Source organism: Malaclemys terrapin, chromosome 14 (genome assembly GCF_027887155.1).
Source record: "Malaclemys terrapin pileata isolate rMalTer1 chromosome 14, rMalTer1.hap1, whole genome shotgun sequence".
NCBI classification, from domain to species: Eukaryota; Metazoa; Chordata; order Testudines; family Emydidae; genus Malaclemys; species Malaclemys terrapin.
In genome coordinates this window covers 8,031,005-8,165,238 of record NC_071518.1, presented here as the reverse complement: position 1 = coordinate 8,165,238, position 134,234 = coordinate 8,031,005, and the positions used below count along the sequence as shown (strand labels likewise).

At 43.8% G+C, this 134,234-nt stretch overlaps 2 protein-coding genes and 1 long non-coding RNA gene across 6 annotated transcripts; 2 read left to right on the top strand and 1 right to left on the bottom strand.

Moving 5' to 3' along the window:
- The first annotated feature begins 30,191 nt into the window (after positions 1-30,191).
- Positions 30,192-79,415, top strand: LOC128849074 (hepatocyte nuclear factor 4-beta-like). Of its 2 annotated transcripts, none has more exons than XM_054049449.1 (10): positions 30,192-30,494; positions 38,990-39,161; positions 42,529-42,623; positions 62,540-62,646; positions 66,808-66,963; positions 67,604-67,691; positions 70,127-70,279; positions 73,785-74,021; positions 74,698-74,811; positions 76,744-79,415. In XM_054049449.1, the coding sequence occupies exons 1-10, from the start codon at positions 30,380-30,382 to the stop codon at positions 76,878-76,880; spliced, it is 1,374 nt and encodes a 457-aa protein (XP_053905424.1). In that variant the 5' UTR covers positions 30,192-30,379; the 3' UTR covers positions 76,881-79,415. The 2 variants fall into 2 exon arrangements, with proteins under 2 accessions (XP_053905424.1, XP_053905423.1); XM_054049448.1 differs by having other exon boundaries at positions 73,785-74,069.
- Positions 79,416-84,774: 5,359 nt separating this feature from the next.
- Positions 84,775-119,066, bottom strand: ZDHHC7 (zinc finger DHHC-type palmitoyltransferase 7). 3 transcript variants are annotated; one of them, XM_054048834.1, is made up of 9 exons: positions 118,867-119,066; positions 108,052-108,133; positions 103,242-103,345; positions 102,691-103,013; positions 98,585-98,709; positions 95,288-95,384; positions 90,024-90,105; positions 89,049-89,179; positions 84,775-87,071 (listed from the first exon to the last, which is right to left on the bottom strand). In XM_054048834.1, exons 4-9 carry the CDS (start codon positions 102,994-102,996, stop codon positions 86,895-86,897), a joined length of 918 nt encoding a protein of 305 aa, XP_053904809.1. In that variant the 5' UTR covers positions 102,997-103,013; positions 103,242-103,345; positions 108,052-108,133; positions 118,867-119,066; the 3' UTR covers positions 84,775-86,894. The 3 variants fall into 3 exon arrangements, with proteins under 3 accessions (XP_053904809.1, XP_053904810.1, XP_053904811.1); XM_054048835.1 differs by lacking the exon at positions 118,867-119,066 and adding an exon at positions 112,354-112,494; XM_054048836.1 differs by lacking the exon at positions 103,242-103,345.
- On the top strand, positions 104,603-118,051 carry LOC128848728 (uncharacterized). The gene is made up of 3 exons (XR_008447103.1): positions 104,603-105,538; positions 113,921-113,971; positions 117,016-118,051. It is a non-coding gene; the product is annotated as an uncharacterized LOC128848728 (long non-coding RNA).
- Positions 119,067-134,234: the final 15,168 nt, after the last annotated feature.

The window sequence follows — 134,234 nt, the reverse complement described above, 5'->3', positions numbered from 1 at the left end:
GGCTGCCACCAAACAGCTGTTTGCATGCTCCGGGAGGGAGGGGGAGGAGTGGGAATGTGGGGCACTCAGGGGAGGAGTCGGGGCCGGGGCGGGGATTTGGGGAAGGGGTTGGAATGGGGGCAGGGAAGAGGTGGGGCAGGGGCAGGGCCTCATGGAAGGGGTGGAGTGGGGGTGGGTCCGGGCGCAGAGCGGGGTCGAGCACCCAGGGAAAAGAGGGGAAGTCGGCGCCTATGGTCAGGAATATGCAGAAACATGTTCCCGCACTGTTGACCTTGCATGCAGAGTATGTGCAAAATCATGCCACATGGAGGATGCCATTTTATACAGAAACATGCCAGGGGCAGGGGTTGTGTTGGCGGGGCAAGGTCATGCCGGCAGGGGCAGAGGACCTGCCCTTAAAAAATCAGGACTGAACCCCTGTATCACTTGCAAGGGGCTACCCTGTCAACAACTTGACTCGCATGAATACATTTTTGCAGGATTAAGGCAAAAATTAGTATAACACTTTTTAAAAAAATATAGAGCATATTTCCACATTCAGCCCTGAAGACCTATCTGTATCATGCTGCCTGTCAGAATCTGCTTCAGTGACGTTGTCACACTGTAGGAGATTTGTTGCCCCCTTTGCCCTACCCGCTGTCTGTTTACTTGGCTGTTTTCGGATTGTGAGTTGCTCAAAGCAATGATTGCTCCTTTCCCCTCTGTTTAGAGAGCGTTTAGCACTTTCTAACAATAATAATTAATAAAAACAATGCATGTATAATATAAAGTTTGCCCTTAGTGACTGAATTTCTATTTATAGTGAAGCAGAATGAAAGGGACTGAGGTCAGATCTACACTATAAACTTACATCAGTATAACTATGTCACGTCACTAACTCTGTCACAGAAGCAGGAAGCAGTGGGGCCACTGGATGATCAAGATCCTAAAGAAGCACTCAAGGACAATAAGGCCATTGTGGAGAAACTAAATGAATTCTTTGCATTGGTCTTCATGGCTGAGAATGTGAGGGAGATTCCCAAGCCTGAGCCATTCCTTTTAGGTGACATATCTGAGGAACTGTCCCAGATTGAGGTGGGCCATTAGAGGAGGTTTTGGAACAAACTGATAAATTAAACAGTAATAAGTCACCAGGACCAGATAGTATTCACCCAAAAGTTTTGAAGGAACTCAAATGTGAAATTGCAGAACTACTAACTGTGGTTTGTAACCTATCATTTAAATCAGCTTCTGTACCAAATTACTGGAGGATAGCTAATCTGATGCCAAATTTTAAAAAGGGCTCCAGAAATCACCCTGGCAATTACTGGCCAGTAAGCCTGTACCAGGCAAACTGGTTGAAACTATAGTAAAGAACAGAATTGTCAGCATAGAGATGAATATAATTTGTTGGGGAAGAGTCAACATGGTTTTTGTAAAGGGAAATCATGCCTCACCAATCTATTAGAATTCTTTGAGGAGGTCAACAAGCATGTGGAGAAGGGGGATCCAGTGGATATAGTGTACTTAGATTTTCAGAAAGCCTTTGACAAGGTCCCTCACCAAAGGCTCTTAAGCAAAGTAGGCTGACATGGGATAAGAGGGAAGGTCCTCTCATGGATTGGTAACTAGTTAAAAGATAGGAAACAAAAAGTAGGAATAAATGGTCAGTTTTCAGAATGGAGAGAGGTAAATCGTGGTGTCTCCCAGGGGTCTGTACTAGGACCAGTACTATTCAACATATTCATAAATGACCTGGAAAAAAGGGGTAAATAGTGAGGTGGCAAAATTTGCAGGTGATACAAAACTACTCAAGATAATTAAGTCCAAAGCAGACCACAAAGAGCTAAAAACAGCTTCAACATAGGAATTGAACACTGCGTGCAGATGTGGTCACCCCATCTCAAAAAAGATATATTGGAATTGGAAAAGGTTCAGAAAAGGGCAACAAAAATGATTAGGGGTATGGAACGGCTTCCATCTGAGGAGAGTGTGACATTATACTCCATATTCTTTATGAAAATGTGCTTGTGGTAGGAATATGACAAAAATAAGATATGTTTTATGCAAGATACCTTACAAAAGTTATCATTGGAAAGGTTATAATTTACTGAATATGATTATCCTGTTTGTATGCATGTATCATTTCTGTATCTGAAATTAAGAATATTGACTATGTCTCTGTATTTCAATTATGCTACTTTGGGTGACATCCACTGCCAACACTTCAGGTACAACAATGGAAAAGCCAGACAGGGCAGATGGCCCATCAGTGAGGACAATGGACTGTGAAAAGTTTGGCCTTCCTGGGGACGCTGTGATCCTACAGAGTCAGGTGGTCTTGTCACCTGATACTAAAACATTACCTGGGACTTCTCGCAACTTTCCACAGTAAGGGAAAGGGGGCCAAACCAGGAAACAAAGGACTCCCGCCTTATGCAAACCCTATTTAAGGGTGGGGACTGAGCAGGGCCGGTGCAACCACTGGGCGAACTAGGGTGGCAAGTGGTTGGGGGCGCCCAGGGCCCTTCTCAGGCATAGGTAGCTGCGTAGGGCACCTGAAAATTCGGGGCACCACTGGGCCTTAGTGTCCACCCAACTGGTTTTCCTATCCCTGTTCTGATCCTTCCTGCCGGCTCTGAGTCTTCCTGGGCAGGGGATCTAGTAGTTAAAAGCGAAACAGTCTCCGGCCTGCCAGACCTATTAGCACAACCCTGAAACTGTTTAAGAGCCATTAAGGGGTAATGAAGACATATAACAGGCATTTGCCAACGCCTAGGGATCTACTGTCAGTTTCTGAATGTACTGACAAAAACAGTTGTGCATGACTGTAATATTTATTCAGAACATGTCAGTCTACAGGACCTTAGTTTAAAATCTGCTTTAAAAATATTTCATTAGTGAATGGGTGAAGATTATAAAATCACATCTCTAAAAAATCCTTGCATAGATTTTTAGATACACAATCATCTTTAGCCTTAAATGCTTGGATCTTCAGACATATGGTTCTTTAAATAAATTCTTCAAAAGACCACCCTTATCTAAAATACACATTTTAATTACTATAGTAAAAATATTACTTCCAAAGTCTTCCTGCCCTTTCTGTCCATGCATTTCTCCCTTCACTCCCCCCTTCCCCACCCATTGAAGGAAGCAACAGCCCTTTTCTTCCAGCAAGCTGGACAAAGAGTTTCCCTTTCTTTACTTCTGACTATCTGATGAACTAGTTTTAAGCAAAATCAGTACCTTAGTAAGATACAAAATCCTTTGTTATGCCTAAAAACTTTGGAAACGTATTTTTTAAAGTTGGTGAAATTTCATAAACATGTGTATTGTTATGAAGATCACACACAGTAAATTAGTGTTCTCTTTTTCTAAAAGCAATGAACATTGTTATGAACACACTAAACTTCTGTGACTGATTAATTTAAAATAATGTCTGTTTCAGTGAGTTAAATGTGTAGTAATCTGGAAGGATTACTTTATGAAGGTTTAAGAGTACATTTAAAATATAAAATCAGCTTAGAAATATTGATTAAGAAAATGCAAAACAGAGAAGAGCTGCATCATGTATTCCATAATATTTAATGTTGTATTCAGCAAGACAGCTGACTCGCCCTTACTACAAAGTTTTTGCAAATAAATGTCTGACAAACTTCAGGGCATATCAAAAAACATGTGACTGACATTTTTTATTCCCAAGTTTAGTGCTTTTAATGAGGTACCTTCTGCATGTCCATTCTGCATGAGGGAGAGGATACGGGGGTCTCTGCGGGGAACTGTGACTCTCCGCCACTGTGAGGCGGGCCGGGCATCTTGTTGTTCTTTCTGCCTTGTCCCTCCACCCTTTCCCCCCGCCGGGCTGCAAGCTCAGGCTGCCATCGGGCAGAGGGGCACCAGTTTAATAATACTGCATAGGGCCCCATAAATCCTAAGGATGGCCCTGGGGGTGCCAAAAAGCGGTGCCCTGGCTTGGCAGGGAGGAGCCGCCTTCCGGACGCACCGGAGAGCCGGAGTGTTGGCTTGCAGGGGTGGTGAGCCCCAGCCATGGAGGAGCCAGTGTGGCGCTGGGGGGGGCAGGAGCCCTGCAAAGGTGGCGGCACTACTAACGGGGAGCAGCCGCGCCCCCCGCCCCTCCTGCCCAGGCTGCAGCCTGGTGCCCCCCGGGGGGGCTCCTGCAAGCTGCAGCAGATGTATACGGGCATAGCCTCCATGCACCCCCAGCTTCTCCCTCACCATGCTCGGGCTCTGCAGCTCCAAGGCATGTGAGCCACCGCCGGGGCGCGGGGCCCTGAGCCTGCTCTGGGAGGGGTAGCGGCGGCGGCTCACACTCCCGGGAGCAGCAGAGCCCAAGCGTGGCAAGGGGGAAGCACGGGGGCCTCTGCCTGCTTGCATCTGCTGCAGAAGTCCCCAGGAGCCCCCAGAAGGCAGCTCCTCCCTGCCGAGCTGCTGCAGCGGCCCAAACCCAGCAAAGCCAGTGAGTAGACTCAGGGCGAGGGCTGCTGGGGTGGAGTGGGGTGGGGAGGGCCCATGGGGGGGCTGTGCACCCTCCAGGGGAGTTCAGGGGGCGGGGAGGGGGGAACCTGGTCTGGGGAGCAGCTCCTGGGCACGGCTGGTCCCGGAGCAGGCTGGCCCCTGGGGTCTGTAAAGGCTCGTTGGGATTTGCCCCTCAATGAACCGATGTGCTGGGGGGTGGGGCCGCAATGTGGAAGTTTCGCCTAGGGTGCAAAATATCCTTGCACCGGCCCTGGGAGTGAGATAATCCAGATTATCAGTTCTCCCCTGCTACTCCACCCAAGAAGACTGCTGGAAACAATTAAGACTGAACGGGGGAAAGAACTGGGCCCAGCCTGGAAGGGCATCTGGCCTGGGAAGAAGATTATTAGAACCACATTTAGGGTGAGAACTCGCATGTAACCAGTTTCTTTAGTGTATTAAGCTTAGTTTGCATGCTCTGTTTTATTTTCATAGTAATCTGCCCTGTTCTGTCTGCTACCACCTTAACTACTTAAAATACACCTGTTACAGTTAATACATTTATTTCTGGTTTATAATACAACGCGGTTTATGTGATTTCTAACTGGAGGGGGAGGGGGGGGCGGAGAAATTGTGCATACCCTCTTCACCATTGAGGAAAGAGGGGACTTCCTGGCTCTCCGAGCTCTGGTCAAGTGAAAAAATTATCTTTGAGTCTGTACTCCAAGGGAGGTGGACATCTGAATGCTGGAGCAAGTCCCTTAGTCTTCCCAGAGCTGAGCTGCAGCTGGGTGTGGCCCTGCCTCTGTGTGTGTGTGTGTGTGTGTGTGTGTGTGTTGGAGGAGGTTTTAAGAGCCTGGCTCAGCAAGACAGGTTGAAGGGGGCCCATGCTGGCAGAACCAGGTAGACTCAGTGGGATCTCAGCACATCAGGTGACTTCCCAGGGGGTCCACCCTGTCACAGAGAGATTAATAAGATTCGGACTTTTCAGCTTGGAAAACGTTCTTTACTCCTCCTCATAACACAAGAACTAGGGGCCACCAAATGAAATTAATAGGCAGCAGGTTTAAAACAAACAAAATGAAGTATTTCTTCACACAATGCAAAATCAACCTGTGGAACTCTTTGCCACAAGATGTTGTGAAGACCAAGACTTATAACAGGGTTCAAAAAAGAACTAGATAAATTCATGGCAGAAGGTCCATTAATGGCTATGGTGTCGCTAGCCTCTGTTTGCCAGAAGCTGGGAATGGGTGACAGGGAATAGATCACATGATGATTACCTGTTGTGTTCATTTCCGCTGGGACACCTGGCACTGGCCACTGTTGGAAGACAGGATACTGGGCTAGATGGAACTTTGGTCTGATCCCGCATGGCCATTCTTATGTTATGTTCATTCCAGCGTATGAAAAATCCACACTCCTGAATGGCACACTTATACTGACCTAACCTCCAGTGTAGACAGCGCTATGTTGGCAGGAGGGCTCCTTCCGTTGACGAAGCTACCCCCTGGTAGAGGTGGATTAACTACACCGATGTGAGAAGCTGTGCCGCTGCAGCTTTTTAAATGTAGCCCTGCCCTGAGGTTTTTTTTTCAATCCATTGCTTAGTGCAGTTTGCTATTCCAGAACTTCCATTGGGAGCCACATTTGGATATTCCTGCATGCAAATAACTCCACTGAACTCGATGGACCAAATTCTCTCAGTGGCAAAACCCCACTGACTTCAGGGAAGTGACATCAGGAAAGAATTTGGCCCAGTGTAACTATTAGTGGAGTAATATGAATAAAGGGCTCAGAATCTGGCCCTTAGATGGTGGAATTCAACCCTAATGCAGGGCTGAAATTGTGCAGAGGCCTAGGTGAAGACTCAGCGCTGAGGTAAAGCACCATAAATGTTCTCAGTGGAGTAAGCCATAAGTAGGTTTCCTGGGATTTCAGTGTATCTCATTGAATGCCGTATGTTCGTTTGAGATAGAAAATCATGCCAATTTGGGTCAAGTGTGCAAAATATCAGGCTGTAGGACACATATAAGGAAAACATGTTTTTCTCCATGTGAATGGCGCCTCCAGCAGCCACAGTTCCCCTCTCCCCCCATTTCACTAGCCTCAAAAATGCATCCATAAATATTATTCATCGTAGTGGTCTGTAAAGATTTATCGAGGATTGTAGTTTGCTGCAAACATCTGAAAGACTAGGAGCCTTGGCTATATACTTGTCACTCAGTAAACAGGCACTTTTATTTACCACATTCAGTACTCCAGGGGGACAGTAGTTATAAGTAACAGAGGCAGAGAGAGAGAGAAAACTGTTCAAAAAGCAGATCACATAGGGGAAAATATAGGGATGTTTACAATAATCTTGCCAACATATCTGGGGGGAAAAAGCATCTTTCATCACTCCACTACATTTGTTTATAATTTTATATGAGAAAATACTCCAGAAAGAAAATTGGTCTGAATTGTGTGTGAAGTACTTAGTCAATCTGGATAATATAGACAGAATCTACTTATGGAGTTACGAAATAATGCTGATATTCCAGGAAAATACACCTGGTTTTCACTCGATAAATCAATCAATTCTTGGCACCTAGAAGTTATTGAACCTCTACATTGTATATGATTTCTTCATTGTTGGTAAAGCGTTTTTTTTTAAAGCTGACATATCTGCTAAAAATAAGGGTAAGAGATAAACCTTCATCAATCTGTGAACTGTAGTTCCTTAAAAATCAACTATATTCAATCTACAGCATGCCACAAATGATTTTTGACGTTATAAACATGCTAACCAATATCATGTGTTCCTTCTAGCACCCAATCCTGCAATCCTCTCAAAGACCACACTCTGATTTTCATTAGTCTGCAGTTTTACAGCCCGTAAGCCCGAGTTCTGCAAGCCAGAGTCAGGAGACACAGGCCAGCCGTGGGAGTTTAATTGCAGTGTAGACATAAGACTGTTGGTGACTTTACCAAATTAAATAATTGCTGACATAATTACTCATCTCTGATTCAGAGGGGTAGCCGTGTTAGTCTGAATCTGTAAAAAGCAACAGAGGGTCCTGTGGCACCTTTAAGACTAACAGAAGTATTGGGAGCATAAGCTTTCGTGGGTAAGAACCTCACTTCTTCAGAGGCAAGAAGTGAGGTTCTTACCCACGAAAGCTTATGCTCCCAATACTTCTGTTAGTCTTAAAGGTGCCACAGGACCCTCTGTTGCTCATCTCTGATTGTTTCATGCAGGGCTGAGATGGCTAAATTCTAAAGACTATTACGGAATGCATGGTTGTGCAGGAGAGGGAGGCAGTGGATCTTAGGGAAAGTTGTATTTTTCCCTCTTTCTGTTTTAAAAGCAGATAAAATAGAAAACATGTTTGTGTTCTATTTTCCTGTAGCTGTGCTTTCTTCTGTTAATGGTTTCCTTATTATTCTTTTGGGCTTTTATCCATTGAAGACAATACTTCATCTCCTAAAATCATGCCATTTTTAACTTTATACAGAAGCAATAGTAATAACGTTAATATTTTCTTAAATGTAATAACGTTTCTGCTTCTTGGATATACTGAAGAAATAGGGAAGAAGTTGTTTTCTAGAGCAGTGGTTCTCAAACTAGGGCTGCCGCTCATTCAGGGAAAACCCCTGACGGGCCAGGCCGGTTTGTTTACCTGCAGCATCTGCAGGTTCGGCCGATCGCGGCTCCCACTGGCCACGGTTCGCTGCTCTATGCCAATGGGGGCTGCAGGAAGGGTGGCCAGCATGTCCCTCGGCCTGTGCCGCTTCCTGCAGCCCTCATTGGCCTGGAGCGGTGAACCGCGGCCAGAGGGAGCCGCGATCGGCTGAAGCTGCGGACGTGGCAGATAAACAAACCGGCCCGGCCCGCCAGGGGCTTTCCCTGGACAAGCGGCGGCCCTAGTTTGAGAACCACTGTTCTAGAGTGCTCCTCGGTTATTACTGCTGGAAAGCAAACGGTTCATTATAAGTTATGAACTAGGACCCATTCCTTCATTCTTTGTGCAACCCAAACTCCCATTGATTTCAGTGAGGATTCAGGATCAGGCCCAAATTGATATCTCTATATAATTATATACATATTGCTCAGAAAAAAACTTCATCTGGTTTTCTTAAAGGCGTATATAGCGTATACTGGAATATTGCATTGCCTTGGAATACTGCGTTCAGTGTTCATCGAAAAGCTAGGCTGCAAAATATTCTACAATTAAACTAAGAACAGGGTGTGCCTATCACAAAATGTATCCAAGATTTGGGGTGAATTTAGAAGCAATTAAAACCAGCCAAATAATCAAAGATTTCCCCCTTCCTTTGGTGTGTTTTTTAAATGAACAATGATGGGACAGGCCGTTCTCTTGGAAAAAGAGAGAGACGGATAATCTGGTTTCTATGTTTAACACTTTGATGTGATTTCCTTGGTACATGCTCTAGAATCCCATCAAGGAAGAACGAATGGCGGCAAATAAAGACACACGCTGTGTTGAGGATGGCGCAGAGCATCTCCCCATCAGAAGGGAGCTGTGGTGAGGCATTGTGCTTCAGTCAAAATGGTGGGTAATTTCCACGTGGGGTTAGAGGGCGGCAACCAGCAGGAGTGCCCTGGCTGGCACGCAGCACTTGTGGGGTCGTACTGACAAGTCTGTGAAGTCTCTGGAGCTCTGCCAGCTACACCAGCTGAATATTTGGTTCATTAACCCGCAGAGTTTATTTTCCCTCATGCAGTGGGAGCAAGGAAGGGCAGGCCTCCATCTGAGTGGGCCAAGAAAACTTGGGGAGGGATTCTCCCTCCTGCAGCAGCCTGTGTACACTGCTACAGCATCAAAAAGCGCCATATGAGCCCTGCAGCTGGACAGGGAAGAACTCCCGCAGCTCTATGCTGCTCTGAGAGGTCCTCTCACTGCAAGCCCTGACATAAAGGTGTGCTGAGGGTGGGGGCCAGAGGTAGCAGAGGGCAGACCTGTGCGCTGTGAGGCATTCTAGGCAGTAGCAACTGTGTAACTTAGGGCATTTCCCCCCCACCCTCCCAACCTCCACACACTTTGCTTAAGTTATACCAGGGGCTGGAAACAATCCAGAACAGGGCTGGCACGAAAGTGGCATCATGCCACCTTTCCTCTTCATCCCCTGGAACTGAGAGTTCTTTCCTGTGCCAGCCAGAGGTACAGCTTAGAACAGGGGTCGGCAATGTTTGGCACGCGGCTCACCAGGGTAAGCATCCTAGCGGGCCGGGCCAGTTTATTTACCTGCTGACGCGGCAGGTTCGGCCGATCGCGGCCCCCACTGGCCGCGGTTCGCCGTCCTGGGCCAATGGGGGCGGTGAGAAGCGGCGCGGGTGAGGGATGTCGGCTTCCCGCCACCCCCATTGGCCCAGGACGACGAACCGCGGCCAGTGGGGGCCACAATCGTCCAAACCTGCCGCGTCAGCAGGTAAATAAACTGGTCCGGCCCGCTAGGGTGCTTACCCTGGTGAGCCGCGTGCCAAACGTTGCCGACCCCTGGCTTAGAATCTCAGCCAGGGTTCTTAAAGGGCCTGATCTTGGTTCCTATTGAATTCAATGGCAAAACTCCTGTAGGCTACAGCAAAAGCAGGCTTGTGTTTTTGTGCCAGACCCCTCACTGTCTTGCCTTTCTAATTCTCCCCCCCACCCCCAAATCAGGAACAGAACTGATCAGGCAGAAATAATGCAGCATTTCAGAAAGTGGAACACATTTTCCCTAGGCCCGTGACCTCTTGAAATCTCCCAATCAGCTTTGATATTTTGCCCCACCCCTAGTAAAGTTACTTTGTTAAATATATAACTGCGTCTGCTGATTAAGACTGACAAGCATTACAAACAAACGCAAGCCAACTTTGAAATCATGTTTATTTAAGTATTTTATAGCTTTCTTTTTGTTCTCAAAACTCCTTTATATTTATTAACTTTGAAGCGACTATTTTGTTGGCCCATGTGCTGTTCCAATAAACTGTATTTTACATATTCAAATATTTGCTTTCAAATTTTTCAGAGGGATTATAAAGAGCCTGGGGAATGTGGCTGGAGCCAGCTTTGGCATGTTTCACAGGATATATCCGTTGGCTCTCAATTTGTCAAAGCCCAAGTGGAAATTTATTTTAATTATTTTGGCATGTGTTGGCCAATGTGTTACTTGACACTGGAAGGCGGATGTACCACCATCAGCTTTGATGGGGCATGGAAAATTGATTTTATGTGGTTATTAAGAGAAAAAAAATAATTTATAGTTCCCCTGGGTAATTTCATGCCGTTCTATTGCTGGGGGAGAAAGGATGGATGTTATTGGCAGGAAACTTTTTAAAGACCAAGAAGTTGATCATGTACTAGATAGCAAGCGCCTGATGCTCTTCTCACACTGGGGAATCCATTGATGATAGTGGAGTTATAGGGTGAAATCCTGGTCCCATTGACGTGAGTGGCGGAACTCCCCTTGACTGCAACATGTTTCATTTAGTGACAATGAAGGGGGGGATATGATAGAGGTCTATAAAATCATGAATGGTGTGGAGAAAGTGACCCTCTTCACATAACACAAGAACCAAGGATCACCCAATGAAATTAATAGACAGCAGGTTTAAAACAAACAAAAGGAAGTACTTTTTCACACAATGCACAGACAACCTGTGGAGCTCATTGGCAGGGGATGAGGCCAAAAGTATAACTGGGTTCAAAAAAAGAATTTAAGCTCACGGAGGATAAGTTCAACAAGGACAATAAGTCAAGGATGCAACCCCCATGCTCTGGGTGTCCCTAAACCTCTGACAGTCAGAAGCTTAGACTGGACGACAGGGGATGGATCATTCAACAACTGCCCTGTTCAATTCATTCCCTCTGAGACGTCTGGCACTGACCACTACCAGAAGACAGGGCTAGATGGACCATTGGTCTGACCCAGAATCACCATTCTTATGTTCTTATATCCGGGTGAGTGAGAGGAGAATAAACTCTCTCTGTGAGAGGACATTCTTCTTTTCTGGGATTTGTCTCTTCAGGGTCGGATCCTGCCTACTTGCACACCTGGATTCATGCATTTTAAGACCAGAAGGGACCATTGTGATCAGCTGGTCCAGCTCATGCAGCGCATAGACCATAGCACTTTACCCAGTAAAAGCTGCATCAAGCCCCAAATTCCTGTTGATTGCTCCAGGAATGCCAGCCAAGTCCCTGTCTCTTCATGATGCTTTAACTTTAACTTTAAAGCCTGTTAAAGCTTATTTTACCAACGTAGATTATTTTAATAATTTGGGGGAGGTGGTGGTTGTTCTAACAAAGAGCAGTGTTTAGCCCAAACTCTTGTGATTTCTTTGATTGTGGATTTCTCCGGGTAAGCTCAGAGGAAGAACTGCTCAGATGGAAAGCAAAAAGGAGGAATGTTAGTAGAAACAGTGTGTCCCATCACCAAAGGGTGAGAGCAGCTATGAATCCATGGGTAAAAGCAAAAATATCAATGATTAGAATATCTACAGATTATTGTTGGTGAATGAGTTAGAGTTTAGCAAATCTGCTAATCTTAATATGGTAATGAGCTTGTGTGTGTTCACCATCTCCTGGATGGAATCAAAACTGCTCAACTGTTTGTCATAGACCAGGGGTTCTCAAATTGGGGGTCGTGAGGTTATTACATGGAGGGTTGCAAGCTGTCAGCCTCCATCCCAAACCCCACTTTGCATCCAGCATTTATAATGGTGTTAAATATATTAAAAAGTGTTTTTAATTTATAAGGGGGGTTGCACTCAGAGGCTTCCTATGTGAAATGGGTCACCAATACAAAAGTTTGAGAACCACTGTCATAGATCCTACACTGCTCACAGCTCATGGAGCATCAATAATAGGTCACAAAATGTGTCTAGGACAGTGGTTTTCAAACTGGGGTACGCGAGCTCTCGTCAGAGGATACACGAGAAAAATCCTGTAATGGCAGATGATGCATTTTATTTAATAAGACTTGGCAATCTAATCATAGGTATATTATGACCCTATCTGAGATGGGGGTATGTGATAAACTATATTATTTGGAAAGGGGTACACAGCCTAAAAAATTTGAAATCCACTGGTCTAGACCATGGTTCTCCTCTCCAGTTGCTAGGGGCAGTGTCACCAGCTAGCCAGTGAAAAAACCCTTTCAGAAGAACATCACAGCACCAGCATTTAGCTGCAGCCTGATTATGGTATTTTCTGCCATTGTCAAGCATGGCTTGGACCTTGACAGTAATTCCCTACTGACATTGCAGTGTGACCGTTCCTTTGCTTTTGATCAGAGTGAATCAGTGAGTCTGTCACTGATTTGCAGCTGCAGTGTATCCCTTCAGTCATTTTCCTGTCTCACTGCATTATAGGAGCCTGTCACTGACTTCACAGTCCTCTTGTATACTGACCGTCACTTCTCTGTCACTTCGTGTTCCTCACAGGGCACCATGCAGACATCTCGTTGACTTCTAAATTATATCCCCACCTATTTCCCTGAAAATCACTTTGCCCTCGCACAGCGTTTTCTGCTGAGAATTCCCCTCCCATCTAGCCGGGAACTAGCCAGGACCCCATTTAGCAGAAGAGGAAGGGCAGGCTGGTTATGAAACCCATGTCAGGAACCCAGACTCAGATTTGGACTATCCTTTTTTTTTTTTTAGCCATTTGTGGCAGATAAGTTGGACTTGATTCTCCACTATGCCTAGTCAGATGGCTCTGAAAGGGAGCTGACTTTGTCTTTTCAATTCTCTCTTCATAGATCACTATTTGTACTATTATTTACCAGTCATCCGATCCTTGATTGTTTAATGAGAAGTTTTATAAACAGGAGGAAGGCTTGAACGAATCACTTTTGGTGGGAACGTACATAAACAGTAGCCCAGGGAAGGAAATGGGTTTCTTGGTTTTGTTTGTTGTTTTTTGAGATATCAAAAATGTTTAGTGTCCCAAACTGGGACAAAAAGTCGCTATCTCAAAAATTTTCACAAACCAAAAATCTGAAAATTTGTTCGGAGCAGGTCAACTCAGATGTTCCATTCCAATAATTTTCAAATGCTTTGTTCTGATTTTGACTTTTCGCTCTCCTTTTAAATCCTTTTCTAGTATGAATTAATTACAATTTCTAAATGAAAAGATCTCTTTTGAAAAGAAAAAAACCCACTTTTTTTTTATTTTTCAAAATGGGTTATTTTTTACCACGTTAAACCTTTTTTTTAATTTTATTTTTTTTAAATTCAAGCCAGAAGCTTCCTCAAAACTGACCTTGTTTCATGAACAGTTTCCATTTTGAATAATCAGCATTTTTTGGTGGAAAAAATGATGAGATGACAACTCCCCAGCCAGCTTCAATTAACAGAAGTATTCATGGTGGTTCTGGTGTGGACATGACACATGGTGGCAAGATAATTTGTGCTACTTCCTCCTGCTGAACTCTTATTCTTACTAACAAAATGTTGTTTATAGAGAGCAAATAAAAGAGCTTGTGAGGAATTGAAGCAAATACCTTGCTTTCATCCAAAGCACCGTCTGGGAATATTTTTTTTCAGAAGTCGCTCAGCTCTCGCTAAAAGGCGACACTCAGCCAAATTTTCTAAAGAGCTAAGAACCCAGGAGCCTCCATATAGGTCCCTAAATAAGAGGCAGGATTTGCAAAAGAGCTCAGGTCCCATTGAGCCACCTAAAAGTAGCAGATATTAGAGGTTTGGTTGGCCTAATTTTTAAGCCCAGTCGGACCCAAGCCCACCCAACCTGACTTAAGCAGGTTGAGTTATTTTTGGACCCAATCTCGATGCTTCTTCCCGAACCTGAGTCCATGCTGCCACCAAGGCTGCCTCTTGCCTGAGTCGTCAGTGTGGGGGCAACTGCATGCCCATTGCCAGCTGGCCACGGCCCCCTGCTGCACTGTGTGTGTACTGCGGAGCCAGAGTTGCTGCAACTCTCCAGCCCACACAGCGCAGCAAGGAGGCGGTGGTCAGCAGGAGCGGGACACACAGCCACCGATGTGCTGACCCTTGGGCAGGAAAAGGTCATCAAAACCGACCTGACCCGAGCAGGTTGGGTTGTTTTCATGCCTGAACTTGACACTTGACGTCAGGTCTCATCAGGTTTGGGTCGGGTGGCAGGGCTTTAGAGGACATATTTTCAAAATATGGGACCCTTTTGAAAATCCTGCCCCGTGTTCTCCTGGGTTCTCAGCATTTTGAAAATCAGACTGTTCCATTTAGATGTCTAAATGGGAGCTGAGCTCTTTTGGAAATCTGGCCCTGAAACAATATATTGTAATTATAGCACCAGAGTCAGGGAAGGTAAGTTAAAAGAACTCACAAAGGGCAAATCTTCAGGTGAACAGCAGGTCACTGAAGGAATGCAGAACATCTTAGTTTCATTCCCAAAATACAATCCATATTGCTCCTCAGCCGAACAATTAGAACAGTGCTGAAATTACTGGGAATTTGAATGCTGAATTCATTAATTTTAAATCTTGGCTGACACCAGCATCCGTGTGGGATCTGCACTTGGCTACATGAAAGTACTAGAATCCATCATTTAAGCCTGATGGCAGAAGCACTCAAAGGCAAAAAGAAGTTAGAAAAATAGTTTTCACACTAATGGAATTTGCTCATCAGCATGACCAGAGCTTGCCTTGCTGTTTCTATTTTCCCCTGGGTGCTAGAATTGAAGCTTCAACTTTGAACTGATTTAAAAGCAAAACAATTAATTCACTGAATCTGTCTGACAGCAACAAAGCAAAAGAGGCTTTTAAAATAGAAAAATGAAGGAAGTGACCTACTAGTCACATATTTTGGTTTTCCTATGTAGCCTCAAAAATTCTGGAGGCTCAGTGTCTGAGGGTGTGTCCTCCCTGCAGACAACTCTCATTGTCTAAATGTGAGCTAGTCTAGGTCCAGTGAGAGCAGCCACACCGTGAAGAAACACTCACACTGTTATGTCCACCCCGGTGCTGGATTCACTCAGTGTGGCCCTAAAACTTCTGTGTCACGGCTCATGGTTCTTTACTCTGCAGTAAATGGAGCTGTTCTAGGATCTGTTTCCCAGTGAATTCTGGAAGGATTTGTCTGTGCTTTCTGGGCTCGGGGAGGAACTGTGGGAAGGCTTGGAAGGACTGGCAGTGAAGTTAGCCTGCATCCACACGACAGAGTAATTGTGTTAACAGCTGAGGAGTTGTGCTCAAGCTAGCAGTAGCCTTTAGCCCCAGTAGGCCAGCCAAATTGATTTGAAAAGACTACCACACTTGAGTTAAGTTTTTTTGTGTTTGTGTGAACAGGATTTGTTAGGGGCAAATTAATTATTACTTGAATTATAACTAAAACTGAGTTAACTTACTATTGCACCCTTACTCATGCTGAGTAATGCCTGACTCTATCAGGAATATTAAATTAATTTGTTGTGAGTTGTTTTATACTCTGTGGTTGGCTGCAAACAGGTCATTCTGGACAAAATTCACCTCAGTGCAGAGGATAATGACTTTACACCATTAATTCCCACTTAAGCGCTATTTAGAGAACGCCTAATCCCTGTGTGTTTCCTCAGCACAGGGGTGAATTTCACCCCAATAATAATCTTTCTGGTACAAACTTCCAAATGTGTTCAGCAAAAGAAATCAGTTAAACCAAAAAAATACCCCCTTGTGATTGACTTAGTGCATCAAAATGACGCAAGCATAGAAATCCGGAACATATTTGCATGCAGTAATAGTGCCCCAATCGTGAGTATTTCAAGCTTTGAAAGATGTTTCACTAGAAAGGAATGTGTTGGCTTAGTCTATTCTGGACACAGATGAGAGGTTCACAAACTCAATATCAGAAGAAGACAAGAAATACGCTTGAGTTATCTTCCTTTGTGAATTGAAGTTTTCTCTGTGAATTTAAATAGCATTCCCAGGTTATTGGGTCTTCCACACCCCCGTAGAACAAATACCATTAAATACACCAACTTCATTGCCCCTTGTCTTTCCAGCAAACAAGGTATCTTCCTATATTGAGAATAGGAGATACTAAGATATAACAATAATTGGGATGTGAAAGAGGGTGCATGTTTAATGCCATCACCACTGTAGGTGCAGTAGGTCCAGAGGAAACCCTTGGTGGCAGTTGTAGCAATGGGATGGCTGGTGTGGTATGTTGTCTGTATCTGACCTTTGTGGGGCCACTTTTTGGTAAGGAATCAACAAGGAGCGCTATTAGACCAAATCCTGAGGTCATTAGATTTTATTTGGCCCCTCACTCAGATTGTGACTCTCTGGTCCGGATTGTGGGCTGTGCTCCAGACACGTTGAGCCCCTGTGAGGAGCCCTATAGCTGGTGGATTTAGACTCTAGAGGGGGATGTTTGGAAAGTGAGGAGCCACTATTTCTGCTCTGAGTTTCTTACGGGAGCTGAAACAAGAGGCAACCCAAAACTCTCACCAAACCAGACCCAAGATTTATTTGAGGTTTGGAAAAAGATTTGGCTAGCTCTTTCTTAGGCCAAGTCTTTAGCCAGTCAAAATGTCCACTGCCTTCAATGTGAATGTTATTATCTTAGGACAAATTCTTGCTGTCCCTTATCCACAGTATGAAGGGCAAATGGGGTACCCCCATTTTAGTAGCCCAACAAACAGAAAAGTGGAATCACAGCCCCTGTGCTTGGGAATAGCGGCTTTTTTCCCTTCTTCCCAGAGGCATCTAGTGCCACAAAGAGGGAAAGGAAAAGAAAGAACATGACTCTGCCATGCCATGCTCCAGCCTGCTAAGCAGATCAGCCATGCCCCACAAAGGAGGCCATTTTCATCCAGCCAGGAGCTCCAACAGGCATTTTAACCTTTTGAGACAGAATGCCTCCCAGGACTCCCTCGGGATATGTGCTGTTCTTTACTCTGAACTGTGCCCAAGTGGCACAATCAACTGGTGAATGGGGACTGAGTAAAAGCTGCTGGATTTTGTCCTCTCTTTGGATGAAATTCTGCAGTCTTCAGTGGAGCAAGCCTCCCATTGAAGTCAATGGGAGTTTTGCTGTATTAGAACCAGAGGATTTAGCCCTTTGTTTGTATGTCCTCTTCATAGGCCGTACTAGTTCTGGCCAGGACAGGAAGCAATGTTACACCTCTACCTCAATATAACGCTACCAGATATAACATGAATTAGGATATAATGCGGTAAAGCAGCACTCCGGGGGGGGCGGGGCTGTGCACTCCGGTGGATCAAAGCAAGTTAAATATAACGCAGTTTCACCTATAACGCGGTAACGTTTTTTGGCTCCCAAGAACAGCGTTCTATCAAGGTAGAGGTGTACTAGGAAACAGCAGGATATGCTCTCTCCTTATTAGCTTATAGGCAATCAGGAAGTGCAGAAAATTTCAGGCCAGGAAATGATCTCACAAGATTTCCAGCTTAGCTTTAATACAAAGGAGGTTCAGAGAAGCGTGGGTATTCATTTAATATTCTGGATAGTTATCCAAACAACTATTTGAGATTCACCCATCATTAGTATCTGCTGACCTTAAAAGCTACATCAGATCAGTGTAGATAATGACTTTACGACTTTGAAAATAATGGATTCTGACTCGGGTACAGTTTACTGCACAATTATTGCCATCATACATATGCTGTCTAAAGATAAGTATTTCATCTTGAATAACTTTCCCTGTCTGTTAAAAAAAAAAGTAACAATAATGATCTGGAATTTTGCACCATGCTTCTGCTATGTCTGGCCTTTTTAATGCCAGTTACAGCAAATCATTGATAACTAGCTGCAGAACAGAGACCTGTTCCCATTGAAATCAATGGGAAATTTGACATTGACTTCAATGAAAGCAGGCTAAAGCCCTGGAGAAAGAAATATCTGCCAAACAGTAACATTTCTGCTCTTAGCCTCATTTCTGACAGTGCTGAAAGAGAGCTGCAGGGTTGAACTTTGGGCTGAGGTTTTCAAAAGCTGCTTATGGGATTTGGATAGAGCTGGGCAAAAAAATTTCATCCAAAACTTTTTTGTGGGTAGGGTGGTGAAAAAAGTCCAGATTTTGTGACATTGAAACATTTTGTGAATTCATGTTTGTTTAAAAAAATCAAAACATCGCAATTAATTTATAAATTAGATTAATTAATGCCTGAGCGGAATGCCTCTGTTATCAGCATATATGGACATAAAATAAATACTGTAGTTTTAAAGTTTCAGCTCATACTCTTCACTTTGAAAGTTTCTCAAATTTACCTCTTTAATACGCTCAGAGGAGTGGGAGCATACGCTGTAGAACAGTTTGCTTCTACAAAAATATCAGTTGTTGATGATGATTTATTCTGTTAGCACTGACTGTATACTCAGCATGATCCAGAAATAAAAAATAAATATAGTCTCTGCCCCAGAGATCTCAGAGGACAGAATGTATGAATCTTCTTTCCCTACATTCAGTAGGGGTTAGCCCAGTAACTTAACTGGTAGGTAGAAAGAAACATATGCCAGGAACTGAGCATGCACCAATAAGAAGTGCAAGACTGCTCACCTTGACTTAATGGTGAAACTGGCTGGGATACAGAATATTATGCAATTGTTACACCATAGATACAGTATATAATAAAGACAAATTCTTCCCCGTCTATTAAAAAAATTAACAATAATGATTTTTGGTGCATATTGCTAATGAAATCTTAAGGATTGCACCATATACATAAGAACATCCGTACCGGGTCAGACCAAAGGTCCATCTAGCCCAGCATCCTGTCTACCGACAGTGGCCAATGCCAGGTGCCCCAGAGGGAGTGGACCTAACAGGTAATGATCAAGTGATCTCTCTCTTGCCATCCATCTCCATCCTCTGACAAACAGAGACTAGGGACACCATTCCTTACCCATCCTGGCTAATAGCCATTAATGGACTTAACCAGCATGAATTTATCCAGTTCTCTTTTAAACGCTGTTATAGTCCTAGCCTTCACAACCTCCTCGAGTAAGGAGTTCCACAAGTTGACTGTGCGCTGCATGAAGAAGAACTTCCTTGTATTTGTTTTAAACCTGCTGCCTATTAAAATATATATGGAGATATACCTATCTCATAGAACTGGAAGAGTCCTTGAAAGGTCATTGAGTCCAGCCCGCTGCTTTCACTAGCAGGACCAAGTACTGTTTTTGCCCTAGATCCCTAAATGGCCCCCTCAAGGATTTAAACTCACAACCCTGGGTTTAGCAGACCAATGCTCAAACCACTGAGCTATCCCTCTCCCCAAATCAAATTCAAATTAAAATAAAAATATGATACGTTATAATACAAATACAATCTTTATACCTTTTAGGATGGCAGAATACTATTAACCATAGGGTTGTTTTAATACTTTTTTGTTATGTTTTAATAATTCTGCCAAATAGAGACAGACAGCATACTTATCAATAGATATCAAAAAAATCAAATGGCCACTTACTATACAATAAATGGCACAGCACTGTTCAAGTGGAATAGCAGCATTTGTAGTCAAGGGAAATAACTTACAAGAGCAACAGAGTTTGGCTGCTAAATACACCCTAGGAATCTATTCAACATTAAATACAACACAAGCAGTAAAAAATTACACTGTAGAAACAAAGGGACTGATTTTATAGCCATCTGGTCTTGGTAAATGTATGTCTGCAGCCATAAAATTATCCACTAATGATTTGATTTCACACTGCTTATTATTTCAGCAGTGCGCTGTTCCTAATTGTACGTTCCCCCAAAATAAATGGTTTGCTGGTTTCTGTGTTTTGGCTATGGCGCTTACCTAGAGACCACCTCTCTAAGTGGGTAATTATATGGCCCCCATCACTTGTAGTGTCTGAGGACTTCATGCACAATAATTTTATCCTCACAAAACGCTTTTTAGGCAGGAAAGATGATTATTCCCACTTCGTGGCTGGAGAGCTGGGGCACGCTGGAACTGACATTTTGGCCAAAATATTCAATCCTACATACCTAAAGTTAGGCTTTTAATTCTATATTTAAGAAACTAAAAAAAGCTATACTTACCGGTAGTTATCTTAATATAGGTTTAGGAGCCTAACTTTATCTATCTGTTTTAGGCGCTTATATAGCCCCTGTCACCACAGAATCTGAGCACCTCACAATCTTGAATGTATTTATCCTCTCAACATCTCTGTGGGGCAGGGCAGTGCTATTACCCTTATTTTACAGATGGGGAGATGAGGCACAGACACTAAGGCCCAGATCTAAGCTACTTAGGCTCCTAACCTCCATTGAAATCAAAATACTTGGTCATGAGGCTTGGTCATGCCACTTAACCTTTCAGAGCCTCAGTTTTCCCATCTGTAAAATGGGGGTAAATCCCCACATTTTTCTGAAGCATGTGGAGATGTAGGGATATAAAATATGATGAAGTATTAGATAATATTATTATTATTAAATAATATTATGGTGATACTGGTGTAACACCAAGGGACCCTGGTTATTGGCGGGAAGGATTAAACCTCTGGAGCTAAATGCATGAGCCTCTACTGCATGAGCTAAATGCCACGTGGCCCTTAGATAAGGCTGTACAGCAGACTCCTTAATCTCTAAGTGGTCTCGGTGCCACTAGATGGGACAGAGCACCACAGCCAGAATGTTTGTTGGTTACACTGGCATATTAGCTGATGAATGGAGGAAAATTTAAGTTGAAGCCTGATTTTGCCCTATCCTTTATACACAGTTCTAGCTCAGGATGGAATTCTGGCTTTATCTTTGAATTTCCTTCATTATCGCATGTTCTTTGATACTATTAAACTCTCTTAAGGGTATATAGATATGCATTGTGGTTTATGAGTGATGGAAAATTTACAGTATCATCTCTATACCAAATTTTAATATTTTTAGCATCATTTTGCTTTTTCCACTAATTACTTAAATGTCTGAATCAATAACCATCTCAGTGTTCTACCTCTGCATACAGTACAGCCTCATTTGTATTTAAAAATAGATCACACTGATCAATATAGAAACACTGAAGTCTGAAAACATCTTCTCCGGCCAGTTGCTTAGCCAAAACAATTTGAGTTTTGCATCAAACTAAGATCTCTCTGAAGTCAGTAACCTGTCTTAATTCATCAAAGATTTATTATCTTTTTTTTGTCCAAAACTATTCTCTTAGTTTCTAGGCATAAGTGTGTCCTCTCATTGAAACCATGTGCTCATCATTGTTCTCATTCTGTGTTCTCTTTAGATATATAAGAAACCAGATTGACCTATTACGAGAGCACTGCTTTGAAAATTCTTGTTTCTCCAACACATTCTCCCCAATTCTTCAATGATGCAAATGGGCAGTATTAAGAAAATAATTCTATTCCGGGCTGCTTTTATTTATGTTTATATTCAAGAGGCCTGACATCAATTTGAAAATTTGTGTGCCTATATTATGCCATTCAATTTGACTTGTGGCTACTGCACAAAGCACCTACATCCATACACTAGCTCAGGGGTTGGCAACGTTTGGCACGCGGCTCGCCAGGATAAGCACCCTGGCGGGCCGGGCCAGTTTATTTACCTGCTGATGCGGCAGGTTCAGCTGATCGCGGCCCCCACTGGCCGCGGTTCACCATCCCGGGCCAATGGGGGCGGTGGGAAGCAGCGCGGGCGAGGAACGTGCTGGCCGCGGCTTCCCGTCACCCCCATTGGCCCAGGACGGCGAACCGCAGCCAGTGGAGGCCGCGATCGGCCGAACCTGCTGCGCCAGCAGGTAAAGAAACTGGCCCGGCCCGCCAGGGTGCTTACCCTGGCAAGCCGCGTGCCAAACGTTGCCGACCCCTGCACTAGCTGCTTAGACACCAAATTCTCTGAGCCCCAAATACGGAACAGGGTGCCATAAACTACACAGCCAGCCCACTCTGAAAACGGGGCAATCCTTATTGAAGAAAATTAAAAGTTTTCCCCATCATATCCAGGGGTAAAAAATAGAGGCATTGCATTAACTGCTGCACCCCTGAGCGGGTACTTTTAATCCTTCATTTCCTCCTCCCTTGTAAGGCAGTTTCTTCATCCTTCCCAGATGGCAGGGAAGGACACAGGTAACACATTTATGTGCTGGGCGAGGCAGAGCACAGCATTCACAGTTCAAATCTCAAGACTCCAGTAGACACACAGTAGTGGTTGCTGGATAAAGCTTAGGCCATCCCAGTTTTTCTTGCACAAATGACATATATACACAATGGAAAAGATTTGCTCTTGTCCCTAGAGGAGATTTTCATGTGTTCAACAGCTGGGCTGCTGCCTTCTCACAACCGCAACAATACGGTGACACAGAAAAGTTTGGATAGAAGTAGATGTTTTTTCCTTTCCCTTTTCTTCTATTGCACAAATGAGCTAGAAGAACAGGGGGAAAAAAAAAAAAAAAAAGATTTAAATGTGATTGCTTGGACAGGATAAAATGACTTCCCCATGACCAGCGCAGATGAGAACTGTCTATAGTATTACCAGACCTATCTACAGATAGCTATTAAAATACTTGCTCTGTCTTTAATCATGTACTGTAGAAAGCTGTAGTTGTCGGAAGGAAGATGGTGCTATAAGAAAGTTTCTATTCTGTAGTTTGCATAAGAGAGCAGATGCAATCCTAGGATGTATAATCACGGTATTACTGAGCACGGGAGGTGTTAGAACCACTGTATATGACATTCTACATTTCTGGTGGCCACACTTTAAAAAAGGATCAAAAAAGAGCTACAAGTATGATTTGTGGTCTGCAAAACCTGCCTTACCATGAAAGGCTAAGGAAGGTCAATCTATTTAGTGCATTCAAGAGAAGATTAAGATGTGACTTGATCACAGTCTATAGGTACCTAGCTGGGGAGCAGATTTCTGATAATAGAGGCTCTTTAAGCTAGCACATAAGGGCATAATATGATCCAATGGCTGGAAGCTGAAGCTAGAAAAATTCAAACTATAAATAAGATTCAAATGTTTAACAATGAGGGTAATTAAGGACTGTAAAAATTTGCTTAAGGGATCTTGTGTATTCTTCATCATTTGAAGTCTTTAAATGAAGATCAGATGTCTTTCTAAAAGCTATGCTGCTGCTCAGCCAGGAGATATGGACCTGATGCAGGAATCACTTTTTGAAATTCTCTGGCCTGCGATATGCAGGAGGTCAGGCTTGACAATCATCCAGTTCACAGCTTACCCAGGGATGGGGTGGGGGGTGGATTCTCCATCACTCAAATCAGGATTGCATGTCTTTCTAAAAAAATATACTCTAGCCCAGCCACAAGATGTGGTGCAGGAAATATTGGGTGAAATTCTATGGTCAAAGTTATGCAAGAAGTCAGATTAGATGATCACAATGATCCCTTTTGGCCAGAAGGACCATTGCAACAATCTAGTCTGACCCCTTGCATGAATCTGCTGAGGCACATTCCCCTATGATGCATGAGATGGAACGATTGACGTCTATAATTAATTATTTCCCCCCCCTCTATATTTAATGGCTCCATTGAACTGATTACACAAAACCCATGCCTGGGTGTTCCCTTCCCACAGCTCATGAGAGAAGGGATGATGCACACTCCACCCCACTGAATTTTCCATGGAAAGATAAATCAGAAATCCGCTAGGAAAATCTTTCACTCCACAGTAAACATGGGAAAGGAAGAACTCAAATGGGTGGACTCTACTGTTTCAGGGAACAATTACAATGAAACAAAAAAAATTAAAGTTGAATTAAGTGTGTTCTCCTCTTTGGACATGCTGCCTCACACCCCAGTATCTCTTAACAATTCAACAAGTAAAGGTTTATGGTATTTACACACCAGCAGGGAGTGATAATATCCACTTGATGCAGCCTGATTTCATGCATCGGTCCACTTGAAACATTTGGTTCCCTTTCTCTGACACTTGACTTTGGCTGGAGCTTAAAGAAACCCAAGAGCCGCCTGCTGCCCTATGTTGGTGACTCATGACACTGGAAATAGTTTTGCTGCAGTACAGTGAAAACATTTTATTCATTCACAGTCTGTTTCAAATCCAGGGCTAAAGAAGCAGCTTGGGGACAACGTCACCAAGGCAGCCAACTCAAGGTAACTGGAGGGGATCTTGTCCTGGCCTTCCACCCCAACGAGAGAGGCTGGAATCGGAGCTCCTGAGATACTGGGCCATGATGTACTCAGCCACAGGTTGTGCAGCTACAGTGTGACAGCCGTGGCAAGAGATGCATTGTCATCATGGAGTCAGTGAGGCCTGCTCTGGTGGGTTATTTCTGTTTCTTAGCTTTTTTTAAGGGTGAAAGTTACCCTGCACAGAGGGCCAATAATGGCCTAGGTACCACTTAAGGCTCACATAAGTCTTTAAAAATAAGGCTTAGGTAGAATTTAAGTGGTGGATAGGCCTTGGGTTAGTCCCCTGCAGAGGGGTAAATTTCACCCTATGGACACTTGAGCCCATTGTGTTTAGGGATTTTAAAACAGCTGGTACAAAAGGGGCCTTCTTTAGAGAAGATCACAATGTATATAGGGGCTGAGCGAGGTGTCAACTGTGCTTTACCCATCTTTGGTCAGTGTACTTCAGAACCATCAGCAGGCCCGGGGTTCTGTTTCTTTTAATGGAAGAGAGATGCTAGCAACACTTTCCCAGATGGTTTATTATAACTCTGTAAGCCTTACAGGCCAGAGTTCAAATCACTGGGCCCACCCTAGAGTTACTTTTTCTGTACATCCTCTGTACACAAAGTCAACTCTCTGAGATAATGGAAGGGAAGAGATCCAAATATTACCCAGCCCTTTCTACTTACAGATTCCTTCCTCACCAGTGTCCCTCAGCATAAACGCCTTGAGATTTCGCCTCTCCCTAGAGTTCATATGGCTATGCTTGTCATGCGGCTGGCTTTTACTACCTGTGGTTTCAACTGATGGCCACCAGGGCAGGTACTTGGGGTATAGAAAGCAGTGGGAGATGCTGGCCATAGTAGGAAGTGAATAGCTTTCAGACTTAGCCACACAGCCTGTCCTTTGCTCTCATTCAAGGGCAAAGGTGTCTAATTGCCATCTAACTCCTGTTCAAAGTAAATGGCAGTTAAATGCCTATTCTGCCCATTAGTGCCTTTATAAATCTCCCTCAGATTTCTGTCCAAGCTTTCTAGTCTGCTTCTTCAGGTGGGATTCTTGAGAAGGTAACTGGGAAAGCAGTTACAGATCCGCCCGGTCTCTACTAGGACAGACTTTTGCTTTACTACTATGGCAGTATTTATTATGTATTATGGTGCCTAAAAGCGAGGCAGACCCCTTCCAGTGCCAATAAGATGACTTGTTGCCCACGCTGAAGAACTTAAAAATCTAATTGCAGCTGTGACGCAACAAGGGGCAGTAGCAGCACAGTAGAGAGGAGGTGGGAAAACAATGACAAATCAGTGGGACGTTTCCAGTGAATAGCTGCTCACCAGCATGGAAAAGGTGTTAACAGATTGGGCCTGAGCCATTGGCTGTTCAGGTCAAGAGTGATGGTGAAAAGTGACAAACTGACCCTGAATCTCTCTTTATGTCACAGAATAGTAAATGTGAGAGCACACCTGCTACTTCCCGTTTCCCCTTGCGAATGAGCCTGAGCCCTGACTTAGGGCTGCCAGGGTCCTCTCCATGCTCGTTCTATCTCCGTCATAACTATCAACAAGAGTGGCGACTCTCATGGTGCTTTTCAGTGGGGTGGAACGCCGGGCAGTAGGAATCAGGCTGACGTCCCTCACTTGTCTCCTGTGGGCTACCAAACAGCCAGTGCACACTAGGAGTTTTCTGCCAGGGTTACTAATTTGAGCCAGTCTTATTTTAAAGACTGCACTCCTATATAAGAAATAAAACAGTGATGTCCTGGGAGGTGGAGGGGGCGGGTGAAGCTTGTTTCTGCTCTGAGAACTTGCATGTCTACAACAAATATTTTCTCATAAAATCATATAAAAAAAGGGGTCATCAACATAACAGCCCCATAGTCCCCTCCCGTATCTATGAGTTTTGCTTTTATGAAGCAAATAAAATGAGATTAGTAAGATCTATTTCCTTCCCTGAATGCTTTTTGGAGCCAGGCTAATCTTCTGTTATTGACCTTCTAATATAGCCTGATCCTGCAAGGTGCTGAGGGGTCCCAGAGAGATGCTGTGTACGCTTGGCTCTCCTTGGAAGGGGTGCTCAGAACCTTGCAGGATTGGGTCCAGCCTGCATCTTACAAAGATGTGCCAGATTAATAGAACTAGTCAAGGCTGGTTTTGAGTAAGATGCAAGAATGACTAATCAGATGCTAATTTAGCTGATGTTGGCATTACTTTGTTCCTTGGGGCACAGTCCAAGGATAAAAAAATAAATCTTATCTAAGCGGGTAGTCATTTGTGTGGGATTAGTTACAACGTATTCTTTAAAAAAAAAAAAAAAAGAGAGAGAGAGAGAGAGAAAGAGAAAGAGTTAGAAATCTAGGAAAATCCCATCTACGGTTAACACTTTGCAAAGTCTACGATACCTCCCTGATACAGGGGAAATCCTTGCTGCCTGAAAGGTAAATTTGATTTGAGTAAATGAGGTCAAAGAGAGCGAATCTAAGATTTTTCAAAATCTGATTTTGGCACCTTTCTTGTCAGTTGTATTACAGGGTTTGCTAGATTACATTGCGCTCCACTAATTATGGGTTCATTCAGAGTTCAGACTATTTGGCAACCTCTAATCTTGGCCATGAGTCTTCCTTTTGGAAAAGCCTCTGCCTGTTCCTCAAGACCCTTCTCTCCTCCAAATTCAACAAGATGTCAAACTGGATCCCGTAGAATGCCTGTGTAGGAAGGAGTCTCTGAAACACAAACAATAATATAATATATTGAGATATACCTATCTCATAGAACTGGAAGGGATCTTGAAAGGTCATTGAGTCCAGCCCCCTGCCTCCACTAGCAGGACCAAGTACTGATTTTTGCCCCAGATTGCCCCCTCAAGGATTGAACTCACAATCCTGGGTTTAGTAGGCCAATGCTCAAACCACTGAGCTCTCCCTCTCCCCCAATGTCCTTGAGGATGGAGTTGTAAAATGAGGGAAGATGTCAAGGTACCTGGCTGGTGATAACTCCTGAGTTCCAAACATATAAAGGTATATACTGCATTAGTAACAGACACCACTGCACGTGAGAGTTTCATTTCCAGTCTTCTTGCTCCCAACTCCTCAATCTTAATAACGAAAAATCTTGAGATTCTATGCAAAACTCTGAAATAAAAAGAAAAGAAAATATGGAGCACTTGGAACTCGACAGGAGAAATTGGAATATTGCCTGACTTCAAAACACAGACTGTTATTGAGAAACAAATGTTTATATTGGCATGATTTTGAACTGTCCATAACCAAACGACAAATGCAATATCAAAAGATTGTGCAGAACACTGGCATGCCGCTTCCAACTATTTTAATAGTTTCAACACTTCACTTTGACTGGTACCTTCTGCCATATGGGCCTTTATCAACAATAACTTAGACCATGGTCTCATGAACACTGAAAGATTGAGCCTGGACAATAGGTGGGAGAAGAACAGAGATGCTGTAGGTAGCAGATGTTGGTGATTCAGGAGATGTAACCGTCTCCCATTGGGTCAGTACTGAACCAATGCCTCCATGTTGTTAGGGGCAATATGATGACAGTAGTATTGGATGAGAATTAAAACTAAGGTCTTGACTATTGTCAATGTTGTTCATTTTTCTATCATGGGTTTCATTTATCGATGCACTTGTGGACATTAATTATGCCCTGGCACAAGACTAGTGATATCAATTCCAGTGTCCTGCCCAAATTCTGAATTGGTTAATTACATCTGCCTACCTTACAAGTCCGCTGTAAAAAGTGACAAAGAGTCCTGTGGCACCTTATAGACTAACAGACCTATTGGAGCATAAGCTTTGTGTCTGACGAAGTGGGTATTCACCCACGAAAGCTTATGCGCCAATAGGTCTGTTAGTCTATAAGGTGCCACAGGACTCTTTGTCGCTTTTTACAGATCCAGACTAACACGGCTACCCCTCTGATACTTGAAGTCCTCTGTAGTTTCAACTGGGAGCAGGGCTCATCTTCACTCCCATTCTAAACTGAGCTGTCTACTGTTAATTAGTTGCCATGGTTACCTCAGAGCTGGCAGCACTTCAGTGGGGGGTCAAGTTCCATATATGCAATTGTACACAACATCTCCTGATCCTGCTCTTTTTATATTGGCAACATTTCTATTACTGATGGCAGGTTTAGGGCTATAATTTGTGGGACAGCATTTGGATGCAAGTTGCAATTAGAAATGGACAAAACGCCTAATATATTCAATGAACTTAGTCCTTTCTTCTGTTTGCAAGTTATCCGTGAACAGACTTAGATTATTATGAATTTGCTCATTGTTCAAATATTGTATATAAACAGCTCTCCCTGTCTTAGGTTTGTTTGCAAACTATTTGCATCCACGACACTTCTTCATGGCTTGCGCTTTGTTATTCCTGGGGTCTGATTGGTCAGCTAAATCTCGCATAGCGTTGTTTGTAATACCTAATTGGATAAATGAAACTTCTATTAAAAAGGAAGGGGGAAATTATGGTGATTTCAAGCTTTCTGTGTGATGACTTCTGGCGTGACTCTTCATGCAAACACATATATGCATGAGTATTTGCAAGACTTCATTTTCTGCAGACATCCTTCCAAACAAGAATAAATCACCTCTATGAATATTCATGAATGGGAAGGAAGGATGGTTCAATGGTTCGGGCACTAGCCTGGGATTGCTGCTGTGGATTTCCTGTGTGAGCTTGGGCAAGTCACATAGGTCCAAATCCTCAAAGGTATTTAGATGTCTAATTTGCATTGAAATCAATGGGAGTTAGGCAACTAATTACCTTTTGAGGATCTGGGCCTTAGTCTCTCCGTCTCAATTCCCCATCTGTCAAATGTAGCATCTATAAAAGGTTCCTTCTACCTCACAGGGGTGATGTGAGTATAAATACATAAAAGACTGTATGGCACTGCTCAGATACTGTGGTAATGGGGGGCTATATAAATGTTTGTGGCAAATAGATTGTGAATATCACAGATGTGACTTTGTGTGGGGTGGGTTAGAATGAAAGTCTGAGAGTTCTGTTTGTTTTTATTTATTTTGCAGTACTCACCTATCTAGAGAGGTTTGAAAGCTCATTGAGGTCAATGGAAGTCTTTTAATATATGGAGATATACCTATCTCATAGAGCTGGAAGGGACCTTGAAAGGTCATTGAGACCAGCCCCCTGCCTTCACTAGTAGGACCAAGTACTGATTTTTGCCCCAGATCCCTAAGTGGCCCCCTCAAGGATTGAGCTTATAACCCTGGGTTTAGCAGGCCAATGCTCAAACCACTGAGCTATCCCTCCCCCCATTGGCTTTACTGAGTTTCGGATTAGGAAGCAAGTACTACATACATGTGAAGCCTTGTGTGTTCTGGCCATCTGTGGGACTGATTCTCCCACCCCCCACCCCTCGCCCCCCACCCCCACTGGCTCAAGTGACTCCACCTGGCATTTTTACAAGGGCAGATGGCAAATGGCAGAGAAAAGTATCATTGAAGTGACCCGAGTGCTAAGTGACATGACCCAGAGCTTTGTCCTGAAAGAACAGTTCAGTGTGTGAATGCCTCACTGCTACACTTTTCAAAATGTTTACACAGGGATTGCCATAAACCACATGGTGTTGAACCGAGGATGCAATCCAAGCTGATTTAGCCCAGGCCTTATCTGCGTCATATAATCATGATACAGGACACAGACACGCAGGTAGAGAGAGAGAGAGAGAGAGAGGTAAAGACTGGACCTCTTCCCCTCCAGCCTTCTCTTGGCACTGGGAGGGGACTGTGGGGGAGCTAGGTAATGATTTGTCACTCCAAGGTCTTGGGGTTGTCTCTCTTTGCAAAGGAAACCTTGGCCATGATTGACAGCAGGGCTGTTTTGGCCTGTTCCGTTGCTGTTGACAAGTAATAATGAAGCTTTGTCAAGCCATAATGGATATGGATATGCCAGATTATGTCGAATCCCTGGACTCCTCTTACACCATGCTGGAGTTTGAAAACCTGCGGGTGCTGCCAACTAACACGGGTGAGATTTCTGCTCAATTCCTCTTAAATAACCCCGGTTACCTTATTGAAAAAGTTGGACGTCTAGAAAAGATAGATAGGAGGTGCAGGGCAAAAGGTGGAAGGTGTAATATTTAAGGCGAGGAACTATCCGCCTTTGTTGTGGCTGTGGTTGTGTTCAGGCCAGAGTACGATCGTTCCCTTCAAAACTGAAATGCATGGGGTTGTTTTTAATCATTTATTCAACCCCCTAGTGTGCTAGGTATGATGCAAGTAAAGACCCTGCCCAGAAGAGCTTGCAACCTGTTACGAACAGTTTCAATATCTCTGGTGCTCTGTAATATGCATTCTGTTTTATATCTAAGGAGCAGGGAAATTACTTCACACACAAAGAAAAAAATGTTCTCCTAAAATGACATAGACACAAATGTATGGCGATACTTATAGGGAAAAAAGACAAGTGTATATATACATGGTTTGAGCAATTTAATCCTATAAGCGCCATCTATGTTGTTACTCACAAAATACACTGTGAGCTGGGGTCACTTATTCGAAGGTTTTTAGCTAGTAAAGTAAATATCCAAATGTTCTGATCACCTACCTGGGAATTACAGCTCATTTACTAAGCTTGACCCAAGTCTTTTCAACACACAAGGAACATGACTGTAATGTGTGCTTGACCCTAGCAAATATCTGCCTTGTCCAGAGAACTCCAGGAAAGTTGCACAGCAGCATTTGGGACTGGAGCATTCAGAAGTTTGTTTGATGTCATTTTAAATAGTAAACGCTCTTCTAGAAACACTAATCGTCCATCGCCTGAAATGTGAGGTGAAGGACACTGTAAATTATGCAATGTAAGGCCAACATCATAAATAAAATTGGGAATAGTCCAGCCTGCCTGGATAGTCTAAGTAAGTGAAATGTCAAGAGGTTTATTCTAGTTAAGATTAATTTCTTACTGCATCACTTATACTTGCTCATTAGTGGTTTCATCAAAAGGAAATCAGGAACAACAGCTTTTGAAATGTGTTTTGCCAGCAACTCAAAGTTATTATGCATGCTTATGTGGGACACAAAGGATTTCAGAGCTTATGTTCAAAAGAAAATGAAAAGGCCCAAAGAAAATTAGAATTGTCAACTGGTCTCAAGAAAAGTTCATCCTTTGGAAAAGAACTTTTGAAAAGTTTGGCAGCTCAAAATTGAGTATATCAGATTTCATGTTATTTTCACTGAACGGTTTCCATTTGATACTATGTCTTCAGTAAACATGTTTTGCCCTGGCACTCACTTCTTGAACAAGATACATTTTTTATCTATTGCACAAATTGTCCCCAAATCCATTGTAATTGTGACATAAAACCCTGTATTGTTTTTCATTAGGTAAAAATTACAGGCTCAGTTTTTTCTAAAGGCGAAGGCTATCTAGGTTGGTATTGGGCTATTTGCCTTATTGTTAATAAGTAACTGGCGCTCTCGGGAACTAGCTGTTTTGAAATTAGCTTGTTTGTCTTTGGTAAGTAGCCTCTTCTACTGTTTGTAAGAATAGTTTTAAAAAGAGAGGTGAAATCTCTCTGCATGAAAATGTATTCTAAACCAACAGCATTCAGGATGCATGACTTCCCAATCTGATTTAGCAATATTTTTACGAAGTATTAAAATAGAGAAATATTCTCACTTTAGATAGTGTTTATAAAAAACAGGGAATTAGTTCAAATTAAATCTATATACATTTTTTAGGACCCTAGTTTGCCCCACTGAAACCAATGGAAATTTGGCTCTACACTTTAGTGGGAGCAGGAGCAGGTCTTCAATATATATATTCTAATGAATTTAGGGCCTTATTCTGAGTTTACAAGAGTCTGATCGTCCTTACACTGGTATAAATCCAGTGACTTCAGTGGAGTGACTCCTGATTTACCCTGGGGTAAATGAAAGCAGAATCAGGCCCTTAAGCCTCTTTCTAAAATCTATGAATCACTTAATAAAATTAAATGGCAGCAAATTTAAAATGGAGAACAGGAAATTCTAGGTCTTTTTGTGATTTATAATTAACCTGTGGAACTCACTACTGCAAGATATTATAGAAGCCAATAGTGATTACGGGTTTATTTTAAAATATAAGTAAGATATAAAGGTATATTTAAAAATAGAATGTGTAATTATATTTATCTTTTTTTTTAAATCCTAGCTAAGGGCTCTCAGTCCTCAAATTTCAAGGCATAAAATGATCATGAGCTGAGAACAGGAACTTATTTCCTTTGTGGAGTATATTAATGCACTATATTTGGGTGACGTACACTTTCCTTTGAAATATATAACACTAGTGATTCTAAGAGAGAGGATACTGGTCTGTTCCAGTATGGCAGTGGTAGAGGGTGTTAGTCTAAATGTTTCCTTAACATTTAAAATAATCATAGTTTCGTGTTTGTATAATTACGGTAGCTATGGATAAAAGGTTATGTTCAAAGGAACTCAGTGAAATTTTCAGTTCTTCTGGGTTAAGCTAGTAGAATTGGACACTTGTCAAATACTGTGGCAATATCAGAAGCACCTCTTGAAATTTGGCTTTCCCGTAAAATTAGTATTTCCTTTATACAGCTTATCAAAGATAAGTTGTACCCACAAACTAATAATAAGTGGGCAATAAGTTAAGTGGAGCTAGTTAGCCAAAAGGTGAGTATATATCATGAAAAATTTCAAAGGAAATGAACATTTTTCATTTATTTCAAAGGTTTACATGATTTTTAATGAACAATTTCAAAATGAACTATTTGGAATTTTTTCAAGAATTGTATTTTTTTTATTTTCATGAGGGAAAAAAAATTATTTTCTCTTGCTTTTCTTCTATTCTCCTTTGGAATCTGGGAGGAGAAGTAAAAAAGCAAAAGAAAGTATTTTTCCCAATAAAAATTAAAACTTTTGTCAAAAATAGGAAATTTCAAGGAAACTATTGTTGTTTTGTAAAACATTTTTGCTTTCTTTGAAGTACCATTTGTCATCAAAATTTGCCATTAATCGAACAATTTCAACCAACTCTTGAGTTAACCCTACTTTTTTGTTAGCTATTATAATTTTCTTTTTACATGAGGGAAGCCTATGAATTAATTCTGAATCTTCAAGCTTCTTAGTACTTTATATACAATTGGCAAGTGTGGTTAATGTAGCAATGGTTAATTCAGAAATGAATAAAGGAATCCACTGCGGGAGTGGAAGAGGGCATTACAATTTTGTCTATTTCAGACTGAAAGAGTGGCCAAAAAAAAAAAGAGGGAAAATCAATGTCAGTCTTTTCTTTCCTTTATACCGTGTTATTAACTGGAGAAATATTCCTTCTTGGTACAATCCTGTTTTATTTTATCTTGGCTACAATTGCATCTATCTTGTTACTTAGTTCTTTATGTGGTGTTCATCACATATTTCATCACAGTTATTATTTTTTTCTGTAAATTTACATTAATCACTTGGCCAATTGCAGTATAAATAAAGCTCCCGTCTTTGGTGATTCCTTTACCTTCCATAGCATTCAACCGCCAAACTGAGTCTGAAGAGTTTAACGTGACCCTTTTAAAAACTCACTCTCAGCCAAGCTGCAATCTGACCCTTGTACAGTCATAGTTAAGGACAAGTCCAGCTAATGAAGATAATTTTAAAGCAATAAGAAATGTTCTGCCAGTCAGAGGGTGTGAATGCCTGAATATTCCACAAGGTATCAAGCATGCTGATAGCTCTCTGATAGGTCAGTTACTGTGTGAGTTTAGGAACAGTTAATCTAGGCTGGTTTTGATTTTGATCTTTAAAATACCTCACCTCGGATTGATGGGGGTTGCAAAACTGATTTATAATGTATTTGAATTGCATCAGAGCCACGTTTCAAAGTGGACTCCAATCCTGCCTCTGAATTTGCATGCTGCCATTTTGGAGCTGACAATACCACTCACATTTTTGTGCCCCCCCCCCCATTTAGATTTACAAACAAAAACTGAAAATCTGGCACATTTAAATCCAGTTTTAGTGCATTCAAAATTGGTAACTGAACACTATATGCACCCCATATGCCCCTTTTGCTATATCACTTTAGGTGCATAAACAGTTTTTTAAAATGAGGACTTAGATTACTGCAAAGATATAATAGGTCAGTCTGGGGCATGGATGGAAAGCTCTATCATCCCTCTACAGATATCCACTAAAGACTTTATCATTACTGGAGGTAGATCTGAAAAGCAAAATTCAGATCTGAAGTGAATTCTGAGCCCTAGTCCAAATTTTGGGGCATTCAAATCTTGGGTGTTGATTAAGGCCCATTTTCTCTTCTTATTTATTGTTTGTATTGCAGTAGTCTCTAGTAGACTCCACAAAGATCAGGGCCCCAATCTAAATAAACAAAACAAAAAGGTTGGAGGGGAAAGAGAGGTGACTGTCCAAGGGCAAGTGGCAGTTCAGTAATTAAGCTGAGAATTAAACCCAGGTAGCATAAATTTCACAAGGAGCGGTAGCTGACTGGTTAAGGCACTCGACTGCAATCACAGCAGTCATGGATTCGTCTTGCTCAGTCTCACACTGAAAGGTTACCTCCTGCTCACCCAGCTGCAGAATGGGTACCTGTTCCATAAGGTTAGGGAAGTCAAAGTTGGTTAGACATGATGGTAGCTGCATCAGTCCGTTGTGTACTGTTGGCTGCGGAAACAGACATGCCTAATCATGTCAGCATGGTGAGCCATATAAGACAGACTTTGCTCTTCAGTCTCAACCACAAAACCACCCTTTCTCTCATTTGCTGTAATTGCATAATTTCATTTCAGCCATGCTATGCTATGCTTATACACAGTATATACCAGAGATAATTTCTGATCTCCCATCTAGATCTGAACTTTCCTGAGTTTGACAGAGGTTTTCATATAATTTTTAGCTATCAGGCTAGTTTATAAATTCCCAGATTTTATGTTGATGATACATCACTTCTGAAACTCAGGCAAGTCTTGGATTTCGAGAGTAATTTTTCTGCCAGAGAATTTTGGCAGCAAATACGCCTCAGTGATACTCCCAGGGAGTAGACTGATATTTTCACTGCAATGACAATTCTATTCTGTCCAGAAACCACCCAGGACTAAGATCAGCTTTTCAGACTGTATCTAATGGCTGGTCTCTGTTGGAAAGAACACCACCAGATGCACCCTTCTAGCAAAAGACCAACAGACGTCTCACAGGAAAAATTTTAGGAAAGGTTCTGTTTAAAGACAGTTGTGTTATATTATGGGGACGAGCAACTGTGACTGTTACACAATGCTGTGTTTTTGTGTTGGACTAAGTATATGTCCTCTAGTGACTATGTATCTCTGCCTTTCTTAGTAGAGCTCAGTCCACCCGCACGCACCCCCAAATTTTGTGTAGGTTGGAAATCCAGATCCGACATTTGCCACTTGAGCACGTGTCTAGTGACATTTTCATGAAAACAGGATTTTTGTTATTCATTTGCTCTTCCTTATTCGGAGTCAGTCAGTAGTTTGTGACTGGGTATAAATAGTGATTTGACATTTGTACGCACACTGGCTGAGCTGCTAACTACTGCCAACCATATCACTATCATCTTCTGAAAAGGACACGTCAGTGCACACGGTGGCCTGAACTTTGGACTGATTTACGCGGCATTGGGTTAATGAATCCTGGCCTAATTTTACAGCTATACAATTCCATTGAAGTCAGTGACATTTTCATGGGTGTAAATTAGAGCAGAATTGATCCTTAACTTCAAAGAGATCATGAGACTCCTATGATGCACCATGGTGTCTCAGCCACAGGGAGAAACTGTGGTGCATCATGGGAGGTGTAGTCTGGCCAGAACTAGGTCCATAGAAGAGGACGGGGAACCCAGAACTACAACTCCCACTAGGCAGATGCAGAGATTAATGCCAACTTGAAACAAAATGAAATGTTTATTTCTCATTTTCCCATTGGAACATTCTCCCAACTGATCTTTTCGCAGAGAAAATTTTGATGAAACCTCTTCTGATGAGAAAAATGTTTCATTTAAAATTTTTCGACCAGCTCTAATGATCATCAACATTGTGGGTGTACTTAGATACAGTGAGCTACCAGTATGTTAATAAAGGGCCAGATTATGCCCCACTTACTCACTGAGTAATGCCTTGCTCACTGAAAATCGATGGGATTTGATGGGAAATCAATCACCTGCCGCTGAGGTGAGCTACTACTTGATGTGAGAAAGGCTAGCAGAACTGGGTCCCAAAAGTCTGGAGGTGAAGCCTGCAGCCTTTGCTCAAGCAAAACTCCCATTGACTTAGGGCCAGGTAGGGAAACCCTCACTGATGTTGTGAGCAGTTACTCACCCAGAGTTTCACAGTCTGGCCCTTTGCTGGGATATTTGCCCATCAGAACTGGGCTCTATTGAAAAATGAAAAACCTATTGGATCCAAATTCTGTCCTGAGTTGCCTTGGCCCATCTCCACTGAAGTCAATGTGGGTTGCATAGACGTAACTGAGAGAATTGACCTCCTGATTGATAATTTTTGTAGTGCAATTTTTTTTTTTTTTACTGGAACTCAAAATCAAATAACCAGTGAGACTTTGTTCATTCTGGCCAGGATAACCGTATGCTTGTTCAGAAAAGAAATAGGTGGGTCAAGAAGCTTCAGCTGATATTGACACAATACAGTACACTGGAGATATTGTTCCAATAGAGTCCATTCTATGCTTAACCGTCACAAATGTAAGACTGGCAAGATCAGTGTAAACTTGGGTTATCTGCTGCCTACGGCTTTAACTTGTGCGATATTGAGCACCTTTTCCAAAGGGCTGACCACTCACCACTCATTGACATCAGTGAAAGCTGGGGGCACCGCACCTCAGAGAATTTGAAAAGTAGCAAATTGTGATTCCTGCACATACTATTGGCTAAGAATTATGCACTTATTATTAATTATTATTTATTTATTTTATTAAGCTACCTTTTGTCCCCTATCCCATACGTATGGCTTACTTGTTTGCCTCATCCACCTGTTACATCTTGTCATTTAGTGTAAAAGCGTTTGGGGGCCAAGGCTGTCACTTTTTATGTTTGTACAATGCCTAGCACACCGCGACCCTGACCATCTTGCTCACTAGGCACTACCACATTAATAATAATAATAATAATTAATCATTAATGAAGAAGTCACTAGAATTGGTAGACATTTTTTGGTTGAAAAAGTATCTTCAACAAAAATATAGCGTTTCATCAAAAACAAATGTCACTTTTTGGGTAAAAATGTTCATTTTTTGAAAACCAAAGACTTTTAGGTTTTCATGGGAAAAACCTTTTTTTTTCCTTGTGAAATTTTGATGAAAAGGAAATGAAGCAAATTTCTTTTTGAAATTTCCCTTATAAAACAATTAGCATTTTCTGACCACCTCTGATGGCCACCCATTCTAACTGGGAAGAACATTCTCAGAGTTTTAATTCTGAGTATCCTTCGGGGTCCTGTGTTACCTCTTCCTATTTGGGCTTGCTATTCCAGTGTTTCTCAAACTCGGGTCGCCGCTTGTTCAGGGAAAGCCCCTGATGGGCCAGGCCGGTTTGTTTACCTGCCCCATCTGCAGACCTAGCCGATCGCGGCTCCCATTGGCTGCGGTTCACCGCTGCGGGCCAATGGGAGCTGCTGGAAGCGGCGGCCAGTAAGTCCCTGCGCTTCCAGCAGCTCCCATTGGCCTGGAGCAGCGAACCACAGCCAATGGGAGCCGCGATCAGCCAGACCTGCGGACGGGGCAGGTAAACAAACCGGCCCGACCCGCCAGGGGCTTTCCCTGCACAAGCAGCGACCCCAGGTTGAGAAACACTGCTATTGACTTTGATGATGATCTCACGACATCACAGAGTCAGGCCCTATATACTGAAAAACACGGTCCTGACTAATGCTAACACAAACCTTCCACCTAGGCACCCCCGAAGAAGCGATCAGCGTCATCTGGCTCTTTTCAAAAGTGTCTCATTTCCAAACTGCACCACAATTATAAGGATTAAGAGGAAGGCTGGTCTTGTGGTTAAAGTCAGTGCAGAATTTTCAAAAATGTGTAAATTGTAAGGGCCAAATTTTCACAGTGGTGTCAATTTCATCCTCTACAACTTGTGCCTGCAAGTTTTGTGAGGGCATGAGATGTGGATTCTTAATATTAGCTATTTAACTGCCTAACTTACACACCCAACAGCTCCCATTAAAGTCCATGGAAAGACCTTCATTAACCTTGATAGGAGGCAGTGGTAGCTGTGGCTTCAGGGCTTGTTGGAAGAAATTTAGAAGTTGTTTTCAACAAAATGGCCCTGTGCACATCCTTGTTTAACTACTTCGAGGGTGCTGAAAATGGTATGGATTCCCGCTCTGCCTAGAAGCAATGGCATAGGGGTGGTGTGTGTACATATGTTTAGGGTGGAGGGCGGGGTTGTATAATTATGTGCATATTTCAATGCTTTCATTTCACCCTGGTTCTTGCTAAAAAGACCTAACTAACTCTGTGTCCGGTCTGCAGAAGCCATACCAGCAGAGTCGACAAATGCCAGCCTGCTAGCCAATGGCATCAGCTCCTTGTGCTCCATCTGTGGGGATCGAGCCACTGGGAAACATTATGGGGCTTCCAGCTGCGATGGCTGCAAAGGGTTCTTCAGAAGAAGTGTCCGCAAGAATCACGTCTATTCGTGCAGGTATTAAACACTTCCGGGCTTGGACATTGTAAGCTCTTTGGGGCAGAGACCATCTCTTACTATGTCTCTGTACAGGGCCTGGCACAATGGGGCCTCTATCTCAGTTTGGGCCACAGGTGGTACTGTAATATACATAATAATAATGAAATCTGGTTTTCTGAGCACAGGATTGGGAGCCGGGAATTCCTGAATTCTAGTTCCATCTCTGACCTTGATTCCTTCTGTTACCTGAAATAATCCACTTGATGTTTCTGTTTCTCACTTTCCCCACCTGTAAAATAGGGGACAATTAAATCCCCAGGGAACTTTTGAGGATTGGTTAATGTATGTAAAGCACTAAGGTTCTCACTGGGGAACCCAACGATCTTAGCAAATGCCATAGTGGCAGGAAGTCAAAGTTCCACAGCCTGGTTTCCAAGCAGGGGGATTATTGCATTTTCTCTGTGTTAATTACAGTTTAAATCTGCAGGTTTCCAAAGCTCCTTTTTTTCATTTTGTTTTTTAAAAACACATAAAGGCTTGCACATTGCCATATATTGATTATTCTACAAAAATGGGGGCAGCTATGATTCATCTACGTTCTGGCGCGCAAAAGTATATCCAGGAGGATTATTTGCTAGGAATGGGCCATAAATGATACAGCAGTTATCTTGGTTGACTTTAGAAAGATGTTGTTTACTTAAAAGAAGGGAAAAAAGTATAGAGGATTATTCATATAGAACTGGAACTTGAGAAGTTTCATTCTGCTGCAGCGATATTCCTCAGTTAAAGGCGTTCCAACCTTGTAAAACACTTGCCTCCCTGTTCGTTTTAGATGAACCTGCATATAAGGCACTTATCATTCCAGAATACTCCGTCCACAGAAGACAATGGGTTGATGGATTGCACTTCCCCCAACCAAATATATTTAATCTCAGCAGGAAAATGGAAATCTCTTCAGATTTCTCAGAGCTGCTGCTCCCGTCTTCCCAAGATTAAAGTAGTTATTTCACTGTATTATCCCTTTAGAGTCTATGAATTGGGAGGAGGAATAGCTCAGTGGTTTGAGCATTGGCCTGCTAAACCTAGGTAGTGAGTTCAATCCTTGAGGGAGCCACTTAGGGATCTGGGGCAAAATCAGTACTTGGTCCAGCTAGTGAAGGCAGTGGGCTGGACTCAATGACTTTTCAAGGTCCCTTCCAGCTCTAGGAGATAAGATATTGCCCTTAATTAATTAATTTATTTTTACTTATGAATCACAGTGTGATACTTAGCATCTTAGGGAAGAGCTTCTGATTCAAAGCCAACTCAATGACAAGCACCCACCAAGCATCCTCTGAATCGCTATTTGGGCCATTCTGTCCTTCGCTTCGCTCAGAGCAATATTGTTTATCACAGATGCCAATTCCTCAGAGACTTCTTGGGTTGTTAATCAGGCTGCTGTGCCATTCTGTGAAACCAATGGATGTTTTTTGACCATACGGGAGCACAGCTTTTTCCTTTGGTAGATTCATGCTCCATTGGTCTCACTTTTTAAAAGTTGTCATGTGTACTTACTGCTCATGAAACGTACCAGGTTGTGGTTTCTGGAGGCTGAAAATGCTTTGTCTAGCCACAGAACAGGTACAGCAGGGGTGGCATGGAGTCACATTGCCCTGTCAATGTGTGTCAAGTCTAAACTAGGGCTGGTTGAAAATTTGTCATCAAAACTACTTTTTGACAGGAAATTGGGTTTTCCACTAACTAAAAAATTTTGTGAAAAAAATCTGCTTTCTACTGAAAATTTTGATGACAAACTAAATGCCTAAAAAATGAAAAGCTTGTGGTTTCCAGCAAAAAAAAACAAAAACAAAAAAAAACCCCAACCACACATTTTGACCAAACCCCAGTATTTCTATTCTTAAAGGCATCATGGTGCTATATGAGAATTGTCACTGGAGGGATTTTACCCTTTGTCTGAGGCCTGCGGGTGTGGGTCACTTGCTAGGATTATTTGGGTATATCTCACTTAATCATTTCCCTGCCATTGTGGGGGGCCTCGGGCATTAGGTGCACCTCGGTCCCTCCTATTCTTTGCCTGTGGCACTTAATACTGTCTGTGTCTCCTGTGGGCTGTAATACTGTGGTCTAATTTCAATTGTTGGGTTTAGTGTGCAGGTGTTGGAGGCCTGACTTTCCTGTATTTTATAGACTAGATGATCTGACGGTCCCTTCTGGCCTTAAACTCTATGACTCCCTGATTCCCATTCTCCCATATAGGCAGGCTCCTTGGCAAGACTATATCTCCCATGGTGCACTGTGGGAAGGAACTCCTAGCACACACTTCTTCCCATCACCAAGACCATCTATAGACAGGACAGAACAAGGGACATGGTAAAAGACTGCAGAGCTTTTATTTTTGCCAAAATTTTCAGCAGAAGAAAAACCTGTTGTATTATATCATAAAAAAGAAAACTTTGACACAAAGAGTCGTTTCAAAAAGGAAGAATTGAAACATTCCATTCCAAAAAAGTCGAAATGGAACATCTCAACCTTATCAGAAAGCTGGATTACAGTTTTTTCCCCAAAATGAAATTTTGTCAAAATCAGCACGTTTCCATTAAACATTTCACTTTCGATGCATCAGCATTTTCCAAGCCCCCCCCCTCCACCCCCAAACCGTGCGGTCATAAAATTTCTGACCAGCACTACCTACGAAAGAAATCGAGTTCCATGTAGGAATGATGGCGTTACTGTTGTGCTTTAATTTCAAGCTATAATTCTGTGGTAGAGAGAGTGACTGCCTTCCCCTTCTATACTGATTGTAGGTCAATAACTCAAATTTTCAACTTGCTGCCCTGTTTATTTATGGTCCAGTGGCTAGGACAGTAGCCTAGGATTCTGCTAGAGGGGAAGCAACCTGCCGGAGGTCACTGTTTCCCCTCTCACTCATTGTCTGTCTGCCTTGTGTACTTAGGGCAGGTCTACACTACAACCTAAGTCAATATAATTTATGTTGCTCAGGGGTGTGAAAAAGTCCCATTTCCTCCTCCGCCCAAAACTATGCAAGTTTCGTGCTGTCCACACCAGCCCTATGTCTCCTGCCGACGTAGCTTCTGCTTCTTGCTGATGTGGAGTAATTATGCCGAAAGGAAAGCACTCTCCCATCAGCATAATGTCTTCTCCAGACACACTACGGCAGCACGAATGCATTGGTGCAGCTGCATCGATGTAGCACTATAGTGTAGGCTTGCCCTTAGATTGTAAACTCTTCAGGACAGGGGCTGTATTTCACTACAGTTTGAAGCACAATGAGATTCTGATCTTGTCTGGGGCTTCTAAGTGCTACTATAATTCACCTAATAATAATTTACAGGACTTTCCTCAAAGTTTGCCCTGCTTTCTTCAGGTTCAGCAGACAGTGCGTGATAGACAAAGACAAGAGAAACCAATGCAGGTACTGCCGTCTGAAGAAGTGTTTCAGGGCTGGGATGAAGAAAGAAGGTAGGTACTGTAAGGTTTTGTGTCCTCTATCATTTCAAAGCTATGGGTTCGTTTTTTTTTTTTTTTTTTTTGGAGATATCCCATCTCCTAAAACTGGAAGGGACCTTGAAAGGTCATCAAGTCCAGCCCCCTGCCTTCACTAGGCAGGACCAAGTACTGATTTTGCCCCAGATCCCCCAAGTGGCCCCTCTTAAGGCTTGAACTCCCAACCCTGAGTTTAGCAGGCCAATGCTCAAACCACTGAGCTATCCCTCCCTGCAAGGTCATTGACTGGACTCAATGACCTTTCAAGATCCCTTCCAGCTCTATGAGCTAGGTGTATATCTCCATTAAAAAAGAATTTAATGTAGAGCCATGACCCTTTTCTTGAAGCAGAAAGTCCATTTAGTATCTATTTTTCTAAATGCGTGTATAGACCCTTTGCTTCTTTACGGTTAATTCACTGTACGGTACAGAATCATATGAACTTTGCAGGGCATCCTCCATAACACACTACAGCGGGAGTGTAGTCTTGTAGTCAGGGAAAGAGCCTGCAAAGCACGGTGTGCTTGGAGTCTATCCCTGGTTGTACCACTGTGACTTTGGGCAAGGCATTTCCACACCTGAGCCTCTATTTCCCATCCCACCTTTTGTCTTATCTATCAAGACTAAAGGCTCCTCAGGGCAGGGATTCTCTTCCTCTGCATCTACCACAATGTGGCTCTCTTTAGGACTGGGTGGGAAACAGTTTTCCTATCCCAAGAGAATTGCTGACATTTCAAAAATTTTCACATCCCAAATCGGGATAAAGAATCAAAATCTTGAAAATGTTCGTGAACCAAAAATCTGAAAAATAAAAAAATAAAAATTTGTTTTGGGTCAATCAAAATGTTTCATTCTGATAATTATTTTGAAACATTTCATTTTGATTTCAAATGTTTTTCCTTTAAATTTTTTTTAAGATTAATTTCCAAAAAGTTTAGAAACAAAAAGCCATTTTGACTCAAAAAAAAAAAAAAAGAAAAAAAGAAAAAAAAACCTGTCCTGGTTCAATATTGTTGACTGCATTGTTTTAGCTGTTTTGGCCCTAGGATATTAGAGAGACAAGGTGAGTGACATCAGACCACCAGTGGACAAACACTTTTCACAAAACGATCACCCCATATATGATCTCTGTCCTGCTCATCAAAGGAAACCTGCACAACATCTTCAAAAGATGAGTCTGGGAGTTAAAATTCACAGCTATAGGAGAACACTTCAACTTTCCTGGCCACACAATAGTAGATTTTAAGGTAGCCATCCTACAGCAAAAAAACTTCAGGACCAGACTTCAAAGAGAAACTGCTGAGCTTCAGTTCATTTGCAAATTTGACACCATCAGCTCAGGATTAAACAAAGACTGTGAATGGCTAGCCAACTACAAAAGCAGTTTCTCCTCCCTTGGTGTTCACACCTCAACTGCTAGAAGAGGGCCTCACCCTCCCTGATTGAACTAACCTCTTTATCTCCAGACTGATTCTTGCCTGCATATTTATACCTGCCTCTGGGAATTTTCCATTACATGCATCTGATGAAGTGGGTATTCACCCACGAAAGCTTATGCTCCAATACATCTGTTAGTCTATAAGGTGCCACAGGACTCTTTGTTGCTTTTTACAGCTTTGCTAGACACTCAAATTCATGGTCTTCATAAAGACACTAGATTTATATGTTTCAGGGCTTGTCTATACTTACCGCGCTGGTTCGGCGGCAGGCAATCGAACTTCTGGGTTCGATTTATCGCGTCTAGTCTGGACACGATAAATCGAACTCAGAAGTGCTCCCCGTCGACTCCGGTAATCCTGCTCGCCGCGAGGAGTACGCGGAGTCGACGGGGGAGCCTGCCTGCCGCGTCTGGACGGCGGTAAGTTCGAACTAAGGTATGTCGACTTCAGCTACGTTATTCACGTAGCTGAAGTTGCGTACCTTAGTTCGATTTGGGGGTTTAGTGTAGACCAAGCCTCAGAGTGGTAGCCGTGTTAGTCTGTATCAGCAAAAAGAACAGGAGTACTTGTGGCACCTTAGAGGCTAACACATTTATTTGGGCATAAGCTTTCGTGGGCTAAAACCCACTTCATCCGATGAAGCCCACGAAAGCTTATGCCCAAATAAATGTGTTCGTCTCTAAGGTGCCACAAGCACTCCTCGTTCTTTTTACTAGATTTATAGTTTATTACACCAATCTGTACCCCTCAAATCCCCCTTTTTTGTCCTATGACTGCAGAGGCATTAATTGGCCACTTCACCTTGAATGGTCTCCTGCAATATGTGTTAATTACTTATGCTAGATAATCTGTTCCATCTTGGCTTTAGCTGTGACACTCTGAGCACCTTTCTCAGAAGTGGAAAAGAGCTCTGAGTAGCTTGAAAGCTCTCTTTCACCCACAGAAGTTGTTTCAATAGAAGATATGACCTCGCCCACCTTGTCTGTCTAGTTCAAGATTCTCCAAATGGGATGTTTCAACAATTATGAAATCATTTTAATCAAAATAGTCTTGAGTCTGGTGGTTCGTCAAACCTGACACTGTTTCATGAAGAATTTTGCTTTCAATGAATCAGCATTTTCTGACAAAATACTTGCCTGATTCAGAGGAGTGTTTTGAGATTTAATTGACTGATGAGCTGGTGGTCCCTTTTGGTCTGTAACTATGACTCTATGATTGTGATACTAGCCCTGTATTAATATGGAATCAGGAGAACTGGAGAATCATAGGGCTGGAAGGTACCTCGAGAGGTCATCTAGTCCAGTCACCTGCCCTCATGGCAGGACTAAGTATTATCTAGTATAGGTCCAGGACTGCTCCTGTTTATGTGCAGCACCAATATGTCCCTCATAGCTCTCACAACAATTAGGTCTTGATCATGCTCCTATTGAAATTGCTGGTGAAACTGCTATTGACTTTATTGGAACAGGACGAAGGCCTTCATTAGTATTGCTGTCACGCTCAGCCTCTGTTTGTAGACTGCCCATTTAACTCCAGCTTGTTCTATCAAATATTATCAGATGCACTCTGACCTTTCCAACTGGCTCACAAGTGAAGAGATAACTGGAGTATTATGATGCGTCTAAGCAGCATCAGTTGGCAGGAAAGACCTTTGTACCAAAATGCTGTCATAGATTAGGAAAATGCTTCAGCTGAGATGCTGCTTGAAAGCCTTGAACAGCTACTTTACCTGAGTTACACTATGAAAAACACTGCCTTGCTATTTACTATGGTATCTCTGACACCTGATCATCTATCACCTGCTTGATTCATAGATTCTAGGACTGGAAGGGACCTCGAGAGGTCATCGAGTCCAGTCCCCTGCCCGCATAGCAGTTTGATGGTACATTGCTGGTGGTACTTCTGTACCTAGATTGTAAGCTATTGGGCAAGGGCTGTCTTCTAGCTCTGATTGATTTCCGCTCCCACTTTGACCTCGGCCCGCGCCGCTTCCTGCAGCTCCCATTGGCCTGGAGCAGCGAACCGCTGCCAGTGGGAGCCTTGATTGGCCGAACCTGCGGACGCGGCAGGTAAACAAACCAGCCCAGCCTGCCAGGGGCTTTTCCTGCACAAGCGGTGGACCTAGTTTGGGAACCACTGGTCTATACTGATACATTAAGAACACTGGGTGAAATCCTGGCTTCACTGATCTCAGTGGGAATTTTGCCATTGACTTCAGTGGAGCCACGACTTTACCCACTGAGATCAAATCTCTTGCCAGACTTTTGACTGTGTCTTCCCTGGACAAAATGAGTGTGCTAAAATTTGGCATAGGAATTGTTTCGTGATAGGAAGCAGCAAGAATGCCAACTGTTTTATTTTTAGAGAACAGTGAATATAATGTTTGAAAAAAGATTCCTTCAATAAAATATAACTTAAATGTTAGCATATAGTGGATGGAGTGGTTACATGTTTCATGGCCTGGAAATATTGAAATCTAGTTGATCAGCACCATTACTTGGTTTGTAGTTTCATTTTTAAAAATAGATTTTAAAATAACGGTTGTAAAGCTTTGGCTTACTCATTTAATATTGACTGCAGCTTGGTGACTCTCTGTAAGTTCCACATAATCAAATTCTTTGAAGTTCAACTTATGAGAACACTGCTGATTTTGTGATTTTGATTTTGATTTTTTTGCAAACCGGTAGGAAATATTTTGATGGACCTAGAGCAGTTTCTTGATTGACTGCACACCATACTGAATGCAAAAAGTGTGCATCATTTTCTTGCACGGTGGTGTGCACAAAAATTCGAATCTAGTTCTTGTCTCTGAATAATTCTAGGTAATATTCAGCTTTATGAAGAAGCATTAGAAAAACTTGTCTTCTGATTGTTCAATAGCTAGGGTGATAGTGGAAACATTTGTGCATTGCCCTTGCACCCACTATTTCACCATAACACACTGAGACAGTTAGACACAACTCTGTGGAATTTGGCACATTCTTCATCACTATATTTTAGCAAGCTTATTTGTAATAGCAACCAGGCTTTCCAGGATGTGGCAATAATACTGTCTTCTCACAGTACATGGAAGAGATCTGAGATATTTATTATTCAGAACGTGCCTTGGGTGTGGTATTACGAGGCTGTATCATCATCACTACAGAGTATGATCACCACCGCCACACCTGCGGCTGAATATGTTCAGACACAAGCTTGGAAACTTTGTGTTCCTAAAATGTTTTCATCTTGACGAAACTCATCAATAACCTGGCATGTTGTATCTGGAGTACAATAATAGAGCTGGGTGGGAACTGGTTTTTCCATCCTGCAAAACATTTTTGAGTTCAGAAATTTTTCCCTGTCTAAAATCAGACATAAAAGTCAAAATCGCAAAAATATTTATGAACCAACACATACATCTATTTTCTTTGGTTTGGGTCAATTGAAATGTTTAGTTTCAATAATTTCAAAATGCTTTTTGTTTATCTGTAATGTGGCGAGGGGATGACTCACCGCTGTGGCACCTCCTGCTGGTCATCCAGGGCTGAGCACCCTCTGCAGGCTGGTGTCTCGCCTGCCGCTGGCCCCCATGTCCCTCCCGGACCCCGGTGCCCCCCTATGTCAGGGTTCTGCCCTGGCAGTAACCCACACTCTGGGTCTCCCCACCCAGGGGAACCCCCAACCCTCTATCCCTACCTTGCCTCAGTGGCTACTGCCAGTCACCATCTAGCCCCTGCTCCCTCGGGCAGACTGCAGTCTATAAACCACTCATCATTGGCAAGGGGGGTTGGACCTCTGCCTATCTCTGGGCTGCCTCTCTGCAGCCCCTGTACCCCTTTGTGGGCCTTTAACCAGGCCTGCAGCTGGGGCTTTGCTAGGCACCAGCGTCCCAAGCATGTGCTTGGGGCAGCACTTTTCAAGGGGCGGCACTCCAGCCCTTTTTTTTTTTTTTTTCCTTCGGGCTGCAAAAAACCTGGAGCCGGCGCTGTTCCCAGCACTGCTCCACCCTAGGTACCCTCCTCAGCTTCCCAGGCAACCAGGTCCTTCTCTCTCACAAAGCTAGAGAGAGAATGCCTTTTTCAGTCTCTGGCCCTCAGCCCCCTTTTAGGGACAGCTGTGGCCTGATTGGGTCGTGGCCCCACCAGTGGCTGCTTCGTCCAATCAGCCTAGCATTTCTCCGCCACAGCCCTCTCCAGGGCTGCTTTAACCCCCTCAGGGCAGGAGTGGGGTGAACACCCCGCTACATATAAAATGTAATGAGTGTTTGATTTCAACTTTTTCTGGACTAATTAGATTAAATTTTTAATTTAAAAGCCATTTCAAACCACAAAAACTGGAATTTGACATTTTAAAAATGCCAACATGAAATATTCTGAAAATTTCAAAACAGTATTTCTTGACATTTTGAGAAGTTTAGAAATTCATCGAACCCAGTCTTACTTCCCAAGCAGATCTGGTTTTGACAAACTGGAATTTTGGGATTTAGGGAACCAGGATGTTGTTATCCAAACTGGCATTTGCCAGAGCCTAAGGCTGCCACCTGTTTTTGTGAAAAGTATCATTGGATTTCTGATCTTGGTTTTACATCTCATCTGAATGACGGCCAAAAGGAATGTATACTTCAAACTAAAGAATTTGGCTTAAAGAATTAGTAAATGGTAAAAGTCTCATTGACGTCAAACAGAGCAAAATTAGGTCAAAATTGAGCACTTCTGAAAAAATCCTAGTGTAGAATCTCTGACAATAGAGCACTATTTTAAAAACCTGTATAATATGAAGTACATTTTAATAACACACTTTAATGACCATGGAGTAAGCAGCATCTGAAATTGTGGGGCAAAGGCACTGGGATATAACCATTTTTCCTTACCTTTAACCGTCCTTTTGTTGTTTCCTAAATGTTCACTTTTTATTTAAAGGCCTAACCCTGAAGCCAAGAGTCTACCTCTTCTGTTAATTTTGATTCCTGAGAGTTGGGGCTGTGAACATGTTTCTGAGCGGTTTTGGAGAGATTACAAGTTTCAAGTCATTCAAGGAACTGATGTGGGAGACTAAAATGTGACGAGACATTCTCAGGTTGCTGGTTGAACTGGCTTAGGAGAATGCAGCAGGATATATAGATTGGTTAGTTGAAAGGGATGGTTAGTTGAAAGGCATTAAATATTCTTAGTTCATTGGTAGAATTGGCTGGAAATAACAGAATGTGACTAGAAGTTTTCAGGCTGCAGATCGAAGTAACAGAAAGGAGACCAGAGCGTGCTTAGAGGTTCTCAGGACACTAGTTGAATGTCTGTAGTGGAGAATTGCTCTGAGGTTGCTGACAGAGGGAAAGGGTTCTTAGGTCACTGATGGAATTTACACAGGAGAATGGGATGTGATTAGATGTTGAGATCAAATGAATATACCCTACTGTAATTTTCACATTCGTTCTCATTCCTGACGTAACAGCTTTGGGTAGGCGAAGCTTTGATCCCTGTTTCCTTTCACAATGCTTCCATGTAAGTTTTCTACCACTGTACACTTTACCTTACACTAAAGGAGGAAGTGTATCTAATGCTTAGGAATCAGGACACTGGGGGCTGTTTTTAGCCCTGGCACTGACTTGGTGTAACCTTGCATCCATTTATATTGGCTGGAATTTCCAAAGAAGGCCAAGGGCTTGTCTACACTACAGACACATCAGCAGTGTAGTTCCAGAGCCGTAGGCTATCTCTGGGCTGCCTCCCGTAGCTGTGCCACTGCAGCACTGTAGCATAGACGCTTCCTACATGGATAGAAGGGTTTTTTTCTGTCACTATGGGAACTCCATCTCCTCGAGTGGCAGTAGCTAGGTCGATGGAAGAGTTGTTCCATTGACCGTCCTAGCCACGTCTGCACCGGGGTGAGATCGGCTTAACTATGGTGCTCCGGGGTGTGACATAGCTAGGTCAATATAAATTTGAAGTGTAGAGTAAGTGTGTTTAAGTGTAGAGAGTAAAGTGCCCATATCGCCCTGAGGGCTTGTCTTCACTACCATGCTGCGTCGATGCAGCTGTGCTGATGTAGCGCGTCTAGTGAAGACGCGTTATGTCGGTGGGAGAGCGCTTTCCCATCAACTTAATTACTCCACCTCAATGAGAGGCGGAAGCTCTGTTGGCGGAAGAGCATCACAGCATGGTGTAGGCACCGCTGTAAGTCTGTAAGTCAATGTAACTTACATCGACTTTAGCGGTAGTTACATCGACTTAAGCAGAAGTGTAGACAAGCCCCAAATGTCAATAAGAGTCTAACTCCTTTCAACTCCTTTGAAAATCCCAGCTTTGAATTTTGTGGGACTCAGTTTACCAATCTGTAAATAGAGTTAATATTTAAGCTCTCAATACCCCTTTGAGGGAAAGCATTAATGTTTGTAAAATTCCTTGGGTTCCTCTGATAAAGAGCATGTGCAGAAGTAGAAAGGATTATATTTATATTATTGTTATTATTATTATTATTATTATTCACTTCAATTTCTTTTTCTAAGCAGGTATCCAGGGCTTTCTTGCTTAGTGGTTCAAAACATTCATAACTTGGTTCTTAGCTGTAGTTTTCACATCTTTTCTGCCTGCTTTTGAAACAAGAAGTTCAGATTCTATGGCCATAATTTGGCTCCCACAAGTAATTGCAGACACAGCCGAATGCATTCATGTGTATTCTATACCTCAGTGTACTCAGAAAGCAGGCAGTTACATGGATAGTGCAGTTTAGTTGCAGGTGCAAAATCACACCTACAACATCAGAAGTCGGGTTCAGGCCTTTTGAAAAATCACACTCTTCTGCTCAGGCCAGGGAACAGAAAGGGTCAATTTGTTACTGTGGATCAGAAGATTGTGAAAGCTCACCAGATGTCACCAGATCTCCTTGCCAGATTCATTATTGTGTAACTCATAGTTGTCAATCTGCACACACACACACACACGCACTTGCTTCAGGACCTCCAGTTGGCTTATTGAGATCATTCCAAGAATGGCAAAGCTAAATGAGGACGCTGACTGTTATAGAACAATTAACTTGGACGGATGGTTATTAAACGGGAGTTTTTGCCTAAACTTCTATGGAGAGGGATGGGTTTGCTGCTGCTGAGGTGGAATCAATGTTGACACTTTTATTTATCGGATTTCAGGTTGGTGCACACTCATGACTCGTGTTCTGTTCCCCGTTCTAGCCTGTGTGGCAATGGAGCAAGGACAGAAAGGTTTGGGAAATAAGGTCTGTTTGTTGTAATTCCACTACAAGGATGACGAACACAGCACTGTTTATTCAGGAGCCCAGTAGGTGCAGTGCTTTGCAATCTGCCTGGATTCTGATTGGCTAGCACATTCAATGCACTCCTGATGGAAGAAAGGTCCAGGCCAGCTCTAACGATTTAAGCTCTCTCTTCTGTGTCAGATGGAGAACGTATTTAGTTTGATTTGTGCTTTGCACAGTCAGGATAGTTCAAACATGCCAGGGCATGTTGGTTGTAGCTATAACAAATTCCCTGTTTGTCTCTTCAGGGACACAGGCTTAAGCAGTAATCAGGGTCCCATGCCAAGGTTCCTTCCCTCCCGCCTCATTATTGAAAAGTTCTGGGCATACCCTTCCTTTCATCACCCAGCAGCTGCTGCCATCAGAAGGTTGGCTTCTCTTTTTGCTGTGTCTGTAGCACTGACTTCCACTCCAGCCAGCACTGTGTGCACTGACGGACTTTGACAGGGGCAAGCATAGGTGGTAGAGCTCTTTTGGATGGGTAGTGGGCTGAAGGAAACCCAAATGAGACTACAGCTTTGCCCATTCCCCAATGCACTATTCCTTTGTTCTTTGGCGGTAAAACAAGAGTTGTCTATTCCATTCTATCACTTCGCCTGTGGGTTGGTTGATATTATAATTGCAGGGTGATAGACCGGGATTTATGAGAGAGGCTAGTAAAGTCTGAAGGTGAGTAAAGCTTTCACAAGCTGAGTGTGACAACGTGGGTTCAGACACTAACAACACACAATATAGAGACCTCGCCCCATATTCCTGCTCAGCTCTTAGAGTCAGCACAGGTTGGTCTGCTGCAGTGTCAGTCATTCTATTAATCAGGCACGGTCTGGGGCAGGCATTGTTCAACCACCGGGCCTGAGCTGTGGATTTCCCCTCTGTAGGAAGTGTATCGGGGGCCTTGAGGGAATTGCATTTCTCATTTAGGTCAGGAGGTCTGTCTATGACTCAGCTGAGGTCTCTCTTCACGTCTGCTCTGCTCTTATGCTTTTTCCATTCCTCTAGCCGGTTGGGAAATGATTACAGCTGGTCAGAGTTATTTTGACGAAAGGCTTTTTTGTGGAAAGGTGGTTTTCAATGGCAACGAAAACTTGACAAAGGCTATTCAGCACATTAGTGGCAGATCTAGAATTGGAACCCAGAACTCCTGCTTCAGGTATTCTGAGCCTCAGGTATTCTGCTGCCCTTTGCGAATAACGCCAAGCATAGAGCCCTACAGATAAAGGATGTTCCTCCACGCTATCAACACCGACAGCAACCCGGAAAATCTCAGTGCACGTAGACCAGTAACATCCCCTCATGGCCCTAGTCCTGTGACTATGGGCTTGTCTACACGGTGACTTAGTGCACAGCAAGCCAGGGTGTGAATCCACAGCACATGAGCTTGTCACGTTTTAGTCATGGTGTGGATGTTGCTACAGATGTGTGTCAATGCATGCTAGGGAACTTCGTGTGGGCTGTAGCAGGCTCCACACAGTGACTCCCGGTATGTCAATACAGCAAAATAAAACCTGCGGCAGTAAGTCTGAGGCTAGGTCAACGGACTCTGGCTTTTGGTACGGGGTTAAAACTAACAGTGTAGATGTTCGGGCTCAGGCTGGAGAACCTTCCCCTCGCCAACTTTCAGAGCCTGGGCTCAAATCCAAGCCCAAACGTCCACACTGCCCTTCAGTTGACCTGGGCTCTGCGACTGGCTGCCACAGGCTGTTTTTTGCTGTGTAGATGTGCCCTTCACGCCCAGCAGGCTAGTGCGTTGTGGAGTCACACTCTGGCTTGCCACGCATTCAATTGCTCTGTAGGCAAGCCCTTAGGCACTCACCCCAGAGAGGACAATTTGATGCAATTTCAGGTTCTGCCAATATTTGAAATGTGTCTTGAGCCACTATTCAAGGGGCAAGTAAATGTGTGGTCTTGGAGTACCTGAGTCTTGTCCTAACTGTGGAACAAACGTCTCCTGGAAAGAGTAGGCTACAAGTGGCTGTGGGATACTGCACTGGATTTGGCCCTTTGTACAAGTCTGCCAACTCCAGTGCAAATTCCAAGCGTGATGTTTGGGTTGCTGGGGCCGTCCATTTTTTGGAGTACCAGCCTTTCAGCCATCACAGCCACATACAGCATTTCAGATGACCTCTCCCCTATTTTTACAAGCATAATAAATATTGCAATGCAGTTACCATGTAGCAATCGCTTGATTTCATAGTATGTAAAATATTAACTACGTTAGATGTGTTATGCGATGGCTTCTTAGGTACTTTTAGTGATAACAACAAAATCACCTTGAGAAAGTCATTGTGTACCATCCACTTACACTAGAAGATAGACCTTATCAGTGTGTGTGGGAAGTACTGAAATATGTGCCATAAAATCTATATTGGAAACTTGTGTGAGATAAACAAGGAACAATTCAGTTCTTTTAAAGGGAGCTGATCATTATGGGAATATTAATGGGTTTATTTCGCTTTATGGGACCTCTATAAAATAAGTGGTGGGGTTTGGTTATATAGCCCATTCCTCCAACCCTCCTCACACGTGTAATCATTACTCACATGAGAAGGTCCATTCAACACAACAGGGCTACGTGGGTGAGTTGGATTTCCAGGATCAAGCCCCAAGTTTGATTGCTGCAAAAAGTTCCTTACCGATTGTAGTGTAAAATTCAGCAAAGCTTGTTTCTAGTTGATTTCATGACTGGCTTTCTAAGACAGTGGACGGTGAGATTTCTTCTGCATGCTGCAATCACTGCTGACTTTTCCTGATACACCTGTGAATGGGCGATAACGGTTAGCATGTAACTCAAGTGTAGGTATCCTACAGCTGCAATAAAATTATGAAAGCCAGGCTTTGGAGCATCAGATCTTCTCATATCTGCCTTTAGATAAGAACAGCCCAGGGTTGTACAGAAATGGCGCCAACCCCCTATGGTAGAATACGGTAGTCTTTTAAGGGAAAAGAATGGCCCAGTGGTTGGGCACGGGTTTGGGATGTGAAGGACTTGGGCTCAATCCTCTGCTCTCCCATGGATGTTCTGTGTGACCTTGGGACACTTAGCCCCTCTGGGCCTTAGTCCCTGATCTGTACAATGGGGATAATATGCTTCCCTCCCTCCCAAGGGGGTTGTGAGGAGAAATGCGTTAAAGATTGCGGAGATCAACTGATGAAAAGCCCCATCTAAGAAATAGGCATTATCATTTTTTTAAAAGAGAAGGTGCTCCCCGTGTTACTGAGGGGCGGCCCAGGTCTTAGAAGGGATGTGTACACACAGTACCTAAGCATTACACAATATTCCAGTGACTCTTTTGTATGGGAATCATGCAGTGCACGCTGTTATCCCCCTCCCCCCAAAAGAGGGAAGACCTACATGGCAAACTCAAATTCTCTAGAGCCAAATACTGTATTTCTGAACAGGGTAGATAACAGAAAATATTTATCCTGTCACTGATTGGTTCCTTTCACCTTCTTGACTCTTAATATAGTTGGGTCAGGAGGGCAGACAAGTGGTTCTATCGAGCGCCCTACCTAGCGCCCCATCATCTCTCTATCCTGACAAATGCTGCAAGGCAGGGCTTAAATTCTCCCCCAGTAGCTCCCGGAGCCTCAGGGCTTTCGTCCTGCGGGGTGCAATGGGATTTGGGGCTTTAGCCCCTGGGGCATGCCAGGGCTCCCCCGGGTTTGACAATATTTACTGGAGCTCTGCTCTGGACAGCTCCAGCTGAATTTAAGCCCTGATGCAAGGCCTTCAAGATGTACCCAGTTTCCACTTGGCAGTAAGAAACTGGTGTGAGCTCTGGAATCTCCAGTCTCATGACAAGGCTGGAAAACTACCAGTAATAGCAGCTTTCTTGCACATCGAGGAGGGTCTGGAGGGAGATACTGTTTTTTTTCATAGGATAATATTTTCCTTAACATGAATTTACTGTCTGTGAAATGTGCCCTGGAGCCTGAAGACTTCTCTACAGCCCATGTACATCTTGGGCAGCCTGCGCTTCCTTGCCACCAAAGTATTTTAGCCACCTCCAAGGGAGTTCGGTCTCCACATCTTTTCAGTCTTTGGCAGGCCGGCCTTAGGGAAAATGGCACCCTGGGCGCACTTGCATTTTGGTGCCCCTGGCCTCCATGGACATGGCACCCCCCCCATTGCCCCTGGCCCCCAAGGGCTTCCCATGTGCCCCACCCTGCCTTCCTCCCTATCCCCTGCATTGTGCCCCCTTTACCCCAATGCCTGCTCCCCCTCCTGCACCCCTAATCACTACAGCCCCCTTCACTCCCAACCTCTGCCCCCTCATGTACCCAGCACCTTCCCCCTCCTGTGCCCCTAACTCCTGCACTGTGCATACCCCCTTCACCCAAACCCCTGCCCCTGCCCCCCAACACTTGTCCCCACCTGTGCCCCTACACCCAGCACTGTGCCCCCTTCACTCATACCCCCTGCACTGTGCCCCCTTCACTCCTAACCCTGCACCTCCCCCCGAGCCCCTAACCCTTGCACTGTGCCCCCTTCACTCCTACCCCTGCACCTCCCCCCTGAGTCCCTACCCCCTGCACTGTGCCCCCTTCACTCCTACCTCCTGCACCTCCCCCCTGAGTCCCTAACCCTGCACTGTGCCCCTTTCACCCCAACACTTGTCCCCTCCTGTGCCCCTACCCCCTGCACTGTTAGGGTTACCATACGTCCAGATTTTCCCGGACGTGTCCGGCTTTTTGGGCTCCAAATCCCCGTCCGGGGGGAAATCCCAAAAAGCCGGACATGTCCGGGAAAATCGGGACATGCGGTGCCAGCGGTGCTGGGCTGGGGGCCGGGCCAGCGGTCGGCGGTGCCAAGCCGGGAGCTCGGGGGCCAGGCCGGTGGTGCGGTGCCGAGCTGGGGACTTGGGGGCTGGGCCGGCGGTGCGGTGCCGGGGGCCGGGCCGGGGACTGTCAGTGCTGGGCGGGCCGGGGGTGCTCGGCTGGGGGCCCGGGGGCCGGGCCGGGCCAGGGACCGGCAGTGCTGGGCGGGCCGGGGGTGCTCGGCCGGGGGCCCGGGGGCCGGGCCGGGGACCGGCAGTGCTGGGCGGGCCGGGGGTGCTTGGCTGGGGGCCGGGCCCGGGGCCGGCACCCCAGGGCCCGAGCCGACCCAGGCTGGAGACGCCGGGGGGGCCAGACTGGGTCGTGCCTCCTCCCCCCACACCCTCCTTACCTGCTTCCGGCTTCCCGCGAATCAAATGTTCGCGGGAAGCAGGGGAGGGGGCGGAGTTGGGGCGGGGACTTTGGGGAAGGGGCGGAGTTGGGGCGGGGGCGGGGCTGGGAGCGGGGCCGGGGCCCCGTTGAGTGTCCTCCTTTTGGAGGCTCAAAATATGGTAACCCTATGCACTGTGCCCCTTTTACTCCTACCCCTTCACCTTCCCCCTGAGCCCCTAACCCCTGCACCATGCATACCCCCTTCACCCAAACCCCTGCTCCTGCCCCCCAACACCTGTCCTCCTACCCCCTGCACTGTGCCCCCTTCACTTCTACCCCTGCACCTCCTACCCCCTGCACCTCTCCTCTGAGCCCCTAACCCCTGCACTGTGCATACCCCCTTCACCCAAACCCCTGCCCCTGCACCTCAACACCTGTCCTCCTACCCCCTGCACTGTGCCCCTTCACTTCTACCCCTGCACCTCCCCCTGAGCCCCTAACCCCTGCACTGTGACCCCTTTTCCCCTAAACCTTGCATCCCCCTCCTGGGGGAACCTGACCTGGCTGCACAAAGCAACTGGCATTGCTGCTCGCTCCTACACTGGACTGCTGCTCCTCCGCCCCGTGCAGCCCTAGGGAGCTGTGAGGGCCGTGGGGAGCAAGGAGCGATGTCAGGGCTTCCTGCATCCAGGTCACTTTCCCTGCGGCAGGAGAGCAGCAGCTCCTGATGCTTCAGCCCAGCCCAGGTGGGAAGTGCCCTGGACACAGGGAGCCCTGGTGTGTGTGTTGGGGGGACTGGGTGAAGGAGTGTGTTGTGTTGGGGGGAGTGTGTGTGTGCCTGAGTGGGGGAGTGCGCTGTCTCTTTCAGAAAGCACTCAGGGTCAGGAGCCTGAACTAGGCTTATTCAGACACAAGCAGCTGCCAGCAGCTCTGGACCCAGACAGGCAGCAGCACACACAGATTCCCCCTGTCCTGTCACCCCAGCTTAGTGGAAATTGGGTACATGGGTGCAGGGGAGAGGGACACCCCGTCATCAGCCCCCCTCCGCAGAGTGGACAGGAGGACGCTCCCAGTCCGGCGTGGCCAGGGGCGACTCCAGGAAGAAGACAAGGTGGGGGAACACAGGAACAGCAGCGGCTGTACATGTGGAGCAGAGCACAAGAGGGGAACCCCTGCTCCGGAGGAGTCACCTGGCTCCGCGGCTGGTCGTCTCTCCCACTCCCCCACGCCTCCATCAGCCCAGCTGGCCTCTCGGCAGCAGGTCGGGTGGGAAACCCTGCGCACGCCCCCACTTGGGCGGGCTGCCCTGGGCGGGGACCCGTATCGCCCACCTCAAAGGCCGGCCCTGGTCTTCGGTCTTTTCATTGAGACCCCCATAAGAGCACCAGTCATTTTTCTGCCTAAAAGGAAGAAACCCCCACACTCGTTTTTTACTCAGGCTGCCGAACGGAGGGGAACATTTGGTCACTATGGCCCAGATCCTCAAAGGTGCCAATGGGAGTTAGGCACCTAAATACATTTCAAAGGCTTGTCACTCATTGCCACTCACCCACTCTGATAGCATCTTAGGCTGCTCCTAAACCGTCTGGTATTTTAAGGACATGAGTGGCTTTTAAGCAAAACCTTTTGAAATGCCAAAAAAAAAAAAAAGAAGACGACAAGGAAGTAAATAAGATAAATAGGAAAGCACAACTCTTTCCATAGGCTAATGAAACATCTGCATGGATTCTGCTTTTTTATTCAAGCGCCATCCAGCTACTCCTTAGAATACTGGTATCTTTTAAACTGATGATTAAAGAGATAATTAGGAGAACATGGTTGGGTACAATATGATTATTTAATATTTGCATTGCAGCAACTCCTGGGAGTCCTAAAGAACATTCCTATTGTGCTAGCCACTGTCCATCCATATGACCTAAAGGAGCCTGTTCCAGGGAGTTTACAACATATAGTTATATAATATAAACGTGCAACGTCCAAGGGGGTTAATATATTATATCAAGAACGGCAGCAGAACCCTTGCTTGCTAGAGTTAAACCTAGTCTGCCCAGCTGCGTCATCCCGGTATGTAACCAAAGGGAGTTTTGATTTCAAACATGTCCGTAGGAGTAGGTAGAGATGTACTGTACTATTGTTACGGGCTAAACCTTGCTGCTCCCTGAGCTATAAGAAACCACGGATTGAATTTCTGAGCCGTACTGTGCCAAAATGTCTGAACTGTCAGGACACTGTTGAGTCTTTGCTCAGGATCTTTCCTCGCGTATGCTTATCGCGCTGATCATTCGTTGCTGCAGGGAGTCCACAGGGTGGGAACAGAGTTCCGCAGGCTAAACTGAGGCAGAAATGAAAGGGAGCTGTAATTCTCAGCAAAGCCACTTGTTACTCTGTTATTACTTTACCCGCTTTCTGTGCTCAGAGCAGAACAGACCGTTTTCAGAGCTCGTTTCTGTTTGCAAAGAAAGGGGAGGGGTTTTTTTTCATTGGCTGGGCTTTTCTTCAATAGTCAAATCCCCTACAGTTAGAGCATTTTATTTTGCAGAGTGTCCTGTAAACAAATCGTATCCCAATGTACTTAACAAAGTTCAAGGGTCAAGAGTTGCTAAGTCTGGTTGAGCCATGGGAAAAAATGTATTTGCAAATAATTTATTTCAAAGACGTTCCCCCCCCCCGGTTCGGCAAATGAGGCTTATGAACCAACTGCCAGAGGGTGAAAATTCCATTTTGAAAACAAGAATGGCAATTTTCAACTGCATTTAGGGCTGGTCAGAAAAATTCCATTACATGAAAAATGGTGACGTTTCAGAATTTGATGTCCTTCCTCATTGGAAGGAACCGAGCCCGTTCGAAATTTTTCATGAAAAAACATGAGACCCCCCCAGAAGAGCCAAGTCACCTGGTGAGTGGAAGGTCTAAACACAAATGTCTCATCTGCAGAGACTTGCACTCAGGTCTCCCACGTTCCAGAGGAGCACCCTACCCATCGGGCCATAGCCTCGGGCTTTCTCAAGTGCTCCTGTTGGAGTTATTTCTCTTTGCATAAATAATTAAATATTCAGTAAGCCAGAGCAAAAGATACTGACTCTAGCCCAGTAGTTTGAGCACTCACCTGGGATGACAAAACGTCAGCCAAGCAAGCACTTGGGTTTCTCTGTGTGAGCGGAGTATGGCGCTCAGCATTATAAACAGGATTCCTCTGTGGTGTTTGGCTGCTGTCATTGAAGGCGGTAGCTCTTCCCATTAGAGATTTGGTGCTTAGAATCATAGAATATCAGGGTTGGAAGGGACCTCAGGAAGTCATCTAGTCCAACCACCTGCTCGAAGCAGGACCAATCCCCAACTAAATCATCCCAGCCAGGGCTTTGTCAAGCCTGACCTTAAAAACCTCTAAGGAAGAAGATTCCACCACCTCCCTAGGTGACCCATTTCAGTGCTTCACCACCCTCCTAGTGAAAAAAGTTTTTCCTAATATCCAACCTAAACCTCCCCCACTGCAACTTGAGACCATTACTCCTTGTTCTGTCACTATTAAACAGTGGGGACCCAAAGCTGTGAGGCTGTGATAAACCCAGTGCTAGCAGAACACTCTGAACCAAAGAACCCCATCCAAGGCCAGTTGTGATTTTCTTACTGCTTTTGATTGTAAAGCCAGGTATCAGTCCATTCATTTTCTTTTGCAGCACACTGAGTGGTAGAGCCCAGAGCTGAAAGGTCAGGGCAATTGTATCCAGCAGATGAGAGTGGGTTTGTCTGTCTGTCTAGAAAGAAAATCCTGGCAGACAATGTGATAGTTTCTCAACTGAGACACTTTCGCAAGTGTCTGAACAAGTTGCTGAATGTCTGACAATTTATGATCTGGGAATTGTTCCCCCTTGTGTACGAAGGGAAGAATGTTTCCAAAGGGGAGTTATGTTGCTGTTATTAATGGGACACTTTGAAATGTTCTTGCAGCGATCATTTGTGTCTCCCTCAACCAGAATTTGAAATAAATCTTTTCTTTATTTACTTCCTTAGTTATGCACCAGCATCCTCTTTTGGTAGATAGTCCATTGAGTAGGAGTGATCTCTTGTACGGAATGATCAGCATCATGAACAAGTCTGCTGGTCTTTTACGGGGAGGGTTACAGAATCCGTGGGTTTCTTTAATGCAGTGATCATAGAGATGATTGCTGCTCTTCCTCAACCCCAACCCCATCACTGGGAAATCATCCTGGAGACCGAGTCCCAGTACCAGGAAATACAGTACAATCGTTGCTGGGTTCTCCTGATGCAGAGGCCCAGACTGGATTTTCCATTGTCACATGTGCAACTAGAGGAACATGGCCAAGTTCTTACCCTTTAAGGACTATCACAGACCTCACTGCTTTCTGCTCCAAGAGCAAGGCACACTTCTTTGACCTTGCCTTCTCTACCAAACACAGAGCACCACATCTATGTATTAAAACAACAACAACAACAAAACACCTACCAAAACGAGACACTCCACTGCACACGCTTCTCACTCTAGGGAGAGGATGAGAAAACAAACAACATGTGGCAGAGATGTAGCCACGTTTCTTAATGCGCTGCTGGAAGGAGCTCAGATACTACGGTGATGAATGTGGATAAGACTGTGTATAGAACAGGACAGAAATAAAGTAACCCTCCATAGGCACATCACACAACATTTCTCCCAGTGTTGTGAGTGCAGCAAATGGGGTGATGGTTTCAGAGTAGCAGCCGTGTTAGTCTGAATCCGCAAAAAGAACAGGAGTACTTGTGGCACCTTAGAGACTAACAATAGGGTGTGGCAGTAGGGGACACAAACCACTGAGAAATGGGTCCACATCACGCAAACCTCAAACAACTTCCTATTCATTTCAGGGTCCCATTCAGAAGTCTCTTCCCAGATTTTCAAATGTTCCATGGCGTTTCTGCATCAAATCTCATGGGCTTAGAGCCTGATCTCCAGACCATTGAAATCAATGAAAGGATTCCCATTGATTTCCTCAGCCTTTGGATGAGACTCTTAATCTCTCTCTCTACACCCTTGCCAGCTTGCTCTGCTCATCTTGCACCATCCTCTCTTACTCTTGTTCGCCACTCTTACTTCATGAGTTGCCTCTTCTGCAGCTCTTGGCATCTGGACCCGCCTGCCTGTATTTCTTCATGTTGTCAACTCTTGGCCTCATTTTTTCTCCCTGGCTCTGATTTCCCACCCACTTCTGCTCTGATTTGTATGAGACAAGGTGGGAGAGGCAATATCTTTTATTGGACCAGCTTCTGCTGGTGAGAGAGACAAACGGTTGACTTTGTGAAACACTTTGGGGATAGTTTGGAGACAATGGGACCCAGGCACACAAGTTTATATTCCTGACTCTTCCACTAGGTGATCTTGGGGAAGTCATGTCATCTCTCTATACCCCTATTTTCCCTTCCATCCTTGACTATTTTCTAGTGTCTATTTAGATTGAGAGCTCTTTAAGGCAGGGGGTTGCCTCTTACTGTGGGTTACAATGGGGCTCCAATCCCAGTGAGAGACTCTAGGTTCTACCATAATACAAATAATAAATACCACTGGAACTACTCCATGTGGGTGCAAGGATCTGTCCATATGGATTTAGTAGCAGAAGTAGGCCCTGAAACTGAAGGGCATGTCACACATGTGCTCTCCTACAGGTAGGACATGCTGGAACGCTCATTAGAGAAGCCATTGCAGCCGGTAATCTTTCCCCCCCCCTATGCAACATACTCATAAAATTGTTACTAACATTAAAATAACTATTTAAATTGCTGTATGCAGTGCTGTGGTAGCCGCGTTGATCCCAGGATATTAGAGAGACAAGGTGAGTGATGTAATACTGTTTGTCGATGAGAGAGTGGTCCAATAAAAGATATTTGCTCACCCACCTTGTCTCTCTACTTAAACTGTTGACAGTTTGAATAGTATGTCTTTATTGATTCATAAAACGACTAGCAAATTGCAGAGTTCTCGATGATCGTAAATAGCCATCACCAGTGAGGACAGGGAAAGGCAATCTCTAATGCATCACGTGACTGTCGTTCTTTCTCTCTTTGAAGCTGTGCAGAATGAACGGGACAGGATTAGCATTCGCAGGAGTAGCTACGAGGACAATGGATCCCTGTCAATCACTGTACTGACGCAGGCTGAGGCGATGGCACAGCAGGTATGAAACACATTGACAATCATTCTTGGAAGGTGTCATAACTATAAAGGGAAGGGTAATAGCTGTCCTGTGTACAGTACTATAAAATCCCTCCTGGCCAGAGACTCCAAAATCCTTTTCCCTGTAAAGGGTTAAGAAGCTCAGGTAACCTGGCTGGCATCTGACCTAAAGGACCAATAAGGGGACAAGATACTTTCAAATCTTGGGGGGGGGGGAAGGCTGTTGTTTGTGTTCCTTAGGCATTTCAGCCGCCACCTCTGCTAAGGGTCCACTGAGCTGCGGCCTCAGCTCTACCATGTACTGGTCTGTAGCGATGCTGTATCCAAGGCAGGCCCTTTCAGAATTTTCTAAGAAGGCCTCAGTATCATCGCCTGCCTTGTAGGTGGGGAATTTTCTGGGATGGGAAGTGGTACCTGGAGGGGGGTTGTTAGCATTGGCTGGTGCATCCTGCTTAGCCTTTGCTACTTCCAGTTCATAGAATCATAGAATCATAGAATATCAGAGTTGGAAGGGACCTCAAGAGGTCATCTAGTCCAACCCCCTGCTCAAAGCAGGACCAATTCCCAGCTAAATCATCCCAGCCAGGGCTTTGTCAAGCTGGGCCTTAAAAACCTCCAAGGAAGGAGACTCCACCACCTCCCTAGGTAACGCATTCCAGTGTTTCACCACCCTCCTAGTGAAATAGTTTTTCCTGATATCCAACCTGGACCTCCCCCACTGCAACTTGAGACCATTGCTCCTTGTTCTGTCATCTGCCACCACTGAGAACAGCCGAGCTCCATCCTCTTTGGAACCCCCCTTCAGGTAGTTGAAGGCTGCTATCAAATCCCCCCTCATTCTTCTCTTCTGGAGACTAAACAATCCCAGTTCTCTCAGCCTCTCCTCATAAGTCATGTGCTCCAGCATGCTTCCTTTCTTTTTCTCTCTCCTCCATCTCTTTCTCTTTCAGCTCCATAGTTCTCTTGTGAGCCTCCTCTTTGGCTTTTTCCAGCTCCATCTCTCTTTCATGGGCCTCCTTTTTGGCTTTTTCTTCTCTTTCTTTTAGCTCCATCTCTCTCTTGTGGGCCCCCTCTTTGGCTTTCTCCTCTCTGTGGGCCTCCTCTTTGGCTTTTTCTTCTTTGGTAGTCATTTTCCTGTTTTCTTATGCTGGGTCACCCCCTTTGCAGTTGACTGAAACTGGGAAGCTCTCAGCTCTGGCTGCTGCTGAGTTAACAGAAACTTTTTAACTAGCAAAAAAGAAGAACTAGCTACTCCCGAGGATGTAAAAAGAAAAAAAAAACAATTCAGCTTGTAAATTCCCTTTAGCTTTGTTTGCTCATTTGAACACTTCTCTTAACAAAGGACCTGTTAAAAAAACTTAACACCTCTGCCTTCAGGCAAGGAGAGATAAGATATGCATCTATCTACTTCCAGCTCGGCTTTCCAAGCAGCTAGAAGGAAAAAAAAATCTAACTGGCTTTTGGGTTTAAAATGATCCCACCGCTATCCACCATGTCAGGGCTGGATCCCCACTTTGAACTTTAGGGTACAAATGTAGGGGCCTGCATGAAAACTTCTAAGCTTAACTACCAGCTTAGCTCTGGTTTGGCTGCCACCATTTCAATGGATTCCCTTCCTGGGAAGCCTTGAAAAACCTTCACCAAATCCCTGGTGAAAACAAATCCAAAACCCCTTGGATCTTAAAACAAGGAGAAATTAACCATTCCCCTCCTTCCTCCCACCAACTCCTGGTGAATCAGTTCCAACCCCCCTGGGATCTACAACAGGGAGAAATTAACCATCCCCCCTCCTTCCTCCCACCAACTCCTGGTGAATCAAGATCGAAAACCCCTTTGGATCTAAAACAAGGAAAAATCAATCAGGTTCTTAAAAAGAAGGTTTTTAATTAAAGAAAAAGGTAAAAATCATCTCTGTAAAATCAGTATGGAAATTAACCTTACAGGGTAATCAAACTTAAAGAGCTCAGGGGACTCCCCTCTAGTCTCAGGTTCAAAGTACAGCAAACAAAGATAAACACTCTAGTAAAAGGTACATTTACAAGTTGAGAAAAACAAAGGAAAACTAACACGCCTTGCCTGGCTATTTACTTACAAGTTTGAAATAGGAGAGACTTGTTTAGAAAGATGTGGAGAACCTGGATTGATGTCTGGTCCCTCTCAGTCCCAAGGACGAACACTCTCCCAAACAAAGAACACAAACAACAGCCTTCCCCCCCCCCCAAGATTTGAAAGTATCTTGTCCCCTTATTGGTCCTTTAGGTCAGATGCCAGCCAGGTTACCTGAGCTTCTTAACCCTTTACAGGGAAAAGGATTTTGGAGTCTCTGGCCAGGAGGGATTTTTATAGTACTGTACACAGGACAGCTATTACCCTTCCCTTTATAGTTATGACAGAAGGGTTTATAGCCACTTCGGACTGTGAACTTGTCCAGCTGAGCAAGGATGAGTCTACTCAGTCCTTGGATGGCACTTAGATGGAACAACTAATTGCAACAGGAAGCAATATTAATGATTTTCTCATGTTCTCTCTGGGTCACGGCTGAACCAGTGCCCAAGCATCCTTATAGGGGGTGTTGTACTACTGGAGGTGCCATGTTTCAGATGAGACACAAAACTGAATTCCTGCCAACTTGAAGACATTAAAGATCCCATCGCAACTATTGCAAGAGTTGGGCAACTAGGGTCAGATCCACAAAGGTAGTTAGGCTCCTAACTTCCGCTGAAATCAGGAAGCCTAAATTGCTTTGAGGATCTGGACCCTAGCATCTACGTCCTGGCTACAGGTCTGAGCAATTACATTCCGCCTACCAATTCCCCATGGCGGTCCAGTAGGATACGGTAGTCTTCTTCATTTCTTATCCTAAATTGCTGCATTGCCTTGCTGTCCACTTCATTTGCTTTGTTTCACTCCAGAGGTGGCTGCATTTCAATGATGCATGAAGAAATTCCTGTAGGTACAGTATATAACTTGTTAGGAACTTAGGAGCGTTGGGTTTAAATCCCAGTTTATTAGCTCTTTGCTCTTCTACAATTGTTACCCTAATAATGCTCTTACATTTGCAGATCTTGAATTTATACTGAGGGAAGCCTATCATCTTCTCCTTCCTTCCTCTTCCCTTACCACATGCTCCAGTTTGAGTTAAGAAAACAACCACAAACAACTAAGGGCATCCTTTTAATTTCCAATACAAATGGTCCTTTTCTTCCACACACCAGGTGCAGATTTTCTTCACATATAAAAATGTTTTCACTTCTTCAAGAATTGCTGCGTTCACAACATGCATTTGAGAGCTTCGCCTTTCAGGGCTTGTCTACAGAGGACGTGGGGGCCCGGGCGTGAATCTGAAGTAGGGTGACCAGATGTCCCGATTTTATAGGGACAGTCCCGATTTTTGGGTCTTTTTCTTATATAGGCTCTTATTACCCCCCACCCTCCGTCCCGATTTTTCACATTTGCTGTCTGGTCACCCTAATCTGAAGTGCAATAAGCTATTCATTAAAGGGCCCTATGGACGTGTTAGCGTGCTGCAGCAGTGCCCACAAACCACGTTTCTGGATGGCAAGCTAGCACATTGCAGATTCACCCCTGGGTTTGCGAGGCCCAAACAAGTCCTGAGTTAACACTGCTGGGCCCATTTGTCGCCACGGACCTTGTAAAAGAGGTCGGGAGATTGATGCATGGAGGTGTTTGTATTTTATAACAAGCCACTGCTTGGGAGGCTGGGGGAGCTGATGGAGCTACTTCTTTGGGTCTGCCATATTAAATAATTAGCAGGGCGCTCAGACCCTGTGCTTTTGATCAAAAGAAAGAAAATCCCTTCATCAAGTCAGAGGAGTCTGTTGTAAAACACACTGACAATTAGCTGCTCGAGTCACTATGCCTCTGTTGGGACGCAGCGCCACCTGGTGGCGACTGCCAACATTCTTGCATCATTGATGTTCAACCCTGGATCAAACGTACAGCTCTCTTCAAATCATTGTGAATAGCAAACGTTATATTTGAAATAGGACAAAATGAATGGCTTTATAGAAACCCCGTGTTAACCATCAATCCCGTGATATGTAGGAAACACTTATTAGACTCTACTTGACCAGGCATTTTGTTCAACAAAGCAACACTTAAGCCTGGTCTACATACAAATTCTGCTTTGTTTTTCTTTCAGTACTCAGCTCTGAGTCCAGTGCACAGTGCTGATATTGCGATGAAGAAGGTTGCAACCATCAATGATGTGTGTGAGTCCATGAAACAGCAGCTTTTAGCCCTTGTCGAATGGGCGAAATATATCCCAGCATTCTGTGAACTTCCACTGGATGACCAGGTGAAATAGGGCTCTGGCTCTGTCACTCCCTCAATCCATTTATATTTAATATAATTATGTAATATAAACACATAGTCCCTGCCCTTAAACATCAAATTGGGTGATATTCAATAGAATTCACCATGTAGAGCAAGAAATTCCTTGCAGGAGAGGTGGAATTTTAAAGGGCCAGGCTTTTGTTATTACTAATTAATTAGAAATGATTGCCACCCACTGAAGACAAGAAAAATATTGCATATGATCAGCTGAGCCAGCACTGGGAATGATGGGTCAAAAGGGAGGTTGTATTTTTTTCTACCATCATCTGCTGGTAGAAGGGTCCAAGAGCCACTGTTTCCAGGGCAATATCAAATAAAACATGTTCTCCTTTGCTTTTGCTTTGCAAAATGAGTTTTGCTTTAATGTTCTGTAAATGTAATGCTTCTAACATCTGAAGAGCCAAAGTATAGTCAAGTTACTGTCAGATTTTGCTCTCAATTATCCCAGGAGTAATTCCATTGACTACAGTGGAGCTATTCCAGATTTGCACTGATTTAAATGAAAGCAGAATTTTCCCCATTCTCTACACATCAATCACCCGACTGTTCCTCTGTCTGCTGTTGAAGTGTAATACGCTCTGTTTCTTCCCTGTAATCTGCAGGTTGTCTTGCTAAGAGCCCATGCAGGAGAGCACCTACTCCTGGGAGTTGCTAAACGGTCAATACCATATACGGATTTTCTATTATTAGGTAAAATAATATAATTCATTCCTGCTTTGAAGTTTGCACAGATTTACATGCTGGATAATTATTATGTATCCTACCCATCTGCAATTCCCCTTGCATTCAGCTAGCTAAGATATATTTCACCTGTTATGCTTTATGCTGTTAAATTGTTGCTACTTTTCTCCAGAGGTGGCCGCACTGCCATGGTGGATAAAGTCCTCTCTCCATAGAGCTTGTACATCTGTTTGTAAACCAAAGAGTTTGGGGAACTTTCTGGATGTCAGACAATATATAAATAGACAAGATCATCATTGTATTGATAATTTAGGCTGCTAGGATGAAATTTTTTTGTTATGACTAAGAAAAATAAATAAATACAAACTAAACTGTGGCCCACTGACATGATAACTTCAGTTACAGAATGACACCAAATTACATGCAAACATGCACCTTCCACCCCTCTGCTTCTATAACTGCTAGAATGTCGATATAAAGCTACTCGATTTTGCTTCCCTCCAGGTTTAAATTTAGGCACAATAAGCCTTGTGGCAACCCAGCTTTGGAACACTGGAGGGCAGACTTACAATGAGTTTGGAGGAAGAAACCTACATGCTTTGCTCTCTGTTAGGTTTATGCCTCTGAGTATCTAATTGACTTGTACAATAAATTATTATTCCACATTTGCCACAGGAGAGAGGGATAGCTCAGTGGTGTGAGCATTGGCCTGCTAAACCCAGGGTTGTGAGTTCAATCCTTGAGGGGCCACTTAGGGATCTGGGGCAAAATCAGTACTTGGTCCTGCCTAGTCAAGGCAGGGGGCTGGATTCAATGACTTTTCAAGGTCCCTTCCAGCTCTATGAGATAAGTGTATCTCCATATATTATTATTATAGATTCCATATCCAGAAGGGACCATTGTGATCATCTAGTCTGACCTCCTGTATAACACAGGCCATAGAACTTTCCCAAAATAATTCCTAAAGCAGAGCTTTTAGAAACACATCCAATCTTGATTTAAAAATTGTCAGTGATGGAGAATCCACTATGATCCTTGGTAAATTGTTCCAATGATTAATTACTGTCACTGTTCAAAATGTGTGCCTTATTTTCAGTCTGAATTTGTCTAACTTCAACTTCCAGCCATTGGCTCCTGATATACCTTTCTCTGATAGATTGAAGAGCCCATTATTAAATATTTGTTCCCCAAGTAGGTACTTAAAGACTGTAATTGTCACCCCTTAAATTCAGGGCTTTATCTTTGCATCCCAAGGAAAAACCCATAGGACTAAGGGCAGGAAAATCTCCATGAGGTTCTCTGTGAGGTGCTTTCTTCCCCATGGTCCACTGAGGGGGGAATAAACAGGTCATGAGGCTGGTTCCCAGACCCCAGGTATTACCAGGATCTGCACAGATACTGAAGGATCAGCAGGAGCCCAGCTACCCTATGCTGCCTAACAGCATTGATACTCCAAGAGAGCCGCTCTGATAGGACTTCCACAGTCAGTAGTTTCCATAGGAGCCCTCTTTAAGGAGGATCGTTACTGCCCAGGGCTGTGCTGTCCTGCCAGGGAAACGCCACAGAGCCAGTGGAGAGATGCATCCTCTCGGCCCCATAGAACTCCCACTGCATAGATCCCCAGACTCATGGATAGCTTGGTACTGGCTCAAGGAAAAAGCAAGGGGAGAAATACCGCAGAGACAAGAGATCACTCCTTATCTCCAGACCAGGTGGGGAGACTCATACATGGGTCTTGGAGGCCTGGAGTTTTGGTTCAATGTATTTGTGCTGGAGCTGGAATAGTCAGAAAATTAAAATGATGCTTTAGTTAGAGACAGCATGTAAATGTTACCTCTGCTAATGCATAGTGAATGCTCACTGTTCTACTCCGCATTTTGGCTCTGTCCACACTGCAAAGGGAAGGTGTGATTGCAGTGTGGGTACGCATACCCATGTCAGCTTTAATCTAGCTAGCATGAGTAACAGTAGCAGTGTAGATGTGGTGGCACCAGTTTCAGCACAGGTTAGCAACCAGAATCCAAGCCCCCTGAGGTCCCGGGATAAGTACTTTGCTTGCTAACATGTGCCGCCACGTCTACACTGCTATTGTTACCCGTGCTAGCTAAATTACAGCTGACACAGGTATGCATACCATGCTACCATCACCCTGTCACTCTGTGATGTAGACATCCCCTTAGACACTGATGCCTAGAAATTAAGGTGATAGGTCCCTTAGAAATACTAAAGAGAGATTAGAACCAATTTAGATTAGATCGATATTTCCTTGTAATTTAAGATGGTGTTTTCTTCTATCATCTAAAAACAGTCAAGATTATCCATAATCACGTGCTGCCTTCTGCAAATATGGCTGTCGGTGTCTGACGAAATGGGTGATTTTGTAATGCACCATGTCCAAAGAACTGGTGTAAATGGCTGATACTGATGTTTTTTCATCTCCTCAGGAAATGATTTCATCATTCCAATGCACTGCCCAGAACTGGAAATTGCTCGCGTAGCCATTCGAATCCTGGATGAGTTGGTAAAGCCCTTACGTGACATCCAGGTTGATGACAATGAGTATGCGTGCCTCAAAGCAATCATATTTTTTGACCCGGGTAAGTGTCTCAGATTTACCAAACCACTATCATCAGTGGCAGATCATGGGATTCCAAGAGAAGAATCTTGATAGAAATAAAATGGCACATGAATGGGTGGAGTGAGGGGAGAAAAAAAAATGGATCATTTATGGCATTTCTTGAAAATGCCAGTATTGTTGATCCTCCTCCATTTTGTGGTGCTCCATTCCCTCATCTCCCCTAAGAAGCCTAATTGCAAGGTTTGTAAGTATTAAAGCAGAAATGATGGGATTTGTCATTAGGTCAAGGATTAGGAATCCCAGAATCTGTATGCTATCGTGGCTACTAATGACAACTCCTAGGCTGCAGTTATGCTTTTCAGTTGGCTCTCAGCTGTAAAGGAATAATGCTTAGCAGTGCATTAGCAGGCAAGCTAAAACTGGTCTTTTCCTGCAGACATCTCTATTATTTGCAAAGCATTAGCTCCAGCCCGGGAGACATGCGAAACCTTACAGAACCTGCAGGAATTGAGCTGCTTCCAGAGTTTGGCCTCACTTAGTGATGTATATCAATAGAAAATGAGGACACGCATGCCTATATTTTATTTTTCTGTGAATTAACCAAGCAACAGAATGGGGATTAAATCGGGGCTGGGAGGGAGCATAAAATTCACAAATGGTTAGGCCATGAGAAGTGTTGATTGCCTGCAGTTTCCATCAACATCAGGAAGGATGCTGCAACGTCTCACGCTCAGAGTACAAAATGACAGAATAAAGAAAAGAGTTGGGGAAAAGAGAACGGGAAATTAGGGCCTGATCTGAAGCCCGTCAGAACGAATGGGAGTCTTTCCGCTGACTTCAGTGGCTTTGGATTAGTCTCCAAGTGAGACAAATGAAGACACATTCCAGGGTTTGTGAGAGCATTACAAATGGGCGGGGCTCTAAAAAATAACACTCTTTTGGTGTCTTATCACTTATTAGAGTTGAGTTGTTTGACCAAAAGTTGCTGAACGCTGGGCTAGACTCAACAGGGGGAATAATACGAAGAACAAACCATGAATGAAGGGGATAGGATGGGGCCACCTCGCATACAAGAAGAGAGGAGTGCACATCAAAGGCATGGCCTACAGTAGAACTTTAGAGACCTGCTGCTTTCCTAGCTCACATGGTCTTGAACAGTTGTGTTTTTACTATAACCCATTGCTGAGTGCGATCCATCCATCCTTCTGTCCCTTCCCCCACACCTATCTTTTACTCACATGGCCCCCATTACGGTAATATCTGAGCCCTTCACAACACTCCTCTGAGTCAGAGAAGTGCTTTTATCCTCATTTTACAGCTGGAGAACTGAACCTAGGCCAACGCTAAATGAGACATTCTTTTATTGGCACTTACCTGTCACCGTATGTGTCTTCAACTCTTTTCTCATCATGGCCCTGAGCCGTTTCCTGTGTAGCTGGAGGGCTGCAGCCTTGAAGCAACATACCTAATGGAAGAGGTCTCCTTAGTCCATACTCTTCATGACTGTCCTGAACATACTAAACTGCAGGCACCCAGCCCTACCCACCTCTCCTTAAACATTGAAAGTTGCTTCAATTCTTTGGGACAGTCTGTATGAAATTTTCAAACAGCCTAAATCCGCCTGGATTGGAGTAAGAAAAGATTTGTTAGGAACATACAGAGAAAATCCAATTAAAATAACAGAAATGCGCTGCATATCACATCTAGACTTATACGCTGCAAAAGCTAAGGCAGATACCAGAAGTACCATCTCCATTAGTTACAGTATACAAAGCCTCTTTCCTGGTCCAGCAGGGCAGTGTATTTCAGACCCAGTCTGTGGTTTGAGGTGCCCTGAGCATCATCTTTTCTTGTGTGATCCCGCAGTTAGCCCTTTCAGGTTACTGTGCCATTCCCACAAAGATATTTGCACAGTTGAAGTCCCCTAGGACAATCGGATGGTCTCTCATGGAGCATGCACTGGATGGTTCCAAAATCCATTCAGGATTATTTTCACTACGTAGGATAGATAGTTTTTGATCCTGATTGCCCTTTACTATTCTACATAGGTTTTTATACTGAGCTCATCACTGTAGTATCTGAGCACCTACCAGGATTGCATTAAGAAATGTGACTACACAGCTGTCACATGTTGTTTGTTCTCTCAGCCTCTCCCGAGGTGAGAAGCTTGTACAGTGGGTGTGTCTTCGTTTTTTTTTTTAAACTATAAATATAGTTGTTGCTTTGTTCTGATGTTAAAGAAGGCAGGTCAAAGAAATGTGCTTTGCAGCAGAAATGGAAATTGGTACGGTGTGGGAAGGTCTTTAGTTACTGGGGGAGTTCATGCCGCAGTCTCAGACCAGCCCCCCGAGAAAGTTATGTCTCCCCCCACACAGATGAGCTTTATTCTTATTGTTGAGAGTTCCATTGTGCCAAAGGAGGGGAGTTGTCAATTGCAGTTTTTATCCTGCAGCTTTAAAACAATCTTTCAGATTTCCTGTGCCCAGGCTGTGGAGTGCTTTGAAGATAGGGGGAAAGATTCTGAATTTAACTAGAAAATCTACGGGGAATCTATTGAAAATCTGTACATTTACACGAGGCATTCATGCAACAGCTGTTTCTTGGCTCCACCTTCAGAATCTATTTTCCCACAGGCCTCTCCACTCCAAGGAACACCCTTTGTTTTATCTAAAAATCCTGGCCATGATTTTGAAAACTAAAAGACAGGCCGTTACGTTCATATTTATGCCCCAAAGGAAGTGGCCTGGTTTTTCAGAAAGGCCAAGCATGCACTAAATTCAATGGCAGTGGCTGGGTCCTCAGCACTTCGCCCACTTCTTTTGGGGCATAAATAATTTTAAGCTCCCGTTTTTCCTATCTTTGCCTTTGCTTGTTAACATGGGTGGCAGGTGAACCCCCCCTTCAGGAAGGCTAGCCCACCGGCCCTATCCCTTCCACCTGAGGCCACGACCCCCATGGCCGGAGGAGCCCAGAGCCCCTGCTCCTGCAGCCGGAGGCGCCCCGGCTGGCCTGCCCCAGCCACCCAATCCACTGGCCGGCCTGCTCCAGCCATGCTGGCCAGCCCAACCCCCAGGCCAGCTCCAGCCTGAGCTGCCCCTGGTGGGCCAGCTACTGGTGGGCCCGAGCCCCAGGCCACCCTGACATCTTCAGGGGAGAGGGATGGCAGGACAGTGTGTGGGAGGGGCCATAGGCCTGGGTTAGGGGAGGCTGGCCTCTGATATCCGCCCCCCATGCTTGTTAATCATCCTACCCGCAGGAACCAAACTCCTATTTTCCTACCATTCCCTTTAGACATTGCTCTGCTCTCTGTGGGATGTGAACTATTGACAGATTCACATTGAGCTGCCACGTTACTCTGGAGACATTCCAACTTCTAGGCTAAAGGAGAATTTTTTTTGTTTAAAAGTCACTTGCCATAGAGGTGTATTTAATTTTTTCTTCTAGAATCTGGATGATTGACAGAACTGTTCCAGCTTGTGTGTGTGTGGATGGGTGTAAATTGTCTGTATCTTTCTACCTCCCAGATTGTAAAGGCCTGAGCGAGCCTGGGAAGGTGAAGAACATGCGATTCCAGGTGCAGGTCAACCTGGAGGATTACATCAACGACCGGCAGTATGACTCTCGAGGGCGGTTCAGCGACATTCTTCTCCTCCTGCCGCCACTCCAGAGCATCACCTGGCAAATGATAGAGCAGGTCCAATTCATGAAACTCTTTGGCGTGGCGAGGATTGACAGCTTGCTGCAAGAAATGCTTCTGGGAGGTACGACCCCTCTGAGACCCTCTTTCTTACCTGCATGCCTTGAAAACCGTGAGTATTTCAAAGGCCTTAACAACAGTCCTAGCACCAATGCCATATTTAGGGATGCCCCGGGAACTTTTCAGATTGATCAGATTAAAGAGACTTTGGAGCCAGATTAGAGGTTGATATAAATTGGCATAGCTGTATTGAAGGTGATGGAGCTATGGTGATTCATACTAGCTGAGGATCTGACCTTTTTTCATTAGCGCATGGATGGAACTGACCCCCCACACCCCACACACCTCCAAGGGTACAACATTTTGTATTAATACAAAAAGTAAATTGTAACCTTGTGAGAACATCATATTCAGGGCTGAACTGGGGGCACCTGCAAACAGTGTGGTCAGCCATTGCCATGGATGAGTAGCCAAAATGCTGGAGCTGGGAGCAGCAGAAATCAAGTTCTTTTAGGTAACTAAGCAGACAGTGGCATAGTTGGAAATGGTGGGGTACCCCAGGAGAGAGGGGAGAAGGAGGAGGGGCACAGGGGACGGAGGAAATTGGGTCATCCCGCTACAAGCAATTCTTCCACTCCCTGTACAAATATGTGATATGCCTCGGGTCATCGGAATGCTTCTGCTGGTTTTTAGTTTAATAACGAGGGGGAGAATGACTTCTTTTCCATGCTCCTATGCAGGAACCACTCTTGATGTACAGTACCAATCAGGACCTTCCAACCTCGACCTGGAACCTCTGCCAGGACACGCAGCTTTAACAAACATGAGTTCTGTGATTCACACAGTTCCAAACCGTAGGTGTCCATCTTTATGCTATTGGCAGGCATAGTGCGGGGATTGGGTAGGAAGCTGCTGGGCCTATAAGCTTAGTTTGATTATTTAAGCATCACGCTTAGACTTTGTGCGGCTAAATGGGACCTGTCGTGTTAGATCCAGCAGCAGGAGACAAAATAGGGGTCCAAACCTCAGGATCCTTCCTGGCAAAACCTGCCACTGAAGGCAAGGGGAGAACTTTAGACATAGGTTCAAGATGCACTGGGCCTTACATCTCACTATGCCCTATTATGACAGTGTCATCATTCCACTTATAATTTAAGAGAATATTCACAATCAACACCCCAAGTATTCAAAAATCATGAGTCACCCCCCATCCTATCCCTCCAAATTATGAGATTTTAAAAATACATTCCAGGTCCTTTTTATTTGCCTTCTAGTTTTTGCACCTTTAGGTTACACATTTCCCAGGTTTCTTCCACAACCACGAGGACAAGAAACTTAGCTTTCATGTATAAAAAGTGAATCCAGGAGCAGGGATTTTAAGACCACCAAATAGCACGAGACTCTCAATAAAAAGCAGGAGCATGGGCAACGCTATCTTATATGCGCAAAGGTAGAAGTGTAAACATTCAGAAAGTAGGGCACACAGCAGCCAGTGCGATCTGTTTTATTATATGCAAAGTAAATTGTCAGCAAAATAGAAATTATAACATTCACCCTGCGTGAAAGGCCAGTTCCTAGGTGTAGAATCTTTAAAGCTTCCAGTAAACTTTTGTTGAGGTTTTTTAAGAAAACCCATTATTAGGCAACTGATTTTATTATTCCTTTTATGGTAGCTTAAGGTTGGTATTCCCTGAATTGGCAAATGGCCCTAATTCTGTCCCGCTTACATTTTTTCCATAGCACGGACTGCAACTTAATAGAAACGCTGTGGACAACTGGCCCTCCCCATTCCCACAAACCACCTCTTCCGCTCATATTCACATTTCCCGTCTCGTAGCAACGACAGCAAATGTGTGCATGGAAAAGTAATTAGCAATAATGTCTGGAGGATAGTTTAGCTCAATTTTCGATGCTATTTAACAGCTAGGCACAACGAGGAGAGCCAGCATCATGTGACCAGTTAGCACTCTGCAGCTTACCACTGGTTCACAGAGCACAATATGAGAGCCATTGCTCTAATTAGAGATCAGCACTTTGAAGTGGGAACACAGTTTCCCAAGTACTATTTATAAGACAATGCAGTACGTAGCTTGGTGAAACTCCTAATAAACCACCCTCCACCAAGTCCCTGATCATAAAGTGAAAGGGGGAAGAGGCTACCTGCATTCACAACCGGCTACCACCCCATTTTGGTACCACCTGTCCTCCTAAGTGTTTTGCTGCGAGTTGAGAGCTGGATTCAGTTCCTCAGATTGCATGTGGCACCCCGGACAATTCATTTAGTCTCTCGCTGCCTCAGTTCCTCCATCTGTGAAATGGGTATGATGGAGACTTACCTCCCTTACGCAGTGTGTTGAGAGTGGTTGCTGAAGAATACTAAGAACAGGTTATTAAAATGAGGCTATTAGCACTTCCCTATCTTGCAGAGGTATTGTGAGAATAAATGTGTTAAAGACTGAAGGGCTCAGACACTTTGGTAGTGGGGACCATGTAAGTTCCTAAGAGTCATTTCCTAAATACAATGATCTAATAAAAAAAAATTGAAATTTTGTTATGAAAAAAAGGTATTAAAGCTAGCACATCTTCAGTTATTTCATAAAGACAACTCAAGATAGTCAAGAAACTATGCTTATGTTCTACATTTAGTGCTATTCATGAACTTGCATCTACCCCACCATCTTGATTCTTGCGACTGTACTTTGGTGTCTTTAACCAGGTACCGTGCTATTAAAAATATTGTCTCCCAATAGGTTTTAATTCTTTGTTTTTATTTTTCTCCCTTGCAGCATCTCCAGAAACATCCCTTCCTTCTCCGTCTACCAGCACAGGAAGCGAAGACTACAAACTAGGCCCAACCGCAGGGCCAGAGGCCGTTGTGAAAATACTGCCTCAGACCATCATACCCAAGCAAGAGATTTTATAAGGGACAGGAAAAGAAGCCAACAGCAATACCCAATGTCCCTATGTAAAGTTAAACCATCCCTGCTTTCTGCCATGGCAATGCCCAGCAATTGCCTGCTTCTAACGAGATCTGATGACACCCTTTCCTGTCAGTGATTAAAATGGCACTGTCATTAGACTGTGGCTCACCAATGTTCTCTATCACCACCCTCTTTACTGGAGCAGCCTGGACTTGAAGCTGCTGTTCATTTTAGAACCACCAAAGCTGTAAGCTCGTTGGAGCAGGGACTTCTTACTTCATGTTTGTACAGCACTGGGGGGCTCTGACTACAAAAATATAAATAAGTATCTCATATAGCTATTGTTGATTGCTAATGAGCATGCTATACCTCAGATAGAAACAGACCTTCTCACACTGCCTATTAAAAGTTGAAGTACATGCCCATCACTCCTGCTGTCCTTCAAGCTAAATCTAGAAAGCCTGTCTGAAGCATAGATCAGAGATGCTCTTTATAACCTACAGGAGATTATGGCTTCCTTATGCCACACAGACCTGGTATTGTACAAGATTTTTATGCTGTTATTTACTAACATATAATGCTGTGGATTATGAGTCACGGACCTTAAATTTAGATTAACCTGTGCTTAGGGCTGTTCAGGTTTCAAGAATTGTTATATTTTAATAGCTGAAGCCCATATTTGGTCTGTGCTAAACATCCCGGGAAGGAGTGTTCTTTATTCTGATTCTAACAAACTTGCTGTACTATGCAGGAGGCAGCATTTGTTTATACATCTGGAACCCAGCTACCGCATTTCGATACTTCCATTAGGGCTTTTATAAATCTAATGTGTTGGTAGGAGAGCTGATCATGACATTGTAGGTAATACTTGGGAACAATGCAACTGCTAATAAGTGTAAGGAACCAACAAAATAGGCTTGCCAAAATATTTGCTTGTACTATGCACATGCAAACATCTTGGCTTCATACCGTATCTGGAAAAGTGACAGTCTTAAAACATGAAGATCCTTTCCCTAGCACGTAGATATAGTTTTGCTGTAGCTTCATGGAGCAGAGAGTATGCAAACATCCTTTAAAAACAAACAAAAACTTCACAGCCCTGAATTATAGACTTTTTATATATATTATATTATATATATATAAAATATATATAATAATATATATATAAAAAGCAGCTCTCCCAAGGATCTGTCACAGCTATATATTTTGAAAAAACGTTATTCTGTGCTATTACATCATGGGGTATCACGGTACTAAATGTGTAATTCCTAAGTTAGCCAGGCTCCAACTACTTCAAATAACCAATGTATACAACAAAAGTATTCTTAAAAAGCAGCCAAACACGACCTTAGTTGGCTGCCTACATTGATCAACAGTACATTAAAGACCACTAACCGCAACCCTGGTTTTGTTTTTTACATAGACAAAAGTTCACTGAACTTTTAACAGGCTTTTGGAGGAACAGGAATAAGCGCACCGTTGAAAAGAATGAACTTGTTATTAATACTGCTGTCTTCCAACAGCAGCTAATTCACCCACTTTAATGATTTGTGAGTCTTTTCCAGTGTTGCACAAAGACGGATACTCAAGGGTTGAATTTCTGCTATGAACCCCATTTGGAATATAACAGTATATGTACTTTTTGTTCCTCAAATTTGCACTCTGTGAAATTGCCTTCGATGCCAATAAGCTAGAAGAATATTTTGATTTTAGTTTGTGCAAACAACCAACCTTTCAGTATAAAAGATGCATTGTGTACAAACATAGCATTATGTACTTCCATTCCCCTCTCTTCCCCCGTGTACACAAAGCTCATGTATTGATAATGAATGAAATGTAGCTAAATATAAATCTATCAAGTGAGCAAGTTCCATTCTTTGAAGATTGTTAATATGGCAATGTATAAACAAAGCTCAGATGGAAAGGCTCCACATTCTGATTTACTTTGTTTTTGCGAATCATTTTAGTAGCAAGTTGCTCAAGTTTCTGCACTGATTTTCCTGAGCTTTCTCTAAAGATTTTCACCCAAAGCATATAAAGGTTAGAGAAACAAACTGATACTGGTAAGCATGCAAGTAATATATACCAACCTGTTTAATTGGACATAGCCACAAAGTCACGCTATAGCTTATAAGCATTGTGTAATTAGCACTTCATGGCTCAATAGGATGGGGGGAAATATTTTGCTATGGCAACCTACTGATATTTGATCTTATAAATACATTTAAAGAAGATATCACATCAAATCTTTGCAAATTGGTTGTTAGCATCTCATTACTAAAAACACTGTGTTCTTATCTGTTAAAAAAAAAAAAAAAACACTGCTCAGGGTTGGAATGATTTTTCACAAGGAAACACCCTCTTTGGCCTTTCCACACACCCCCTTCCCCTCCACGTACCAAGAGCACAGGCCTTTCAAAAAGAAAAAAATCTAATGTATTTGTTAAGGTGTATTCAAATATGCTTTGGAAGTTGTTATAGCACGTGCTGTACCAGATTTCTGGATTTTCTTTTTTAAATAAAGGTGCAAGAATGAATTTTGAGACCTTTCTATACTTTGACAGCATGTCTACTGCTTTACTGAAAGAAACAGATATCCTAGAAAGCACGGTGTTACCTCTTCTTTCATGTTTTATTTATATGTCTTTTACATACCAGATCAAAACATGTGGAAAATATTAAGGTACAGTTTTGTGTATACTTCAACTTCTTACTATATTATAGACCCAAGGGAAACTATTGAAATATTCAGTACACAGTAAGTTTTCACTTATATTAATGACTAGACTATGCAACTGTGATGTGTGGTGGTGACCATCCACTTTGTTATTTTGGTACTAAATACCGTTGCAATACAAGTTACTCTGATTTGCTACTGTGGGACTGCTGGAAAATGTTGAAAGGACTGCTACTAGCAGTACCTATTTCTATAAGAAATTCAGAACATAACCAGAAAGCTATACCTGAATATAGACATTTCAGCCCAAGTCACATTTTCAAAATAAAAAGCAGGACCCTTTTCCCTCATATTCTATTTGCATTGCAAAGACGTTTAATTGCCACTTGAGGCAGATGGCACCAAACAGAATGAAAAAATGTGAATGCAGAACAGGTGATCATCAATATGTTCATGTACTCACTTAAGAGACTCCATCTACAGTGTTTCATTTCTACCTTAATTAGCCACATTCAGGTAATGTATTCAGAACATTCTCAGTGCGCACAGTTCTAGAACATTTTTCTCTGCTGAAGTCATCATCAGCCTTGAAGACAGTGGAGCATTATGACAGCCCTGAGAAGCTAATGGCGAAGGTATTTAAATGAATACACGACAGCTTCCTCTAGGATATGGAAAGATGTTTTTGGACAAACTGACACTAGTCTCAGCTGCAGTTCAAGACTTCAGAAAAGGAGTATGAAATAGACCACATTACTTCTAAATCAGTTCTCAAACAGGTTCTCTAACTGGGGGTCACAACCCTGTTTTAATGGGATCACCAGGGCTGGCGTTAGCCTTGCTGGGGCCTGGGCCTGAGGACAAACCTGAGGGTTTCAGTTATAGGCCCCCTTGGGATTTGGCTTTGGCCCCCTGACCCCACCCCACCCAGGGTGGAGGGGCCTTAGCCTTTGGCCCCTCCCACCCAGGGCAGCACAGCTTGGGGGGTGGGGCACTTAGGCTTCAGTCCCCCCTCCTGGGGTCATGTAGTAATTTTTGTGGTCAGAAGGGGGTCACAGTACAATGAAGTTTGAGAACCCCTGATCTAAATTAAACCAGCAAAGGATAAATTGGCTAGTTATAATAATAAATGGAGATATACCTATCTCATAGAGCTGGAAGGGACCCTGAAAGGTCATTGAGTCCAGCCCCCTGCCTTCACTAGCAGGACCAAATACTGATTTTGCCCCAGATCCCTAAGTGGCCCCCTCAAGGATTGAACTCCCAACCCTTGGTTTAGCAGGCCAATGCTCAAACCACTGAGCTATCCCTCCCCCTTAGTTCCAGCTATGGAGTTTCTATTTCAGCTGAAGGAGAGGACACATGACCCAGGCAGACACACTAACAGGGCTTGAGGTAGAGCACTACAAATAGCACTGCTGACATTTCAGCTCAGCCAGAAGTTCAGGCTCTCAAGTCCACCCAACCTCCTAGGCTTGAAAGCCTGAGCTAGAACATCCACATTGCTATTTTGTGTGTACTAGCTCAAGCTTGTCTAAACGGGCTGGAAGACTCGCTCCCAGATGCAGTGTAGACAGACATACCTTTAAAGACAACCGTGACTACAGTACGGCTTAACTACTCGTGTATGAACGTCTCAAAATCAGAAATTGTTAAAATGTGCTACAAAATACAATTAAAAAGTGTTAGCACAAGTTTATATAAATGCATTTAAGGTAGTTTTCTATACAAGCTGCCATGAATGAAGAAAGGATAATGATGGGTGCCTTCACAACTTTGTAAATAAACCAGAGACTTGAGTCAGCTAGTGTAAAGGAAGAGGCTGCATTGGTTTGGATAAGATTTTAATTACCGATTAGCACACCAGGAGGTAGGTTTTGCCTCAGTTGAGGCTCAGAAGCCGTTTTAGCAGACATCTGAAAACTGAACAAAAGTACGCCAAGCAGAAGTCTTGCAATGAGTCGTCTTTAGCTCCTAGTTTTCAAGAGTTTACTGAAATATCCCAATTATCAAAGTATGCATGTTAAAGAAAAGCCACCACTTGATTTTCAAAGCTTGTTTTGTGATGCTTCAAAGGGACAGTTACAGTATTAACTAGTACGGGTTTTACAGCCTTCTCCAGGAAGCCACAGGTAAAATATCAAATGGTAGTTTGTCTTACCCTAAGGTAGGATTCCCCCCCCTCCCTGCACTCTCAAGAGCTTTTGCCTCCTCCCATCTTTAATGTAGACTTAATGACAGGGGAGGAATAAAAGACCATCTTATATGGTCTTCAATATAAACGGAAAGGGTAGTTTGCAGTTTAAAGAATAGTTCAACGAGTCTCATGTATGGAAAGAGCCAACTCCAGAGGTATTGGTGCTCTCAGTAGAGAACAGTTTGGTTCCTCCCATGCCCACCAAAATGGGTCCCTCATCTCTTTCCCTTCTTCAAGTGGCTCATCATTCTCTTCTTCTACCCTTTCCTTCTATAAGGCAGAAAACTTTTCTTCTTGCTGGCCAGCCTCCCACTCCTGATGCTAGTGGTTGGGATGGTCACCTGGAACACATTGTACACAGCTTCTTGGGAATGGCAGCATTACAGCTATGGTCTGAAACGATATGCCAAGGCAGCTGCTGATCCAGAATACATCTACCCCACACCCCCTATTTAGGAAAAAAAAAGCCAAATGAATTGGCAACAGGGCCGGCTCTAGGATTTTTGCCGCTCAAAGCAAAAACAATTTTGGCTGCCCCCCCCCCATTTAATTACCCCGCCCCCGGCCCCACCTCAACTCCGCCCCTTCCCCAAATCCCCAGCCCTGCCTCCTCCCCCCAGGCTCTCAAGCCTGGGAGGGAGGGGGAGAAGCGGTGCCGCGCCGCGGCCACTCGTAGTCTCCCCCTCCCTCCCAGGTTTGAGAGCCTGGGAGGGAGGGGGAGACTCCAAGTGGCCGCGGTGCGGGCGCCGCTTCTCCCCCTCCCTCCCAGGCGCCCAAGCAGCGGCGGAGGTGAGCTAGGGCGGCTGGGGAACATTTTTAGGGGCGGCATTCTGGCGCCGGCCATGCCGCCCCTAAAAATGTGCCGCCCCAAGCACCAGCTTGTTTTGCTGGTGCCCAGAGCCGGCCCTGATTGGCAACATCTGAGAGGACAAGTTAATTTTTGGCCAGTTGTTTGAGTCAGTTGCAGTTTGGTACCTTACTTTCCCATCCTGATTGGTGGAAAGGAAGTATGCAAAGGTGAGCAATATTTCAATATGCCAATTTGTGCAAAGTCATTAACAAAAATGGATTTTTTAATCCCAGAAGAGGTTTTAAAACAGGTTACAAAGTACTAGTGAACAGACATTAGTGCACACCTTTGCCAACCCAGTATACTTTGAAGTGAGAAGAGATAATATACAATCTATACTCAGATTTACAATTTACAAGAACGCAAAATATTATTCCCTAAGTATCCCACACTATTTACAGTTATCCACGCACCCTGCACCCCCCAACCTCCACCTGTCACTTACCTTACATTTTTAATTGTATGTATTGCATGGCTAGGAAGAGGTAAGGATACATTTTATCAAGAAATACGGATTACCACAACCATATGATCATAGAACTGGAAGGGACCTCGAGAGGTCATCTAGTCCAGTCCCCTAGCACTTAAGGCAGGACTATCTAGACCAGAGGTGGGCAAACTACAGCCCAGGGGCTGTATCCAGCCCTTAAGATGTTTTAATCCGGCCCTCGAGCTCCAGTCAGGAAGTAGAGTTTGGGGCTTGCCCTGCTCCGGTGTTCCAGCTGGGGAGCGGGGTTGGCGGCTTGTCCCACTCCGCGCGGCTCCCAGAAGCAGCGGCATGTCCCCTTTCTGTCTCCTATTTGGAGGCGCGGCCAGGTGGCTCTGCACACAGCCCCATCCGCAGGCGCCACCCCTGCAGCTCCCATTGGCCGGGAACCACGGCTAATGGGAGCTGCGGGGGGAGGGGGCTGCAGATAGGGCAGCGCGTAGAGCCGCCTGGCTGTGCCTCCACATAGGAAATGGAGGGGGGACATGCCACTGTTTCTGGGAGCTGCTTGAGGTAAGTGCCGCCCGGAGACTGCACCCCTGACCCCCTCCCGTGCCCCAACTCCCTGCCCCAGCCCTGATCCCCCTCCAAACCCCTCGGTCCCAGCCCGGAGCAACCTCCTGCACGCCTAACCCCTCGTCTGCACCCCCAGCCAGAGACCCCACACCCCCCCCCAACCCGGGAGCCCCTTCCCATACCCTGAACTTATTTCTGGCCCAACCCGAGCATACACCTTCAGCCAGAGCCCTCACCCCCTCCCGCATCCCAACCCCCCGTTTCAAGAGCATTCATGGCCTCCCATACAATTTCCATACCCAGATGTGGCCCTCGGGCCAAAAAGTTTGCCCACCCCTGATCTAGACCATCCCTAACAGGTGTTTGTCCAACCTGCTCTTAAAAATCCCCAATGATGGAGATTCCACAACCTCCCTGGACATTTTTATACCTGGGATAAAATGTCCAGGGAGGTTGTGGAATCTGACTCTGACACTCTGACACTTAGGAAGTTCTTCCTAATGTTCTACCTAAACCGCTCTTGCTGCAATTTAATCCCATTGCTTCTTGTCCTATCCTCAGCGGTTAAGAACAATATTTTTTCTTCCTCCTCCTTGTAACCACCTTTTATGTACTTGAAAACTATTATGTCCCCTCTCAGTCTTTTTTCCAGACTAAACACCATCTATACAAACAGAGGCAGTGTTTTACGGAAATGAAATCTCCTGAACGGAAGAATTCAGTGAGGATCATCTGACTTTGTGGAGGTGGGGAGTTCGTTCCGTATTCATGGACAGTCCCTGTTTTATAGATGGCTGTTACCCAACCAATACTAATTAGTTCAGAGCATCATGCAGCAGTAGCTTCTCCCTTTGATTGCCAACAGAGTGGCCATGAAGCTGAACAATACCAGATGGCCATCTTATTGAATGCCCTTAAAATGGATTGTATCCTTAAGCATGACACAAGGTCAATATTTAGTGTGTGTGTTTGAGGTCAGTCTGGATTAACACAGCAGGTCCCTTCTGGTTTTGTAGTCTGTAACCTATGATATTTCTCGCATGCACTGAGAAATTTAATAAGTGTATTTGTAAATCTAAAAGGCAAAGAGACATGGTCCTTGAACTAAAGAGCTTCCAGTCTAAATAAGCACAGGTAAGATAATGACCGAGATAGGGAGTGGAAGTTAATTAACTTTAAGACTTATTCATTACTTTATTTTTACATTAAAAAGTTACAATGTAACAAGGGTTTGAAAAGCCAAGTCAACTTGATTTCACACACACGCACAAAGTCACGGGTTTCAACTGCTTTAAATGATATTTTCTGATTTTCATCAGTATATTTTTATTAAACAATATACATACTAAAAGCCTCATGACAAAGCCAGATACATTTTTCTCCAATATTTATGGGGGATGTTGAACTGAATATTCGAAGAGTCTTGTCCAACTTCCAACCTTCCCCCTCATTTACATGATACATGTATTTTTGTTCATCTGTCTGTGGCTTTATTGGATGTGTTCATCTGGCAGTTCTCCATATTACATACCTACCCCCTAAGCACTGTATACATCTTCCAAAGTATTGCACAGTTTTGTTCATTGGACCATGGTATATTGAATGGATCCCTTAGTAAACTGACACATACTAGGACATAAATGTGATGAAGAATCAGTATGATTAAGAATTAAGATTCCACAAAGACTTGCACAGAAATGGAGAAACAAGTCACTAAGAAAAGAAAGTATATTTTCAGTCTGTGAATGTAAACTTACTAATGGGAGATCCTTGAGCATATCATACTGCTTGAGGTGGGATATACTTGTTGATGCTAATGGTAAAGCAAAAACAAAAACTGGACAAGTTTAAGGCAAGTCCCAGAACAGGGAGCTGTTTACTTTCCAGGCACAGTTTCAAGCTATGCATCAAGGCTCCTGTTTTATCCTTTGTGCAGTGGATAATTCAAAGACAACAAAGTAATGATAGAATAATTTTTGTATTTATCTGTAGTGTTGATAATCCATTTTCAGCTGTATTTCATCACTTGCAGATTGTGTCATTACTTACAGATCTAGGAACACATCTTAGAACTACTGTTATTTGTCAGACGCACAAAAAGTTACATTTCTACACTGTTCATTTCTTTTGTTTTCAAGCAGTTTTGGTTGGAAAATGGTGAAATGGAAGTTTCCCCCCTTTATATACTGTATACACATTTTCCATTTTATACTCAGATTTCTTGTACTTGCACAAAGGAGGCTGGGATTACATTCCCTAACTCTGAAGGAAGTCTCCCTCCTTTCAGGGATGGCTCTATTTAAGTGACTGGTAAACTATTTACTAGTTTCTGAAGGCGTGTAAAATCTATAAACACACACACACACACAAAAAGGGGGGGGGGGGGCGCGCTCAGGACCTTACAATAATGATTGTTCTTTGGATCAAAGTTATACCAATCTGCAATACATTCATTTTTAATCCTACAGGAGGATCTAGTCACTGGTCCCTCAGATACCCACACACGAGTTCCTTTAAAGTCAATGCACTGAGAATTGAAGACAAGTATCGCAGGGCAGAATTGACCCATAGCTAAAGTTAAAAATATTTGATTACTGCACATTTAGAATTTACCTAAATGCCATTTAAGATTAATGCTGCCAAATACAAGACATGCTATTGTGAATCACGGAAGACATTTGGCAGGGCTGGAGGAGTGCATCTGACATGTTTATGTAACCACGCGCACAAATCTCGAATTACTAGTATGCAAGGACTGCATGTCTGAAGTGGGACGTAACAGTATAATTTTGACTATCAGGACAAATGAAAATATAAATAAAATTAAAGGACTAAGTCATTATTCCCTGAAAACTAATGGATTTAGAAAGCTTGATGCCATTTAAAATGGGCTTCCAACTTAACTACTTAATCTCATGATTGAAAACTGCACCTCGGCTCATAATTTTATAAAACACACAGGTAATTCCCAAAACATTTATCAAATAAACAGTTCAACAAAAATGCAAAATTAATCCCATTAAACAATAAGTTACAGTAGTATGACGACATTTTGGCTTCTTTAGTGTGGTTACACACCTCTCTTTTGTTATCCTGCTGAAAGATCGCTACAGCATCCAGTTTATGTTTCTGAAAGTTAATGAGATGTCTGTGACTATAAAACTCTGCTTGCTACAAGCAAATGTCTTGTTTGTTTCAGTTGGTCACAGATTATATGTAGACAGCCATTTCTGGCCCCAAATAAATATTTATATAGTATTCTTGCAAGTTCAAGTATGATTAGGCAGGCTCACACAGAAAACTCAGGTCCCCCTTTCTTTGCTCTCAGCAAAAGTTGCCTGATTCGAAATCCTGCAAAAGGATTGATCCACAGGAGTGAAGGTTGGCCCCCAAAGACAGATTTCATCCCTTCCCAACGTAGTCTCCTCTCCCATGTTGGCTTTTCACTTTTAAGCCTCTCAATCTCCTGCACATAAATTAAAACAAACAGTTATACACTTAACAGCCAGCAGGGTGGATTGATTTAAATCAAGACATAGATAGGAAACCCTGATTTAAATCATCAATTTTAATAGTGTTTTTCATATGTACTTTATTTTCCTAAAGAAAGGTTAATTCTCATTAGTACCACTCAGACTACGAAGATCTTCAATTATGTATGCATTATGCATACACGCAGACTAACCTGATACATGCACACCTCTGGTCACTATAGAACATTAAAAAATCTTAAGCAAATTGAATGGCAACATGGAATATCTGGTTAAACAAAGTTCTGGATTAAAAGGGAGCATCATTACTGTACTAATATCAGATTCAGAGTATGAAGAACTCAAATTCCGGCAGTCGAAATGTTACATCTGGATGTCTAGTAACAGTACAGTGCGCTTCTATATTAAGGGGTACAAGTGAAGATGCTGTTAGCCAAGACCTGCAAGGACTAAGTGTCTTGCATTACTCTCCAGCAAACCTTTAAAGCTGAATGGAAGACCAGCACCATGATCTGAAGAAACAACTCCATCCAGCCCTCCCCACTACGGAATGGCCAGAATTGGGGGATCCCACAAGACTTTTTCCTGTCCCCCTTCAAAGAGAGAAGTGGGGTCTAAACTAGAAATCGTGACAAAACCTGTGCAGCAATGCAATCAGGCACCAAACTGGTGTGTGTGAGAAACAAATTAGTGCTATTTTTTTCTAAGAAAGAAATCAGAATGATTCATTGAACTGTGGGGGAATGCGGCACAAAGTAAGTATTTAAAGCTTGCTGAATACATTGCATATTTAGTAAATAGTATTCCCTGAGAAGCGAAACACTAAGCACCACAAAAAGCTAAAATGAACACTAGCGGCACCGCATGCTAGGGAGCTGTACTAATAAGAAGCTGTTAACTACAATTATTGAATCTATCAAAAATGAAATAAAACGTCCACTGAGAATCTCAACTCAAATCAGATCATTTACAGTCCTCACTTCCCACTAAGGCCAGCGGAACATGTACCATTTGTTTTCCCTTTTTCAAAGCATACAGCTATTCAATATCTAAGGGCAACATTTGCAAAGCAGCATCAGCTGAGAAAATTCAGAATGCCACTGTGAACTCAACTCCCTTACATCTTCAGTCAATGACTCACATTGGATGACATTCTTCCAATGTTTACACTGGGATTTGGGGAGGAAAATGAATTAACACCAAGTATCGGCCAGTACATTATTTCAGTGCAGTAAAAAAGGTGCAAAAAAGCACATTGCTAATCCCAGATTAGGCACATCATGTATACTTTTGGTGACAATCTAAGAATTATGAAAATTCCACCCATAAGTGAAGTAATTTAGGAGCGCAAGCCCCACTGAAAGACAATGCAACTTGTTCTAAAAGCCTTTGAAAGTCTCACCCTACCGCATCATGTAGGGGGAGGCAGTACTAAGGGTACGTCTACATTACCCGCTGGATTGGCGGGTAGCGATCAATTTATCGGGGATCGATTTATCGCGTGTAATGTAGACGCGATAAAATCAATCCCCGATTGCTCTCCCGTCGACTGCTGAACTCCAGCTTGGCGAGAGGAGGAAGCAAAGTCGACGGGGGAGCGGCAGCCGTCGATCCTGCGCCGCAAGGACGCGAAGTAAGTGATTCTAAGCCGATCTAAGATACGTCGACTACAACTATGCTATTCTCGTAGCTGAAGTTGCATATCTTAGATCGATCTCCGCCCCCTAGTGTAGACCAGGCCTTAAGGAGAACACATTTGTTACACATCTGCTCTTTAGCAAAAACAAATAATTATTTCTGATTCTCCCAGTAGCAGGGAAAATAATAGATATGTGTTTATGATTTGAATATTTTCACCATCATAAAAGCCCCTCTATCGTAGGCAAATAAAGCTGTATCTAGTCAAGTCTTATATTAGAATTATTACACCAAGCAAGGGAAGGAGGTTTTACCGTTTCATCATTGCATATTGAGTGGATTTGGGTGCCAAACATAACAGCAGTGAAAGTGAGAAACAGAAAACCCTCAAGGCACAAAAAGACCATCAGGATCACAGTTACAGGCGGGGAGAAGTCACTGCATTCTGTGAAAAGAATAAACTTAATTATGAAAAATATCACACCAAGAACCCATGCAAATAGCAACTCCAAAGCAGTGTGCCTCCTCTTCAACACAAAGTGATAAAATATGTTTGTATTTATTTTACAATGTCTAAATCAGCTCAACCCCAGATTTTGCAAATCTTTTACTGTCCATCCCACAGGCTGTACAGTTCTAGACAACTCAGTTTATTAGACAAGTAAATGCTAATTCGAAAGCGACTGCAGTCCTGCCTGGACAGGTTCCCCTAAAGATGAGCCATGCATATTCCAAACTGCACTATAATATGCAAAAAATGAAATAAAGAGATGTGTGTATGAAAGACTGAAGTAAGGCATTTTTTGTTTGAATACCCTCACCCAGGACTCAATGAATTAAGCCCCTTACTTGGTCCTAAGACTTCCCCCAGTATTGAGACCCTTATGAAATGCTGCCCCACCTATGCTCTAGAGCCCATCTCTAGTTGTTATTATTCAAGGTGACTCTTGAGCCCCTCATCTACATGCCTTCCTTGGTATTTACAGCAATGATCCTCCATCCCCTTGCATTAAGGACCCTGATATTCCTTCAGCCATATAACTCTCCCCATGATCTTGACAGCCCAGCGAGCTCTGGTGCACCAAAACATTGCCTTGAAATATACTAATAAGCACAAGAAAGCATGGAGGAATTAGCTAATTTCAACTATGTACCACACAAGAAAATAAGATGGCAAAAGAATATTCATGGCACTTTGTGTTAAACAGTTGAAACACTTGTAAACATTTTATGATTTTTTATTTATAAACACTGCTTGGTTATGGTGGTAGAAGTAAACGCATGCTTACCAGTCCACTGTCCTCGGACACAAGAGAAAAACTGAAACCCACACAGAATGAGTGCATGAGCTGAAATTAGGGCTATATACATCTGGAAATAAATAGAAATTTGCTTAGTCTTGATCCTTTTGTCAGTCAGTAAAGCAAACATTCCTTGCAGCCAATTTTTATTGTTAGGAAATTACATGCTTGGGTGCAGTATCATTTATTAATTGGATAAAATGGAGTAAAACCAACTCCAGCAAAGTTCAAATAAAAAAATCTCAGCAAGTACAACGATGTACACTAATTTATTACTCTTTGGATCACATTACAATTACAAATGTTATAAAGTGGAAAAAAAAGGGTTACTAACCTTTCTGTAACTGTTGCTCTTTGAGATGTGTTGCTCACGTCCATTCCATATTAGGTATGTATGCATGCCAAGTCTGCCACTGCTGGAGATTTCCTCTCAGTGGTATCAGTCAGGCTGGCTCTAGCGCTCTCTGGAGCAGTGCACATATGCACCGGTATAAGGGGCGCCACCGGTCCCACATCCTCTCACTTCTTTCTTACTGGCCAACTCCAACAGAGGAATAGGAAGGTGGGTCGTGGAATGGACATGAGAGATGCATCTCAAAGAACAGTTACGGAAAGGATGGTAACCATTTTTTCTTCTTTGAGTGCTTGCTCATGTCCATTCCATGTTAGGTGCCTCACAAGCAGTACCTCAAGAAGCGGGCTCAGAGTTCAGGGACATGCTGACTGCAACACTGCTCTTCCAAACCTGGAGTCATCTCAAGCCTTTTGGGTGATGGCATAGTGGGTTGCAAAGGCAGGAACCAACGACCAAGTTGCAGCCCTTCAGAGGTCTTGGATTGGAACCTGCAGGAAGAATGCCTCTGAAGAGGACTGAGCTCTCGTGGAGTGAGTGATTAGGGTCGCCGGAGATGGGACATTCGCCAGTTCGTAGCATGCCTGAATACAGGAGGTTATCCAGGATGAGATCCTCTGAGCGGACACTGGAAGTCCTTTCATCCTTTCTGCTACTGCTACAAAGAGTCATCTGGATTTGTGAAAGAATTTAGTCCACTTGCTATAGAAGGTGAGGGCACGCTTAACATCCAGTGAGAGAAGCTGCCACTCTTCTGAGTTCTGGTGAGGCTTTGGGGGAAAGACTGGCAGAAAAAATGGCCTGGTTGCTATGGGATTGTGAAACCAGCTTTGGCAAGACGGCCAGGTGGGGTCACAGTTGGACTCTGCCCTTGAAGAACACGGTGCATAGAGGCTCTGACGCAAGGGCCTTGATTTCAGAGACCCTTCTGGTTGAGGTGATCACTACCAGGAATGCGACCTTACAGGAAAGAAGTAGCAGAGGGCATGATGTTAGCATCTCAAAGAGAGGACCCATGAGTCTCAAAAGGACCAAGTTTAAGACCCACAGGGGAATCAGCTAGTGAACTTGTGGGTACAATCTCTTAAGAAAGCAGTGTCATCTCGTGAGAGAACACTGATCTTCCGCCCACCGGTGGGTGGAAGGCCAAAATTGCTCCTAGATGCGGGAGCCAGACCTTGTTGCTTTAGATGGAGCAAGTAGTACAGGGTGGACTCAAGGGAAGACTGAGTCGGAGAGACACCTCGATGGGATGACCATATCAAGAACCGCTTCCATTTGGCGAGGTAGGTAACCCTAGCGGATGGCTTCCTACTGCCCAGCAAGACCTGTTGAACTTATTCCGAACAGGCCTGCTCCTCTAGGTTTAGCCATGCAACTTCCATGCAGCTAGGTGAGGGAGCTGAGGTTCAGGTGGAGTAACCAACCGTGGTCTTATGAGATCAGGTGTGGGAGGAGCGGGAGCAGCGTGCCAAGCCAGTGCTGGCACGGTCACACTGGGGCTATAAGAATAACTCTTGCCTCGACAAGCTTGATCTTTAGGAGGACCTTGTGAACCAGAGGAACCGGAAAAAAATACGCAGAATAGTAGCTCTGTCCATGGAAGCAGGAAAACAACAGAGAGGGAGCCCGGACTGTGCCCACGCACCAAGCAAAACTGTTGGCATTTTCTATTCTGCTTGGTTGCGAACAGGTCTACCTGGGGAGGTCCCCCTCTCTTTGGAAGATGAACCTGGTGACCTCTGGGTAAAGGGACCATTTGTAGTGAAAGAAGAAGGATCTGCTGAGGTGATCCACCAACGTGTTCTACAGGCTCCCGGAAGATGTGAAGCCTTGAGGCGTGTGGAGTACTTCACGCAGAATTCCCATAGACAGATGGCCTTCTGACACAATGCAGAGGATCGGGCTCCTCCGTTTGTTGATGTAGAACACAGTCATGGTGTTGTCCATCAGTATCTGCACTACCTTTCCTGGGATCTGTGGGAGGAACACTAGGTGGACTCCCCAACCTAGATTGGAAGCATCCAAGACTAGAGGTGGAGGGCAGAGAAGAAGAGTTTGCCACAGGGCCCTGACCATACCCATTACAGCCTCATTAATGGACAGGGCAACCTCAGAAGGAGCTGCTGCAGCCAGAATGTCAACAAGGATGTGGGATGGTTCTTTGAGTTCCTCAATCTCTAGCTCCAGGATAGCTGCTATCTGCTTTTGAAGCTCCTGATGAATCCTGAAGTCAGCTTGTGGAAGCAAGATATTCAGCCCTGAGACGGCCTCATCTGAGGAGGAGGAGAAGGAGAAAGAGGAGGAAGAGGCTTGTACCAGAGGGAGGAAGTTTTTTTCTCTTCCTCAGCCTCAACAACATCCATGGGGACTACATCCTGAATATGGGTATTGGGGTTGGTACCGGAATTGGGGTTCGATGCCAAGCAGGATGGCGCGGGACCCCACCTCTCAGAAGCAACTGAGTAAGATCGGCGGGAAGGTGGACCCAGTACTGGGGGAAACTCACAAGGATTCCAGTACGACCATTGCATAGGCCACTGTTCACTTGGCCATGCACCAGTGGGAGGACCCATAGCAAGGTCAGGTGGTACACAGGATGGGTGCCGGTGTGGTGGCCCTTAGGCTGGACGTATGGTTCTACCTCAGACTCAGATGAAGAACCCTCCTGAAGTGACCATGGCGGAGCGGTACCCTCTCAGCCTCCATTCGATGCTGAGGGTCCAAAGACCGGTGGCGGACAGGAGAGTCTCCCAAACTCTTCAGACAATTGGAGTGTGGGTTGTTCATGGACATAGGCTTGCCACTAGAGGCACCGGGTTTGAAATCCGTGGACTGGGCATGCCTGGCCCCAGGGACGAAGAAAGCCCCTTGATGATAAGGAGACTGGAGTTCTAACTATTTACACTAGCGCTATTTACAATATATACACTACAACTATACTTAAGACAAACTATGAAACAGTGTAAGAAACCACTGAGAAGAATGCCTTGCCAAAGCAAGAGTTGTTCCAGCAACTGTCTCAGGCCGTAAGAAGGAACTGAGGAGGGTGCGGTGTTGGTGGCGCCCCTATACCGGTGCATAAGCGTGCGGGTCCAGAGAGCGCTAGAGCTGGCCCGACGGATACCACTGAGGTAAAAAATCTCCAGCAGTGGTGCACACGGCGTACACACATCTAACATGGAATGGACATGAGCAAGCACTCGAAGAACTAATGGATTTTGAGTCATTGAAAAACTGGACTCAAACACTGATTAAAACAAGCACGGCTAATATCTACTAATAGCCTCTCCAAGGCAGGGGAGAAATTAGGGGAAGGAGAAGGGCAGTGGTACTCTTCCAAGGTCTGCCCATGTGAGTTGCCATTCAGCCCGTTGTGCAGATGCTCAAAATATGGTTGCATTCTGACTTCAATTCCTTAGCGCCTTGGACTTATGTCCCCCTCAGTGGGTCTCAGATTCCCAACTGGGTTCTACCAGGCTCCTTCTTGTGTGAAGGAACATGCTGCCCTCTAAGCAACACACACTTGTGGCACCAAAAGGAGAAGTCACTCACTCTGAATGGTGCAGACATAGGTATGCTCCCTCTCCTTTCTTACATGAGGAATTAAATTGTTAACAATGACATTTAAAATCACCACCGGGCATCTCAGAGCTATTGTTCAAGGCTTACTTCAGACTCTTGTAGCTATCACAATCAGTTCACATTTGAGGTTCTCTTTGCCACCCTAAACAGACTTTTTAAAATGAAAATTAAGATTCCGCAGAAGAAGACTACAGCTTGAGTGAGGTACCAGCATATTATATCAGCCTGATCCCAAGTCCTGCCCCCAGGCATATAATTATGTCACATTGTAAACTTTAAAAACTAGTAACATACTATGTTGTATAACACCAGATACTGCAAACAATGAAATGGTATAATGCTGCACATCCAGGGTATGTATTCTTGAGGGAATTCTGCACCACAATACCCGCACAGAATACATATGTCCCACAGATTTTTTTTTTCTCCGCAGACAATAGATTCTGCTGGAGAGGCTCTGCAGTTATGCCTGTTGCCCACCAGGGGCTGCTGTGGCACCAGAACAGAGGCAGCCAGCTGACTGCTCACCTGCCTAGTGGTCAGCAGCTGACAGGGAGAGAGCAAAAGCAGTGTTCCTCACAGAGCCCTGCCCAGGCCCGGCTCCAGCGTTTTTGCTGCCCCAAGCGGGGAAAAAAAAAAAAAAAAAGCCACGATCAGCACTTCGGCAGCAGCTCTACTGCCGCCGCTTCATTCTTCGGCGGCAATTCGGCGGCGGGTCCTTCCCTCCGAAAGGGACTGAGGGACTCACCGCTGAATTGCCATCGAAGAGCCGGACGTGCTGCCCCTTTCCGTTGGGTACAAAACTGTTCCAGACTTCTCCCACCCACACCCAACAACCCTCCAGGTTCATTCCCAGGCTTCTTCCCAGCAATTACTTCCCTTTCCCTCAGCTCCTTCATTACCCTGGATTCCTTCAAGCCTCTGCACTGCTTCTGAGAGTGTGGGAAATACAGTTCTGTATTGTAGTTCATATGACTGATTATTCAAAATTCTGTATTAATATGCTTAGTAAGGAATCTACTTGTCAAAAAACATTTCCTGAATCTTTTTTTGTTGTCTATATTGTTAGAGACATACTTGTTAACAGGTATTTTGAAATAAATTATCAAAATAATTGAAACTGGCTTGATTATATTGTGCTATTTTGTCAAATAAAAATTTTGCGTATATTTAATTTTTTGGTGCAGAAATCCCCCAAAAGTAAGGGTATGGCTAAATAGCAAGCAATTTAATCCTGGGGTAAGTATGTGAAAAATTGTTACCTATAGTTAACAATTTTCATATTTAGAACAATTTGTTGGTAATCTGTACTCACCGTAAACAGCACGAAAAACCTCTGGTTTTTCTCTCCTACACAATTATTCACCCAGGGACAGTGATGATCCATCTTTCGAATACATCGCTTGCAAATACTTGGAGGGGGGAAGGGGAGAGAGAAATAGGCACTTATTTTATTTATTTTTTTTTTTAAAAGGATCTTAAATTTCACTGTAGGAAAGAACACGCAGTATGTCTCAGCCAAAAATTAATATGCAGAATTCAATGAAAGCTGAAGGGAAAAAAGCAAAGGTCTTAACTAGTTTTGTCTGTTGTGGTTTACCAATTTAGAGCAATATGTTTTCTTCAAAAAAATTTATGCCATGACTTCTGAGAGTGTAAATAACTTTCTAGAAAAGACTTGTTTCATACCCACTAAAATGAATATTGCCATGCTCCAAAAAGGATAAATGTGTACATCCAATTGTGTGTGTTTTTTATTTTTTAATAACCCTGTAGCTACGAGTACACCATGTAAGTAGAGCTTCAATCCTTTCCAGATTCAAGGTAAAAAAACAGCCAGAAGCAAAATTTGGCAGAAAGTACCTAGTTCATCTTACAGATATCCAAAGTGTAAATCTGGTTCAGAATATAGAAAAGTTGACCTAATATCTGCAAAAAGGGAGATTTTCAATCCCCCCAGAAATTTTCACAGCTGTTTTACTACCCACGCAGATCCATCAAATATACTGAACATGTGCGCACAGGCAAAATGCTTCAGAGAACAATCTAAACTTGATTTGTAAATTGTCAATTCCCTCTCATTTCTCAGAAATAAAATCTATCCATATCATTAAATTACAAAAGATTCAATCAGGAGCAGCATATGATATATAACATACATTCAGATGTAGTATCATCTTTTCCACTGCTGGACCAGTACCAATGGGCTGTTCAACGCATGCCTTCAAATTATATCTGCTTTGTGTGTGTGTGGCTTTGTCTGTTGGACAAATTCCAGAAATCTCTCACCACATCTCTTTGTTAGACCTAAGGGCTATCAGCCAACATTTCTCTTGAAGTTAGTTGCAAAAGATTCCAATCAAAATCTCAACATTCTACAGTGCAAAATAAAACTGTTGCTACTTTTGTTGCTGTTTTTCCCCAAACTGCCCATTTAAGTAATAAATATTTTTCATTTTCCTAATTAAATCTCTTCAACTTCAACAGTAACAAATGAATAGTTCTGGTGTATTATGAATAAATATATTCAGATTGGTTGCTTCCTTGGAATGGTTTTAAAATAAACCTCAGTAACAACACTCACTAAAGACTCGAATTTAGAAAAATAATGCAATGTTAGAAACTTTTCTCTATTATGTGATTACAATCTCAGTTATGATTCCCAAAAGTAAGCTTGCTTGCCCTTTTTAACAAGAGCATTTTCCATTCCTATTAGTGTTAACCTACATATCCACCCCAAGTTATGGATGCTTTGAAAGTTGTTTTCCTGATCTGTGCAACTAAATTTTCAATCTTAATGCTATCATAGCATTTCCATAGTATTTTTTGCATGTAAAAAAAGACTCAAAAAAAGACTCCTAGAGACACCAAAATAGTCATGAGTACCTTTCAATCGAAGGTCTAAAAAGTGCTTTACCATTACAATCTATTTAATAGGTAGGCTAAGGCAGAGATTAAGTCCAATAAAGAGCCAGTTATAGAGGAACTTGGGAGACAGATTTCCAGGAACCAGGCTAGGAGATGCACTTCTTGGCTCCTGTTCTACTGTCTGATGACTAAACAATGCTTGTGGCTATCTGGAACATCTGACCTATGAGCTTGCCAAAGTAAGGGAAAGTAAAAAATTGTAACCTTCTGAAAATAATACAATCATATTGCTTAAAGAAAACACTTAAAATTGACAGGTTTCAGAGTAGCAGCCGTGTTAGTCTGTATCCGCAAAAAGAACAGGAGTACTTGTGGCACCTTAGAGACTAACAAATTTATTAGAGCATAAGCTTTCGTGGACTACAGCCCACTTCTTTGGATGCATATGCGAAGTGGGCTGTAGTCCACGAAAGCTTATGCTCTAATAAATTTGTTAGTCTCTAAGGTGCCACAAGTACTTAAAATTGAAATCATCAAAGGCTCTGATCCTCACAAGCACCATTCCTTACAGGCCAAGCCCTTGTTAGGTTTAAAAACAAAAGGCATTTGAGTTCTGTGTATAAAGAACATGTATGAAGTCTCAACTGAAGTCCTCCCCAGTCCACATACTAAAACAAAATTTACATCTAAGATAAGAACAAGATTTCAGCTCCAAGACAGACAGCTTATAATGGAAGTGACTTTTCAACTATAACCTTACCACTAGAGTGACAAAACAGATAATTTATATCAATTGCAGATTTTTTTTACAGTCATTTCCATAATGATTTGCATTTTAGAGTTCCAACAAAAGTTCACTCGCATCCTTTAGGTGAGCAGAAACTGTCAATATATTACACAGCTGGATATGCCTTACTCTATACAGAGAGGTGCTATTAAAAACATTACACACATGTTGCTCTGTATATATAAACATGCATATATAGTATACAAATATTGACAAGTCTCTTAGTTATATAGAGACAGACACATTTAAGTTAATCTTTCCAGTGGTTGAACATTACAGGTACATCTAAAATATGCCTTCAAGCTAAAAGGAACAGAGTGAATTTAAAGTAGATAGATTTACTATATTTTATACAACATCCTAATCAAGATTATGATAATCGCATCTTTCATTACTCAGAACATTCTCCAATGAACTGAAGAATATTTAATTGGTTTAACAAACTGTTTATGCATGCTGCCTAGGAAAAAAACAACAACCGAATAGTCAATCCACATGCTCAGGAACGTGTCATTTTGAACAGACCTTTTCGAAGTTTCAGGAAGAGCACACATTGAGGTGGCCATTTCAAATGTACTTGAAATTAATTTCTTCATTTAAAATGACTGAAACAATAACTCCAGAATCCAATATCAAAGTAAAACCAGTATATAAAAGATTTTTTTTTTTTTTTTAAGGTTTTAGCTAAAGGAGTAAATGATAAGAGGAAAAACTTTCTGTTCTACAGCAAAATTTACCAAATAGCAACGAGAGCTTTTAAAACTTTTAGGCTTTCTTCCCTGCTCCACCTGAAGTTTAGACAAATATACACACAGTTTTGTAGTACAAAGTCTGCAAAACTTTCATTAAATCAAAGCAAGAAACCTGCAGACCATGTTCATTAGCTACTTTACACTTTTTTTTAGAATTTCACTTTCAAATATCTTTATGTTTACTTTAAAGAAAATAATGATATACCTGCAATGATGTGCACGTTCTGGTTTGATACTACAGCATTTTGGACATTTGTAGATCACTTCCCCTGGTTTCAGCTGCAAACTCTCCATGTATTCTTTAGTGGCATTTCCTTTTGGTACAGCCCCCTAAATATTTAAAACAGAGTGAGAGAAGAAATCATCTTAAATTAGGAAAGATAACACTTTTTAAAATCACTTTTTAACAGCAGATTTGAACAGGTTTGACTATTCAACATTAATACCGAGTGTATTAAATATAAAATGTTTTTCACACTAAGCTCATTTTAGTACAGACATTATTTTCCTCTTATAGGAACCTGCACTCAGCAAAATTTCCTAAATCAGTTTGATCAAAACAGGCCTAGCATAAGGCTGAACGTCATCCAGAGAAACCACAACCCATTAGTCCCAGTTCAGTTTCAACTGAACTACCACAAACTTGGATAGAATCCATGATCTTTACCTACAAATGTCAAAACTGCAGTCAGAAGCTTTGCTTAGGGTTGAAAAGATTTGTTGTAAGTGAGCAAATCAGGAAAGGGACATGCCTCCTTTTACGTATATATAGTAGGTTAACTATTCTGAGGCCCAAAAGCTAGGGTAATCAGCTATTGATGTTACTAAGAGGCCCAGAGTGAACCAAGAACAGTTTGAAAGCTTTTGCTTTGGATTGTTTTGCCTTTAAGGGTTTAGTCAAACTGCTAGAATGAAATCAAAAGGATTTATATGAAGGAAGTGTGGAGTGTGTGACAAGAGCAAAGGTGTTACATGGTAAAAATTCACTCAGTCTCCCCCCAACCCGTTTTCTAAAAATGGGGAATGTGCTGCTTGTTTTTTCTACACTCAGAACACACTAATGAAAGGCTGATTTTCTGGGTGATGATGGAGAAGTATCAGGAAAAGAGTAGTTGTATTTGGAGCCTGTTATTGTCAGTCTTTGCGATGTTTGTGTAAATGAGAATCGCATCACAATCTAGTAAAAAGACCAGGTTACTTAAACGATTTAATTGCCTGGAGAGAAAACCGAGCTTTGCCAGATCTTAACACAGGAATGGGTATTTCCCTCCTGTTCAGTAGGAGGGAATTTCCACTGAAGCAGAATGTTTTGTCAACCTATGTCCACACCCCAATGTTTCACATTCTATGGCTTCTCTTCACTACAGTATTAACTCAAGGTATAACTTAGGGCTTGCCTTCACTACTGGGGTAAGTTGACCTACATTACGCTACTCTAGCTATGTGAATAACGTAGCTTAGGTCTACTTACCCCGGTGTCTTCACTGTGCTGCATCGATGGGAGGCACTCTCCGGTCGACTTACTTTACTCTTCTCAGAGAGGTGGTGTACCGGGGTCAACTGGAGAGTGCTCTGCCGTCGATTTAGTGGGTCTTCACTAGATCCACTAAACTGACCTCTGCTGCATTGATTGCAGCAGCACTGATCTCCCGAACTCCCCACAGTGAAGACCAGCCCTTAGTGTTGCTCCTAACCAGACTCCTGTTACATACAAAAAGCTCTAGCTCAAGTTAAGTGATTCTGTACACTTGAGCTAACTGGCCCATCAGGGGGCATGTTGATGCTGGAGCTAGTAATGCTGAGCAGACTCCACAACTCTCTGCTGCTCAAACATCGTTTACGAGTGTGACCATTCTCATTCAAGGTAGGCAAAATGGAATTAACACTACACTGAAGACAAAACCTAAGAGATGATTTAGTTAGTTCTAAAGAAAAAAAGAAAAAAAAACCCTTCCACCTCTTTTCCACTAATTTCATTCATTCATAAGCGTAACTATCAAAGTGTACTTGATCTCATGTCTTTGCCATTTTGCTGAATTAACAAGTAATCACAAATAAAGACAATAATACTTGATTCCAGTTACAAACATTGGAAAGATTATGACTTTTATAATCTCAAAACTGTAGCCAGTTTACTTTTGATGAAATTCTCATGGTTATAAGATAATAAAATCTATTTGTCTTCAAATGTAATGTTATACTTCTTATGAATTTTGAGAGACACTTTATTCTAATTTTCCTTTACTCTTATTTAACAGTCAACAGTTTCTACTACACAGCTTTTTTTTTTTTTTTGGTAATATGGGAAGTACATTAAGTGAAACAGATTAAGACATACTTTGTCTATAAACAATATCTTGGGTCTCAAGATCTTAGGTATTTTTAATAATCGGTGCTTAACACACCCATAAACACACTAACTGGTTCTTCAAGAAGGCCTTGTTTAATGCATTGGCTTCAAGAAAGAATCTTTCATCACTGGGTGTGGGCTCAGAACTACTCAGGCACTAGCACCCTTTACTGAATTGCCAAAATCACTTCTTGGAGCACCATAGGTGTGTCTCTCCACCCCCCGCACCTCAATAAAAACTCTTTTTTTGTATATGAACTCTAACAAATCCAGTCCAATCAGTTTATAGTTTACAATACCAATTCAAAATTTTAGTTTAATGTAGACTGGGCTTGCTTACTAACAGAACTTTGGAAATTAAGTGTGTTTTAAAACTGAGCAGTGAATACTTGCTATAATGAATGATAAAAAGCTGCAAAGACCTGAACTGGTGAGGAGCATTATAATCTCAATTTAAACACGTCAAAGTCCACTCATTCACCATGCTCCAGTAGTTAAGCAGTGAGATTTCCCATGACACTGCAAATCCCACAGGCTTCAGTATAGAGCTGAGACACCACCAAATTCACCGTTTAGAGGTCAGTGTCAAGGCTTTTATAGCAAGATACTCACTTCTATTTCTAAGGATGACATTTTATACTAAACACTATCTTGCCACCAGTTCCACCATACAAGAGTTAACCCAGAAATTGAAGAATATAATTTTAGACAACTAGTTATAAGCACAACTGCTACTGAACTGGAAATAGGTACATTGTTATAGCAATAGTTGAAAATACACCATTTAGGCTGCCATAAAGCTATTACTAGGCATGTTGACAGAAATGTATTCTAAAATGTATTCACATATGTTAATTCAAATTTTGTGCGGCAGTAAAACTGTGGCAATTTGTAATTTTTACTTTGCAGAATCATTTTTGGTAGCAAGGAACAGACTTATTTACCATTAATCCCACTTAACTACATCAAAAACCATTTTAAGATTGTGAAGATGTAACTGCTTAATTTAGTTTTCATAGCAAAATTTCCAAAGTAATTTTAGATTTTTGTATGTACTCTGTATACAAACTATATATTTTAAAGTTGTAGGTAGTCATACTGTGATGAAAGCTTTTGGTTTAACTGAATTATACTTTTTACAGGAAGTGATAGCTAATTTTTCCAAATGTTTGTTTCCTATTAAAAACTAGGTAAAACTACATTGAGTCTTATAAGAACACTAATAATTTAATCTTTCTGCTAATCTCATTAACTTATTCAATAACAAAAATATTCATAACATTTTAACCTTAGATTTATTGAGATAAAAATATCCATAATGTCAAGTGACCCCTGGTCCTAAGTCTCCCCTCTACATTGATCAACTTACTCCAAATTTTAACTGTCAGGTCAACAAACTCTGATAAATGTTATTGCCTATCAGTTTATATCAACAAGCCTTAAGGAGGAGTCAGATTTTCAAGAGTGGCATAGATACTTTTGAAAACCTTTAACTTTTTCTATTCATTAAAAGCAGAAGATTTTCTTACCGCATGACCTGGAATCAAATAACTTTTATAAAGTTATCTAGATTTGATAATATAACTATGAAACAAACCAAGTTACAAAACAAAAGAGACGTTTTAATGATCTTCTATAATGGACTTGAATAGTAAATATTTAACAAGTGACCCTACACTTCCCATGTGTCTTCCTTTCCCTTGCAGTTTTCAACGGTTTCTGCTTTGTTTTTCACTCAGCTCAAGACTTGTTTATGATACCATAAAAGAACAAAAGGCTGGAGATTGAGACCAACCTCTGCTTAAATCAGTTTCAAGATTTGCAACCAAAAGAATTATCCTAGCAGCAGGAGATAGACCCTACCTATCTATAAAAGAGAACTCAGAGTTGCTTACTTTATTCTCTGCAACTGACTAAACATGAGAGAATGACCCAATTTCAAGAGATAATCATATACTTACAGGATCAGTTAGCATAGTTCTCAGATGAGACGACAGAGCTAGCACTGCCAAACAGTTAAAAAGAACACCATTGATCACAGAGTACCAGAAGTCTTTGGAAGGCAGCAACATGACAAAAGTCACTACAAAGTCTGCATAGACAACCAGAAACCACGTCATCACAGCACAGACCATGCCACAGCCATCACGGATGAACCAAACCCTGTCTGCCATATCGGCTTCCGATGAAGAAGAATCATAGCTGTCATTTTCAGCAAGGAGGGGATGGTGCTCAATGTCCCGGAATCTGTGCCCCGATGACTGCATGGTTTTCTGGACTTGCCCTGAAGAAAGATGGAGAGACGATGTTTACGCACAAATAAGCCATGAAAAATAGATGTCAACTTTTACTGTTATGACACAATAAGCAAAACAAGCACTTAAGAATTCACATTCTATGATTGTTTCAAGCTGGAATGTTCTGTAAGTAATTGAAGACACTCATTTACAAGTCCTTAGCTGCAATTTTGTAAGTTATTTATTGAAAACTTATTATTTCTAAAAATATTTACTCTAATTGCAAGACTTCTGTAATTTTTGCAAGTCCCATCTCTCCTCATGCACGGTCAGTATTGATGACAGACTATATACTCTTCTGGTATATGCCATCAGCTGTCTACAAAAGAATAAGGAGATTTGTATAATCAGTATGAGCCACTTGTGTAATACACACATTTCTAAAGAGAAAAAATTCAGGGAGGAGTCTCTTAATTTGCATGAATATCAAAAGAAGCTTTAATATTCCTTATGGATAATCTGTCACTTGGACGAAGGTTAAATCACAAGTAGAACTAAGATTCTGAATGCTACAAGGATGGTAAGAGGACAAGCTGATTTTAGTACACTGGCCCAAGATGAAACCATATCATCTATTTAAAAACAAAATGCCTGGAAAATTAAGGAAAATACAGAGACTGGAGATTTATGTACAAATTTGTCATATTTTCTGGTGGCAAAATCTAGTTGTGTGTGTAAAATCGTGAGGCTGGTTTTCTTTGAGGCATTTTCCTTCCATTTAAAAATATCAGTAATTTAAAATACCAATTCCCTTATTTGACCCATTACTTTAAAAGGAGGGGAAGTATATTGATTTTAATTTCATTTTTCTGGAAACACTGCAAGTTTGAGTTGAGGAGGAATTTTTAATCCATATTTTTCAGAAGCGTTTTAAATATGAGGAGATTTCTGCCACCCATCCTATGCAAATAGTGAGAAAAGGGTTGGAGAGAGATGCATTATCTTTTTTGCTGCCTTTACTACCACAATATAGTAAAGCTTACAAGCTTACAGGAAGCATTAACTTGCCCATGTTCATATGCAGTGTATCCAGTGATACATTACTGTGGATTAAAACACCCAAAACTTGGAAGGGACATAAATCCTCATGCTTCAGGATATAAACCTGATCAACCGAGGTGATCAGAAAGAAACTTCCTCTACAAGCAGATAATTCCAAAATCTCCCACTTTAGGGTTTCCTCATATCTTCCTCTGAAACATGACCACTGTCTGAGATAATATAGTGCAGTGATTCTCAAAGCCGGTCCGCCGCTTGTTCAGGGAAAGCCCCTGGCGGGCCAGGCCAGTTTGTTTACCTGCCGCATCCGCAGGTTCAGCCGACCGCGGCTCCCACTGGCTGCGGTTCGCCGCTCCAGGCCAATGGGGGTGGCGGGAAGCGACGTCCAGCACATCCCGCGCTGCTTCCCGCCACCCCCATTGGCCTGGAGCGGCGAACCGCAGCCAGTGGGAGCCGCGATCGGCTGAACCTGCGGACACGGCAGGTAAACAAACTGGCCCGGCCCGCCAGGGGCTTTCCCTGAACAAGCGGCGGACCGGCTTTGAGAACCACTGGCATAGTGGATTAAATAGACCATTGTTCTGGCCCAGAATGGTAATTCCTATGAATATCCTTTTTGCTCTGATACCAGAAACACTATGCTTGTCTGGTCAGTTTCACATTCCTTTCCCAGCAGTGACAGTTGTTAACTTTCAAAAATATAAGTGAAACTTCATGGCATGAGCAGGTGTAATCAGATTCTCCTGCTCTGGAGCACAGGAAAGTCAAAGTTCTCCTGCAATTTTGTGTCGTACTTAAAGTCATAACTGCAAACCATTTCAAGTACTTTTTTTAGTCATAACGAAGTGACTGCAGACTCTGCAGAAAAGGCCAATCTATTAAGCAGAGGGTAACACCTTAGAACCCAATAGGTTTTCATTGCTTGTTCACAGAATTAAATAAAATAAAGCGCATATCTACACAATTCCAGAAAGTTAAAATTGTGACATTCTACAACAAATCCTAATACTCATTTATATCCTGATGTCTTATGAAATGTTAGCATTAAGAATGAAAAATCATTTACCATAAACAGTCAAATAAAACAGTGTGTTTATTGCTTCCTTCTTGATGCCTTGAAATACACCAAGTTTCTGAAACAGGAGAGGAGACTGCAGTATTGAAATTCCATGTAAACTTAATGTTATTCCAGGGGAAATAAAATAAATTGAAGTGACCTGTAAAGTTTCCTCAAACCATTTTCTGCCTTTTCCTAGTTCAGGTAAGCTATTTCGGGTCCTCTAGCTTGTGCCTTGGAGGGGCTCTTAGTTTAAAGAGATTAATGATTAAGTCTGTACTGATAAATCATTTACGCAGGGAGTGTGGGCTACTCCAGAACGTGAAGGACTGAAATGTTTTCATCTGATGACAATACTTGAGGCATCATTGTCGACATAGGAACAGATTCAGACTTGGAGCTTGTCTACGTGCACATGGCACTGGTATAACTAAAGGCGCAATGCTGCACTAACAGGTATGACTCTATGGTGTAAAAATCTTTTAGCAGCTGTGTTAGTAAAAAGAAAAAAACAGGGGAGGGGATGATTTCGTTTTACACAGTATATGTTTCCAAGAAAAAATTGCTATAAGCCATGCAGCAGTAATTCCGATCAGTTCACACAGTAAGATGAGCAGCCCTTGGCCTTCCTGCTAAGTCACACAAACAGCTATAGGCAAATAAAACCCCTCTAAGGAATTATGCTCAGCAATTTTCTAAGTAGCAATGTAATCTTGCAGACAGATGTTCTCCCTGCTATTCACATTCCCTGTTTTTGTCTTTCAAAATAGTACTTAGTAGACTAGAATATTTTCACACCATGAAGCAAAAATGGATGACAAACCAACTTTCGCTTCCTCAGAGTTGTTGGTTGCATCACAGCCTTAATGGTAAATATGAGGTTTTTATACGGGCTATATTTTTGTCTTGTTGACTTGCCAAACATCATTCTTCTCCTTGCATTAAAATGGGGCCTCCTGCTTTTCAATTCTGACCAGTATGGCAAAGCCCCCATTAAATACAGCTGTTGTCTCCAATGAACTAACAAGCTACAGCAACAACCTGCTGAGTTGTCATATTGCCGACGAAATTTGACAGGATGGTTTCTCAGGTCCAGTGTGGACTTTCTGGAGAGAAATATAAAAAACCTGACCGTTTCAATCTGAAAAGGGGTGTTTTGATACAGCTCTGTTTTGTGAAAACCTTCCAAAGGTTTTGTTTTCATGCTAATTCAGAATGAAAACAAAGTTCAAAAACGTGAAAGTTCTTGTAAAACAGAATTTTTTCCAGCCACCTATAACTAGCAGTGTGGAATGGTAGAATTAAAGTTTTATCAACAAACAGGAGACAGATTACAGTTTGAACACAAAGTTCCAAGAATAGCATGCAATCCTAGAAGTACACTCAGTCCTAAAATTGCTATTGATTCTGTACTAGTAAAGGCCATATCTGAGAGAAACTTGAAAGCATTATATTGATTGGTGACAGCTGAGCAGATGTCTCCAGTATTTTTTCTGCGCTAATGGTAGCCTCCATATGACCACTGGGATTTACGGTACTTTAGGTCATACCTCAAAACCTTGAGTATATTTACTGCTTTGTTAATTCAAAATTATAATCTACAATGCCTACATTTACCAATTAATTTCTGACGGACTCACACTTGTGGTAGCTATCAGACAAAGTTACATAATTTTTTTAGCATTTTTCTAGACTTTATTGCTAATTCTTAGCTATCCTAATTAAAAATGTTCCATCTACTCCCTCCCTCTGACTCTAGTGTCAGATTGCTAAATCAAAGACCCACTCCTTCCCAGGACAGACACTATTAACATATTGTAACTATGATTTGGATTAGCTAAATTAAATTTATTCCATCAAAGTAAATGTTCTTAAATCATAGCAACAGTAAATCATGAAGCTATTGGTCAAGTAAATTCTCTTTTATACAAAAGTCCTCTCTCATTTGAATGCAATACATTAAAAATGGTCCTAGTTACAAATGACAGTAAAGATAGTTGCATTCTAGAAAATGTCTTGGGAAAACAAACTTTATTTCTCCCATATAATTCACGATTAAATGAACCTGGTTAGGAAAGGTGCATTTCTTTCTAGTGTTTAATATTCAGTGACAATTCCAAATGACTTAACCTTTGAGCAACCAGATTAAAAACAAATGTTTTTAATTTTGTACAGTTAATACTGCAGCCCCGTACACATATGCCCACTAGCATCACTAGGACTCTGAATTGCTTCTCAGGATCAAGCTTTTAGCTCTCTTTTGTAGCTGTAATATGAAGTTTTAAATACACTATATGACCGATAACTGGAATTTATGTTAATTAAGAAAACAAAAATGACTTCCCTGGAAAGCAAGAAGACTATACAAGGATTACTTAAGAAAATACACCTTTTAAGCACCTTTACAACGGAATATATTACAAGGAAGTAACATGTAATTTGCAGGGAGCAAAGCTTTCAGATTTGGGGGTTGAATCTCAACATGACACACAGAACGGAAGGCAAAACAAACTCTATAGGACGCCAACAGGATAACAACATAATGTGTTATGTCAGGAAGTTTACCCATCATAATGACTTAGAGATGCAACAGCTTTTGGAACTTGTTGCACACAAATTAAAGTAGCAAAAGTCAGTAAAAAAGGGCTTGTAAACGAGCATGTTGACTCAAAAATGAGAAGTAATCCATAAAGATCTTTCAGCCGGAGCCAGGCTTTAGCAGCATAAAAAAATCAAACAAATCATCATAAACAAAAACATACAAAAACATCCCCAACCAACGGTTCACCCAGCCTATTATACTTCAAGACAAATGAGAACTTTAGAAATTGATTCTTTTAATATTTTAACTACTTTAGCTTTAGACCCTTTCATTTTCAAGTTACTGTAGTTTGTTTATGTTTAACAACTGTATTAAAGACAAATGTAGCCTGGGTGAAAGTTTCAGCATAATACAAAAACCCACATACCTCACAAATGTTGTGCGTGTTATTTTGACATCATGCCCTTCCTTCAGGCTTCTAATATGCACATGGTCATATCTGATGTAATCTGAAAAGACAATCAAAAACTGGATAGAACTGCACTGTTGCTTCAGGGCAATAGTTTTAAGTACGCATAATCTATTACAACTGAAGGACTTTGGAAGTGTAAGAAGTATAGTATGCAAATCTATATCAATTATGAAGTAATTTTAGGACTGATCAGTCATGGAATCAATATATAGAACCCTACAACAGGAACTGTGTTGATTACCTAACTGAAGTAAACAATTAGCGAAGTCTGTTCTGCTATGCAATTCTTCAATTTTTCTAGACAGACCAGATACGCATACTTTAACCATGATCTATTCCTCCATCATTTATCAGTCAAGTTTTATTCTTGTTTGGTGAAAATATAAGATAGTGTGTTAAAGGGCCTCAGCCTCCAGAGTAATAGTCAAGCCATTTGTGTTAGGGAGCTCTCAATAAGGCATTTGGTAACAGCTGGGTAAGGCAAGCATGTTCTCTATTTTACGTTATCAAAGGGTAAGTTACTTTGTAAGTTTAGAACTATTTCCTACTCTAATGATCAATGCCCCCCTTACGGTTAAGCTGAAAATAAAACAAATTATTCAAACCTATTTATTCAAAGCAGTCAGTTTAATACACCTCTACCCAGATATAACGCTGTCCTCGGGAGCCAAGAAATCTTACCGCGTTATAGGTGAAAACGCATTATATCGAACTTGTTTTGATCCGCCAGACCGCGCAGCCCCGCCCACCCCGGAGCGCTGCTTTACCGCGTTATATCCAAATTCATGTTATATCGAATTGCGTTATATCAGGGTAGAGATGTAAATGCAAAAATCTATGCCAATGAAAATTTAAATAACAAAAGAAATTATCTTAACTATGGTAATTTGCCACATTGGTAAATATGCATCTTAATATTCAATATATGCTCGACAAAAAAATCAATATTGCAATCAAAATCTCAATGGTTTCACTGCTTGATTTGAGTTTAAATGTACATGTTGCAAGACAGTTAAAAGAAAATGGACTGTATTAGGTGCTTTTTGAAGCTATGTGCTACTATTAACTAACAGTGCACTGCAGATCACCAGTGGTCCAGTTTAAGATACACTGCATTAGTATATTACTTTTTATAGTTAATCTATACAATAAAAACAGTGAGGAGACAGAGTAAAAATATCTATAGCATCCTTAACTCAGCTCTGTTGGGTGCAAGTACCAATTACCATACATATGGCTTGTAATTAAACACCTTTAGCTTACCATGAAAGGTTATTAATATAGTAACAAGGATTCTTAAATTAATTTTTGCTTTATCCTTACGGTATGGGTTCAGACAAGAGAAATCTGAGAAGTTTAGACAAGCAACTAAGTTTATTTCTGAACAATTTAGTCCACAGCACCCATTTTAAGCTTCCTGACACAGCAGTTATACCATTTAATCTGGACGCTTCAGCTTCATAAGTCTAAGTAGTAACAAATATTCTACCTATTCCGCAATTTATCAAATGTTAAACCACCACCTATATTCAGTGAAAGAACTCCAGTAAAACTAGCCCCTGTTCCAAAGCAGCCATTCCTTATTAAGCCAGTTTTTGTAACACATTACATAGAATTTCTCATATTTTCATCAATATTTTCTTGTATTATTAAAAATGAAAACACAAGCCACTAGATTTCCAGGAGAAACAAGAAGTGACAGCTTTCAACTTCTACCCCTCTTTCTTAACAAGTTTGTGTATTCCTCTGAAAGCTAAGCAGATGCTTAATTGTATGGGATTTCTGGATTTTTTGTTTTGCCTATATACTTATTTTTTTTATATTTGTTATACTAATTCTCACGATTTATATTTACTAAGTATTAATTGGTGTGAAAGAGACAAGATAGGTGAGGTAATATCTCTTTCAGGACCAACTTCTGTTGGTGGAAGGTATAAGCTTTTGAGCTACACAGAACTCTTCTTCAGATCCGGGAAAAGATATTACCACAATTACCTTGTGGCACTCATATCCTGAGACCAACACTGTTACACCACTGCAAACTAGTTATTACTGTGACCATTAGCTTACTGCAATGTAAATGTAAGTAGATATTGATAAGAAGAATGCTGGTAAAGTGAATCACATGATCATTTAAGATTACTCACATTATCAATCTAAACTTCCATTTTTCAGAAATCTAAAAAGATAGACATTGGTGAAAAGATGCCACATCCCAAATCTTTGGGGGTGAAACATTTAAAAAGTCAAAATGCTATATCAACATTTACATCAGGGATCAGCAACCTTTGGTATGTGGCCTGGGTAAGCACCTTGGCAGGCCAGGCCGTTTTGTTTACCTGCCGTGTCCTCTGGTTCGGCCGATTGCGGCTGCCACTGGCCGCAATTCGCCGCTCAAGGCCAATGGGGGCTGCGGGAAGTGGTGCGGGCCAAGGGATGTGCTGGCCACCGCTTCCCGCCACAGAAGATACAAGTTCTAAGGGTTCTTCTAGAGTTGTCCGCAGCTTTGCCCAGGACTACAGATTTGTTTACCCCAATGTGTTTGTCACAATGTGTGATTTTCAGTCCGCCAATGCTCTTCACACATTCTAAGTACACAGTTCAAGAAATTAAGTATTCTGCTTTAAACTAAAACTAAGCATTAGTCCAATCAACAATTTTTTTCTCCAAAATCCTCAAAATCTTTATCTTGTGTCAGAAAATAACAGTTGCACAGTATGTTCCATTTATGATAACCGTTTGCACAAATGATTAATCAAAATTAATGGGGGGGAGTTAGCTCAGTGGTTTGAGCATTGGCCTGCTAAACACAGGGTTATGAGTTCAATCCTTGAGGGGGCCATTTAGGGAACTGGGGCAAAAATCTGTTTGGGGATTGGTCCTGCTTTGAACAAGGGGTTGGACTAGATGACCTCCTGAGGTCCCTTCCAACCCTGGTGTTCTATGAAACCTGATTCCAATTTAGTTATCAATCTTAGCACAACTGAGATTTTCCCTTGGAATATACCATCTATCCTATAATTTGTGTCCCTTGTTTAGTGAAATGCTGTAAACCCAAATTGCAGACATATTACTGGAATAACTATGACATTAAGACAAATGACTACCAGGCTGCTCAGACAGAGATTACAAAATAAAAGCTACTTTATCAACATTACTGCAGATTATGCCACAATGTAATAACATTTAAAATTAATAATCACAAAAAAATGTATTACACAAATGACTATTGCAACTACTTAAAAATCTTAAGCTTTTCCCACAGCACTGAGCCAGGTCCCCAATTTCCTTACATACAAACAGTTAATGGCAAACTCCTTTACTCCCTCACACACTGCATCTGCAAGACTGCAGCACTATTTAATATCAGATACTGCATCAACGTAGTCCTCTTTCTTCCAATAAGAGTAGAAAGGGTTTTTTGGAAAAGGAAAGGGGATAACTAGTATGTCCCAACCTGTGAATGTGTTATTCACTAAAGTAAAAAAATAAAAAAAAAGTTTAAAAAAAAGCATGATTTACGACCAACTACAGCAGGGAAGACCATCTTTTTTATAAGAAATAGCATCGTTCTGGAAAGTCCCCTCACTGGTATCTTACAACAACAGGAAAAAAACCTCAATATACAAATAAGATTAAAAATACTTCAGCAATCAAAGTATATTTTCTGTTTTAGGTGACTTGCATCTGAAGAAGTGAGGTTCTTACCCACGAAAAGCTTATGCTCCCAGTACTTCTGTTAGTCTCAAAGGTGCCACAGGACCTTCTGTTGCTTTTTACAGATTCAGACTAACACAGCTACCCCTCTGATACTTTCTGTTTTAGGTTTCCTTTTATGTTACACAGTGAACAGTTTTTATTTTAAATAAAATTCATGCTGGAATTGTGGCGCTGCAAATGAAAAACCTCTATTTCAACATTTCTACTTAATAGTTGGTGCTAACAACTCCACCAATAGATCTCTGCAGAGAAGCCAGGGCATGCAGTATTAGAATACAACAGTAAGACTCTGACAGGTCAATTTCTAAAGCTTAAATGTGATTTACTTAAAGCCACCCGAGTCTTAAGACAAAGTTACCTACAAAGCACAGGGTTGGTGCAACAGACTTCTAGCTAACTGAAAGCAACAGATTGCCTTTGAAAGGTCAAAGTTTAAAATGCTGCAGTAATTCACACCTGAAGGAACATGACACTGCATACAATTCCATGGGAGGTATGGACAGCAGATCGCAACTGTCTGACATTGATAAAACTCACCTTCACAATGGTACACATGTAATCCTGATCCTCAAGCTGTCAGACAAAGCTAAGGCATCACATAAAATCTCTCTGTGCACAAAGGTTAAGTTACTAAAAGAGAATCGGTGTCTACTTTAGTAGAATAAGAAGTCACTTTTCATTATACCGCTAAGATCCAGGAAAGACCCTTTGTTAAAAGAAGACAGCTCTGGCTGGCTCTAGCTACTGTTCAGCACATGACTCACCTATTATTTACTCCAGGTATCCAATATTCAAGGTCACACTGTAACAGCCTAGGCAGTAACAGAATAACGTGGTTTTCTGCAACTGAATTTCAAAAAGGATTCTCTCTCCCCTCCCCATGTGACCCTTATGTAAAGGCTCATCTCTGAGATCAAGAGGTGAATTTTGGTAGGAGTATATATTTACATGGTACAATCTAGAGAACTATTCTAATGTCCTTTATTATGCCTGTCTCTGCTTATCACCACTTTGTATTATTTCATTCTACAGCAGGTACATGCATTTAAGAAAGAAATATTGGAAGCTTCCTCTTTTACCTTTAAAAAGGAAATGCTTCCTCACCCCCCAACCTTCCAAAAAGCAACATAGTTAAACATCGCTGCTTAAAAAAATGGCTACTTCAGCTGTGCCAAGATCAATGAAAGCTTCATCACATGACTGTACATGCCTCTATGTTGGTAACCCCCTACAAATGCCACTAAGACATTCCATCAAGAATTCTGAACAAACAATTAAGCAAAATGAAGCTAGAATCATCAAATCATATAGCATTTCCTTGGTATTTATAAATATCACCTATCAGCAACAAACTTGGTAACTTTACAATACAAAATTAGCTTTAAGTTTATGTAAATCTCTGCATAGCTTGTCCCTGAAATGGTTCAGTGAGTCTGTTAAATCCTTGACAGAGGACTTGTCTACATGGTGCACAAGCAAAGGTTTAAATTCTAATGCACACTAGTGTGTCACGCATTAACTGCCCCATGTGGACTCTGCTTGCATGTATTAAAAATTCCCTATTGCATGTTAATGTAGTCTCATTTCAAAACAGTACTACATTAATATACACCAGGGAACTTTTATTGCACTAACTGGGCTGTGTGGGCCCTGCTGACATGCATGACATGCTGGTGTGCATTAGAATTTACACGCCTCCGGATGCGCACTAAGGCATCATGTAGACAAGCCGTAAGATACATCTTCCACTGCACCCTGAACTGTATTAAACTGGCTCTGGCAGGCAGGGATGTGGGATTTCTGAGTACACTGCCACCCATACCACAAAATCCAGCCTCAAAACAAATAGTAAAAGCAACCCAGGAGTTATGACAGGTGGAAGTTAGGGTAGCCCCTACTCTGCTTTCACATATACCAAAGATTCAGGTAGGCGCTGGCCTGGACAAAACAGAGGAAATGCAAAGGTGGCACAGAGTATGCAGGGATAGCTTAAGAATCAGGAAGTCCTGACAGTCTCCCTGCCCCAGACAGCTAAAGTCAGTTTCTCTTCCTCTTACCCAACAAAAAGAAAATTCATTGTGTGCTTCTATTAATACACATACAGGTGAAACATGGAGTCCAAAGTTGAGTTTTTCACAGGTCTGCAGATGCCGTGGTAAGTTTAAGATGTGATTTCAAATCTATGAACATCTCATCTCCTACCTTTCCCTCCTCTCGTTCCGTATCCAAAGCCCTGCCCAAGTACCTGTCAACTTCCTTCTCCTGAATATCATCCAGCCTAACCATTCCCTGAAGCACTGATTACTGTAACCTCTTCCTTTCTGGCCTCTCACAACTTTTCCAGTCTGTCCAAATGCCACTTATAGACATCTTTCATTTCCCCGCGCTCTGATCACATCATCCATTCCCCCACATGCCACCTCTTTATCCTCTTCCCACGGCAGAGTCCTATAAAAATCTAACATTCGTTTCTCTCTCTGCTTCTGTCTCCCTACTCCACTTTTCCTCCCAATGCTCTCTTAGGCCCAGATTCACAAAAGTATTTAGGTTCCTAACTTCCACTGATTTCATTAGACGTTATGAGCCTAAATACCTTTGTGGATCAGGGCCTAGATCCCTTTGGCTTACCCAGTCTCCTCTTATTCCCACCTTAAACCACTTCAGGCAATCTCTCCTTCCTCCTTATAAATATTTTCTTCACTAAGCTGTTTTCCTGGTGTACTGCATTTGCCTTGTCTTATTAGACTAACTTATTTGGAGCAGGGAATGCGTCTTCATGTACATAAAGTAAGTACTAAACAAATTATTGTTAAAAACTGTTATCAGCTCAGCAAAGAAGGGCACAAAACCCCTCAACTCCTACTGAAGTCAATGAAAGTTGAGGGAGCTCAGGACATCACAGGATTAGGCCTTTAACTTTTTTTTTTTTTTTTTTTTTTAAACCTTGAAGATGTTTCCACCACCTCACAAGAAAGAGTAAAATGTGGCTGTGTTGTAGTTATCAGTACAATGGAGAAAAGGACATAATGTATTACTAATGAAAATATTTTATATTTAGAAATGACAAAAATCTGCTGACAGCAGTATTCTTCTAACCACTATGTTCTTTCTCCTGCTTCTGAATCTAAAACAGTCCATCCTTATAAAGAATACTAAACAATACAATTCACTACCAAGGAAGCGTATTATTTACTAACACAGCTATCTGGAATTTTTTCTATTAAAACATTTTTTGTAAGATTACCATTAGACGTTCACAAGGTTGTCACCCCTCATTACATAAACTACAGCTGAGATACCCTGCATAAAAACAAGTATTGAGAATGCATCTCTATAAAGATACATTCAAGTTACATTGCTATCACTGAGATACATTAATTTATTATCATGCTAAAAATATTGTTTCATTGAGTCCATCTACCCCCAACATCTTTTCAGAATTTAGATTTGCCATTGTCAAATCCTCGAATAGGCATTAACCAGAAGCTCTGACCTACTCACTGCCTGTGCTCAAAGTCAACACAGGATTTGGGTTGGCTGAAACTCCTGAAGTTCCACACTTATAGCAGCCTAGGTTTAAGACACAGGGCCCAATTCTCCACTACCTTGCACCTTTTATAGCAATTTTACACCTGTGTAAAGTAAGCTGAAAGTGGGTGTAATATGCTACCTTTCTGATTTAGTAGCACTTTACACAGGTAAAAATTAGCCAAGGTGTAAGGCAGTTGAGAAACAGGCCCCAGAATTGATAACCCACCGAAACGAATAGGCAGTTCACATTGCTAGCAAAATTTCAGTCCACTCTTCCACAGCTGGAGTTGGAAAACCCATGCAAAAAACTCCCTCCATAGGACCTCAATCACAGCAGGGATTTGGCGGAAGCGGTAGCAGATTTACCTCTGCATAGATCCACTAAATAGTAGAGGTTCAAGTAGTTGAGTTACATTAGAAAGGACAGAGCAGCCAGATAGAGAAGAACACCACACAGACTACATCTCTGGGCTGTGCACTGGTGGTAGAATTTGGGCCTTAGATGGTTCAGATCTCTATTTTTTCAGATTCAGGCAGACCTGTTCACATTCCAGTGGGCTAGAAAGCTACTGCCTTTTTAAAAAGGGCAAGTTCTGCAGCAATGGCCAGGAAAAATTTCCTACTTGCTATTAATGAGTTGATGTGTTAAGATCCTAAATTACAAGTTTTAATGTATCTGCTCTATCACTTCCAAATTTATCAATTTAAGCTAAATCCTTACCATCATTTGAATGTGGTTTGCCATATTTACTGACTGTACTTTGCAACACATTTTTCTGTCAATTAATGTGCCCCAGAAGTAATCTTTCCTTTCAGGACTCAACAAGTCAACACAGATCAAAGCTGAACTATTTTCACAAGCCTGTCAAGTTATTCATTTTCAGTATTAATCTAAAACAGCGTGACAAGTATTATTATTATTATTTAAAAACATCAACCATTTTGTCTTCTGAGCATGCCACACATGCAAAATCTGCTAGTTCTTTTCCATGCTTCACCAGTATCTCAATTTCTAAATTGCTGTGTTAGACTATTAATTTATTCCCCTTGGGAGTAACCCAGTTAATGCCGTCATAAAACACAGGTAAGAACTATTTTATTCAGATACACACAGCACAAAGTATTTGAAATCAAAGTCAAAGCAAGCAAGTTATAGAGACAGAACTGTAAGATGATTTGACATGCGCTACTTCAATACAAAGGGTTGTCAGCTTCTGAACTCTAGTCTGAAGGGATTTTACATCCATTTTATCTAGTCATGAGTCACTAGGTCCCAGTGTTTTTCTACAACTCTGACAAATTAGATACAGCATCCCCTGACTGAGTCAATATTTCAGAAGATCTTCTAAGCCTGTTATGAATGCACATAAGTAATCCCATTGAAGTCCATTGGACTACTTATGTGCTTGAAGCACGCGCGTAAGCATTTGCAGGATCAGGGCATATGCTTATACATTCATATCTCCAGCAAACCACAGAAGAGTGAAGTCACCATGACTTGGTGTCTAGATACCATAGTACAGTGTATCCTACCCCAGGGGTTATCCAACTTCATAGTGTAGCTCACGTTATGATTTTATTGTGGATACCTCACTTCCACTTGAATTATGTCTTTATTTGCATGCTCTTAATTTAATCTCTCCTTTTTATGTGTTCTGTTCCTCCCAGACGGAAACAAAGAGGCAGCTCCATTTCAGAAGCTAGATCTCTGTGGACTACCAGTAAGCATTGCCCAGACAAGTTTGAGAAACTGTAGACTAGAATGTGTGGTGCACCAACAACTTCTTCACCTACTTCAGCACTAGTGCATTGCTTAAGAGAGGTTTCAGATCTCTATTACTTACAACGTAAGTAAGCTGAGGGGAAGTAAGTTGCCATTTTTATTCACTGTGATGCTAGCACTGTTTACTTCAAGTCCTTTTATTTTTCAATTTAGACTGCAGCACCAGCATGAGATTAAAAGTCTCAGAAACCAATTTCTTATTCAATGGCTGCAGAAACTGAGAATTGATTTTATCCAGCAGACTCAACCAGCCAAAGAGAGTAGCAAATCCCAGCTCTGACACACACACATTCACACTCTGTTCATTGTAGTTACCAATAATGGGATGTTGGGAATGGATGTGGGGGTGGAAGGAAAAGTTGGTTATGTCTGATGTTTTATTGATTAAACTCAGCTCCCTCCCAGTCTGACCCTCTGAACAAATGAGATGCAGACACTGCCCTGGGCTGGGCCATGGGGAGGGAGAGGGCCTAGTGCCAAGGCACATCCCAGCCTCCCCCCACAACAAGGGAAGCAATAGGAGAGCCCTGGCCAGCGACCAGGGAAGAGGACTCCAGAGGAGGAGAAACTTGTGTTGTGGGGGCAAGCTGAGAATCCCCCAGAACGGAGACCAAAAGCAAGTGAGGAAAAGAAAGAGCAGGGAGAGATGGGGGTGCCAGAGTGGGGGAGCAGGAACAGAAGGCAAGATAAGGAGACGACACAGGGAGGACAGCAAGGCAGGGGCAGATAGGGTTGGGGCAGCAGAGTAAGGTGGAGGCAGAGCACAGCAGGGAAAGGACAAGAGAAGGGGTTGGGGCAGCAGAACAAGGGGGACCGGGGGAGAAGGAACCAAGAATGGGGATTGGGGAAAGCAGGAGACACGAGGGGTGGTTGAGGGAGCAGAGCAAAGGGGGGGTAGAGCACACCAGGGAGGGAACAAGAGGAAGGATTGGGGGGCAGAGCACAGCAGGGAGGAAACAAGAGGGAGGGGTTGAGGAGCAGAGTAAAGGGGGGCAGAGCACAGCACAGCAGGGAGGGGATGGGGGAGCAGAGCAAAGAGGGAGGGGTTGAGGAGCAGAGTAAAGGGGGGCAGAGCACAGCACAGCAGGGAGGGGATAAGGGGAGGGGCTGGGGGAGCAGAGCAAAGAGGGAGGTGTTGGGGAGCGGAGTAAAGGGGGGCACAGCACAGCAGGGAGGGGATAAGGGGAGGGGATAAGGGGAGGGGCTGGGGGAGCAGAGCAAAGAGGGAGGTGTTGGGGAGCGGAGTAAAGGGGGCACAGCACAGCAGGGAGGGGATAAGGGGAGGGGATAAGGGGAGGGGCTGGGGGAGCAGAGCAAAGAGGGAGGGGTTGAGGAGCGGAGTAAAGGGGGGCAGAGCACAGCACAGCAGGGAGGGGATAAGGGGAGGGGCTGGGGGAGCAGAGCAAAGAGGGAGGGGTTGAGGAGCGGAGTAAAGGGGGGCACAGCACAGCAGGGAGGGGATAAGGGGAGGGGCTGAGGGAGCGGGATAAGGGGGGGCAGCGGGAGAAGGAACCACGACTGGGGGTTGGGGGCAGGCGGGGCGGATGGCGAGGGAGCGGAACAAGACGGGGGCAGACGGGCGAGAAGAGGGAGGCGCAGAGCAAGGCGGGGGGGCAGGAGGCTGAGCTGGGGGGCAGAGCAAGGCGGGGGGAGGGACTCTAGGTGGGCAGGACGGAAGCCGGGAGGGTCCGTGGGGGAGGCCCCGGGGCGCGGTACCGCCCCGGCCCCGCACTTACCGCAGCCGGGCCCTCAGCGCCGGGCCCCCGGCGGCTCAGAGAGCAGCGCGGAGCCCGGCCCCCCGGTCCTGCTGGCGCGGGGCGGCACGCGCCAGGGCCGAGCCCATCCCGGCGGGCGCCCCTGGCTCTGCGGGCAGCGACAGCGCGGAGCTGAGCAACAGGATCAGCGAATCCCGGAAACGAGGCGAGAGGGCGGCGCGGCCCCGCGCCGGAAGCGAGATTCCCCGCATTGCGCCTGCGCCTCGGCCGCGCGGCGCTCACGGGAAGACGCATGCGTAATGCGGCCGGTTTCCAGCAGCGTCTCGGAAGTGCGCGTGCGCCCCCTGCCTGGCTGGGAAGCGGCGTGTGTACGCCTCCTGCGGCCGCGATAGGCGAGAGTTAGGCATTGCGCATGCGCCCCAGCTGCCCAGTCTAAGCAGCTGGCTCTAAGTACAAATGCTTGAGCCGCTCTAGCTTATCAAGAGCTCTGGGCAGTGCCCTGCCCCTGTGCCTCTCCCCTGCACTCACGGCATGGGGTAGGAGTTGTGCTGGATACCCCGCTCCTGCAACCCCTGCCAATGTTACTGCCGTCTCTTTTCTCCCACCCCCAAAAGTAACAGAGCATTATCAATCTAAATGCCAATGGACCTAGTTCAGTTCCAGCCACATCATTCCCCTGCTGAAGGGAATGTCAGACCACCCCTCTGATGCCAACTCTAATAGATTATTGCCTATTGCTTTATCAGCTATTTTTCCTCTTCCATCACAGCGTTACAATGAAACATTCCAATACAATACAAGGTCATACAGCTTGTTAAATGGTCAAATAATAAATTTAAGTGAAAACATTATTTCTCAGGATTAACATGCAACGCTTATGTGTGATCTTTTAGAGAGAAAGGCTGTTTAAATTAGGACTCAGTTAGCTATTTGAGGTATTAATCTATAGGTACCATTCTCAAATACATTCTGTGGGTTCTAGCCACAAGCACTCACACCCATTCACACTACAAGGCAGCTGCTGGAGTTAAAATCAAGCGCAAAATGCTGAGATAGATGAGTCCCTCTACTAAGACAGAATGGAAAACAGAACCCAATCAAACCGGTTGATATTTATGCAGGATGGTTGTCACAACCACTGTGCTTTCATTCAGCTTCAGGAAGCTGGTACAGGGTTGAAAAGATGAACTGGTGGTCTTAATGTTGCTGATGTTTAGCATCAACTAACATGCTAGCTGGTTAAAGTTACTTGCTTGTAGCTGTCAAATCGTAGATATTGCCTGTTGCTGGACTCCTATTCCTCAGTGGCCAGTGGGAACAGTGTAGGAAGCACAGACTGATTTGTCCGGCATGGCGGCATTGCATAACCGGAGACCAGCAACTGACAGTTGCAGCAGCAGCAGCTAGTGCAGGGGGAAAAGCAAGCCAACAGTAAGGCTTCTTCCTTTCCTTCAGCTTTTTGATGATAGTGTATTGGCTAGCTCCTCCTTTTGGAACTTCTCTCAGGAGCTTCTAGGCCAGGGGTCGGCAACGTTTGGCACGCAGTTCGCCAGGGTAAGCACCCTAGCGGGCCGGGCCAGTTTATTTACCTGCTGACGTGGCAGGTTCAGCCGAGCGCGGCCCCCACTGGCCGCGGTTCGCCGTCCCAGGCCAATGAGGGCGGCGGGAAGCCGCAGCCAGCACATCCCTCGCCCGCGCTGCTTCCCGCCGCCCCCGTTGGCCCTGGACGGCGAACCGCGGTGAGTGGGGGCCGCGATCGGCCGAACCTGCCGCATCAGCAGGTAAATAAACTGGTCCGGACCGCTAGGGTGCTTACCCTGGCGAGCCGCGTGCCGAATGTTGCCGACCTCTGTTCTAGGCAAATCGGAATGTGTCACTCCACTTCTGAGGTTGCTGGTGTGACAGATGAGGAGATGCTCTGTAACAATCCAACAATGTGGAGATGTGATAATTTTATGAAAACACTGTATGTGACCTGGCCAGTGAAGTGAAGTTGTTGTATATCAGCATATTGACCTAGCTTTATAGGGGGCTATGGGGAAAACAAGCAGTAAAATAACACAATAGCTATTGAAAAGCAACTTCTCAGCTAATACCAGGGAAGCAGTGACAGGACAATGGCATCCTTCCATGCTCCAGGCCAAAGTGACACAGCTGTTCTGCCAGTTCTGGGAACTAAGATGAAAGACTATAAACAGTTTAAAAAAACATGTGTGGGTGGGGTGTCAATTGTCAAGAACGGTCCAAGGAGACTTCCTGATATAGTCAGAGGCTCTGGAGAAGGAGTCTGAAAAAGCTGGGCTTTCCCAGATCTAGGGAACGGTAAGGCTTAAGGAAAAGCAGGCATGAGTAGAGACTGGCTTATTTTTTAAGATCTGTTTTCTCTTAAATGCTTTTGTTCCAAAATAAATAAAACATTGCTTTAAGAAGACTGCTTGGTTCCTGAGAGGGCCGGCTCCAGGCACCAGCCGAGCAAGCTGGTGCTTGGGGCGTCGGATTGTACGAGGCGGCATTCGGCCCAATCCTAGGGCGGCACGGCCGCTTTTTGTTTGTTTGTTTGTTTGTTTGTTTTGTTTTGTTCCGCTCCGGCCGCCCTGTAGGGGGCGGTGGTGCAGAGGAAGGGAGCGCCCTGCAGCAAGCCCAGTAGGGCAGCCGCATCCTTCCCTCTCAGCCGACTGCGACGCGGAGCCCTCCCGGCAGGCGGCTCGGCGGTTGGGGCCGCTGACAGCGCCCCACGGAAGCCCTGGCTGCCCCCTTCTCTCTCTCCCCCCGCTCTCTCCCCCGCTAGCCGGGGCACCAGCACAGGGAGTCCCCCTGCACCCTGGCTCCGTCCACGCTGCAAGTTTTGGGGGGGGGGGTTGTTTTTTTTTTTGCTTGGGGCGGCAAAAAAGCCAGAGCCGGCCCTGGTTGCTGAATACCAACATCATTGCTCTTCAAGACAGGAAGACTGCTGGTGCTGAACATAAATCAGACCTGGTGAGGTCATCACAGCTGATCACAGGGGACTGCTCTGCAGCCCAAGGCATGGTCAGAGTGGAAGAATCATGTGATTCCATCCTAAAAGGGAGGTGACAGCTTGAGGCCCAAGACCTGAAAGGGGTGTACTTGAATTGCCCAGGAGGGTTCAGAAGTGCAGTTAACAACTGTGACAATTGGCATCATCAAATGGGGACTGATTAGGTCACCTTTATACAAAGGAAGAACCTTCCTGCTCCAGTAAATTTGGGATAAGAAAGTCCATAGATCCAAAAATATACCTGGTCAGTAGATCCGAGGTAGTTTGAGACATTTGAGGTCATGGGTCAGTCCCAAGGCATTATCTCAACCATCCTAAAGGTAGCAAAATTTGGAAATCCTGTGAAGATGCTGATCATACATGCATTCAGCCATGCACAGAGAGGGACAGTTCCTCTTTTAAGGACAGATGCTTTTAACTTCCCCCTTTATATTTCAATACTAAGCAGCAGACTTTGAACAGCATTTTTTGACACACATTTTTTGAATCTGGGTGGTCAGAGTAAAGTCTTTTTCTCCTTAAAAACACACACTATTTAGGTGTTCAATTTTTATATGCAGGCCTATGTGCCTCACATTTTCTTTACACCTGAAGGCCCCAAAACATTATTATTTGTATTATCATAGTGCCTAAGAGCTCTAGTCTACAGACTTGTACCCTCCCCCATGCTAGGTGCTGTACAAACACTGTGTGTGTGGGGGGGGGGAGAGAGAAGAGACAGCCCCTGCCCCCAAAATCTTATAATCTAAATATAAGACGAGAGACAAGTAATTTCAGACAGACAAACCGGGGGAGAACAAGGAAACAATGAGACAATATTGGTCTGAATGGCAGTGGTCTCAACACACCAGCAGCCCAACCGTTATCAAGATTTTTGTAGGCCTCCTGGCAAAGGAGAGATTCAAGGAGGGATGTGAGGAAGGATAAAGCAGGCTAGTTTTGTGGATGTTTATGGGTAGGGTTACCATATTTCAACAAGCAAAAAAGAGGACGGGAGGAGCCCCGCCCTAGCCCCGCCCCTGCCCCTCCCACTTCCCGCCCCCCCAGAACCCCCAACCCTCCCCCCGTTCCTTGTCCCCTGACTGCCCCCTCCTGGGACCCCTGCCCCTAACTGCCCCCCAGGACTCCACTCCCTATCTAAGCCTCCCTGCTTGTCCCCTGACTGCCCCAACCCTTATCCACACCCCCACCCCCAGACAGACCCCTGGGACTCCCACGCCCCATCCAACCACTCCCCACCCCCTGACAGCCCCCCCAGAACTCCCAACCCATCTAAACCCCTCTGCTCCCTGTCCCCTGACTGCTCCGATCCCTCTCCCCACTCCTGCCCCCTGACAGCTCCCCCCCAGAACCCTCAGCCCCCCACCCCACTCCTTGTCCCCTGACTGCCCCCTCCTGGGACCCCTGCTCCTAACTGCCCTCCAGAACCCCACCCCCTACCTAAGACTCCCTGTTCCTTGGCCCCTAACTGCCCCCTCCTAAGACCCCCCCCCCCAACTGCCCCCCAGGACCCTACCCCCTACCTGTACCCTGACTGCTCAAAACTTTCTCCACTCGCCTCCAAAAGCCCCCCCCCGTTTCTTGACTGCCCCCTCCAGAACCTCCCTGTCCCTTCTCCTGCCCCCCCTTACCCTGCTGCTCAGAACAGGGTGTTGGGCTCTGTGCCAGCCGGACACATGGCTGAGCTCCCCAGCACAACACAAAACCCGGTCCCTGGCCCTGCCGGAGCGGGCTGCCGGAGCGGGCTGCAGGAGGAGGAGCTGCCGGCCGGCTCAGAATGCAGGGAGGGGGGGGTGGGAGGAGGAAGCTGCTCCGGAGTCCAGCCCGGGACTTTCCTGCAGCCCTCCCAGCCGCTCGCTCTGCCGGGGGAGGGGGAAATCCCGGACATTGTGAGTGCTTTACAAATTCCCCCCGGACGCTATTTTTAGCACACAAAAGGAGGACATGTCCGGGTAAATCCGGACGAATGGTAACCCTATTTATGGGGAGCTCCTCCGAAGCATAAGGAGCAGCAGGGGAGAAAGCAGGATGGTGCTTGTTTGAAAATATAACAAGCTGGATGGAGGCTGGCACCCTGGGACGATCAAAGTGGTAACATGGGAATATGGGACTAAAGGAAACACTCTTACAATACGGGTACTGCTAATGTGATAACCCGCACCCACACTCCCAAAGGGCCTGGTCTGAGGGTTCGGACGATGGTCCGACCATTCAGTTTATTAGCAGTTACTATTAGAAGGAGCAAGAACAAGCCACCAGATGGTGCTAGCTGGCAGCACTGCTTTCCTGTTCCTAATACCTGTTCGAATCATGCCTTGGCCCGGTGGATCTCTGCAACAGAGGATGTACCAGCCTGCATTTTTTAAACCCCATCACTTCATCAGCCAACACTATAAAAAAAAAAAGTGCGCATTTTCCATCTTCCCCCAAATAATCCCAGTGCCAGTAGCCTAGTACTGGTGTGCAACCCTATAACAAACCAGCATATGCCTGCAATATCTAGATAAAAATTCAGTACAGACGATGATTTGATTTCAGTCTTTCTAAAGGGATTTTTATTGAAGTCCTGCACACCATTTTATTACGGTATTTCATTATTTTCCATTTGTTATTATGGCAGACGCTTACAGACTATCCTTTATAAATAAGATTCAGAAGGGGGAAACTGGCATTTTGCATATCCAATCATTTAAAACAAAAGTGTAAACAGCTGAACGATGACAAACTTTGAAAAAAAATCACAGGTACTTTTTTTGCAGTGCGTGATTTTTGCTTGTTGCATGAATGCCATCTAGTGGGACATTGAAAGAAACAGCATAAAGCAACGTCTCTGCTTATCGACACTAGAAAGTTTTGCTCCTTTCACTATACTGGTATAGTTGAAGTGGCAAAAAATACTACTGACTGTGGATACAGTTATCAGTATATAAGTGCTTATACTGCCTTATATCAGAGGGGTAGCCATGTTAGTCTGAATCTGTAAAAAGCAACAGAGGGTCCTGTGGCACCTTTGAGACTAACAGAAGTATTGGGAGCATAAGCTTTCATGGGTAAGAACCTCACTTCTTCAGATGCAAGTAATGGCAATCTCCAGAGGCAAGTATAAATCAAAGTATGGAGATAACGAGGTTAGTTCAATCAGGGAGGGTGAGGTGCTCTGCTAGCAGTTGAGGTGTGAAGTTCTATTCCAGATCTGAACTTTCTCAAAGTAAAGGAGTGTTTGGATCAGCCCGTTATAGCTATGGGGCCAGTCACATGGTTTGGATGCAGTGTCAAACGGCTAGTCCCATCTCCTAATTATTTGTAGAGAATGCCCTTTCCAGTTTTCCTTTTTAATTGGGCCATTTCCACTTTGGGCTCAGCAAATATTGCCACATATGTTGAGTATTTAGTACACAGGAAAGGTCTAGAGCATGGGTGGCCAACCTGAGCCTGAGAAGGAGCCAGAATTTACCAATGTACATTGCCAAAGAGCCACAGTAATACATCAGCAGCCCCACAGGAGCTCTCCCCTTCCCCTGCTCCCAGCACCTACTGCCCACCGGCAGCCCTGCCAATCAGCGTCTCCCCGTCCCTCCCCGCACCCAAGATATTGCACCCTAGGCGAAACTTCCACCTTGCGTCCCCTCCCACCCCCCATAACATCAGTTCATTGAGGGGCAAATCCCAATGAGCCTTTATAGACCCCAGGGGCCAGCCATGCCCAGGGGCTGCTCCCCAGATCAGGTTCCCCCCTCCCTGCCCCCTGAATTCCCCTGGAGGGTGCAGAGCCCCCCCCCCCCCCGTGAGCCCTCCCCACCCCAGCAGCCCCCACCCCGAGTCCACTCACTGGCTTTGCTGGGCTTGGGCCGCTGCTGCAGCTCGGCAGGGAGGAACTGTCTTCTGGGGGCTCCTGCAGCAGATGCATGTGGGCAGAGGCCCCCGTGCACTCCCCCCCGGCTCCCCTCTCACCTCGCTCAGGCTCTGCGGCTCCCGGGAGTGTGAGCTGCTGCCGCCGCTGCCCCTCCCAGAGCAGGCTCAGGGCTCCGCACGCCGGCGGCAGCTCACATGCCCAGGTGCCGCAGAGCCCGAGCGTGGCGAGGGAGGAGCCGGGGGGGCACATGGGGGCCTCTGCCTGCATGCATTTGCTGCAGCCTGCAGGAGCCCCCTGGGGGGGTGCCAGGCCACAGCCTGGGCAGGAGGGGCTGGGGCGCAGCTGCTCCCTGCTAGTGGTGCCGCCGCCTTTGCAAGGCTCCTGCCCCCCTGCGCTGCACCAGCTCCTCCATGGCTGGGGCTCGCCGCCGCTGCAAGCCGACACTGTGACTCTCCGGTGCCTCCGGAAGCCGGCTCCTCCCTGGCGAGCCAGGACACCACTTTTTGGCACCCCCAGGGCCATCCTTAGGATTTATGGGGCCCTATGCAGTATTATTAAACTGGTGCCCCTATGCCCGACAGCAGCCTGAGGGACAAGGCAGAAAGAATAACAAGACGCCCGGCCCGCTTCATGTGGCGGAGGGTCACAGTTCCCCACAGAGACCCCTGTACCCTCTCTCTCACGCAGAATGGACATGCAGAAGGTACCTAATTAAAAGCATTAAACTTTGTGTCGAGGCGGGACATGAGGATGAGGAAGTGAAGGGTATGGAGCACGAGCGTGTTTCCTTGCGCGGTTTGGAAGTGGACCGGCTGCAGATTGTGCAGCCGGCTCACGGAGAAGGGGCGGGGGGGCGGTTGGGTCCACGAGGCTGGGGCCCGATGAAAAGGTCCAGAGGGCCCGGGGTGCAGGGTGGGTGGTGCTCACCCTCGTGCAGGACCCAGTCGAGATAGGCCCGAGCAGCAGGCAGCAAAGCAGCCCCCACCTCCTGAAGTACGCGGTGGGGAGTACAAGGCCTGGAGAGCCCCATACGCCAAGCGAGCATCAGGGGATCCAGCCAGTCTCCCCGGTTGTAATCCAGGAGGTCTCTGACTCTGGTGATTTCCACCAGGCCCAACCTCTGGCGCACTGCGGGGAACTCCGCCACCTGCACACGGAGCTGGGGATTGTGTAGCAGAGGCTCCATGAGGAGATCAGCCCCCTCGGTGGCCGCCACGGACCTGGTCACTGAGAATAGTTTCCAGGTCCGGAGGAGGTCCTGGTAGAAGACCAGCAGATCGGAGAGGTCTCGCGGAAGACCTCTCGGATCGAGATAAAGGAGCTGCTGGTCATATCAGAGCCCTTGGAAGTGGCGCAGGAAGGCACGTGCCCCTACTCTCCACGCCAGACTACCTGCACCATAAAGGAGTCTCTGCAGGGCTTGGAGGCGGAAGACATGGACCTGAGTGTGGAGACACTTCAGGCTCTGCCCAATGAATTTCACTTATGGAAATATACCTATCTCATAGAGCTGGAAGGAACTCTGAAAGGTCATTGAGTCGAGTCCAGCCCCCTGCCTTCACTAGCAGGACCAAGTACTGATTTTACCCAAGATCTCTAAGTGGCTCTCTCAAGGATTGAACTCACAACCCTGGATTTAGCAGGCCCATGCTCAAACCACTGAGCTATCCCTCCCCCAAGGTTAATGAAGGTCTTTCCATGGACTTTAATGAGAGCTGTTTGGGTGTGTAAGTTAGGCAGTTAGATACCTAACATTAAGAATCCACATCTCATGTACTCACAAAACTTGCAGGCACAAGTGGGATAGGTTACAGTATTTAATATTTAAATAGCAACACACAAATTCAGAATGAAGCATCTGTGGTAATAAAAGTGCGTGTTGCACAATCTTTTTTCTTGGAACTGGTGCCTGGTGCGCTGGGCTTTGTGTACATACCATTCTTCTGCCTCTTTATAAGCAGTAACAGTGGTGTCATGACTTTGATTATATTCTCTGACAAGTCTTGTTAGTTGGAACTGATTTTCATGTGATACCATATTGATAATTAAATCATTCAGAAACAATGTCTTCAGTTCCTGGAACAAGCAACCTAAGAAATCCAGAAACATATCCAACATCACTGCATAAAGCAGAACAGTTCAATTCTTTCTGTTGTCAGTTTCCAGCACGTCTAAATATAGTAGCAAGGGTTGGTGTCTATCTTTATGATGTATTGATACATGCATATGATAGTTAATAGAAATCAACACTTTTGGGTATAAGGGATACAGAGAGCATTTCAGGGATCAATGAGACTTGTGAAGCATTCAGGCCTACGGTAGTGATGGTGACAAAAGAGCAATTGTTAGAAACTGGAAATCAGTGAACAGTGTTGAATTTATATAAAGGGATCAATGGTTTGACAAATGGTAATAAGTTTGTATTAACATTTTAAGGGAACATGACCTTATTTCTTAGACCTTTATATCTGTGGAAATTCAATATAACTGAGAGTTTAATTATATATGTTTGTGAAGTCCAGAATGTATGTTACAGCAGAATGTATGTTTTTCTGGTTACTATTGATTTGTGCATAACTACGAACAAAAATAATCAGAGCTGTTATTCATAGTGCTCTCAGTTATAGGGTTTTTTTTTCTGTAGTGAATCGTGGCTGCCCTGATACAGGATATCAGAAAGGTACAATCATGAATCATTTCATTGCCTGACTTTCTGGAAGAGACTCTCTTTTTAACCAAGTCTGAAGGTGAGAAAACAACCTTTGTGCTGCTGCCCTCTCGCCACATATCATCATCATATGTCAAGTGTATGGTTCAAAGTCAAGTCAGTACAGCTTAGTTGTTGTTAATGGAGCTATGCCAGTGGTTCTCCAAATAGGGTTGCCAGGACTAGCTTAGACTTGGGGGCCAAAGCAGAAGCTCGAGGGCTTCAGTCCTGGGCAGCGGGGCTCAGGTTACAGGCCCCCTGCCTGGGGCCAAAACCCTTGGGCTTCAGCTTTGGCCCCCCTGCCTGGAGTGGTGGGGCTCAGGCTTTGTCGTTCCCCCCCACCCCAGGCAGTGGGGGTCATGTGGGCTCAGGCTTCAGTCCCCCCTCCTGGGGTTGTGTAGTAATTTTTGTTGTCAGAAGGGAGTCGTGGTGCAATGAAGTTTACACTAGCAAAGGCTCTAAACCCACATTTACACTCAATTGTTCTTACTACTCTTTAGTTCCTGTCCTTTCACCTTTGATTTGATCTGTTCCATGCACATCTTCCAGAACAGACAGACTCCCATTTGTAAGGGCGCCAGAGTCAGGGCTTGCTGGAGCTCTTAGTGAAGAGGATGGCAGGACAATCAGTGACTTGAGCAGGAGCAGGCCCTAATAAAGAAGACCTCGCAGGTGGCAATCACTTCTCATTAGTGACGATATATTGGGTACTGTGCTTTGCCTTATTTGCTACTCTGTAGCAAAAAGGTCAAACAAAACTCCCAGGCTCACTTATTTGGAAATAAGAGATCATTCATCCCTGCTTGGCTGCTTGCAGGAGCTTACATGTTGACAGAGGGGAAATAGTGGTTCTCCGATTCAGGACCGGGGTGGGGGGGTGGGTGCCTGATCATAGAATTATAGAAGATTAGGGTTGGAAGAGACCTCAGGAAGTCATCAAGTCCAAACCCCTGCTCAAAGCACGACCAACCACAACTAAATCATCCCAGCCAGGGCTTTGTCACAGACAAGATGTCTTGAGAATGACTTTAACATGTGCTCCCTGCTGTGAGAGGCCCTCTGGGGCTTTGAAGGGATGAAGAATTGCAGCTTCATCCTGGCTGTGGCCCTTCCCACACTCCTCCAGAGCATTCCAACATGCCTCCAGGCCCAGGGGGCCACTTTGTGATGGGGATATTTCATGTGGGAGGCAGAGGGAGAAGAAACTAGCCCTGCCCTACAGCTCTTGGGAAACAGCCTAACTGATGTAAAGTGGCCCCATGTCCAGGACTGGCTCTAGGCACCAGCCTAGCAAGCATGCGCCTGGGGCGGCAAATGGGAAAGGGCGGCTTCCCGGGCGGTCTTAGGGCAACACTGTGGCAGCTTTCGGTGGCAGCTCCTCCGGCAGTTCCCTCGGCGGCGGCATGACGGCGGCAGCTTCCCCCCCTTTGCTACTTGGGGCGGCAAAAAAGGTAGAGCCGGCCCTGCCCATGACAACAATTAACAGACCCACACTGGTAACTGCAACCTAAGGGCTGGTCTAAGCTATGCCAGAGGCCACTTTGGCCCCCACAGCTCCAGGATTAAGGGAAGTGGAAAGGGGTATCAGAGCTATTATCTCCCCCTACCTCTGTTAGAAATGTGAGTTTGGCACCACTGACGATTTGCCTCAGAGAGCTTTTTGTTCCTAGGCTGCCAATTATGACCCCATCTCAACAGTGACTAAGAGTCTGATCTTTTTCTGGGCAAGTTGTGTTAAGTATTTGTCTAGTTTTCTAATCGCAATAAGAATCGGCAATCCCTCTCTCACACCTTCTGCAGTGGGGTCTTAAAGTCCTATGGCAGTAGCAGATCAACGTTCATTGGGCTGTGATACCTTCATGGGCTGAGACCCTGCCCAATGTTTATACGGATAAGGGTGGCTGCATTCATTTTTTAGAAGGGAAAGTTTAGTGAAGAAAGATAGGACGGGCCTGATTCTGTTCTTACTTACACAGATGTAGAAACAGGAGTCATTCTACTGAAGCCAATGGAGTCACACTGCTGTAAAATCAGTGTAAGAAATAACAGCTTTAAACACCTAATTCTGTTATCATATCCCATGTGAACTGATCTAGTAGTCTCAGCCCAGCGCCCACTGGACAGTTGTCCACATCACAGGGCCAGCACCACTGGCACCTTTGTTACTCTCACCAGTGGCAGAAAGGTTGGTCCAGTGGTTACAGCATTAACCTATGACTTGTGAGATATGGGCTCAAGTCTCTGTTCCTCCACAGACTTTTGCCTGTGATCTAAACAAAAGTCATTTAGCTTCTTACAGTCATAGGGATAATGGCACTATCCTATCTCATAAGCAGGTGGATTAGTATATTAAAGATTGTGAGGTACAGATACTATGGTTATGGAAGCCATGTAAGTATAAGTTATCAATTTCATGAAGGACTAAATGGGCAATGGAGATTAAACAAGTATTAAAGGCCCTTTTCAGGTTAAGGTTTAAGCATGTTGGTGGAGCAGCTCTCTGTTTATCTTCAGATTAGTACAACAGAGAACCTCAATCTGGCATCTACTGACTCCTTCATAGAGCAGTGGGTGCCGTGTGGGGTTTTCTGCTTAGTGTCCCCATCCGGTGCCCTGGTTCTGACCCTCACTCCCATCTCTGTTTTTTTTTCCTTCCATTTGCTGTCCCAAGAAATTAGTTGTATCTGCTTCTGTGGTCCCTCCCTCAGGTGAGGAGGCAGGCCTTTAATTTTAGATAGGCTCTGCCCACCTTTCCAGAACATCAATAGGCAAGCACTCTTTACCAGCAGTAATTTCACCCCACCTCCCCTCAAAAATGATTATAGTTATTTAAGAAAAGAAAATAATCCAGAAAAAAAGAAGGGGGAGCTAGACCCTTCAGATATGTTAAATGTTCCATGTTGCAGAGAAATTTTTCATGGATACGAGACGTTTAGTTTGTTTAGAGAGTTGAGTCTTACCGGTTAGAAAAGAATCAAAACAGCAGCCTTAGCTTGAGCTATCATTCCTAAAAGAGTTGTCTTGAAGGACATTGCTGGTGTCCATCCTGAAAATGGAGCTAGAGAGCTAAGCCCAAACTGGAATCTGTCATTTGAACCCTGTTGAACATCGTTGGCTTCAATCAAATGGAATCCACGTCCCAACCACCACTGACTTGGGTTTTCCAAAGTCAAAAATCCAGCTGCTGAGACTTTATAAGACAAATAACAAAGCATGGCCTCTTCTGCCTATCTCTGCTCAAAGATCAGAGATACAATAGACCAGGTAAAATATACGGAACTAGTAGTGACTGAAAGCATTTCCAGGTTTATAAGAAAGGTAACAGGGTTCTATTGTGACCTAGTTTGGTCCTGCAGCAACCCTGCCTCAGTTCCCCCTCAGGTTCCTTGAAAACTCCACTAGAGGCTCTCTTATTACCAAGACCACCACTGCTGGGGGCTGGTTTGTTATCATAACTAGTTCAAAGCAATCCACAAAGTCCCAAAATGAACTCCAACACAACACAGGAGTTCATACTCAGCTCTGGCATCTTCAATACATCTTGGGGCTCCACTTCAGTCCCAGTCTGCTCCTGTTGAGTAATATATGTTGGCTAGCATATAAATATAGACCATATTAATATCATGCATTATCTGCACCATAGATATACTATACATTAGTGACCATCAAGCACCAATACCCTTGAGTACAAATCTTGTAAGTGATATAGCCTAAAATGGCCTATACCATAATCCTGTTCACATGTGCCAAGTATTCCATAACTCCTTGCATTTGCTCAAGTAAGGATTTGGCATAAGCAGATAGGAAACGTGCCAAAAAATAATAATCAAGAATCATGGGCATAGTTTGTGGGGCACAAGAGGGGCATTGCCCTCCTAAAACTGCAAGCAGGTGCAGAATCCCCCCCCCCCAGCCCCATTGGCCTGACTAGCACTGCTCCCCCAAGTAAGTCAAACTATGCTTATGCGTTCATTCTATGTCTTAATAGAAGATGAGGAAGTAGCTTCATGGACCAGCACCTGGAATGCTAGTATCCAAGACAAAGATAAGGAGGAACAGAACAAGTTAGGGAACTGGAAAAACCTGATAGATTAGATTTTAGTGACATGTAAAGAAATGCATCACTTGTAAAATCATATAAATAATACCAGCTGAAATGTATAACTTGGGGAGCACACCTTCTGGATAAGGTGAATGTAACATCACTGCACAGGACTGCTCTTCAGAGACTGGTATGATGTAGAACTTTTTTTCCCTTGTACCATATTAATACACCTACTGACACTGGTTATCTGGTCTCTTGAGTATATTACATACTCAAACAACAAACCAACATGTGGTCATGCAATTGACTATACAATTTATCAACACTCTCCATCAAGCAGCATCTCCCAACCCATACTAGCTACTCTTCAATCAGTCCGGCTCACTCAGGCCTTCCTACCAGTACCTAGAGTCCTTTCGTCCCCCAGGAGAGGATCCAAAACTTTCCTTGGGCCATTTCCTGTCTGTGTCAGAGAAGCCATCAGTAAACCCACTTTACTACTTTTTACCAAGCAACAACTCCCACCCCTTCTATATCTACAGGTTTCCCCAGGCCTGTCTTATCTACAACCAGAAGCCTGATTGAGTCACATGATCTTAATTTTTCCCACTTGGGAAGGAGGGATTGGCTGTGTCACAGGTGAGGCTGAAACTCATATCCCCTTAAAGAGCCAGCCGCTTTGTGACAATAAAGAAGGCACTAGAGGAATTCTGCTCTACCTCCTCCAAATGGCACTTTCATAAGCACCACCAGCCCCTGGGTCCACTGTATTATATATCACAAGAACAAGATATTACTATTGCACCAGCAAAGCTAACCAGGACAGTTTCAACTTAACTGCCAGAGAAGCTTTTATGACATTGGGAAATCAAGTCTGTGGTCCAGGCAGCCAGAGAAGCCTGGAATTCCCCTTCTAAATTTCTGCCTATGCATGCATATCCTTTCTGGGAAGAATTCCTTTAGGAAAAATAGTTCTGACACTAAATCAAGCATCTGGGAACAAATAAAACAGCTAAACAGCCCCATAAGGGAGATGAGTAAAATAAAATGTAAAACATCATGTATTTCAATACTGTATTTTTCACTCCATGCATCCGATGAAGTGGGTTTTAGTCCACGAAAGCTTATGCCCACATAAATTTGTTAGTCTCTAAGGCCTCCTCGTTGTTTTTGCTGATACAGACTAACACGGCTACCCCTCTGAAACATGTGAAATTTGTGCCTCTGGTAGGTGCCCCCAGGATGGACCTAGAGTTCAGGAAAAGCTGCTGACCATGAATGGACTAGTGTTAGGATTGGGGCTGGTTGGTAGCCCCAGGCTAGAGTCTGTGGTGGCTGGTGGCCCCAACATAAGGTTAGGCTTAGGGGCAGTTGGTGACATCAGGCTAGGGATGGAACCTATTAGTGCCCACAAGTTAGGTTTATATGTGGGGCTGGTGGGTAGCCCTGGACTACGATTCAGGCTGGATGGTGGCCCCAGGTTAGGGCTAAGGTTGGGGCCAGCTGGTGGCCCCAGGCTATGGCTGGAGACCAATGGTTATCCTAGACTAGGGTTAATGTTGAAAGTAGACCCCTATTCATACCAGCTCCTAAGAATTTGGAAGGGGGGAGAATGGGGCATGAAGGAGAGAGTAGCTTTTCAAGCATTAAGGAAAGTAAAAAAAAAAAAGAGAAACCAGCAGGGAAATCAATCCAAATCCAAAAGCAGCCAAGAGTGGGCAGGGCTGGGTTTCAGGACTCCTTAGTAGTGGTGAGTAGCTGCAGAGAG

Bases quoted from the DNA above. Each gene is read 5' to 3' on its own strand.
- LOC128849074 (XM_054049448.1), top strand. From the start codon at position 30,380: ATGAAGCTTTGTCAAGCCATAATGGATATGGATATGCCAGATTATGTC. The intron at 39,162-42,528 runs GTATTAAACACT...TGCTTTCTTCAG, and splicing joins AATCACGTCTATTCGTGCAG to GTTCAGCAGACAGTGCGTGA. The intron at 42,624-62,539 runs GTAGGTACTGTA...CTCTCTTTGAAG, and splicing joins GGCTGGGATGAAGAAAGAAG to CTGTGCAGAATGAACGGGAC.
- ZDHHC7 (XM_054048834.1), bottom strand. From the start codon at position 102,996: ATGCAGTCATCGGGGCACAGATTCCGGGACATTGAGCACCATCCCCTC. The intron at 98,710-102,690 runs GTAAGTATATGA...TTAAATATTTAG, and splicing joins GAACTATGCTAACTGATCCT to GGGGCTGTACCAAAAGGAAA. The intron at 95,385-98,584 runs GTATATCATTAT...CCCCCCTCCAAG, and splicing joins GAACGTGCACATCATTGCAG to TATTTGCAAGCGATGTATTC.